General features: G+C 33.0%; 10 protein-coding genes across 10 annotated transcripts; 5 read left to right on the top strand and 5 right to left on the bottom strand.

Annotated features, from left to right (window-relative positions):
• Nucleotides 1-19,846: 19,846 nt before the first annotated feature.
• On the bottom strand, nt 19,847-24,609 carry LOTGIDRAFT_163149 (hypothetical protein; the record flags this gene model as incomplete). Its single annotated transcript, XM_009059212.1, has 4 exons — nt 19,847-19,870; nt 21,211-21,284; nt 22,471-22,579; nt 24,511-24,609. 4 exons carry the CDS (start codon nt 24,607-24,609, stop codon nt 19,847-19,849), a joined length of 306 nt encoding a protein of 101 aa, XP_009057460.1.
• A 174-nt stretch (nt 24,610-24,783) lies between these two features.
• LOTGIDRAFT_163148 (hypothetical protein) lies at nt 24,784-25,408 on the top strand (the record flags this gene model as incomplete). Its single annotated transcript, XM_009059211.1, has 2 exons — nt 24,784-24,847; nt 25,158-25,408. The coding sequence occupies 2 exons, from the start codon at nt 24,784-24,786 to the stop codon at nt 25,406-25,408; spliced, it is 315 nt and encodes a 104-aa protein (XP_009057459.1).
• Nucleotides 25,409-27,519: 2,111 nt separating this feature from the next.
• LOTGIDRAFT_233356 (hypothetical protein) lies at nt 27,520-50,468 on the top strand (the record flags this gene model as incomplete). Its single annotated transcript, XM_009059210.1, has 16 exons — nt 27,520-27,701; nt 30,894-31,051; nt 33,299-33,400; nt 36,062-36,135; nt 36,657-36,885; nt 37,481-37,554; nt 38,823-38,920; nt 40,250-40,474; nt 42,536-42,731; nt 43,033-43,189; nt 44,295-44,417; nt 45,776-45,922; nt 46,075-46,204; nt 47,046-48,383; nt 49,860-50,012; nt 50,387-50,468. 16 exons carry the CDS (start codon nt 27,520-27,522, stop codon nt 50,466-50,468), a joined length of 3,468 nt encoding a protein of 1,155 aa, XP_009057458.1.
• A 5,409-nt stretch (nt 50,469-55,877) lies between these two features.
• Nucleotides 55,878-57,361, bottom strand: LOTGIDRAFT_163146 (hypothetical protein; the record flags this gene model as incomplete). The annotated part of the gene is made up of 2 exons (XM_009059209.1): nt 55,878-56,768; nt 56,984-57,361. 2 exons carry the CDS (start codon nt 57,359-57,361, stop codon nt 55,878-55,880), a joined length of 1,269 nt encoding a protein of 422 aa, XP_009057457.1.
• Nucleotides 57,362-68,334: 10,973 nt separating this feature from the next.
• Nucleotides 68,335-68,765, bottom strand: LOTGIDRAFT_163145 (hypothetical protein; the record flags this gene model as incomplete). The annotated part of the gene is made up of 2 exons (XM_009059208.1): nt 68,335-68,536; nt 68,566-68,765. 2 exons carry the CDS (start codon nt 68,763-68,765, stop codon nt 68,335-68,337), a joined length of 402 nt encoding a protein of 133 aa, XP_009057456.1.
• Nucleotides 68,766-71,596: 2,831 nt separating this feature from the next.
• LOTGIDRAFT_217269 (hypothetical protein) lies at nt 71,597-93,155 on the bottom strand. Its single transcript, XM_009059207.1, has 9 exons — nt 93,099-93,155; nt 90,429-90,572; nt 88,965-89,040; nt 84,889-85,045; nt 81,111-81,275; nt 76,686-76,792; nt 74,027-74,095; nt 72,944-73,086; nt 71,597-72,632 (listed from the first exon to the last, which is right to left on the bottom strand). The coding sequence occupies exons 1-9, from the start codon at nt 93,138-93,140 to the stop codon at nt 72,516-72,518; spliced, it is 1,020 nt and encodes a 339-aa protein (XP_009057455.1). The 5' UTR covers nt 93,141-93,155; the 3' UTR covers nt 71,597-72,515.
• Nucleotides 93,156-95,722: 2,567 nt separating this feature from the next.
• On the top strand, nt 95,723-100,314 carry LOTGIDRAFT_121828 (hypothetical protein; the record flags this gene model as incomplete). The annotated part of the gene is made up of 6 exons (XM_009059206.1): nt 95,723-95,786; nt 96,283-96,455; nt 98,037-98,161; nt 99,467-99,468; nt 99,623-99,749; nt 100,155-100,314. 6 exons carry the CDS (start codon nt 95,723-95,725, stop codon nt 100,312-100,314), a joined length of 651 nt encoding a protein of 216 aa, XP_009057454.1.
• A 4,746-nt stretch (nt 100,315-105,060) lies between these two features.
• Nucleotides 105,061-110,711, bottom strand: LOTGIDRAFT_121721 (hypothetical protein; the record flags this gene model as incomplete). Its single annotated transcript, XM_009059205.1, has 6 exons — nt 105,061-105,234; nt 105,758-105,864; nt 106,246-106,366; nt 107,361-107,479; nt 110,371-110,473; nt 110,613-110,711. Coding segments are annotated over 6 exons (723 nt in total), but the record flags the coding sequence as incomplete, so codon positions are not given.
• Nucleotides 110,712-120,644: 9,933 nt separating this feature from the next.
• On the top strand, nt 120,645-123,063 carry LOTGIDRAFT_163140 (hypothetical protein; the record flags this gene model as incomplete). The annotated part of the gene is made up of 3 exons (XM_009059204.1): nt 120,645-120,943; nt 121,625-121,889; nt 122,782-123,063. The coding sequence occupies 3 exons, from the start codon at nt 120,645-120,647 to the stop codon at nt 123,061-123,063; spliced, it is 846 nt and encodes a 281-aa protein (XP_009057452.1).
• Nucleotides 123,064-128,339: 5,276 nt separating this feature from the next.
• Nucleotides 128,340-140,051, top strand: LOTGIDRAFT_121837 (hypothetical protein; the record flags this gene model as incomplete). The annotated part of the gene is made up of 10 exons (XM_009059203.1): nt 128,340-128,410; nt 130,476-130,597; nt 130,986-131,073; nt 131,691-131,841; nt 133,510-133,692; nt 134,033-134,182; nt 134,721-134,778; nt 137,083-137,145; nt 139,318-139,517; nt 139,917-140,051. The coding sequence occupies 10 exons, from the start codon at nt 128,340-128,342 to the stop codon at nt 140,049-140,051; spliced, it is 1,221 nt and encodes a 406-aa protein (XP_009057451.1).
• Nucleotides 140,052-144,179: the final 4,128 nt, after the last annotated feature.

Below are 144,179 nucleotides of genomic sequence, written 5' to 3'. Positions count from 1 at the left end.
AATAGTAGTCAGCACCTATAATAACGTCTATTGTATCGTCGTCAAAATTTGCATTGTAGTCTGCTAATTCCAGCTTTTCAAGATGGGGATATTGACCAATAGTAATAGACACTGGTAGTGATGAGCGAATTGTAGGAAAGCTTAAAGCGTTTATCTGCACAAAACTGTTGTCTTTTATTTTCAATTTGAAATTAAAAATTTCACATCGCTTCTTATGGTACGAGTCTGAACCAAATGTATTCAAATTTAATGTTTCTGATTTGACAGGCGTTAAGTTTAATCTGGTTGTTGGTTTCGGTATTGTGCATGTACGTTTAGAACCACTATCAAATAGAAGTTGAACTGGTTGATATGTTGATTCGTCATCATTGTATGCATAAGTTCTAGCTGTTTGTAGTAGCACATTAATGCGTTTTTGACGGGTAGTTGAAGTTATGACATTCGAATCCGAAGACCGTTGTTGGTCTGATCGAGTGAGACTATTCTCATTCGCTGTTTCATTGGAATGTCTTTGAAGTTGCCGACTTACGTCACATATTAACTGTTGATGTTTTGAGCCACAGTTTCGACTCGTACAAGAATTTACCCTGTTACGTTTACTAATAGTTTTCGGATTAAGTAGTCTACTTGCAGTTGGTACTAAAGTTCTTGTTCGCCTTGCAAATAATCTCTGAACAGGACTACTACCAATAGTTTCAGATGGAACATTACGAGAATCTAACAGTGATAAGGCATCTTCACCCGAACGATGGGCTTTACCAATTATCTTCTTTGCTTGTTTTACGGCTTTACCGTTGCTCTATGGATAATTGGGCGAACTCGTAATATGAGTAAAATCGTAGTCTTTAGCAAAGTTCTTAAAACTAGCAGAATTTTATGGCGGTCCATTGTCACTAATAATCTTTTCAGGTAAACAATGACGAGCTAAATAACATTTTTAGTTTACCAATGACTTCACTAGCAGTTTTATTTCTCAACTTATCCACCTCATAATAATCAGAATAATAGTCAACTAAAATCACGTAATCATGACCATCTAACTCAAATAAATCAGTTCCTAGTATTTGCCCTGGAACCTGGTGTGAAATTAAACGTTCTCTCTGCTGGTCACTTTTAGTCTCTTGACATGTTCCACATCTTGATGAGTACTCGGTCAATTCTTTACACATATTCGGCCAATAAACAGCTTCCCGTGCCCTTTTCAATATAGCCTGGACTCCTAAATGACTAGCGTGTAATATTTTCTTGATATCTTCGCGACAACTTTCAGGAACTATCAGTCTATCATTCTTAAATATCAAACCATTACTTACAGTTTTTTCTTCACGAAATACAAAATAGTCTCTTATATCATTTGGAACGTTAGTTTTATGCATCGGCCATCCTTTATGCACGAATCGAGATAAAGTTGTCGTCACAGGATCAGCCAAAGTTGACTCTTTGATTCTTTGAACTCTTTCAGTGGGCATTGGTAAATAAACTACTGTATCAACAGATTCTATTTCTTTTTCAATTTCACTTCTATCATCAACCATCATAATTTGATCAAAGTTGTTCTTCTTGGCTTCTGTTCTAGAAAGGCAGGCTCTACTGAGAGTATCTGCTAAATATAATAGAGATCCCTTCTTGTAAATTACTTCAAAGTCAAATTTCTGTAAACGAAGCATCATTCGCTGCAATCTTCTCAGCTTTCTGTGGTAACTGTTTTCTTGGTGCATTATCTTTAATAAAGAAAATTTCGAAAATTTATAGCAGGACCTTCTTCACAAATTTATGGTACCATGTCAGCCACTTCTGACACCATGTTATGTTTACTAACGTAATTATAACAAGTGTATTCTAACTAAACTTTATTCTAGGCGGCAAATCGAACAACAACAAACTAGATTTCGGGGAAGGGAGGGTTTGATTCTCTTATCTTATCTTGGTCTACAGTCTCTTTTATCAGCACTACATAAACCTTATGTAATATATATCGTCACATACCCTATGGCCTACTCTTAAGCACAAGAAACATCGATTCTCTTTCATTAAAATCTGGTTTCTTGATTTTACATCCTTAACTGAATTGTAAGATGAACAATAATGGTCACCTTTACAAAATATACATGTGATTTTGAAACGTTGTGCATTTGCTTCTTTCACGATTAATGACGAGGCTTTGGGGGTGGCCTTCTTTTGACTGCTTGTATTTGAGAAATGCGTTGATTGTTTTGATTCTGTTGCTTTGATTGTGTCGGCTATTTCTCTGGCTTGAACCTCTCCTTTTATTGCTTTCGATAAATGTTGTATTTCCCAAACATCCTGGGTATTTAGACGGGCTACTTGCAAACGAACATCGATTGGTAGTTTAGACATGATTACAGGAATAAGAAAGGCTCCATATCTGTCACTTTCTATGCCAATAGCTTCTAAACCTCTAATACACACGGTGATTTTGTCATATAAGGCCCTGATTTGTGTTGATTTGTCGCCTGTTGCCACAGGTAGATTAAGCAAGTCATCCATATGCGAAGAAATGATTTGTTGTGTATTTCCAAAACGATCTATATAAGAATGTCGCAAGCTGCCTTGTAATTTGCTTCTGTGAGTGTAAATCCCTGAATAGCTCTAAGGGCGGGTCCTTCCAAAAGGCTGTACAGATAATTGAATTTATCGACATTTGACAGTCTCTCATTATGATGTATTGAACTCTCTAAGCTATCCCAAAATTGTTGAAAACGTCTGTAATCTCCACTAAATTTCGACGAAGTGAGCTTAGGTAGCTTTGCATTCTAGTTGGAATGACTTCCGTTAGAGCTTAATTTATCTTGTCTTGATTGGATAGAATTGTTCAAATTAATATCTGCAAGTTGATCGGAATCACCGTTTGGATTTTGTTCAATGTAGTTGTCTGTAGCATCGTTTGATATTTTAATCTTGGGTCTTATTTGGGCTAAATCGAAAGGTCGGTTTTGTGTTCTACTCTGTGGTTGTGTTTGTTGTGTTTGATTGAGGTGTCTTTGAATTTGAGTGATATTTATTTGAATGAAATGATCTAATTCGTCCGATTGTACAATTTGTTCCTCAATTTCAGTTATTTCTAGGATCTCATTGATCAGGTCTTCAAGAAGAGTGCGCTTTTCTCGTAAAAGAACGTCGATAGATTTGAGTCGATCCGTAATAACTTCCAATTGTTTTGCTTCGGAATCTTTCAGTTGCTTTGTTACCACTCTTCTGTCGTTGAGCCCTCGACCAGTCGATATCTTGTTTGTCTTTTGGCATTGTTGATTTGATTTGATTTCCTTGATTTTGATGAGTTACTTCTGTCCCACGTTGGGCGCCATTTCATGGAGATTTTATTGTAAACATTACGGATTGATACCAAAATTATGGAAACATAACAAAACGAAAGCGTAACCATTTGTTACTTGAATTTGAATGTATATAAAATTGTTTATGACATTATTAACTCTATCAATAATAAATATTTCATTCGTCCAATATTAGATATAAACTTTTTCGAATTTACTTTTATATCTCCAACTTTAAAGGGATACTACGTTTTAGGATGAACATAAAATTTTAATTTTGCTCAAATTTGGCCAATAACAGTATATATCCATCAGTGGACTTACCTGGTGTGCTAACTATACATCAAAATCCCTCTATAATCCGATATATCCACAAAATCAAGTAATTAATTATAAAACGCTTAATACATCCATTAAGCGATTTTCAAATCGTGAGTCTAGGAAATCCGGTGTAATTTTCAAGGGGAAGTAACTCTCAAGTGGGATTTCCCGCGTCCTTGACCTCTACTCTTGAATTGACCTCGACACTGTCATATTTTGAAGACTGAATAATGATGTCTCGTAGGAGATTAAGCGACTCCGCGAAAAAGATATTCCTATAATTTAGAATGAATACTCCACCGCTGACACAATTTTCAACGAATATTAATCATTGGCAAAGTTTGTTTGTATACACCGGAAGATGATTGTTTCCTGTTTTAGCGTTGATTACCCAGACTCTTTTTTTCTCAAACTGAACGGATTCATGGCTTACTAACTTTTTTTTAAAAATTATGATTATAGTTTTATTGCCGATTTTTCAAATTTGATAAAGTGTGGGATGCATACTTATTTAACCAATGGTCACTATTAAACACAAATATTAGCCACAGGGCGAGTGTATTCTAAGACGTAGTATCACTTTAAATTTGGGTTTAATACTTAAATTTTTCTATCTCATTTTCAAAATTATTTTGTGTGTTAATTGACTTTATAATATTTGGATTTTTTGAGGCTTGTGAATGAGTCACACCTATAGATGAATGTATTTTGTTATTATATTCGTCGACAACAATTGGTAATAGTTCAAGCCAATTTATGGATTCAATTCTGTGGACCTTTTGAATAATTTGTTTTTTAGTTATATTGGGTTGTAAGTTAGATTGCATCATTATTGTTTCAAATGCCTGTTTGACTGATATTCCTGATTTGATTTTTAGAGAAATAACCCTTGCATATCGAGTATATAAATCTATAACGGTTAAACAATTTTTATATACTCTTTCATTGATGTTGATGATGTCAGCAGACCATATAATCATCTTTGGCATAAACTTTTTAAAAGTTTTTAGTTTTACTGAATTCTTTATGAATTTTATCTGCTATTCCCATGCCTAATTTTATTTTTGATTTTATAAGTCTAATGGCTAGAGCTCGTTCAAATTTGTCTCTAGGAGGAGGATTTGGAATAGATTCTAATTAATCTTGACTAGACGTGTTCCTGGGCCAGTGTAGTTATGTCCTGGAAGATGTTTTTCGCCGAAATATTTAACTGGAAGCTTTTGAATGTCTCCTGAGCCAAAATAAGTGTTAGGAGTGTGGGTGTTCATTAAAGACATTTTTTGTAATGAATTTTTTAAAGAATTAATAAAGCTGTGTTCTCCTTTTTGAAAGGGTATATATTAAATCTGTGTTCGCCCCATTGGGTAGTAGTAATAGTACTTAAAAATTTACAGTAGTGCGAAGCAAAGCCAATAAAACAATATTTTATTGGGTACTATTTCATTTACTTATAAATTCTCATTAAAAAGCCCTTTTAGACAAGTTGCGTACACGTAAACTATGTAAAAACTATGGAGTCATACATCTATGGAGTGAAACATCTCGTACGTAAAATATGTGACAACTTACGTGGACGTAAATCACGAAGGCTTTTTAAATGATCGCACCAATTTTAATCCAAATTCCTGTTTCTATTGTGCTTACTAATCAATTTTCACGCGTTTTACAAAGTCAAGTGCAATAAATCAAAAACTATTGTTCAAAAAATTCGTCTAAGATCTTGTACCAGTTCTCATCAATATATGATCAGCACGAAAGTCATTAAAATTAGACGAAAGTTTCTATTGTGCTCATAAATAAAGTCAAGGACAATTACTGAAATAAAAACGGTCATCGTAAATTCCTCAAATTAGAACACCAAATTCCATCTTAGACAAAAACTGTAATTTCTAATGCGCTTGCAAACAAATTATGACGCGTATTTTAGGGCAATAACTAAAGAAACTGTTCATAGAAAAATCATCAAATTAGAACATGTCCCAGATCTCATCAAAATGATCACACCAAAATTCATTTAAATCAGATAAAAAAAATGTAGTTTCTATTGCGCTCACAATTAATTTTTGACAAAGTCAAAGGCGATATTATAATAATACTTTACAGCACTGGCAATAAGGAATAGTCAAACATCATATATGATTGATTACACCAAGTTTCATTTAAATCCGAAAAAAAATATAATTTAGCTCACGGACGGACCGACGGACATGAGCGACGAAAATTTACGTCAACATTTTCATGTAGCGTGTAATAGGGGTTAAAATTAGGTTATTTTAACAAAAGAATACCTTTGCTCCTCAGACAGATCATCTTCTATAGGTACGGCTAACATTACTTGAATACCATTAAAGTGTAATGCATTCACACATTGTTGTATTTCATGATGATTTTCACCCGCAACAAATTGGTTATAAACACATCTCTTTAAAAAAAAGTCGAATACTCTTTTGCTTAGCAGACGACGACCTATAAAAATAAACTGAAAAAAAAGGAACCGTTAATTCTCCTCGGCTGATAAGAGGGAATTGAGAAGTACTAATTAACAATTAAATTGCGAAAGTATATAATGACAGTACAGCCTTAATAATATTAGAGATGAAAAGAATGCTCATAAAATACTTCACAATCAAAGGTTGTTGCTTGAGTTTATTTAGTTGGTTGAAATTTATCAGTACATGGTTATACTCTCGTGACAACGGAAACACGTTGCCACCGCACCGATTTGACTAACGTCACAACATCTCCATGAACGCAGTAAATAAAAACAAATAGAAATAGGCAGATCGAAAAATACTTAATGAGTTATTAAACTTGTTCTTTAAAATGTGTTATAGGCACGATAGAGAGCTGGTGTGGCGTGAGTGTTTGTTATTAACAAATATTTTGTATGAGTTATTGCGCTGGTTCTTGAAAACGCGTTCAATTTGTTGCTTGTAATCACTCTAGGAGGCACAATTCTCGACAAATTTTAAAGAATCTTATTGTTTATTGTCACCCAAGGATCATGAACCCAATCTAAAATCCGAAAAAAGTTTTCCTGCATCAAATTAATTGAAGTATCAGTTTACAAGTACATTCTTGTTAAATATAACTCACTAACATAATATAGTGTTTACATTCTAAAATTGAACGCGTTTTCAAGAACACGGCAATAACTCATACTAAATATTTTTCCACTTTTATACGCCTACGTGATATGGGCGTATACTGTAGTCACCTTGTCCGTCCTTCCGTCCACAATTGCTCATAAACATTCTAGAAGGCACAATTCTTGATGGATTTTGACGAAACTTGGTGTGAGTGTATGTAATCACCTAAAGATGAACTCTAACGAAAATCATAAAAATCGAAAAATATTATTGCCCCTGTCTTAAAGATAGCTCGTCAGGCAAGGTAATATACGCCCGTTAGCAGCTTTGATTTTGAATAAAAATATTTAGCAGTACAGTCACCAGTATGAAATATTCAACCTTCAGTCATACATTTCTTTTGAACTCTTTAGGGCGACACTGAATAATATTGAGTATGAGATATTTCCCGTGTTCTTGAAAACGTGTTCAATTTTTAGCTCGTGAAAACTCTAGAAGGCAAATATTCAATCTTCAGCGAATACTAAAACCAAGTTTTGTCAAAAATCCAGCAAGAATCATGCATTTTAGTGTTTAAGGGCTAAATTTGAAAGCGTTTTCAAGAACAAGGGCAATAACTCATACTAAATATTTTTCAATTCTTCTGATTTTCAATAGGGTTCATCCTTGGGTGATTACGAACACTCACACCAAGTTTCATCAAAATCCCTCAATAATTGTGCCTTCTATAATGATTACGAGTTAAAAATTGGGCGCGTTTTCAAGAACAAGGGCAATAACTAATACAAAATATTTTTCGATTTTTCTGATTTTCAATAGGGTTCATCCTTGGGTGATTACGAACACTCACACCAAGTTTCGTCAAAATCCGTCAAGAATTGTGCCTTCTAGAGTGTTTACGTTCAAAAAATTGAACACGTTTTCAAGAACAAGGACAATAACTGATACAAAATATTTTTCGATTTTTCTGATTTTCAATAGGGTTTATCCTTGGTTGATAACAAACACTCATGCCAAGTTTCGTCAAAATCCACCAAGAATTGTGCCTTCTAGAGTGTTTACGAGCTAAAAATTGAACGAGTTTTCAAGAACAAGGACAATAACTCATACTAAATATTTTTTGATCCTTCTTATTTTCAATAGGGTTCATCCTTGGTTGAATACCAACACTCATGCCAAGTTTCGTTAAAATCCATCAAGAATTGTGCCTTCTAGAGTGTTTACGAGCTAAAAATTGAACGCGATTTCAAGAACAAGGGCAATAACTTAAACTAAATATTTTTCGATTCTTCTGATTTTCAATAGGGTTCATCCTTGGGTGATTACGAACACTCACACAAAGTTTCATCTAAATCCATCAGGTATTGTGCCTTCTGTGGTGTTTACGAACTAAAAATTGAACGCGTTTTCAAGACCAAAGGGCAATAACTCATACTTAATATTTTTCCATTTTTATGATTTTCAATGGGTTCATCCTTGGGTGAAATTCAATCAAGAATTGTGCCTTCTAGAGTGTTTATGAGCATTTGTAGACGGACCGACATGTGGGCGTATAAAAAGTGTTCAGTTTCAGTAAGATCATTGTTACAGACAATGGTATAAATTTTGTTAATCAAAGGATGTCTATCGATGTTATAGTTTGCATAGGACAGTAAAAGGTGTTTCTCATCTTCAGTGTTTTGTGATTCTCAAACTTGGTATAGCCTTCCACACAGTTTCTCCCAAGGGTAATATTCCACACCGGAATTGCGATAGATGGGCTCCTTCCAATTTTTTGTATTGCTCGGTTTCATACTTAGATTTTAATAGAACAGATGTTCAAAGTTTTAAAGCGATTGTTTGTAATCACCCAAGGATGAACACTATTGAAAATCATAAAGATAGCTTGCCTGGCAAGATAATATACGCCCACTGGTAGGTTTGATTTTAAATAAAAATATTTGGCAGTACATTAAAACTTACCAGTATGAAATATTCAACCTTCAGACATACACTTTTGAACTTTTTGAGACATTACTGAAAAATATTACCAAGTTTCATCAAAATCTGTCCAAAATTGGGTCTCCTGGAGTGTTTACAGACTAAAACTTGAACACGTTTTTATACGCCCCCATGAAATGGGCCGTCACCCATATCCGTCCGTCCGTCACAATTGCTCGTAAACACTCTACAAGACACAATTTTTGACGGATTTTGACAAAACTTGCTGAAATTGTTTATAATCATCCAGGATAAACCCTATCGAAAATCGATAAAATCGAAAAATATTTAATATGAATTATTGCCGATTTTTCACTCTACAAGTCACAATTCTTTACGGTATTTTTGACGAAACCTCCTGAAATCTTTATTCTTCCCTTTTTATACGCCCACATGAAATGTGGAGCGTATATCGCCGTTACCCATGTCAGTCGGTCCGTCCGTCCACAATTGCTCGTAAAACACTCTACGTCGCACCATTCTTAACTGATTTTGACGAAACTTGGTGTGAGCGTTTGTGAACTCCCAAGGACCAACCCAATTGAAAATCAGAAAAATCGACAAATATTAAGTATGAGTTATTGCCCTTGTTCTTGATTAGCTCGTAAACACTCAAGAAGTCACAATTATTGACTGATTTTGACGAAACTTAGTTTGAGTATTTGTTACAACCCAAGGATGGACCCTATCGAAAATCAGAAAAGTACAAAAATATTAAGAATGTGTTATTGCCCTTGTTTTTGAAAACGCGATTAAATTTACCTCCTAAAACTCAAAAAGACACAATTCTTGATGGATTTTTATGAAACTTTGTGTGATTAGTACTGGTAATCACTCAAGGATGACGCCTTTTGAAAACCAAAATAATCTGATTTTTTTTTAGTATGAGTTATCGCCCTTGTACTTGAAAACAGGTTCAAATTTTAGATTGTTAGCACTCAGTTAAAGGCATTGTTTTAATGGCTTTGGACATGATTATGATTTATTGAATATAGTCTCAAATGAGCCACCAAACATGTAATTGCATAAGGTACTAAAAATAAAGTGGAAAAACCTAGACAATTATCCAATTTGGTCAGTTCATTTTAAAACAAATATTTAGGCCTTGGCATGATAATTTCATTCTGTCATATTGTGATAATGCAAAAATGAAAAAATAATTGTCAATTGGAAATGTTTTTGGTTTATAATTGGTAGACTCATTTGAGTTGAATAACACCATAGATGACACCAAAAGTATCATTAATTAATTAGATGTATGCTTGTCTTCTCTTAATCACATTCATAATCATAAATGAAATATACGAGAATGAAATATGAAATGTTCATATAGATACGGCCAAATATTCTTATTTGAAATCAAAGCTGCGTATATTACCTTGCCTGGCAAGCTTTCTTGTATTTAATTGTATTTATGTCACTATAATATACAATTTCTATCATTTAAACAAAATCCCATACCACCAGTCCAACAACCACTCCAATGTAAGTCCAATAACATCATCCACTACCATTCATGTAACATCACGAACTACCAGTGACTGGTAGTAGGGATTGTGATCTGACTGGAAGTAGAAATGTAACAGAAGGACTGATGGTGGGAGACGTTGTCGGATTACTGGTATGAGAAGTGGTTGGGCTGGTAGCAGGAAATGTTTTTGGACTGGTAATATGAGATGTTAGACTTGTATTGGGAGAAGTGGTTAGACTGGTAGCACGGAGTGTGAGGGATGTTTTGGATTGGTAGTAGGCGATGTTGTTGGACAGGAAGTAGGAGGAGTTGTTCAACTGGTTGGAGAGTTTGTAATATTAGTAGTGGAGGGTGTTTTTTGGGACTGAAGTAGATGTTGTTGGAGTGGTGATAGCAGGTTCTGATGGACTGGTAGTAGGTGATGTTGTAGGACTAGTATTAGGGAGGGCTGTTTGACTGGCAACGGGTGGGGGTGTTGTTGGACTATAAAGTGGAGGTTGTGGGACTAGGGGTGGTTATTTGGTATGGGATGTTGTTGGACTGGTGGTACGAGATGTTGTTGGACTGTTTAATTTCTTTTGGACACCAGTACTGACAAACTTAACCATAAGTTGTAAAAACATTATTTAGAATGTGACAATGTGTAACTTATTCTTACTGAGTATTGACTATATTAATTTAATTTTACGATAAGAACCTGCCCATAGAGGAGAAAAACTGTTATGAAAGAAATTCTTGATCCTGAAAACATATATTTTGACATCAAAATCAAAATTAACAAAGTTTCATAGTATTCAGAATATCGAGAATGGCGACCATTTTTAATTAAGTCCATAAAATTGTTCATAATCATCCAAGGATGATCCCTATTGAAAATCAGAACAATCGAAAAATATTTAGTGTGAGTTATTGCCCTTGTTCTTGAAAACGCGTTCAATTTTTAGATCGTAAACACTCTAGAAGGCACAATTCTTGATGGATTTTGACAAAGCTTGGTGTGAATGTTCATTATCACCCAACGATGATCCCTAATGAAAATCAGAACAATCGAAAAATATTTAGTTTGAGTTATTCCCCTTGTTCTTGAAAACGCGTTCAATTTTTAGATCGTAAACACTCTAGAAGGCACAATTCTTGGTGGATTTTGACGAAACTTGGCAAGAGTGTTTGTTATCGCCCACGAATAAAACCTATTCAGAAAAATCGAAAAATATTTAGTATGAGCGATTGCCCTTGCTATTGAACACGCGTTCAAGTTTTAGCTCGTAATCAATCTAGAACGGATTTGACGGATTTTGATGAAACTTGGTGTGAGTGTTCGTAATCACCCACGGATAAACCCTATTGACAATCAGAAGAATTGAAAAATAATTAGTATGAGTTATTGCCCTTGTTCTTGAAAACACTTTCAAATTGAGCTCTTAAACACTAAAAGGCAAGATTCTTCAGTCCTGCGCTGAAGATTGAATATTTGCCTTCTACAGTTTTCACGAGCTTAAAGTTAAACAAGAACACGGGCAATAACTCATACTCAATATTATTCAATATCGCCCTAAAAAGTTGAAAAGAAGTGTATGACTGAAGGTTGAATATTTCTTACTGGTGATTGTTACTGTACTGCCAAATATTTTTATTCAAAACTCAAAGTTGCCAGTGGGCGTATATTACCTTGCATGGCAAGCTATCTTCAGTTTTTGATACAGATGTGGCAAAAAATAATGATAATCAATACGAAAACAAAGCGTGACAAGTCGATTATCGATTTGCCACGCAATATCAAATAAAGAAACACAGAAAAAGAGTGCATCCACGAACCTTATTGGCGTTGTTTACAACAAAGTCTATTGATGAAATTTTCAGAATAAACAGAGCTCGAAGTATTTCGCTGGTAGTTTTGGAAGTAAAAGCGTTTTTATGCCCATGAACCTTATCCACCACCTCTATGGATTTGGTTTTCTTATCAGACCCACAACTCACACTTCTTTTCAAATAACCAATCCTGGCATAGTACTTGTTAAAATTCATGTTCATATCTATTATTCGGCATCTTACTAAGTATTGTTTCAGCAGTTGAACTCTTAATGCCATTGTTGTAACCGTAAAACTGTATAAACTTTATGTCGCTTTATTTTATGAACTTTATCATTGAGCCTACTATTGTTATCAGTTTTAACGTGAACAGACTCAAGATTACTAATTATTTGACATAATTTGTTCATGATAACAGCCTCATTCATATAATGACTCGAGATCCAGATTTAACCCAGAAATAAACCGATGCTTTCTTTAAAGTGATAATTCCCACAAAACTACGCCAAATCACAGATTTCACAGACTATAGCTAATGGAACGTGCTGTTCGCAAAATGTAGGAATAAACGAGAACGTCTTCGAATCTATATAATTGGCGTCTATAAAAGGGGGAAATATACCTTATATTCATATATATATTTCATTATCGGAAGGCTTATTCTTATGGGTAGACGAGTAATACGAAGGTTGGGGGACATCAGTTTGTCTCACAAATGAATAATTAACTCGTAAAAAGCTAATTAAAAATTCTTATGATTGATTCTGCAAGAGATATTCACCATGTTTATAAACAAAAGATGATTGTCGTACATTCAAACTTAAATGATAACCTTGTTCATAGCAAACTAAAAACAATTATTATATAACAAACTAACCTCTCGCCCAGATCTTCAAACTAAGAGAACTTATTAGAAACGTCAATTAGTCAAACATACGGCCAACCAACTTTCAGAAAAAACAAAGATAGCTGGTCAGACAAGCTAAACTGGCTGTTTTGTTTAATTAACGAAAAATAAAGTAATCACAGAATAGAACTGTGACAATAGACCAGAGGGAGAAGGAGTATTGTCACCCGAGAGGGGGCAAAATCTGAGTTAACTTTTCTAGAGTCATTTTTCCTCAGGAATCCGAATCTGGGAGGTAAAGTGCCGGGTCGGGGGGCGTTTTTGAGTTATTCAAGGTCAAAGGTCACGAAAGGTCAAATAACACAAAAAACGTTAAAAATTGAGAATTTAACTACAAAATGTGTACAAAATTCATTGATATCATCTAGAAATTGACAAAAGCTCATTAGTGTGAATCGGCACTATCTATAAGTCCCAATTCTTTGAGGTAATCCAGGTCAAAGGTCACGAAAGGTCAAAATAGGTCATGACATTGTGAAGATGAAGTTTGTGATAATTTGACATTGCGAAGATGAAGTCAACAATGATAACAAATAATTTCGTCTTGTCCTGGTCATGGTTCAAGGGGTTGATTTGGATGTTAATTATAATGTAAATAGGCTTCACAACAACAAGAGCTGCACTAAAATCGCACAATCCTTCTAATATACTTCAGCCTTGAAATTTTACTTTCTGTTGATATATAGGCTATGTTTATGGCGGGGTATCAAGAAAAGGCGCGTCGTCATTTTAACTTTCATACGCGGATAATTGTAGACACACAAAGATCTAAAGGCTCAAATTGAGTTGTGAACACTATTACTGATTCTGAGACTAAGGTATGGTGAACATATCCCTTTAAAGCTTTCCTGCTGTAATAAGTTTCATCATTTAAAGAAAAATTGAAAAGCCAAATTTACTTGTTGAAACAATATAGCAGTCACACACGCACTATAAAATCCAGTTAAGACACGCCCATCACCCTCTAAAAGCTGAAGAATGAACTACACGGTAAGAATACCAGCTCCTCTTGTGAAGATAACATGATGTAAGGAGTTAACTATGGAAGCGTTCTGCTGGAATTAATCAACAATGTTAATATTACTAAGAGTTAGAAAACCAAAGAACAAAGATCTATGCAGCTCACATTTAAGCCAATTAAACTCAATATTAAACAGTTGTGACGATGGCCAATACCAGCATCGGAAGATTTACTCGGGTCGGAAAGGACAAGAAAGAACGGGAGCATTTCTTAAGGGTTAGCGATTACCTACCCAACAGCCAATTTCTAGCAGATCCTTAGTACCAGCAAGGACGAGAACCCAATAGGAGAGGATCTAGCTCTTGATTTTAAAGGAAAGCAATACTCATGTTACCCAGAAATGAATGATCATCATTCGATAAAATATATTTAATACAATTTACTAGAAAATTATCGGGGGGTTCTGACGACGTTATAAATATTTCTAAGCCGATAAATTAACAAAATAGCATCAAACACCTATCACCAGTCACATGACCTATTTGAGCTGGGAGTGTCACAATATGTGTGTATTCCAAGCGGCGCCATTTGTACTCATATCAAGTATACACACACATCTTCTGCCAAATAGTAAGCACAGAAAGCACCACGTTCGACGTCAGTGACTTGCCAAATGTGCCAGACTAGAGCCGAAGAATCCCCATGCCCGAGTTTATAGTGAACATTTTCCATGGTCTATGAAGACTACTATGAAAGTATCATCTGTGCCTTCAATTTTCTTGGATTCTCCACTTTCGACACCGAAAAGGTCTATCGAAAAATCGCCTTCTACGAGTGAAAAGCGTCGCAGAATAAGAAATGACGCCTGGAGCAGATAAAAGGTATGGAGGGCCTAAGCTTCCCTGTTCCGAATATTGGGAAGTCAGTTTGTTCAATTTCATTTGTTCCAGAAATAAGTTCGGCATGTATCCTTTGACCAAAAATAATGAATTTAATGGCGTTTTAATGAACTAGGTTATTTTGAATCTGTCCGTCTCTGGAAATAGATTTCGTAGGCCTATGATGTCACATACTGGCTACTGACTTGATGTATGCCCTAAACACGTTGGCCAAATAAATGGTTTAAAGCGCACAGCCTGTAGCACACGGGGCATCGGTTTATTGTCCCATCCATGTCAGTCCCTGCATCACTGACAGGGGTAAACCAGTTTGAAAAATCCGAAAGTATTATCTCGACCTATGCCGGGATTGAACCCTGAACCTTCAGGTTAGCGGGCAAGTTTCTAATTCACTAAGCCACCGTGGCTCCCAAATTTTCTAGGAAAGGTTATGATAGACTTTAGGCCTAGTTTTATGGGGTTTCTTCGCAAGTTTGTTGGTATTTCGAACTTTGCCGATAATTTAAAAGTTAATTAGAACATATGCTTTAAAATAGTACTGATAGCCTTATAATTAAGTTGAGTTGATAATTAATAAATTATAGTAAGTTTATATTTAAAACGAAAAAAACTATTCTATAATTATGTGAAGATTTTCCTCTGTAAAAAAAATCAAGTGGAGTTGCCACATGGATCTGGTTAATTCTCCCGTATTCTCCAGACAAATAGCCTAGTACTAAAGTGGCCCACAAACAATAGGCTAGTACTACCAGTGGCCCAGTAACAAAAGCCTAGTAACTATAGGCTAGTACTATCATTGGCCCAGTTACAATAGCCTAGTACTACCAGTGGCCTAGTAATAAGAGCCTAGTACTACCAGTGGCCCAGTAATAATAGCCTAGTACTACCCATGGCCCACTAACAATAGCCTAGTACTACCAGTGGCCCACAAACAATAGCCTAGTACTATTAATGGCCCACTAACTATAGCCTAGTAACTATAGCCTAGTACTACCAGTCGTCCAGATACAATAGCCTAGTACTACCAGTGACCCTGTGATAATAGCCTAGTACTACCAGTGGCCCAGTAATAATAGCCTAGTACTACCAATGGCCAACTAACAATAGCCTAGTACTAATACAGTAATAGTGGCCCACTAAAAATAGCCTAGTACTACCAGAAGACCAATGATAATTACTAGGCCATGGCCCACACACAATAGCCTAGTACTATCAGTGGCCCAGTAACAATAGCCTAGAACAACCAGACGACCAATGATAATAACCTAGCACTGCCCATGGCCCACAAATAATAGCCTAGTACTACCAGTGGCCCAGTCACAATAGCATAGTACTACTAGGAGTCCAATATCAATAATCTGATACTACCTGTGGGCCAGTATCACAGAGCCTGCGTACAGCAAATGGTCGAATCGTAAAAGACTATTCCTACCAATGGCCATATGATCCGGTACAATCAGTGATCCAGTCAAAATACTCTGCTACAGCCAATGGACCAGTTAAAATGATCTACTATTACTACTACAAGAGTTTCAATATTACTCTGCCCGTGTCCCACTAAAGAATACCTTGGTACAGGCAATGCCCAAGATACAATACCCCGGTGCTACCTCTGGCCCATTGTAAGCCTTTATAGCTGTTAAGAGCAGTATAATTGTTAGCTTTTGTTAGCTGCTGCGAGCAGTGGATTGTTATTAACGTGATAGCCTTTGTTAGCTGTTCGTAGCAACTAATATTTACCTCTGAAGGCGGAAAGGTGCCTTTGTTATGTTATAAGCAGTAGTAGCCACTAACAACTTCTTGAAAGAATCAACTAATAAAAGGCGAATCGGGTGAATTAGTAATTGGTATTTTACCCCACCCCGGGTAGGTTGAAGTTAATTTATAATAATTTATCAGTATGTGCTATTTTTCATAATCATATATTCGTTTAACTAGAAGAACTTTGGTGCATTCCATTTTTATAAATGATGTATTGTTTGTATTTGTATATATTATTTTATTGTGTAATAATTCTGTACATTGTTTTGTTTTGCAAGTTTTTTTATGAGTACGATTATTAAAAGTTAACAACGAACCCGAGCCTTATTTTTAGGGGGAAAATGAGATCTCTTTTCATCCAGCTACATTTGACTTGCAACAAGTTATCTACCTTCCAAAAAGTGTGAAGTGTTCTATAGAAGACGCCTGTCGAATTATAATTTTACAATTTACTTCATAAAAACAAAAGGTGTGAGATGCTTTTTGTGGCATGAGGGAATTGCATCCAGGACTTCAAATGAAATAGCTCCAAATGTTTATCAGTTTAAAAAAGTCTCTTTCTTTGCAAATGGATGCTCTGGTCAAAACAAAAATCATTTTCACCAGCAATGCAATCGAATTTCATTAGCAAATCAAAATTCATAGAAGAGATCACTCTGCATTTTTTTTAAACCAATCATGGTCAAAATGAGAGCGATTCAGTCCATAGCACAATTGGGAGAGCAATCAAAAGAACTTAAGAAATCACCTTGCCATCGGAGCTCTCCATGCTAATAAAGATATCTAGACGAGACCCTTATTTTGTTAAAGATGTCTGTACTTCGAACATTTGACTCGAAAACACTTTCCCAACAAATGAGCATTTTGCGCTTAAGAGTATCAAAAGAGGGGGTCCCATGTTTTGGACGAGTGTTAAGCAACTCAAAGTAAAAAAAATGCGAGCACACGAAAATCTTCTTTTAAATTATTTTATACAGAAAGAGTTTTTTTACTCTTAATCTTAGATATTTCAGAACCGGTATATGCATTCTCTTCTCCTCCAAAAATATCATCAGAAAAATACGCTGATCTCTCATGATTGTGTTCTGGGCATTTTCCTGTTATACGCTCTGAAATGTCTCAAGAATTTATATTTTCTTCATTGAACATAACCAGCAAAATTATTGAAGATTTATTCAAAAGTTACTTATTGTTGTGTATGTATGTGTTCGTCTACTTTTCTTGTAAGCACAGTGGAGCTACAATTTGGTGTGGAAATTTTCAAAGTTGTACGGTAATACTAAGCGGTGATACTTATATAGCTTATATGTATATTGCGTAGGCCTACTATACAGACACAGTTCAAATATATTATTGACAACATTATGTCCCAGTGAAATTTTCTAGCAAACTTCACGAAAGGCAAAAATTTGAACCTTTCCCCTCATTACAAAGTAATTTCATATTAGCCGAGTTTGCAAGTATTTTGAAATATTTTGAAATGTTATCTCAGATTTAGATGGCGAATGACTGGCGAATGTGACCCACGTGAACCCCTATATCAGAAAACAGACATGCCTTTCATCAAAATTAAATTTATATTGAATAGCGAGTATGTTGATCTGTAGATAGATACTTTATTATCACGGTTTCTTGAATTTATTCATTTTTAAAAAGAAGTCCAAACTTCCGTCAATTTTTAAATGCGAATTTCTCAAAACACAAAAATTGCACATTCGCCGGTTCGCCAGAAGTGCGATGATTTGTGTCATCACATAAATCATGGTAGTTGATTTCGGGGAAGGGAGGGTTTGATTCTCCCAAATGTACATGCCTAGGATGGAACAAATACTTTATTGAGAAATTGGGATAATAGGTCTGGTTTCTGAGTTTCCTTCTGATCTGATTCTGATCTGAAATTAGAAAAAAAATAAAAAGAAGAATAGTGCATGTTATGTACTGATTGATTTTAGTTGTGACTTAATTATACCAGAAAAGGTATGTTTTGGGTGAAATAGCTCTTGTGCCGGAGTTGATGAGTATCAGTTTCTTTAAAATACACCTTAATAATATTTATGTATTAGTCTCTACATTGGAATTTCCGTTGAAGGACATTGGTATCGAGAAAGTCTATGCTTTTTCGACTGTTATTGGCTGTTAGTTTGATGGACGGATGGTGGTTATTGAGAATTTCAAACAATTACCAAAACTCTTCGATAAAATAAGTCAAAAACCATAACTATGTCATCCAAAAAGCGTCCGTACAAGTGGGTCAAATGGACAAAGAGTAATACCTGACGTTGTCACTCTGCCATGAAAAGGTTTGCGTACGAAGGGGCGAATCGTTTGCCCATTGCTGTCCCTGAAGTTTGGAAATATGTTTTACCATTAAATGTGAAATCGTTGCGACTGAGACCAATCTCTAAAAGTTGTAAAATTGCCTCGTCGGGTTTTTATTAAAACTTTTACGAATGGCCATTAACCCAGTAGTGTTAACGATATTGGTAAGAGTGGATGTAACAACAACATATAATTGATGTTACGAAAGCACAGGCCGAGGTGAAAATTCAGCTACATCAACGTGATTTTTATAAAGTAATGAAATTAAATTATAAAGTAATAATTAATTAATTACAAATTAAATAATTTTAAAATAATAGAGTATATACAGTGGTGTAACCTATTTTCGTGGATATAAGGATTCAACACCGAATTTTTTTTTATGTCTTAGATGCTTCCTCAGATATTCTACAAAATAATTAAAATTGGTTTGTTTCGATTTTCTTTATTAATCCTTCACTTTGACCCATATTTCATGAGCAACCAACTCGGTAACGGCGGCAGAATGCGCAACCTATTTTCGTGTACAATCTTTGATCTATAAATAAGTGGTGATTTATTGCTAAAAGTCACTGAAACAACATAAGAATATGGTCCACTTTGTGTTCCATAGAAATTTTCTGCTGACACGGAATTCGCTAGTTGATCACGTGACTTCATTCGTTGGACTACATTCTAGCAGACGACACTTGGAATTCCGATTACCGCTTGGGATTATAAGGAAATTCGGCCGATAAAAAATGGTGACGTTTGGTAATAACTGAAATCTGCCATTTTGAATTTGTCAAAGTATAGATTGATACATTTTACCTTGCTTGAGACTACTGGATTCATTCTACTAGCCGATATTGTAGAGAAAATCAAAACATACTAATGCTGAGGGTCGCCCATGTAAATTATTAATCCTTTCCGGAAATCCACGAATAATAGGTTTCCACGAAATTAGGTTACTTGACTGTATATTAATGTGAATGAAGTTCGCCGTTTTCTGTTTCTGTAACCAACATTCTATGAACTATAAAGCGAGTGTATTAAATTAAAATGGAGATGAACCAATAGTCTGTAAAAAAATATATATATATTACATATATTGACATTAAAGTTCTACTGAGTCTACCGTGGACTAAAATATCATTAAGATTCTTCTTGCGACATTATTTATAGTGTAATCTGACTGTTTAAAATGTTTAGCAACAGATTTGTCAAGATTATGACTTATATCGAATCTATGGCCATTGAATCGTGTTCTTAATTTGTTTTTTGTTTCAACAATATATTGTTTAAGACAGACAGTACATGATAATTATAAGGTATATAATATTGCTGCTGTCACACGAAAGGTTTTCTGTTATTGGAAATTTGGCATTATTTGAGGTGTTGGTGACAAACGAGTTGATGTCTGGGCAGGTAAAACAAGAAGTTTTGAAACAGGGTGTGGTATTTGCAAAAAAAGTCGATGGTGGTAGAGATATCTAACTTGGCTTTCATTTCACAAATCGTTAAATTCTTAATCTTTCGAAGGTATCGTTTAGATTTTCTACGTTTCTGCAATTCTTTAAAACCAATAGAGCATGCCTCGAAGCCCTCTTCTCGTGTGCAAATTTGGTAAAACTGCAATATCTGGGACTTAATAACTCTCGAAAATGTATGTTTAGGGTGAAAAGAGGATTTAAACAAAAGTTGGTGAGTGTCAGTTTCCTTAAAGAAAACCTTGATATCTAATTTCCCAAAAGTAGTAAAATTACTGTCGTATCAAGGAACTGAGTACGGTTGCATAAGACATGCTCTACCATTTTCAAGAATGGAATAGTGGATTCAACATGGCTCATCAATGACTTTAAAAGACATGAAATTCAAATTAGCTTGGGAATCCTTTCCACAAATAACTTATCAATTCTGTCTCAAAGAATCACAAGGCACACATTCAGATCCAAATGCAGATGTAACAGCATGGTAGTTTTTTTAGTAGGTACCCTCCTATGTAAGAGATAATATTGGACACAATTGTTGGGACAACAAAGTCATCAATCAACACTACTTCAGAAATGTTCCCTTTCTGCTTCTTTGGAGCAGTCTTCTCATTTTCCTCATTCTCATTCCTTTTTCTCTTTCGATTTTGATCAAGTGCAGCTAAGGTAATCAAAAGCTTGTCAGCATCGGCAGACTCTACTGGCTTTAATAAAAGGTTTGTGCACAAGGATCTATATGCATACGAGAATTCCTCAGATGATGGATTAAATCTATGTCCTCCCTTGTTGCGCACTTGCGAAATCCAGACAATCCTAACTGGTACGACCTGACAAAATATACTTCACCGGGGAATGACAATTGACTCAACCAACAGTGCTATCGCACTTAGATTTTGTAGTAGCCCTATTATGCATGGTACGATTTCCCTACCATCTTCCAGCCACTAACAATCTTGCGAAAATGGTCAATCCTCTCTTTGCTATCTAGGGTTATAGCTCCATTACCTGAAAGTAAATTATTTATTTATTTAAAAGTTATGGTAAACTTGTATCTAAAAATTGAAAAATTGGTTGAATTTTGTTCAAGGCTGTACAGGGCAGAGACTTCATCTACATCTCATTCATTCAAAATTCCACCTGAAATCAAAATATTCACAAATGCAATCTGACCTCACCATGTTATACTTTTAAAGGGACAGTTGCAGCATTTTGGGAGGTTGTTTTTAATCTTTAATATTTGTTAATAGTCTTCAGAACTACAAGAAAACCACATAATTGCTTGAAAAATACCAGGAATTTTACTCACTATTTCTATAATTATATGTCTTTTTCTATATATCACAGAGTATCTTAAATTGACGAGTCGTTAACATTCAAACGGGGATAATTCTGGACACACATGGATTTGAAGGCTCAAATTTCAACGGTGAACTGTGGACACTATTACTGATTGGCTTAGCTAAACAATTCCCACCTCCCTTTATCATCACATTTAAATCCTATCGTTGGATGAGTGTATTTTAGTTTATTGAATCTCAACTTAAAGAAACATGGGAACTCTCGAGGTTATCGCCTCAGCGTATATAATCAAAAATTAAAAATCCATCTTATTTTTTGTTGGTATGACTTGACTCCATACCTGAAAGTATGGCCTGTCCACGTCAACATCTAACAGCCTATATAGAGCTCTGTTACAGGTACCCCGGTCACATACTACTGCTGTTGGTCGCATTCCTATTTCAGTGAGACGCTTAATCAACTGCAAAGGGTGTCCTTTAGGCTGCTGGTTGGTGCTGCGTTATTACTGAAATAAAATGCCAACAGCTGTTTCAATTTGATGCACCAAAGATTAATATTGTTTTAAAATTGCGAAGCTGTCCTCTAAAACATTCAGCACACTGGTCCGACATGTAACTACCAGAATACAGAAGTCTATATCTTAATTTTTGACTACCTATATTTCGTAATGCATATTTTAGGCGCAACTAAACTCCTGGCTAGACTCCCGGTGAACCCCAATGGACATGTGCTCAAATTCTTACCGAAGCCTCAAATTGTTAAAAAAAAACGCTGGTAGCGGTTATCAGTGTGTTTTTTCAGTTTATAATGTTTGTTAAAACTCATTAGAAGATGTTTGTGAATAAACTTTTGTACAACAATACGCAGTTTTTAACGTATTGACACGACATACCAAGACGTTTAGCTGCCTTAACAGTGTCTTCCTCAGTGTGTACAGTACTCTGGTCAGGTTCACTTTCAGCTGCCTTTGTCTGTAGTTTTTGTTGTAAATCAACAATTTTCTGAAAACAATAACAAAAGTAAGAAATAATGATACATCGATATCCATAGTCATGAACCCCATATAACGAGCTAGGATCACAATGTATAATTAGTAATTAATGACTAATAATAATAATGCTTTTATTTTCAATGAAAAGATTGATTTGAAATTCCTTTATACGCAGTATACAAGATATGCATAAATGAATACATAATTGAATGGGTGGGTTTTAAAAGCCAACCGCCTACCGCTGCCAACTGGCATACTGGAATGAAAAAAAGGCGCTAAAATGAGCATTGTTAAATTTAAAGATCGTAGATTTTCATACTACAAAACGAAACTATTCAATTTGACGGAATTTTTGTTGACGTCAATATTATGGAATCAAAATTATTTTAAAAATGAAACGAAACAAAGTCGGACCAATACACATTCAGACCACTTTAAAAAACAGTGTTGGATCATGTTTCAAAATTCATTACTACACACTCCATTTGAAAGCATAATTATTTCAAATCTGTCAGAATTAAAATGTTTTGACTATGAATGTTTTGAATTATGATCAAAATGGTCCCAAACAAAAAAAAGTTTAAAAGGCACGTGGTCCTGGAAAAAGTCAAAATTGACAAAATATTCTAAATGGCCGCAAATTTGTCAAAATAATAATGACATAATGATTTAACAAATGGTGTTCATGTTGAAGCAACAAACTGGTTTAATTGTTGACATATTACAAAGGTAAATGAATAGTGAGAATTAGATCTAGTTACAGTTCGTGAATTAATCTATCTACCCAGATTTCGTTTATTGTTTTTATGTAGCCTAGTGGTGTCATTTTTGTTTTGTAAACACAACTTGTCAGAAGTGTCAGTGACAGTGTTAACCATGTCCTTCAATGAGAATCAATTTCAAGGTATAGGCGTCAAATATGAATGAAAAAAAAATACCTTATTCCTTATTCTTCGGGAACCTAAAAAAAAGTTAGTTCCCGGTTACTGCCTTTGCTGTTGTTGCAGTCAAAAGCTGCACAAAAACTTCCATGGCTTGAAGACGCCATAGCTGTCAAGTCTTTCCCGACTAAAGTAAAGTTAAACAAGTGTAAAATTTAACCAGACTTTCCGTGTTAAATAAAACAGAAGCAGATCATTAACAAGTAGGTTATGACATCCTGCCATTCCAAGATAGTGTTAAAAATCGATTCTACAAGATAGGCATGGAGAATAACGTGAACGAGGTCTGTAACAAATGCTATAATCAACTCAAGAACAGGGGTGGTATCAGACATTACCGAATCTGTGCTCCCAAGTAATAAGTAACATTTTCCTTTCTAAAACATACCACCGCCAGTACTACAACAAATTCTAAAAAACAATTCTAAAGAACCCCCATTGAATACCAGTATTGCAGAGAATCGATTATAAAATCACCTCAATGTAGGCCTACCACAAACACGGGTCCAGAATATCCGACTGATCTCATTGCAAAGAGGTATCAGCATGAAATCTAAGATCCAAGTGTTAAACTATAGCATTCAAACTTATTGTTTCCGATGTTTTTCATTGGCTGCTTTTCCATGACCGGCCTCAAAATAATTCCATAGGGCGTCGACCCGAAACAATTCCTGATGCTGTCTAACTACATTGATAAAATGCCTGTTTCTGTAGCGAAGATGGAGAGTCTGTCCACTAATGAATTACCTCGTATATAGACCACGACAGGGATGCAACGTAACCGATGTGGAATTCCAATATGCAGACTGTATTTCGTCTAATGATGAACAGGAAAAATTTTCTGCAAAATCCATCTGTACTATTAAGTGGTTTATAGTGAGTGGTTCCTTTAATTCAGACAAGGCTTTATACTGCTCGCTGACCCGTTCCAAGTGTTCCAGAAACAACTGATATTGATCCGTCAGATAAGTATAGCAAATTCCTCCATTGGTTTTGTTACATTAATAATTCTCATTTTCTTTTTACCATCTATTTCTGTTCTCTGCCATTCTTCCAATGATATTTCCGTTTCAATTATTGCATAAACTTTTTCAGACATATCTTCTAGGGTAATGGTCTTCTTCACAACTTCTGGGTTTGGCGATACATCGAGTCCGTATATAGTGGCGCAGACATTTCAGTTTTAATGCCATATTTTGGTGGATATTGCACAGGCACGCGTTTCTTGAAAGGAGAGGGGTAAGTTTGATGTTTTGGGGGCGCAGCTAACAAAATGTGGAAAATGAAAACTTTGTTGACAATTCTTCTGTACAAAATTTGTGGTAAAGGTTACTCAGGTAATCATTTAGAATACGTGACTGTGCTTTGGACTTCGGACTGACAGTCACAGAATCTTTTTTGCCAGGAAGCATCCTGCTCACATCATCTCTGTTATAGAAAGCTACAACGATCTCAGAAACCTGACGTTGCAATATCGGTTGTCGTTTGTGTTTGAAATCTCGGATTTTTTTGGAATCAGAAAACGCAAAGCAGTTTTAAGATTATTTACACACCTATACTTCTTTACAATTTTGCCAGAAATAATTGTATTTATGATTTTATTGTGTTTTTGAGATTTATTTGCTTTTCTGGCTATTTTTATTTCAGATAAAAGGCATTCGTTTATTACCAACTTTATAACAACTGATTGCGGAAGTGACCTTGGACTTATTCCATTAGTTCTTAAGTCTTTTTCAGTCCGTGTGCGTGGTGTGATTGATAATGGTATGGAATTTTTTTTAGGATTGGGTGTAGATGGTGTACCAGCGTCGTTTGTGTTATGTGTACCTGCTGTTGATGTTTGTGTGGGAATGGGGTTTGTCGGTTTCAATCTTTCAAAACGTTTTGCCATCTCTTAGTTGAACGCTCAGCTTGTTTCAATTTATTCTCCAGTTGAGATATGGTATTGCGTGCCTTTTGCTTTTGATCTTTTCTTTGACAGCGTTTTTTTCTTGAAGTAGGGAAGCTGAACAATTAGTTTCGTTGGTACTTCAGATGAACCTGATATAGTGTCTGATTGAGTTGGCAGATCTTTTGGTGTTTCTGTAGACTTCTTGTATTTCTGCTTTATTTACTTTATTTCTATCTCTGTCGATTTGTAATCTCTTGTTATCTTTTTCAGATGCCGGAACCCGGTATGATACTTGGCGAAGCTTCTCTTTATCTAAAAAGTTTGGATCATTCAAGTTTTTTCTCTCCCTCTATACTGTTTCTGTACTTCAGCTCTTGTTTTACCTGCAATACCTGTTTTTACTAAAATATTCTATGATTTGAAATTAAATACTTAAAATAAATGCATTGAGAGAGATACGTTACGCATTTGAACAGATAGGGCCTACGTTACCTGAATATTTACAACAACACACTTAACGTCAGTTATCCAAATAAACATAAGTTATAGATGAACAATTTTAAACTTATCATGTAATAAAATATTCCTGGATTCATGTATAATTAAGAAATAACAGCTAAAAAAATATAACGGATACTTTACGTTCTGTCTCAGATACGTTACCATAGCCTGTTGATAAGTTGAACACACGAGTCTTCTACATTTGGACGTCGTTAGTTGTTATTTTTTCTAACACATAAACAATATACACTTCCATTTGTTAACGTAATCTGTTGAAAATTTTGCGTACTATTAAAAATGTTCATAAATTGCCTTTAAAACCTGGATATGTACAAACACAGCCGACATATATGTTACCGAATTCATATTATGCTACTAACAGTTGAAATAAATGCTGGTCGAGAGTTCTTTGGACAATAAATACTATTTTTGTCCACGCACTAAAATCTATGTGCACGTATCTATACATAATTTTTCCGACAAAGAACATCTGTTCAGCGCGTCGTCAATTTCTGTATATAGATTGCAACTTCTTGAAATGTTTTATTATATTCGCAACTATTTTCCGTATTATATTACAGAAATGAAATGTTTTCATATTATTTCAGTTTTCTGCGATGGATTTCAGCAACAGAACATATTTCGCCAACAATGTTTTTCTTTCATAATAGGCTTTTTGATGTCGTAAGATGAAAGAAAGTTCAACTCAGAATGGAAAAAATCTTTTTAAATATTGATTAAGTATAAATAGCAGTTGTTTAATGTTTATTTCTCATTAACTAATACTTATAGGCCTAACTATACCGTAATCACGCTCCGACACGTATTAAGTGATAATTAGTGGAGAATGACCCATAAGCCACAGGGATCGCTGGCTTTCAGTCAAACCAGAATGTCAAGTCCACTGTCCGGATTAGTCTACATCCCTTGGCATTTGTTGCATGTACAATTATTCGGGTGTCGGTCTCCTAATTTTTACACGGAGCAAATGACTTCCATGGGTTGGAATTTGGATTTCTTCTCCCATCTATGTTGGTGTACGGAACCCACAATAGTTCATAACAAAACAAAATATCAAAACAATCGAGATGTATTATATCGTCGGTCTCCTGGAAAAATCTCGTAAGCCTTTTCCGCTTCCCCGTGCTTATCATGTAGAATCGAGTATTACAGCCAGATTTTTAACGCTCTCTTGGAATGACAGGGTGTCATAACCCATTGATAAAGTTGAATTACACTTGCTGTGGTAAAGTCATATTTGTTTTGGACGTAAATCCATACTTGTTCAGATTAAAATATCTTTTACATTGGGTCGATTTGACCTATCATATCCCTTCTTGTAAGCTGGCTTAGGCCATAGAGTTATATTATAAGAACTAGGCCTACTCGAGCTTAGGCCTACTCGACATGCGGTGGTTTTCCACCTTTACTGATTCCTCTTCTAGCGGTTTCCCATCTTTTGAATTTCCACCATAGTGCCCCAGCCCCCAGCCTCTACCCCATGACGAAATAAGGCTGTCAACAGAAAATAAGTCTTTTCGTTTAAGTGGTCGTTTTTATGTTATTTCAACGGACGAATTGTCCCGGAAAAGGATATAATGCTATTGATAAAAGAAAATGGCTGCCCAACTTTGGCTGGAGGATGAAAATTCATGTCAATCACAAAAAGATGATGATCAAGATTTATTTGTGTTCGGTTATGCTTGCAAAATATTTAGAAACGACGAAAAGGCATTGTATGTAGACAAAGGCCGCCATTTAATTCCTTGGATGGGAGATGACAGCCTCATGATAGACAGGTCGGTCGTTATATCTCTAGTACAGTGATGTAACCTATATTCGTGCATATAAGGATTCAACAACAAATTTCGTCTAAATCAAAAAACGAAAAAAATTCTTTCTAAGTTTCTTGTGATATTCTATAAAATAGAATTGGTTTGTTTCGATTTTCATTATGATTACTTTGACCCATATTTCATGAGCAACCAACCATGCCACAGGCCCGTGAAGTTCTGTCAATATTAGTACAGTGGTGTAACCTATTTTCGTGGATATAAGGATTCAACACCGAATTTCGTCAAAATTGAAAAAACGAAAAAAAAATTTTAATTTTTATGTCTTAGATGTTTCCTCAGATATTCTACAAAATAATTAAAATTGATTTATTTCGATTTTCTTTATGAATCCTTCACTTTGACCCATATTTCATGAGCAACCAACTCGGCAACGGCGGCAGAATGCGTCACCTATTTTCGTGTACAATGTTTGATCTATAAATAGGTCTAGAAAAACACGTTGTATGGATACTGGGTAGTATGATTAACTTCTCTTAGTATTTATCTTTAATATCAATTCATTATAACTAGTGACAATTCCTTCAAAGAAATCCACGAATAATAGGTTTCCACGAAATTAGGTTACTTCACTGTAAAATATGGATAATGTGGAAAAAAAGGGAAGGCTTCCAATGGCATAACAGACTCTAATGTAAACAATGTTTATCTGTTCGTGAAAGATTTCTGCTGTAAATTGCTCTTTTGATGTTTTTGAATGAAGGATTGCTTACTTACGACTGTGTACCTTTAATTAGAAATCATTCTATTAGTACCAAACTCGACAAAAAACAGCTTTTTTCTTGTTTTGGAAAATTGTCAACTTCTATGACCAAAATGCCTTGACACTGCAGTCCTGCACAAAGAATTTGCATTGTGTTCCTTAAAGTTTTTCTGCTGACGTGGAATCCCCTAGTTTGTCACATGACTTTTTTCACTGGTATATTTTCTAACAGAAAACACTTGGAATTCCGAGTACAGCTTGGGATTATGAGGAAATTTTGTCCGATAAAATTTTGTGACATTTGGTAATACCAGACGGATAATTCTTAAAACGATCCTAGCTCTAGGATGTCCTAGGTTCTTATCTTCTAACGTTGATTCTAGAACATCCTAACACTAAGATCGCTTCGAGAATACATATCCTGAAATCCGCATTTTGATTTTGTTAGAAATAGATAATAATTTAACATTGCTTTGAAATGATATGAAAAATTCTGCAGGTTGACATTGTAGACATAACATATGTTAATGAAAACATGCAAATGCGAAGGTCGCACATATAGATTATTAATCATTTCTGGTAAATTAGGTAACGCGACTGTACTTGCTTCATTTAGGCCTGCACTTCAGGCTACCTCATTAATTCTAATTAATCCTTGTAAGCCTAAAAGTAAAATGTTTTAAGTATGATAGAGCAGGTTGTAGTGAACTGCTTAATAAGGGTTATATTCAATTTGGCACCTAATCAAAATGGCCCCAAAATTAGTCAAAATGGCCCTTTTTAATTTGTCGAAATGGCATCTTGAAAATGTCAAAATGGCCCTTTGAGAAAATCAAAATGGTACCGGTACCGAAATAATATTTGATTTTATTGAACAACTTTAACTAAAAATGATATATCAATATTTTGTTAGTTTGTTGTTTGGAATTCTGTACCGAAATAGGTGTAGAGAGATTGGATCAGGGACCAGTAAGATAGTGCAACGGCATACTCTGTACATAGTAAAAAAAAATCATGTTGGCATGTGGTTCTGAACACCTGATCGGTCTGAAAATTACTGCAAGGAACAATTTAAAGAAACTTGGTTGAATAACCTTATTGAAAAGCAGAAAATCAAAAAATATTAAAAAAAGGTTATTGCTCTTGTTCTTAAAAATGTGTTCAATCTTTAGCTCCTAAAACTTCAGAAGACAAAATTCTGGACTGATTTAGACGAAACTTGTGCTGTATGAAAATGGTACTATTGAAATATTTCATTTATGAATAGCTCCTGCAGAAACTGAAAAGGACTGTATTGCCATTCCTTGACATCAACATCCACAGATCATCCGACGAACTTAAGACCAATGTTTACAGAAAACCCACCCATAGTGACCAATACATTCATGCCAACTCCAACTACCCCGCCCAAACCTAAACAGGCATCATATCAACCCTCGCCAGAAGAGTCAAGGCTTTATGCAGTCCAGAATACTTATCTGAAGAAATTAGCCATCTCAAAACAGTATTTACCTCCTACAACCAATACCCTCCACTTGTAACCGACAAGACCATTAACAGAACCATTCAGCCCACCAACAATATCGAGCCCTCCCAAACCAGACCAGATTCACCCTTATCCAGAATTGGCATCCCCTTCTTAGGACCTACCAGCTACAAAATTCGCCGCCTCATGCAACAGAAACTGTCTGTCCAAACTTATTTCACGTCTGGTACCACCCTAAAATCCCTGATAGGTGCAACTGGCAGACCATCCTCTGAAATCCCCACTGAGGTGTGGTTTACTCCATTCCATGTAACTGTGGTGCCATCTACATTGGAGAAACATCGCGCCCCATTTCAGTCCGCACCAAAGAGCACCTTACATCCACCAAGAAACAAGATGCCATCTCAGCCCTGTCTGAACACCTCATCAATTGCCCATCCCACCACATCCTCTGGGAAGATAATTCCGTCCTTGCCAAGAACCGACCCGAAAACAAGCAAAGAAGAATTCGTGAAGCCCTTGAAATCCACCGCTGTTTCCCTGAATTGAATAGAGACACCGGACTTTACATCTCCAAAATTTGGCTACACTAATCCCATTGTTAATTACCTTGTTAATCTTTCCCCTCTTTCATCTTTCTTTTTTTTATCCCTCTGTTGTAGTTGTATAATATTGGCTTCTGCCTCTTTGTCCTTGCCCACTTTATTGTCTGTACTGTTCTCATTGTCTTTTCTTCTGTACATGGCTTCCTTCTTGTTATATATCCTCATGTTTACCCTCACTTCATTTCATCTGATGACGACACGTGAAAATTGTGTTGAAACGTTATGTGCTTTGTTATTAAAGAAGTGAGTTATACCATAATATACCCCTTGTGTTTTTTGTTATATAAACAATACTAGTTTGCTGGAAAATATGTTGAGGTGTAATATTTCCGAACTACTTTTAGGTATGATGGTAGAGGACATTTATACGATCTATCCCAATGTGAAGCTGATGTTGAGAAGAAGGAATTATCAGAGGAAGAAGAAAAACTTGAGAAATTATGTGATGAAGAGAGGTACTTAGAATTGAATACTGATATCGCAGAAAAAACTGTTTATGAAGGTAAAGATCACTCTTTATTACTCTTTTATCGTAATTTAAACATCAATAGATCATTGGTGTGACAAACTGAATAAATGACTAATTTATTTATATATTTGTGGCGTGATGAATTGCTTTTACTCACCAATAATGCTATTGAGACTCTTGTTTAATTCTTATATTCAAATTCAGATATTTCTATTTTATACGCCCACATCCGTCCGTAGACAATTACTCATAAACGCTCTACAAGGCACAATTCTAGACTGATTTCGACGAAATTGCCCTTGTTCTTGAAACGCTCATAAACACTCTAGAAGGTGCAATTCATGACGGATTTTGATGAAACTTGGTCTGAGTGTTCGTAATCGCCCAAGGATAAACCCTATCGAAAATCTGAAAAATATGTAGCATGAGTTATTCCCCTTGTTCTTGAAAACTCGTTCAATTTTAGCTAGTAAACACTCCAGAAGGCACAATTCTTGATGGATTTTGACGAAACTTGGTGTAAGTGTTTGTAATCACCCAAGAAAAAACCTATCGAAAATCAGAAAAATTGAAAAATATTTAGTATTAGTTATTGCCCTTGTTCTTGAAAACGTGTTCAATTTTTACTTCGTAAACACTCTAGAAGGCAGAATTCTTGCCGGATTTTGACGAAACTTGGCATGAGTGTTGGTTATCACCCTTGGATAAACCGTATTGAAAAATTGAAAAATATTTAGTATGAGTTATTGCCCTTGTTCTTGAAAACGCGTTCAATTTTTAGCACGTAAACACTTTCATAAACTTGGTGTGAATGTTCATATTCACCCAAGGATGAACCCTATTGAAAATCAAAAGAATTGAAAAATATTCAGTATGATTTGTTGCGCTTGTACTTGAAAACGCGTTAAATTTTTTGCTCATAATCATTCTAGAAGGCACAGTTCTTGACAGATTTTGATGATTGGCATTTATCACCCAAGGATAAACACTACTGAAAATCAGAAAATTCGAAAAATATTTAGTATGAGTCATTGCCCTTGTTCTTGAAAACTTGTTCAATTTTTAGCTCGTAAACACTCTAAAAAGCACAATTCTTTACAGATTTTGGCAAACTTGGTGTGAATGTTCATTATCACTTAAGAATGAACCCTATTGAAAATCAGAAAAATCAAAAAATATTTAGTAGGAGCTACTGCCCCTGATTCTTGAGAATGCGTTCAATTTTTAGCTTGTGAACTCTCTAGACGGCACAATTCTTGACGAATTTGGACAAAATTTGGTGTGTGAGTTCGTTATCATCCAAGGATAAACCCTATTGAAAATCAGAAAAATCGAAAAATATTAGTTATTGCTTGAGAAGGCGTTCATTTTTTAGCTCGTTAACATTCTAGAAGATTCAATTCTTGACAGATTTTGAAGAAACTTGGTGAAATTGTTTATATCACCCATTGATGAACCCTATCGAAATTTCAAGCAAATTATACAAAAATTTTGACTGAAAATAGTCTTTTGTAAAGACAAGGCAAAGTCATTCTAAGACTACTAATGTGAAAGTGTTATTCCAATTTGCATCAAAAGATTCGATTTACCATCAAGTGTGAAAAAAGAATGAAGAAATAGATTCTACAATAAAATATTTTACATAGAGAAATTTCAACTGAAATATCTTAAAAAAGGGCAAATGCTACATAGTGCCTACCTATTTGTTTCAGACAAAGCAAATCTGCCACTTTGACAATGTTAAAGCTTGTTATGATGAAGTTTGAAATTGACAATATTATTTGAGTGTAACAAATTTTTAGTACTTTCCCCATGATCTTTCAAAATTTGAGAATTTGATTTTGATAATTTGATGTATTTTGAACTTTATGTTGTAACATTGTGGTTAAGCAATGTTACGAAGGCACAGGCATATAGGCGTAACCTTAAGTGATAAAGCAATGTTTGTGAAGTTAGTTTGAATAATAATATAGAATATTTGGGTTATTGCTATTGATTTAAAAATATATCTCAGTATTAACTTGTTTATTCACAAGAGACAAATTTTTAAACTTCTTTCTAAGTTCTTTAATAAGAAATATAAGCTTACTTTTGTTGTTAATACACACAGTGTTATCAATTCAGACAGCTTATAGTGGGTGTATGTTTCCTACTGCCATGAAATTTACTGCTGTGTGATAATCATAAATACACAGAAATATTTAAAGTAATATGACAAATATACTTCAAGATGAAAGTTTTGAATGTTAAATCAAAGAATTTCTTTCATTATTTGTTTAGAAGAGGAATGGAAGCGATATCAGGAAGCTTTACAATCAGGTTATAATGCGGTAGGATTTAGTTATGAACAACCTGAATCTAGTCAAGATATATATCATCAAGGTAAGTAGAAAACGGAACCTGAAGCATGCCAAAAATTCATGAGACTATATCTGAGACATCTCATATCATTTTTATACGCCCACATGAAAGGGGGGAGGGGGGTGGCATATATTGCCGTCCGTCCACAATTGCTCGTAAACATTCTACAAGACACAATTCTTGACGGATGGTATGAGTGTTCGTAATCACCCAAGGATGAACCCTATTGAAAATCAGAAAAATCGAAAATATTTAGTATGAGTTATTGCCCTTGTTCTTGAAAACGCGTTCAATTTTTAGCTCGTAAACGCTCTTGATGGGACAATTCTTGACAGATTTTGACGAAATTTGGCATGAGTGTTTGTTATCACCCAAGGATAAACCCTATTGAAAATAAGAAAAATCGAAAAATATTTAGTATGAGTTATTGACCTTGTTCAATTTTTAGCTCGTAAACACTCTTGATGGGACACTTCTTGTTTATACTTCCAAACAAGGAACGGGTTTTGAAATTTCTACATTTTCAATTTTCGATTTTGACCTTTATTGACATTTGTTGACCTATATCTTTTGACCTATATGATGTAGAAGCTTAAAATTTGGAAAACAACAAAACATTCAGAATATGAATTAACTTATGCCAAAAAAATGAGGCGGGCGTGGCACATCCGGGTTAAATTACCCTTTATTGATATTTTTGGCCAGGGGCATAACTCGCAAATTATACATTTGTTCAAAATGGAACTTAGCGTACAATTACTTCATCTGTTGAGCCAGGTTGTCTTAGAAGTTTGATTTTTTCAGCTTTATAGTTCAAAAAAAGGAACATGTTTTAAAAATTCAAAATTTTTGAATTTTTGACATTGACCTTTTTTAACCTTGACTTTTGGAGGATCGAAGGTCATTCACATTGGCTATCTATTTGTACTTTTATATTTGCTGTCCTATCTCAACTTCCGGTTTTATAGCCGTATGCAATTTGAAAATTTGATGACTTATATCTCGTGATCTTGCCCTTTTTAGACCTTCTCCTTTACAAGACCAAAGGTCATTGACCGTGGCTATCTGCTGATACTTTCATTTGTGAGGTCTGACGTCAACTTCCGGTATTAAAATATTCTCAAAAATTTAACTTTAGACTGTTCTTGCACTTGACCTAATTATCGTCGAAGGTTTATTTTTTCAAGGTCTTCTGCAAATTGCTACATTTGCAAGGTCCCACTCTGTGCCACGTGTGGCTCTAGTTGTTATTGTTTCAATGAATCTGTACATTTAATAATCATGAATATTAATAATCTGGAATAAGTATAATTGACATACAAGCAGAGGAAAGCCAATAAGAGGAGAGTTAATAAAAAGTAATACGGTTTATATAACTGTGTTTTGTTCTATAGGCTTGATAATCTTGACCATAAAGAAAAAAAACAATGTAATTCGTGCAATATGTGCTATTGTGCATTCATATTTGATACACCATCATAGTAAATCTCTCAACATTATTCAATCAACAAAATCAACACAAGTTTTAGATTTTTATTTACTACAGAAATGAGCAGGTTAAAGTCTCATTAGGTGAGAAATTTTCTAATAAAATTGATTGTTAATCTCAAATCAGACCTGGTTACCTGTTTCAACACTACTCAAAGTATTCTTCTTATATTGGGTAATGGGGATAAAAATTAACATTTTATCTTCAAAGTTTCTATATATATTACTTCTTAACTTTATAATTGTGATATTTGGTAATATAGTTGATAGAAGTGGTTAGCATCCATTGCCTTATAAATAGTTTCTAACTATTTCATTGAAAAAATTGTTATATCATAAATCCACTTGTATAAATCCCGCCTTTTTCTTGAATAAAAGGTATCCCCAAGTATTGATACACGACGTCGCCAGCACTAATGTATATAATTATGTCTTGATCAAGTTCGAACTTGGCTCATTTTGAATGAACCCCTTTTATACGTCCACATGAAATTGGGGGCGTATATTGTCGTCATCCATGTCTGTCTGTCCACAATTGCTCGTAAAGACTCAAGAGGCAAAAACTTGACTGATTTGGCCTAAACTTGCTATTATTGGTTGTTATCATCCAAGTCTAAACTGTATTGAAAATCAGAAAAATAAAAAAATATTTAATACTGCCCTTGTTCTTGAAAACAAGTTAAATTTTAGTTTGTAAACACTCAAGAAAGTTCAATTATTAACAGATTTTGACGAAACTGGTGAGAATGTTTATTATCCACCAAGTATGAACCCTATTGAAAATCAGACCAATCGAAAATATTTATGAGTTATTGCCCTTGTTCTTGAAAACGGGTTTGATTTGTAAACATTCTAGAAATCACAATTCTTGAGGGATTTTGACAAAACTTGGTGTTGGAATTTGTTATCAACCTCGGATGAACTAGTATCAGTTATTGCCCTGGTTCTTGAAAATACGTTCAAGTTTTAGCTTGCAAAATCTCTTGACAGCCCAGTTCTTGACAAAACTTAACAATATTATTCAGTATCGCTGCAAAAAGTTCAAAAGAATTATATGACTGAAGGTTGAATATTTCATACTGGTGATTGTTACTGTACTGCCAAATATTTTTATCTAAAATCAAGCTGCTAGTGGGTATATATTATTTTGCTTGGCAAACTATCTCTGTGAATTAAAATATCTACATTTTGTAGATGAGCAACACTCAGAAGATGAAAAACCATTTATACCTCCATCTTGTCTCAACATTCCTTCAGATTTAATCGTAGTAAGTAATATTCAATATTTTACATCCAATCTTATATGCCTAAAAAAAAACCTGGTGAAATGGTTTGCATTTCACAGTTAAAAAACTTCCAGTCCTAATTTTGTCGTATTGACTACCAATCAACATTCCATTGAAATACAGCAATCATTCTGGAAGTTTGCATCTTTCTCATGTCAATACTTTTTGACTGCCATCGTGTTTATATTTTTGTTTTGCACTGAATATTCCAAACTTTTTAGACAAAAAAATTGATGATTTCTAAATTTATATTGATATCAAAATGGAAAATGCAAGTAAAATTGGCTCAAAATTGTAGCTTCTTTTTCTACCTTTCAAAGCACAAATAATCTAATCCATATTCATTAACAAGGTTACAACAGCAGATCTACAAATGTTACAGATTTTGTTGTGTGCCCAATGAAAATTTGGACAGCAAACTGGTACTTTGCTTCTAATAACCCAGTCACAAAAAAGATTGTTTCTCCTTTCAAAAATGTAACCTTACCATGTTTTACCTTTAGCCTACTACCAATAAGATAAATGCAGTAATAGAAAAAACAGCTAAATTTATAGCAGAACATGGTACACAAATGGAAATTGTTCTAAAAGCTAAACAAGCTCTTAATTCTCAGTTTGATTTCTTGGACTATAATAGTTCCTTGAACAGCTATTATAAACTTGTGGTAAAAGCTATCAAAAGTGGTAAATATATTCCTAGAACTCAACCAAATGATATTAAAAATCATGAAAGTAAGTATTCTATGTAAGGTCTGCAAACTAGGTCAATTTAAGGATCCTATCTCTGAGACATATGAAACTGTCCGCCAATTTTTATGCTCCCCAAATATATGGATGTAAACTGTCATTACTCCTGTCTGGTTGTCACAATTGCTTATATCAGATAAAGAGTTATTGCCCTTGATTTAGTTAAAACGCATCAAAATTTGTTTTTGAGCTCAAAAGAAGCTACTGAATTTTACTGAAACTTGGTGTAATTAAAATTATAAATATCTTGAATTTGACAGATTTTCTAAAAACCGTTTTAGAGTTTGGTAATTGATTTTTACTTCGTTAAAACGGGTCAAAATTTGTCTGTAGACAAAGTAGCAGCTACAATTTTCAATGGACATTAATGAAAGGGTGGATTTAGAATCTAACCTCTCCAACCTCCCATAAAAATTGCGATATTAGTACAGTATCTCTGGAAATGATGACCTCTGCATTTGCATATTTTGATAAACATGGGTTATCTCTAAATCCTCAACCTGCAGAATATTTTCCTATTGTTTCAAAGGGATGTCAAAATATCCACTTACATTTAATTTTGCCAAAAACTTTTTCATAGGTCAAGAAGATAATGAACAACATGATCATCATGAACATGGTTACTTACATAAATCTTTAGCCTCTAAAGTACAGGTAATTATACTTAATATCAGTTTAAATATACTGGTCTAAAGAAAGTATTGTTGGGTCAATGATTAACTGGTAAAGATGATGTTTTACTGTGAATTTTACAAGCTCATGTCTTTGTTCATATTAATTGGAATATCTGCTTCAGTACTTCACAATTTCAAATGACATTATGCTCAAAATATAAATTATGGGCACATAGTTCCATATTAAAATATATTTTTGCAGAGAGTCATTATTGGCCAAAATTTGAGTAATCTTCTGTAGAAGAGAGAAGTGTGTTGATATTATGAAATTTAAAATTGAATATTTTTGTAAACACAAAGTCATTCCAAGTTTATAAGTACTGGATTTCAGCTGAAATTCAAATTCTCTTAAAAATAATCAGTAAACTTTAAGGTTCTGCCAAAAATTAAAGTACAGTAGTTCATACATGTGTACAGGTCAGGAAAAAAATCTGGAGATTTGTCTTCAAAAATCTGGAGATTGGGTGAAAAGTCGGGAAATTTTTCTAAAGCGCGTAAATTCGTGATTTTTTTATAATAAGCCTTAAGTCGTGTATTGAGCAATATAATTGCTGTATAACTTTGGAAAATTGTATTAAATAGTTTTAGATATTTAAAAGCAATATTGAGATCCATGTCAGCTTCTCTTTAAATTGATCATAAGCCCACATGACATAGTAACACTTAACAAATCTATAATTAGGGATAGGCCTACCCAGGCAAAATGATTCTAGAAATAGTGCCTGATTTTTCAAATTAGGAGCCCAAAAAAATTTAATATTGTCAGTATTCAGTATTGATTGAATCAAAATAATGTCAAGGTGAAATGATGTTTGAAAACAAGAAAGCAAGCATGATCCCAGCCTTCTAAATTAAACGGTATGGGTAGGCCTATATCATACATGTAATACCATATTAAAAATTCAGTATGTTCTGAAAGCAATATTTAGTAAATAATATGTACTGGCAACGTTTCTTTTTCAAAAGGTGTAATTCATGATATCTTAAATATCTCCATTCCGATCATTAAATAATTTTCCTGCAACACTCTCACGAAGTATTGGAGCTTCCAGTTTGACATTCCTTAGATATGGAAAGCCTTGTACACAATAAGGGTAGAAACGCGACAACATCGGTAGATTACACATGTATGGTAGTTTGAAATAACTTTTTGTGTTGTAATGATGGATTGATAAGACATATTTTACATTGTTCATCAGTAAATTTATTAGTTTTGTCATTTTAAAAATATGTCCATATATGTTGTAGCCCTGTAAGTCTGTTAAAATGCCTGTAGTGTCTATTAATGATACGCCTTATGGTCAGTTAGTTAAATCTATAAGAAAGCATCACAAAGAAGAAAATATGTAAGTAGATATGTTTATTTAAATAATTTGTAAATAAATTTATTATTTTGTACAAGCCCATATTGTCCAGAAATTTCAGTGTGAAAACTTGCATTAATTGTATTCTGAAAGGAATACTACTTCTGTGAATGCACATTGAATTGAAATTCTCAAACTCGCCCAATAAGAGTCAGTGAACTTTCCTGGTGTCATAACTATACATGGCTGTTGGTTTATGAAAATGGAAAAAAAAAAAAATAAAAAAAATATTTGAGTTATCACCCTTGTTTTTGAAAAAGCTTTCAATTTTTAACCTGTAAACATTCTAGAAGGCAGATTTCTCTGCAATTTTAAAGAAACTTGGTGAAATTGTATATAATCACCCAAGGATGAATACCTAATACTTCCCAACCAAGATCAAATAATACACCTTATATATAATACCTAGATCTTAGATGTTTCATTTACTGAAATTTAATTGAAATTTACTCAAATTAACCCCCTGGATAACTTTTGGGATTTAATTACAACAATTACAACTGGAGTCACACATGGCACAGAGTGGAACTTGCTGATGTGCCAATTTGCAAGGGAATCTGAAAAAATCAACCTTCTGGACTAATTAGGTCACATGCTAAAGCAGTCAAAATTTGCGAAAAATTTGTCTTTTTTGGAAGGTTGTGAAACCAGAAGTATCAGAATCCAAAAATCCAAGTGTTAGCAGATGCCTTGTTCAGGGGAAGGTCAACAAAGGTCAAGGTCACGAGATATCATAAAACGGTGCAAAAATGCAAACGGTAACCAAATATGATGGTACAAATAAATAGCCAATCCTACTAAGGTCAAGGTCATTAAAGGTCAAGGTCACGTGATTTTTAAACTTGCAAAAAAAGATAAGCGAAATTCAAAAACCGGCTTCCTAGTTTTTGTGAGCAATCGTTTGCAGATTACATACGTCATTAGAATTATGCAGCCCCACAAAAGTTGGTCATATCAATATGGCAGTCAAAATATCAGTCTGTTCTGTGCTTGAAAAGGAAAAAAGAAAATCCCATCAAGTATTAGCAATTGTCTTTCTTTCATCTTCATCTTTTGTTTAAATCATACTTTTTTCCATTTTCACCGATAGTCAGATAATTTCTTTTGATGACATAATGATTAATTCTGACTACAACAGACTTCTAGTCACCCTATGATTTTTAACTTGCTTAGCAGACTATTTCAATAATAACCTTATTTTATGGATCAAATTATAGATTATGTAAGGTAAGTGTAAATGAATGTTTTGCCAAAACATCATGTTATGGCAGTGACAACAGTGTTATTTTACCACATATATATTACTTGCAGACCTGAACCTAGTGCTGATTTACAAGCTTTAACACCTTCCTATGCCTTACATCCACAACAGCATGAGAGAGAATATCATCAGGAGGATGAACAGTTTTATAATCAACAGTTGATGGTAACAGTAAAGGGAGATAATCACAGTTACCATGCCTCATCCTTAATTAGTAAACCACCATCTGTAGAAATACACCAGTTACAGCATACTGAAAATGACTCATCTGTTAGGTAAAAATATTATCTAGTCCTAAAAGTTGTGCTTTGTTTTATTTTTATTCATCAATATGTTCATTTAAAAAATCGACTTACATGTCTAAATTAGACTGTTTTTCTAATGCCTTCTGAAATAGAAGATCTTTTACTTGTTTGTAAAAATTACACCTTTTGAATCCACCCCTGACCACTTCAAGGAAAACCTTTTCCTCATGTGATTGAAAAAACCCTCTCTCATTTATTTTGAACACCTCTTCACCATCACAACTTCTATTTCACCCCACCCTTCTCTACTGCCCACCTCTTTGAAACACACCCCTAATATGCATCATTTAAAATTTTAAAAAATTAAGTTAAAACATCTTTGTGGTTGTGTTCAATTTAAGTTGCCAACAGAACCTTCAGCAATGCTCATCAACAGTCTGTGGTCTCAAGAGCTTAACGAGTCAAATATAAGGCCATATAAAGTAAATGGTATGATTTAGAGGCCTTTTAGTTATAAAATTAAGATGAGAGGGCAAATTTATTATTCATTATTTGTAAGCGCTTTTCCAACTAGAAAAAATCTGAGCGAGTGAAAGTATATTATTTATTTCCACAAAATAAATGTAGGTTTTATCTCTACTCAAAACATAGCAATCCCATGTTGTTAATGGCTTGTTTTGTTATAATAGTTTTATATCGTTTGGTATAATCATGTCATTTGGTGTAATCATGTCCTATTTTATAAAAATAATAGGTGCACTTGTCACCTATATGCAGTTCTTTTCTTTATTTTCTAATTGTCAACAAAAAAATCTGTAAATTCCCTCCCAAAAAATCAACAAGTCGGCAAAACATAGACGCTCATTTACATGATTAAATTAAAGTCCACCGAAAGCCATGTGTTTGAAAATGCTAAAAACTTTTAAATTAATTTAATGTAAGATGGTTTCTGATAAGAAGCTGTACTGTACTGTACTAATTTTTAAAGGATTTTAATGGTTTAATTCCACCATGGTCATTAATTTATTGTAAGCCCCATGATTAGTCATATCTAATCCGTGCTTGAACAATCCCCTATGCTCGTTATTGAGTAATAACCTCCCTTGGTAGACCATATGTCACCATTCGATATATACAATCAGTAATCTCGTAATGTTTGGAGTTAAAGGACGATGATTGAGGAGGTGTAAAAAAATTTTTTTATTCATGTCTGAAAACTATCAAAGTTGTTTGTCACTATGACAACAACTCAACTATGACCTTTGAGATTTAAACGAAAGTAAATTTGGTACTTCAAATTTTGCGTCTGCTTATTCAAACATTTTCCTGCAAAATGTAAACTCTCTACCAATAAAAATTAATGACAAGAACATGGGATTGTGAGAAATAAAATGAAATGAATGAGTTTTACGTCCTACTTTTCTGCACCATGTGGGCTAATGAAGACGGGCAACGCCATGCAGGGTGCAATGAGGGAAATTTTGTCAGGACAGCGGCATTAGCCTGCTCTTTTTCGATTTCCAACTGTCGAGGGATCTTTAACATGCACATCCTGTAGCACAAGGGGCCTCGGTTTATTGTCCCATCCGAACGACTAGACGCTTTTTGAATGTCAGCCCCTCGTACCTGCATCACTGACAGGGGGAAACCGGGTTGAAAAATCCGAAGGTATTATCTCGACCTATGCCGGGATTGAACCCTGGACCTTCAGGTTAGCGAGCAAGCGTCTAACTCACTGAGCCACCGTGGCTCCCGGGATTGTGAGAGCAAAGGCTAGATAGTCATTACCATCATACCGTTGCTAAAGGAAGATGAGGGTCAGGTGATTTCATTGGCCATGGCAATCGATATTCTGTTGTTCATTGTTCAGTATCATACTTTACTTTTATCACAATTAAAAAAAAAATGATGTAAACATTGCTATTCATTGGTACCGAAAGCCAAAGATATAAATTTTATTTAGTAGTGAGACTGATAGTGAAAATAATTTGAATATTGTAATTACATTATTATAGAATATGATTATGTTTTTAATCAATCAATAATTTAAATCCAATTTATGACTTTAAGATTGATAAAAACTATTTCCAGCAATCAACCAAACCCCATAATTCCACCACCACCTGATATACAACCTATTATAGATAGAATGGCTATGTATGTAGCCAAAAATGGCAGCGAATTTGAAATGGTTGTGCAAAGTAAAAATGATGTTAGATTTCAATTTCTCAATGACTGGCATGTTCATTATAAATACTATGATTTCAAGAAGAAAATGCACCAACAGGTTAGTATCATTGATTATTGTGCTATTCTATTTTGCTCATCTGTGTGAGGGAGTCTGTCTGTCTGTTCATCCACATCGTCGTAAAGACTTCAGAAGGAAATGTGGTGAAATTGTTTATCAAAGATGATCCCTATGAAAAAAAGATCTAATCTTAATTATTGACCTTGATTGATACTTGTGATATTTGTTGTTGCTTTATTTTCTAAAGGCTCAACATGCTGATATATCTAATGTTGAGATAATGTCAGTCATTTAGTCATGTAATTCTATGGTTGTGTAAGTTATATACATGATATTTCAGATTTTACTTAAAGAAAAGAAAGAGAAAGAAGAAGCTCAAGTAGCATTGTTGAATAAATCAGTCAGTTTTTCTATCAAGACTAGAAATAAGGAAAGTGAACCAGTAACACAATTGAAGAAACCATTATTTGATTATGGCAGTAGTGATGATAACAATGGTAAATTTTGTATCTATTTAAACTGATATAAAATGGAGCTTGTTTATCAGCATTATTCTGTTCTCGATAAAATAATGTGTTAAACAAATTTCCATATAATTGAAACATGCCCTGCCTTAACTAGAGTTATTTCCCTTCCTATTTTAGACCCATGTCATGTAGATATCTGGTTTTTTTTTCTGGATAATCGGCAACCGGGTAAATGTGACTCCCACTTTAATTTTCAGAATCGTTTTCATAAAACTTTTTTTTTTCTGCGTTAGTTTATAACTCTTTCAATAAGTCATTTTGAAGGTCATTTTACACATATAAATCTAATTAATCGACGGGCCAACATCCAATTATAAAAGATGATTAATATCATTGGATACAATAAGCCTTGTCTAATGATTCAGAGCTGTCGGCTGATCTATTTGCCAATCAACTTCTTTGGACGACCCATGACCTTAATTTCCCAAGGAGAATTATATTTATTGTGTTAGACAAAATATAGAAGTAAAAAAATAGTGGTACTTCACCAAGTAGTTTCAGTATTCATTATATTTACTAATACACTGTAGCCTAACAAGGTGGTCCAGAAAGAAGATAACAATTTTTCATTTCAAGATTATTAATTAAGTGTCAAATCTTACATCATAAGATTTTGATCTTATAATTATATAGATATAAACTTTCACAAAAACTTAGCTTCATAGGTCAAAACACTTTGAAATTGCAGCATTTTTTAGATTCCTTGGGAAAAAAAATGCAATACAGAAAATAATTATTGTAATTGCTCTCACATCTTTAATTGAACAAATCATCCAAGTAGCAACCATATTTTTAGCACAAGCAGCGCTTATACCATGACAAAGTTTGATTTCTACCTAATTCTGGCCTTCATTTCTTCAGCTTTGAATACAGCTGATCTGCCATTGTCGAGTTCCGAGTATGACTTGCTCTACAAGACACCTGATACCACTTTTCATTAACAAATATGTACTAACTTATGATTGTTATACTCGTAAAATATAAAACTGCATTTCATTTTGCATGTTACATAGTTTTTAAGAAAAACGATGATGTTGTTTGAAAAGATTATTAATTTGAGATTTTGTATTTTAAGATTCTGATAGTGAGAAAGAAAAATCTTCATCCTCAACACCATCTAGTGATCATACTAGTAATAGATTGGAAGAGAGTAATATATGTCAAAATGAATTATTTCAAGATGAAAATAAAAAAGCTGGTAAGAATCTTTATATATATTGATATTTATGTTTAGTTGTCAAATCTTCATATAAACTTATACTTTACTTTAATATTGATAATATAAAGAGCAAAATATCTGAAATAATTCTAATAATGCAAATACCTAAGTTTCTTGTTCTAGATGTTCAAGGCTATTGCCACTTATTTACAACCGAAATTGTTTTGCTTGAAACGCAGAAATTTACAAATTTTCCTTTTTGGCTATTAGATATCTGTACTAGGAGTAATATAGCCACAATGTGAAATTGAGTTGTCTCTCTCAAGAGTTTTATCATAGAATTAAAAAAAAACTTTAATATTTGAATGATTGATTAAATGAGAATGGTTTGTGACAGTCTATGTAGCCTCGAAATTGGGTAGTAAATATGACAAAAACTCAATTTTTGACAAAAAAAAAACCCAGAATTTTCTTTAAGTACTATGTATACCATGTTTAGTTCCCTAAAATGCCTCAGATGATCTCTTCGACCATCTAGGAGCTGTGCCTTATTTGCCTGAAGTAAATTTTTAGATGAAATGATTCACAGCTGTTGCCATGCTTATAGTTAAACTATCATAATAGTTGTTGATCACCTGTGACCTTTTCAGGTCAGTATGTGTAATCATGCATAAGGAAAGGGTACAGAAATAAGTAGGGCACATTTGTGATATGGCTTGGATTGACATGTGCACTGTTATCACCAACACTTGACTTTAGAAGTGACATCATCTTAAGTTTAAATTTCATTATACGCCAACATCTAATGGGGGTATATATTGTAACTTATGTCCGTCCCGTCAGTCCTTCCACAATTGCTCGTAAAATAATCAGTATGAGATATTGCCCTTGTTCTTGAAAACACGTTCAATTTTAGCTTGTAAACACTCTTGAAGGCACAATTATTAACAGATTTTGACGAAATTTGGTCAAATTGTTTATTATCACCCATGGATGAATACTATTGAAAATCAAAAAAATTGTTTTATAAGAGTTATTGACCTTGTTCTTGAAAACGCTTTCAATTTTTAGCTCACAAAACACTAAAAGGTACGATTCTTGCTTGATCTTGGTAATATGATTCAGTATCGGCTCCAAAAATTCTAAAGAAGTGTATGCCTGAAGGTTGAATATTTCATTCTGGTGATTGTTGATATTTTTATTCAAAATCAAAACTGCCAGTGGGCATTTATTACCTTGACTGGCATGCTATCCTTAACTCTTCTAAGATCTGAATAACCAGTTTGCCAAATTACAGTGTAATGATCTGCTTATTTCTGTATTTAAAATTTGAATTATTTAAGTTTTTCACATATATTTTCTTTTTTCGGGAGAGTATATCTTTATTTTCTCTTTAGTTGAAGGTAGATTGATGAATAAGTTGGCTGGTGCTGCTCGAGAAAAATTGGCACAAACAAGTAAAGAGAAGCAAATCCAAGCAGAAAGAAAAAGGAAAGCTGCTATGTTTATATCTCTGCTAAAGGGAAAAAGTGAACAAAAGAACGGTAAATATTTGCATTGCTTCAAGATTTAGTTTGGTTTTTAGTAATGTTCAGACTTGAGAAATGTTAAGATATACTGTTGCAAAGAATGATAATTTGGTTGGCTTTTGAATCTTTTATAGATAACTTAGATATTTTTTTTTAATGATTTCTAGATATTGGAAACCAAGAACCTAAAATTGTTATTGACTATGGACATGGCCAAAAAGATGACAAGGAATCTCCAAATCATCGTGCTACCTCAAAATCCATAACTCCACCACTTTCTTTTAATGTATCAAGAAGGTAAATATCTCAACACTATTTTTATTTGGATGCACCTACATTTGTTGTGAAAGCAGATAAGCTTGTATAGTCAAACACAGATAGTTTTGCTCATCAGGTACCATCAAAACATCAACACAACCAGTCAATTTTATTTCAAGGGTATAAAAGCTATGGCATTTAGAGGGTTTGACTAAACCCTCAATAAGTCTAAAATGAGACAAAAATGTGTGCAACTTGGTTTATTTACAATAAAGTACAAGGTTTATCTTTTAGGAACAAAAATTTGGTAGGATGTAGTATAGACATAGCTATATGGAAAAGCAGATTGTTTTTGAAAAGTTTATATCCAAATACCAGTAGACCCTGTAAATGCTGAAAACTGTATGACATACCGATTTGCTAGGTCATTTTTCTTGTCACATAACAAAGCAGCCTTTATTTTTCCATAATTACAGCAAGATCCACATTCATTCCTAAAATGAAGTTCTTAAAAATAGGATTATTTCTTCTGCAAAAATGATTTCACGAATTATGTGTAACAAAATCCACATATTTTATTACATTAAGAATCTGCTTTTTATGAAACTTGCACACATTCCTTTTTTGAAGACATTGTTAGTACTTCTGACAGCTGCCAGTGGGTGTATGGCAATTTGATAGGCCATCTCGATCTATGGAATTGAGCATATACCAGTAGACCTTCACCTTCACCAGATTTCACATGGTACCAAAGCTATGCCAAATTATCAGTTTGACAATTGATCTGATGTGTATATATAGAAACTACCTATTGATATTTGGTGCTTTTGGCTTTGTTCTTTTGCCTGTCATTCTCATTTCTCATTCTTATCTGTTTCAGGTCTAAGTCAAGGTCTCCCAGTAGAAAATCATTTCATTCTAAAAATCCAGGATCTAGATATCGATCTCCTCCCAGTGCTAATCATAAATCTCGGAGAGTATCACCCAGTAGACGTAGTAGAACTCCTAGAATTTCACCTAACAGAAGAAGAAGTCGGACGCCTAGAATTTCACCAAATAGAAGGAGTAGAACACCCAAAAATTCACGCAGCAGTAGGAGTAAAACACCCAGAATTTCACCAGACAGAAAGAGAAGAAAAGCTAGAATTTCACCAAGCAGTTTGAAAAGAACATCTAGGAATTCATTGACAAGGAGTCGTTCACCTGTAAAACATGGATCAAAGAGTGCAAGTAGCTTAACAGAAGCCATGGAAAACAGGTCTACCAATGACAGATCATCACGTTCAAATGATTATAAATCATCAAGGTCTCGCGAAGATAAACCATCGCGATCTAAGGGTGACAGAACATCACAATCTGTTAATGACAAATCATTAAATCATCAGATGGAGAAGAAGAAATCTCCTTTAAGAAACAGTGATTATGACAGTCAAGCTGATTTGATTGAACTCACACATTTGACAAATATAGTAATTAAGAAAGAAAAAAGTGATCCTGGTTTTGATAAAGCTCAGTCCAATTCTGGTAGTTTAGTGCCTACTGAAAATAGCAAATGCAGTGAGAATAGGACTAGTGAAACAAATGAAAACAATTCAGTTACTAGTGATAAACAAGAAGATGACTATGATGATGATGATGTTAAAATTGTAGAAGTACCAGTGGAACCTGTAGAAACAGTAGAGTTAGTTGATTTAACATATTTATCTAGTGATTCTGATATAGACAAAAAACGAAAAACGTCCGAAAAACATGATAGAAAAAAGAGAAAGAGTAGATCTCCATCAAAATCAAGAAAAAAACGTAGACGATCTCGAAGTAAGAGTACCAGGAGAAGAACTTCACCTTATCGTAGGAGAAGATCACGCTCAAAAAGTTCTACAAAAGGGCGACATCACTCTTCATCAAATTCTTTACAGGGTAAACACTCTAAAAGACACCGTTCCAAGTCAAGATCAAGATCACATAAGAGAAAAAAAGATAAATCTTGTTCACCTAAAAGTAGAAAGTCAAAGTCTAAATCTCTTGATAGAAAAATTTCAAGAAGAGACAGGTCAAAATCCAGATCAAACATTCGAAAACGGTCTAGATCCAAAACACCAATTAGAAAAACAATAAAATCACCCTCGCAATCAGCTAACAGAAAAAGATCTCATAGTCGATCAGTTTCTCCCAGAAGAAGAGGATCAAAAGCAAAAAAGAAACACAAGTCTCCATCAAGGTAAGACACTAAATATTTGTAACATTTCTAATTTTGATGAAATTTTGTTAATATGTCAAACACTTTATCCAATTGACAATTTTTCATTTACAGCTCTTAGTTAAGTTCAACCTCTGTGCTGCCATATCATATAACCAGCAACCAAACAGCTTTCAAAATCTCAATTTTACTCACCATCTGGCTCTATAATAGTGTTTTTATACGCCCACATTGTAATGTGTTCGTATATTGTCGTCGCCCCTGTCCGTCTGTCGGTCCGTCCGGCCTTCCCTCCACAATTGGCTATTGAACGCAATAGAGACAATAGTTTTTATCTGATTTGAATGAAATTTGGTGTGATCATTTATATTCATGAGATCTTGGACAAGTTTGAATTTGACGATCTTTCGATGAATGGTTTTTGAGTTATTGCCCTTGACTTATGAAAAATTTTGTTGTGATTACAATAGAGACTACAGTTCTCATCCAATTTAGAGGAAATTTGGTGTGAATATTTATAATGATGAGATCTTGGACAAGTTCAAATTTGGCTATCTTTCAATGAATGGTTGATTTATGAAAAACTTTGTTTTGTGAACACAATAGAGACTACAGTTTTCATCCGATTTAAATGAAATTTGGTATGATCATTTATAATGATGAGATCTTAGTCAAGATTAAATTCGACAATTTTTCGATCAACGGAATTTGAGTTATTGTCTATGACTTAGTAAAAAGGCATCAAAATTTGTTAGCGATGGAGGTGACAGTTTATGTCAGAATTTTATTAAATAATGTGTGTTTGTTTAAATCAACAATATCTTGCACAAATTAGATTTTTGGTATGATTTGATTCAATTTTGAATTCTTCTGCTGTCTCTGCTCATCCAACAAGATAATCTTTATAATCTTTCAATTTGTTTCCACCTCCTTAAATCAAAGGTTAAATTTGAAGTTGACCATGTTAAAAGTGGTAGGTTAGTGGATAAGGGTTGAAAGAAATTGTTGATGAAAAAGGTTTCTTTTGCAAACATACCTGAGATTTTTAACTTCTAACTTTAATGAAAGCTTTCTTTCAGTGTATTGAAAGTTAAAAAATCTTCCTTGTTCTGAGGTTATTTTTAAGCTTTCACTGATTTAAAGCATTTCACTTAGCATTTAATGGTTGAGCTGTAATTGTTAGGCTGTTCTACATTGAACAAAAATGCTGTAAGTAAATAAAACTGCAAAATAATACATTTCATTGTAATAAAGCCTGTTAAAAGACAGAATACATTATTTTCATCATTTTCCTAACAGAACATTGAGTATTGGGAGAAATTTTCTGATCATGCTAAAAAATGATTGGCATCTTTGTCTTAAAACAACCTGTTAAGACACACATCTTTCAGAAATGGTAGACTTTACAAGTTGTTATTTTAAACGGACAGTAACAATGTACGTATTTATCTCTTTACTATATCTGAACATCAAAACTAGATCATATACTATTTCTAGATCTCCCAAATCCCACAAGAGGAAGAAAACAAAAGAAAAAGAAAAAAGTAAAGAAAAAATGTTTGAAGCAACGATGATTGAAGTTAGAAGTTCTGATATGGGCAGTAGTAAAATGATGTCTGATCCAGTACCTTCTAACAGAAGTCAATTAAAGTAAGTTTTTTTAAAGTTTATGTGGATAAAGATCAATTATCTTATTTCTTATACTTATTACCGACCATGAATAATATTTCATGTCATTTACCAAAGCAGTAGCACTAAGCATTTACATTCATATCTGTTAAAAAATTTGATCTTGGAAATGCTTATAGAAATGTGATAATAACATTTAGCTGGGTTATTTTCCAAAAGGTCCAAGTTAATGCGTATTGGGAAACTTTGGACAATATTTCATTTCACATACTTTACTAACTTGCACAATCTGAGTAAACACAGGTATCTAGATGTTTCATTTTGTGTTTTTATACGCATACATGTTACTTTTTGTACAGGCCAGAGTTTTTGAGATATTTTCTCAATACTTACAGGGATTTTTATGTCTATGCTAAATGTGGACGTATATTGCTGTCGCACCCGTCCGTCCTTCCACATTACTTGTATGCACGATAGAGACTACAGTTTTTATCTGATCTTGATGAAACTTGGTATCCATGTATATATTTATAAGATCACGGTCAAGTTCGAAATTGGTAATAATCAGATAAAAGGTTTTAGAGTTATTGCTCTTGACTTAGTAAAAACTCAATAGATTTGGCTTGTATTTTATATATATTAATAATAATAATTGTATATATAAAGCGCTGAAATTCACTCTACATGGAGTCATGGAGAGTGCCCAAAGCGCTGACACATGTCTTTCACAAGCTTTATTCACAGTAAGTCTAATCGTAACGACCAAACACGTGTGTTTTCAATTTGGATTTAAAGTCTTCTGTATTTCAAGATGATCTAATGGATATGTTGAGGGAATTCCATAAGTGTGCAGCAGCATATGCAAATGTTCTAGAACCAAATGATTTTAAATTAAATGATCTTGAATGTAGGAAGGACCAATGTTATTAACTGCTTGAAAACACAAACATAGTATTTTGAAATCAATACGCTCTTCGATGTGTAACCAGTGCAAGTTGTTTAAGACAGGGGTAATATGTACAGTAGTTTTAGTACGTGTTACTAGTCTGGCAGCTCGATTTTGTATCTTCTGGGGTCGTTTAATCTGGGTGTCTGGTAAGCCATACAAAAGACTGTTACAATAGTCTAAAAGACAGAGGATGAGACATCTAACAAGTGTGGCACACGTATCTCTGGTGATTAGATGACGAATAGCCCCTATGTTTCATAGATGGAAATGACAGGTTTTGCAAATATGACTGATGTGAACCTCCATTCCCAAGTTTCGATCCAAGTACATTCCAAGGATTTTAGCCGTAGAAACGAAAGAAATGAATGATTGACCTAATTGGAGACCCTCAAGTTCATGACCAGCCAATTAACATGGCCTCAGTTTTATCAGAGTTTAGTTTCAACATGTTGACACTCATCCACTACTGTATAACGGAAACACAGTCTTTCATCTTGGAGTAAATTAAGTCTTGATTTGAAAGAGCTGGCGAGAAACTGTCAATAAGCTGAGAATCATCAGCATAGAAATGATGACCGATCTGGTAATATCCAATTACTTTACGAAGGGGTTTGGTATATGAACTGAACAACACCGGACCAAGGACTGTTTCTGATGATGCATTATGAACAATGATGGTTTGAGATCTATTGGATAGATATGAAGAGAACCATTTTAAGGCAACACCACTAATACCATATTCGTTTTCCAATCTACTAAGAAGATTTTTATGGTCGATCGTATCAAAAGTTTAGGACAAATCCAATTAAACAAGTAAAGACATCATCATCAACAGAAAATTACTAAGCGCTAATTATCAGATCAATGTGAAAATTACAGTATATAGACAAAATGCCAAAACAAATAAAACTGTGTCATCAGAATTTTAAAATTATTTCCGATTTGGGCGTGAGAACCTCCAGTTTCTCAAAATCACCTTGGGTGACCCTGCTTCAGATGTAATTCCCAAATGTAGACAAAAACGGTACAGATTAACTATAATAAATAATTCAAATCAACTGGGAAGAAAAGATTCCAACCGGAAGTGCACCATTACCTGAGAGTGGCACATTTGTATTAAAATTTTAGTAAGTTCGCCATTCATTTTGTGATTTGTATGATTTTGGTGTCTATCAAATCTTGTTACTTTATCTAAAAATTTTTGGGAACAGAATTTCGAATTGAAAATTTTTTTACTATGCCAAGTCTATATCTTGTGACTTTGACTTATAATTTTTTCAGTGTAGATTGTCCTTGACCTTAACTATCTATAGATATCCTGATATTGGATGAAAAACATCAACTTCTGAATTTATAGCCCACTGAAATCATTTTTGCAACTTTGGACGACTATGGTTATCTATGTGATGATATATGGCAATTATGCATAAACATATTTTGAAAAAAAATTCAAAGTTTTTAACTCCAGTCCTAACATCAAATGTATTTATCCCACATCAATGTGGTTTACATTATTAGAATGCATTCTCTCTTTAAGAATATGTGACAGGCTAGAAGTATCAAATGGTTCGAAATCCATGCGATAAGGCATTGTTGTAGGGCTCAGAGCTGTTATAGTTTTCAAATTGTTGTCAGAGTACCTAGGAAAAGACTGTAATAGTTGAAACATTTTTGGCCTTGCGCTAGACATTCCGCAGATATCAGGCTCCATCACGAAGTGATGTAGCGAAAAAAAACTGCATAATTTTGGAAGTCTGTCATAAAAAACTTATTTTTTGTTTGATTTAGCTGAAAATGTTGATTTGCAATGTTGAAAGACATTCCAAGCAAACTGCAGTTTCAGAATTCAAAATTTTGTCAATTTCTTTTTTTTCGATTTCCACAAAACTTGGTAAATACCAAAAAATTAACAAAATGTTTAAAATAAAATTACACTCTAATTAGACAAGATATAAATGTTACAATGAGTTAAGAAGATTGAGTAACATGTCAAATGGTGTTAATACACCTTAGTGAAATAACCAAAAATCCACTGTTTAAAATGGCCCATTAAAAATAATTTTACAGTCGGAAAGTTTTTCAAACATTGACACTCTATTTCCATTAATGTTTTAAGAAACATAAACATCTGTGTCAAACAGGTCTAGTTGTATCTATTTTCAAGGGCCTACTTCAACCTAAAATGGAGAACTTTACGACCCATGCAAGTTTTAAGAATTTTTGTCTTGTAAACACACTAATGAATTGTTAAGATATTTTCTTGAAATTATTTGAGATTGTTATATTGATTGTAAGAAAGAAACCTATTAAATTGCAGGCACACAATTGATGGTCCAAAGCCTTTCAATTATAATAGGACTCATAAGCACCACAGTTTCTATTTTTTCAAGAAACTTTGTACTGTCATCAAGTTTTATTATGATCGTCTTGCCCTTCAAATATGTCTAAATAACCCTTTAGATACGACTTAAGGTATCTGATAGAATTCCCCTTGATGGATGAGAAGGATTATATGAATATATAGCCCGGAGGGCTCGAGGATTTACGAATGCATTATTCTTGTTACGTCACTAGAATATGCACGCCAATCAACATTCAAAGAAAGAAAAATTCACGTGCTTGTCTGTGTATACAAGCAGTCATGTGACTAGATATGGGTACTATATAAACCATAGCTTACTGTGATCAATGTCTTTTTTAAAGTAGAAGTTTGTCAACCAAAAAAAAAAAGCCAAGGGAGGGATCATAAATCCTCGAGCCCTCCGGGCTATATATTCATATAATCCTTCTCATCCATCGCGCCCTACGGGCGCTCGGATGAGAGGGGAATTATATTCCACTATAGCCCTACGGGCATCTCGGATTTACAAATGCAATTTTAAAGGGTTGACAACAGAAAAAACAACCAAAGTTTTAAGTCTTTAATATAAATTCCTGAAAACCATCAGCATTTACAGTTTCCCTCTTGTAATATTTGTTGAACGTATCAACATTCCTCCAGCTGGCAGTCTTCATAATATCTGAAATGTTACAACCAGATTTTAATGCAGCTGATGTTGTAGCACTCCGAACTGAGTGCGCAGTGAAAATATTGGTATCGATTCCAGCAGACAACATACATTTCTTGATCCACCCTGCAATGGTGGATGCACAGACAGCTCTATGAGTAATAAAGGAAATAAAAAGCTGTCCAGACTTTCTAATGTCTGCAGTCTGTTCCAGGTATTTCCTAAGCGTAGCACAAGGACAGACCTTTATATCTACAAAATTCTGTAAATGAATTGAATATAGAGGATTGTTTATCCGGGAAGTCTTCAAAACTCTGTTGACTCTTAATGAGACAGATGAACCATTGTCTAAGATATTGTTAATATCAAATGCAGTAAGTGTCTGATATCTCTGACCAGTGAACAAAGGGACATTAAGCAGACACATTTATATGTTAAGAGTTTCAATGTTAGGTTTTCCAAGGGATACAGGGTGGAAAGATAACGCACCAGGACAGAAACATCCCATGTCACCAGATATTTAGGCCGAGGAGGCTTCCTGTCAAATAGACCTTTCATGAAACGTTTGACCAAAGACTGATCTTTCAAAACATTATTGTCAAGAATTTGTAACGTTTGTGAAATAGCTGACCTGTGAGTGTTGACAACACTATATGAACTCTCAATAGAGTTTCCCTGAAACCTTACTGAAAAAACATCTCAAGGCATGAAAAACGGCCAGAAGCTCCAAATAATTTATGTGAAAACCAGACTCTGAACAAGTCCACAAACCATTAATATGGTTATTACCAAGAACAGCCCCCAACCCAAATTGGAAGCATCTGTTGTAAGGACAACTGAAAACTCTGGGGGTTGGATAAAAAATCCATTGTAATCATCCACATTGTGAATCCACCATTCCAACTCATATTTCATATCCCTAGTAAGATAAATAGAAGCATCATAATCTTGATCATTACTAAAAAGGCCTAAAGTCTTATGCTTATCTAAGTAATGAATAAACAGAGGAGCGACAATAATAGCCGTTCTTGAAAATGAACAAAGCCCAATAAAAGATGCAAGTTTACGAATAGTCAGAGTTTCAGATGATAATAAATCACTGGCCATATTTTTAATTTTAACCTTATCAGGTGTTAAAGAGACTGTGTAAGTCTCTTTATTTAGCAAGAATCCCAAGAATACAATTTCCTTGGATGGAATCATATTGGATTTGTCAGTTAATGCAAAACCCGAGACTCTCAAAAAGGTCTGATGCCTTCTTAGTATTACGTAGACTTTGATCCCATGTTTTAGCAGAAAACAGAGAATCATCAATAAAATAAGAACAAATTATACCTTGTCTCCTTAAATGAGCAAAAATAGGTTTGAGAGTTTTGGTAAAAACTCGAGGGGCAGATGATAAACCAAATGGCAAACAGGTAAATTGATAAAGAATTTTACGCCAGTAAAATCTTAGGAACTTTCTGTGCCCAGAATAAATTGGTATTGAAAAATAGGCATCTTTCAGATCAATGGACGTTAAAAAATCATTGGGTTGAATTGTACGGAGAGTCATACACAAAGTCTCTTGTTTAAAATGCTCATATTCAACAAATTCATTAAGAGCTTTCAAATTTATTACTGGTCTAAATTTGCCATTTTTCTTTTGAACAAGAAGAATATTTGAAACAAACTGTCGGGGATCACTTGAAACAATCTCAATGGCTTCCTTGGAAAACATATCAAATACTTCCTTATCAATCAAAGACATTTCATATTCATTAAAATTTGGTGCAACAGGTTGATATCTTTGAACAGGGGGACTGATAAAATCAATAAAGTACCCCTGAACGGTCTCTAAAATCCATTGATCTGAAGACAACTTTCTCCAGTTGGATAAATAGTTTGAAATTTGACCGGCAGAAAATAAATTTTTGCTACTTACTATATTTAAGCAGACTGTTGTGGCTGAGTAGTTGTTTGAGGATGCTGGTAATTCTGTCCTCGGGAATATCTTCCCCGAGAACGCCCCCTTGACCGAAACCTGCCTCTTGAGCGGCCGGCTGAGCCCTGGCCTAAAAAAGATCGTCTATTATTAAATCTGTAATTTCTATTAGAATTGTTATTCAAGTTAGAATAGAGGCGATTAGACTGATCGATCTCTCTCATACGTGTCGCAACATCTGGGCCAAATAAGGTTTCATCAACGGGGCGACTTGTCGAACACAAGGTGTGGTATCTCTTGCTCAGAAAACGTTTGAGAAAAATTCTCCTAAAGGATAATTCCAACATGGCATTTCCCATTGTAACTATGGAATCAACCACATTATTCTTCACTTCCTGTTTGTCCCTCAAGGAAAGTAAAGGGAGGAGGGGGACTATACTGAGGCCAATGAGCTTTTGTACGTCTTGCAAAGAGCTATCCTGAGCCTGGGCCTGTTTTGGCAAGACACTCCAAACGTCACCATCCACTAAAGGAGGGACAAGACGTTTACAATTAACAGGCAATGGATACTTAGAAGCCATTTTGCCAATTTCGACCCTTTTAGATGTGGCAACATTGACCAGATTTAAGATGCTATCCTTAGCTGGTTTAGCAAAGAGATCATCCCCCTGAAAGATTTTTGGAATGTCAAATTCATCAGGGTCCTCGAATTCTTCAAGAAATTCATCATACATTGACTGTGGGTCAACTAAATCGATTATAGGCTCGTTACTGGTGTCGTGTAGTTCGGTAGGAGCACCGGTAGGCCTGTCATTCTTAACTTCCTGAACAATAGGAATATTTGCCTGTAAAAAATTCTTCATGGCAGCCATTTCATTCTTCATATCTTCGAACTCCTGTCGATTAAGAAGAACATTACTATTATCATTAGGCCTACAATTACTATAAGAGCTAGTAGTACTAGGATTGTTATTTCCCATCTCAGTAAACGTTGAAGGGTCACAATCAAAATATATATATCACGGTCATGATCATGTTCATAATCATAAACAGAATCATTCTGCTCATTGTTAGGTGCCGATGAAAAATCGTAGTATTCACTCGAACCTACTGTACATGGTTTATTACCAACACTGGAGTTGGACTTACTCCCCTCATTCAGATGGCCATGACTAAAGTTAACAGTAGGCCTAGTCGGCACCTTACGACCCGACTTGACAACAGTCGATCTTACTACATTTGTTTTCCGGGTCTTGGGGTTATTAATGGTCTCACCAGTGGGAGTATTACAATTCCGGCGTTTCCTCGGATTGTTTACTTTTGTTTTCACTTCCGGTTTACCAGAAGCCCCGGATGTTTGCATTCCAACACAAACATTATGTACAGTGGCCCGATTTGAGGGAGATATATCTGTGTCCAAAGAATTTAAGTCCAATGGATCATAACTAATAATAATGTCATTGTTGACAGGGATGTTTGAATCATCCATCGTGTTTGATAAAATAGATAAGACCCAACGGATCGAATCGGAACTAAAACACAATGAAAGCCAGCGGCTTTCACTAAAGTAAAAGTAGAGGACGCTAATGTCAACGACAAAAAGCAGAGTAAACAAATTACTTACGACGTGCAAGGTCTAGCTTTCAACAAGAAAAAAGACATTGATCACGGTTGGTTGGTTGGTAGATGACAAGTTAACGTTCGCTTCCAGCGGATGCTGATATCGCAAACTAGGTAGTTGTTGGTAGTCGTAGTAGTTGGTAGTTGGATTGGATCAAATTGGATGATTCGGTGTTGTTGGTTTGGTTGTTGATTCTTCGTTAGATCTGGTCGGGTCGAATGACATGGCGGTGAAACTCGGCCCTGGATGGTGTGGCGTGAGTTACTCGGTCTCCTTCATTCTTCCAAACTCGTTCTGATCATGGTATTTCTTGTTGATCACAGTAAGCTATGGTTTATATAGTACCCATATCTAGTCACATGACTGCTTGTATACACAGACAAGCATGTGAATTTTTCTTTCTTTGAATGTTGATTGGCGTGCATATTCTAGTGACGTAACAAGAATAATGCATTCGTAAATCCGAGATGCCCGTAGGGCTATAGTGGAATATAATTGTGAAGTTGCAATTCAAATTCCTCTATTGAAAGTGATTGACAAGTCATATGAGAAAAACTTTATTTAATTACTTACCAAAATTCTGCAACTTGTTAATCAATATTTATTGGAAAATCATAGATTTTTAAAAAGTGGTACTCAAAATTTTCTTCCTATTGATCTCTGATGTGTTCATACTTGTCCATGATGGACAGTGGTTTACCTGTTCACTAAGGCCACACCAAATGGATTGATTGGTCGATGGATTCGCCGCACGTAAATAATGCAAAAAAAAAAAATCGCCACTCGTCATTTTTCGTATCAAAATCTGTCGACAGAAAAATTTCATATGATCGTTTTTTTTTTTTTCGTGTTGGTTCGACCATAAAAATATAATGATTAGACCTCTAAGTTGTTATAGTCCAAACGGCAAAATAGAATCAGCGACAGCGCTACCTACCATGTTATTACCTCTCACTTGGATTAACAAGTCAAATCGCCCACCCTAAATCTAGTCCCATTGAACAAAATAGTCATGTCATCATTTTTATACGCCCACATGAAATGGGGGGCGTATATGGCCGTCACCCACGTCCGTCCATCCGTCGAATGTTGGATTTGACGAAACTTGGCATGAGTGTTTGTTATCAACCAAGGATAAACCCTATTGAAAATCAGAAAAATCGAAAAATATTTAGTATGAGTTATTGCCCTTGTTCTTTAAAACGAGTTCAATTTTTAGGCCGTAATCACACTAGAAGGCACAATTCTTGACGGATTTTGATGAAACTTGGTGTGAATGTTCGTAACCACCCAAGGATGAACCCTATTGAAAATCAGAAGAATCGAAAAATATTTAGTAAGGGTTATTGCCCTTGTTCTTGAAAACACTTTCAACTTTAGCTCTAAAACACTAAAAGGCATGATTGTTGCTTGATTTTGACAATACTTGGTTTTAATATTCAGTTCCACACTGAAGATTGAATATTTGCCTTCTAGAGTGTTCACGAGCTAAAAATTAAACACGTTTTCAAGAACAAGGGCAATAACTCATACTCAATATTATTCAGTATCGCCCTAAAGAGTTCAAAAGAATTGTATGACTGAAGGTTGAATATTTCATACTGGTGATTGTTACTGTACTGCTAAATATTTTTATTCAAAATCAAAGCTGCCAGTGGGCATATATTACCTTGCCTGGCAAGCTATCTTTATAATCAATTTCCCCTCAAAGATTCTAAAGCATGGACTATATTCATGTCTTTTAAATACTAATAGCAATATTATAATCACAATATCACACGGCATTGCGACAAACGGTGGTCGGGTGCCAAATGTTACACAATGACTGACGGAGATGGAGATCAAAGAAATTGCCGAATGCTTGACCGGCTGCATAACATATTTGAAATTGATTTAATCTGGCTATTTTAATTTTAATGCTTTAGAAATTCATAAATTTATCTGCTTTTAAAATATCAAATTTAAACCAACAAACAAAATTTCTGTCGTAACAAAGCAAGTAACCAAGTCGATTGAATCTGGTAAATCGAATATGCTAAAAGTTAGTTATCTCCCATATAAGTTGCACATTCGTTTACTCACCCGAGCTTACATGCGCCTGACCCGAGCCCGTTCTTTTACCGATTCAAATAATGTTTTTGGTTGAGAACTCAATGTATTACGGATGTTGCATTGATAAACAACAATAATTTTATTTAGTCGATAGTGTTATATGCCTAGATATTTATTTGTAACTAATGTTACCACTGTATGTTTGCAACCTCGGGTCGGACGCGAGTCTCAAGACGAATGCGCTAAATATTATTTGTTTGAGAACTCAATGTATTACGGATGTTGCATTGAAAAACAACAATAATTTTATTTAGTCGATAGTGTTATATGCCTAGATATTTATTTGTAACTAATGTTACCATTGTATGAAATTTCTCCCTGTCATAGATGCGGACTTGAGGGGCTTGCATAAAAAGAGAGCTCAGTTCTTAGAAAACTAGGCTATATCAGGTGCTGTATCAACTACTGAAAAATACTGACAAAAGAAAAGTGAAAATATTATAATTAAATAAATATTTGACACAAATACAATGAAACCCTGTTAAACCGCATCCTATAATCCAGATTTCTCTGTAAACCGGTACATTTAAAAAGTCCCGGCAGAATCACTATATAATATATAGGAGATAAACCCCTCTAAACCGGCATCTTTATAAACTGCATCTTATAATCTAGATTCCTCTGTAAACCTGTACATTTGAAAAGTCCCGGCAGAATCACTTTATAATATATAGGAGATAAACCCCTCTAAACCAGCACCCCTCTAAAATGCATCCTATAATCTAGATTCCTCTGTAAACCTGTACATTTGAAAAGTCCTGGCAGAATCACTATATAATATATAGGAGATAAACCCCTCTAAACCAGCACCCCTCTAAAATGCATCCTATAATCTAGATTCCTCTGTAAACCTGTACATTTGAAAAGTCCCGGCAGAATCACTATATAATATATAGGAAATAAACCCCTCTAAACCGGAACCCCTCTAAACCGCAATCCGGCATCGAAATCAAGTCCCAAAGTAGTAAATCTATAGTTAATCAGTCTCCTTAAACCAGCACCTTAAATTGCACAAAATTTCTCTTAAGGTGATTTGGGGAAGAAATATGGTCTACAACGTTTTGGGAACAGGTGTTGATTCAGATAATGGATTAAGTCATTAAGAACACTCATATGGGTAAACCAGCAACCCATCGAAATCGGCATTTCACGGTGGTCCGACAGCCTGTTCGTTTAGAAAGGTTTCACTGTACCAGTTATTTTAAACCACCATGTTAAAAATCATTTCATTAATAATGTTCTTTTGTTTTTTGTTAGTATACCACCATCAAATGAAGATTCATTAGAAGCTATCGATTTAGAATCCAGTAATTTATTTCCACCACATGTAAGTTCCTTTTTATATGCCTTTATTATTATTATTTATATGTGCAATACCTTGTCTATCCTACGTTAATTGCTGTTGAGAGTCTTCAGTCTTTAGATTTTTCTGAAACCATGTATGTCTATGTGTTTAGTTCAGGTCGACTTTTGAGACAAAACTATTTGATGAAATTTATTTTTTGGTAATAGAAGTTGACAAAATTAAAGTTCGAAGAAACGTAAAACATTTTTTTTTCTGAATCTCATTGAAATTTGAGTTTTCCACCACTCCAAAAAATGGATTCCACAATTGTTAATTGCAATAGAATTTTATTTCCATTATTTCTGCTCAAAATTTTGATTTTGATTTGAAAAAAATTAGCTTTTCACTTGAAATGCATAAAATTGCAGACAAGGCCAAACATTTTTTGCAAAGCATGAAATTTTGTTATAGAAATGAAGAATTATCAAATCTGGACAAGTTCGCAGTCAAAGGTATGTCAATGACCTACTGTGGAGTTATTGCCGGTGATTTAGTGAAATTTAGTCAAATTCAGCTTGTAAGCAAAATTTCCTTGAAATTTAGATGAAATGAAAATCAAAAGTAAATTTGCTATTTAATAGAAACAAGAGTTTTCAACCGACTTTGATTAAACTTGTTAATAATTCATCGAAACCCATGGTTATACAGGTGTGAATAATTATGTATTTATAGCTAAATATTGTTTATTCGGAATTGGTCCTGCTGTCTGGTAGTAAAATTTCAGCTAATCAAAACAAATCACTCATTATGATGCTTGGTTTGGGAACGTAAACAAAACGAAAGCAGCGTTCCTTTAATGTTTTTATACACCCACATTATAATGTGGTCGTATATTGTGGTTGCCCTTGTCCGTCGGTCCATCCGCAATTGGCTTTTGAACGCAATAGATTGGACAAGTTCGAATTTGACGATCTTTCGATGGACGTTTTTTAGCTATTGCCCTTGACTAATTACAAAAAAGGTATCAAAATTTATTTATGAATACAATAGAGACTACAGTATTTATACGCCCTTGTTATGCTTTCCCTTGAAATTGCTGTCTGTGAAGTGAGCAGATATGTTTAATCATTTGAAGTAAAGTCGTTCAAGTTTTAGCCTGTAAACATTCTAGAAAGCCCGATTTTGCCAGATATTTTGACAAATATTATTCAGTATCACCACCAAAAAATTCAAAAGATGTGTATGACTGAAGGTTGAATATTTCATACTGGTGATTGTTACTGTACTGCCAAATATTTTTATTTAAAATCAAAGCTTCCACTGGGCATATCTTATCTTGCTGGTATGGATGTAGACCCCGAAGTCAGTCATAAATGAAATGACTCTAGTAGATTGTGACTGACTTTTGCAGCTGGTTGAAAAATAACAATTTAGACTAGTTGAAAAAAATGTGACTTATTTTTTCAACTAAGCAAATAAATGTGCTATTCAGTTATTAACTATATTATAATATTATATATATTACATTTATTATGCAGAACATCCTGGAATGTATTCAGCTAACTGTTCTGAACTTTTAAAGATATCCATTTAATTTTTGATGCAAAATGGCACTAATAATCTAATACTACATATTCCATACATGATAAAAGCTTGATTGTTGATTTATTTGAGGACCCTTAGACATGACTTACCAGAAAGAAAGATTAAACAAAAATTTTAAGTAGTGAGCACCATGTTTAATTATAAAATTACTTGAATAAGGGTTCGACTATTGGTAACACGACTGACTATTTCGACTGTTTGTGAGGACTTCGGGGACTATATTGATGAAATATGTATTTTTTCTTTTGCCTTTTGAGATATATGTAATTGACCAAGTAATTCAATCTGAACAAATCTTATAAACCTTTTCATTTCAGAATCTTCTTAATAAAGTCAGAGCAATGTTAAAGGCTTCTCGAGATGTAATGAAATCTGATGATGAAACAACATAGCATTTTTAAGAAATATTTTAATTTGTACAAACCCAGTGAATATTTAAGTCATATGTATTATATGTAAATATGTATTAAATAGAAATATCAATATAATTATAATGATTGTCTCCCTTGCGCTTGGTAACTGCACTGGAGATCTCTATCGATTAATTCCAAATTGTGAATGGATTTTACTTCTGATATGAATAAAGTTTTGCATAGATGTGTGCAAAGATACACAGAACTTGAATCATGAGGAAAATCAGGAATTTTCAGCAGATATGTGCAATTATTGGTATTTTTTGGATTTCTTTGTTTATATTTATAATTCAACAGTGATTAACTACTCATTAATTGATATGAGTTCAGTGTTTAAACAATATACCTCTGAAACCCTGAAGTCATTTAACAATTGGAGTAGTGAACTTTTGAAAACATTGAGATCACTCTAAAATCTAAAAATGGAACTGTCCGTATTGTCATAATTTATAGGCCTCCTAACTCCCGAAAATCTAAAACAAATATCAAAGATTTGGAAATTACTTACTTCTTACTTCAACGTCAAAGAAAATCTAATCCATGCCTTCATCACAACTAAATTGGACTATCACAATGCCCTCTTTCACTGACTTCCAGAATACCAAATAGATTAATTACAACATATCCAAAATTCAGCGGTTCGATTTTTAACCAACACCAGGAAATTTGAATATATCTCCCCAATCTTGAATTCTCTCCATTGGTTACCAGTTAAAATAGGAATTGAATTTAAAATACTTTTATAAACCTACAAAGCCATAAACAAAAAATCTCCAACATACATTCAACAACTGATTGAATTTTAAAATCCAACAAGAACATTAAGATCTTCGAGTCAATGTTTATTAAGTGTGCCATCAGTTAACCTCGAAATGACCAAACGAGCTTTCTCTTACTCTGCACCCGATTTATGGAACAATTTATCATCAGAACTGCGATTTCAAAATCTATCGACATCTTCAAGAGAAACCTAAAAACTTTCTTGTTTAATGATTCTTGGGTACTATTTCATTCACAGAAATATATTGATTGAAGGGGCAATAGGAACTGAAAAGTAATTTGCGCCATATAAGTGAACTATTATTATCATATTTTGTTATCGAAATGTCAATTCTTTTTTTTTTTTTTTTTTTTTTTTTTTTTTTTTCGATTTTTACACACCTTCCTGAGCTTAGACTACAATAGTTGCAGCAACCATTCAACATTCACGAACCTTAGATATAGGCGACGATGTGCATAAATATATTTTGGATCTTTTTTGCAAAACCGGAAGTGCCACAGTTCAATATGTGCAAGAATAGATAATCAGCTCTAGAAGTCGTATTTTTCGGTCGATTTTCTTTGGGTTTGCATTTTTGGAATCTACTGTTAAAATCTGAAAGAATAGCAGTTTCAAAATTTCAAAATTCGAAAATTTGTCGCAGACATTTTTTGGCCGATTTTCGAAATTTTTGGACCATTTTTCATTTTTTTTCGGATTAATCTGAAATTTTGATAAAAGATGCATGTCACTAATGTAAACCATTTGACGTATTCAAAATTTTTGGGTCACTTCCGGTTAAAGTGGAAAATCGATTTTCACTTCCGGTTGAATAACTCCCAGTGTGATTGAAATATTTCAACGAAATTATGTGTATAGTTATTAATCTTAATTCTATGGCCGATTTTAAAATAAAATTTAGTCCGAAAAAAATACTTCGGCCGCCATCTTGATTTGATACTTTTTCATAAAACTCAAAATGGGGCTTCGGGGGAGAATGGGATTGGTCAAATTTTTATGTTGGTGTATACTTTAGTCGATGGCAATGTTGGAAATGGATTTTTGAATTTGACTTTTTGCTTTTTTGCAACTTCCAGTCGAATTTTTTTCAATTTTTGAAGGCTTGTATCTCGTGACCTTGACCTTTGATGACCTTGACCTTTTAGAGTCAAAGGTCATTGATATTGGCTATCATTTGATACTTTGACCTTTGACCCCAGACATGTACTTCCGGTTTTATAGCTATCCGTAAAAAGCCAAATTCGCAACTTTGGACTGCTCTAACAAGTGACCTAATTAACCTAGAGAGTAAATTTTTTCGGTTTCCTAATGTGCTTCTCGTGTACTTTACATAGATATATAACAATCGTTTTTTTAAAGCAAAATTGAAATTCGTGATTTTTTCAAATTTGAGTTGTTTTTTTTTTACAATATTTGCGACTTTTTGAGCTTAGTGTATGTATATGTTATGATCTATTTGATGTAGAACCTTGATATTTGGAATATAACTAGACACTTTAAATATGAATTCACCTATGACAAAAAAATTGGGGTGGGCGTGGCACATCCGGGTTGAATTACTAATTGTTTACATTTTGGGGCTGGGGCATAACTCGCATAGGATGCGTTTGTTCAAAAAGAGACTTTGCACACAATTACCTCATCATTTTGGCCAGTATTTATTAACAGCTCAGTTGTTTCAGCTTTATAGTTTCAAAAAAGGAACGGGTTTTAACATTTGGATATTTTCATTTTTCGATTTTGACCTTTGTTGACTTTTGTTGACCTATATCTTTTGACCTCTATTATGTAGGAACTTGACATTTGGAACATAACGTAACATTTTGAATATTGATTAACTTATTCAAAAAAAATTGAGTTGGGCGTGGCACTTCCGGGTTTAATTACTCATTATTGACATTTTTGGCCAGGGGCATAACTCGCAAAGTATACATTTGTTCAAAATGGAACTTTGCATACAATTACCTTATATTGTGAGCCACTTTGTCTTAGAATTTCGGTTGTTTCCGCTTCTTAGTTCAAAAAAGGGAACAGGTTTTGGAAATTGAAAATTTTCAATTTTTGACCTTGACCTTTGTTGACCTTGACCTTTTGTAGGCACAAACGTCATTGGCATTGGCTATCCATTTGTACTTTTATATTTGCTGTCCTATGTCAACTTCCGGTTTTATAGTCGTGTGCAATTAGAAATTTTGATGACGTATATCTCTTGATCTTGACCTTTTTAGACTTTCTCTTTTACAAGATCAAAGGTCATTGACCTTGGCTATCTGCTGATACTTTCATTTGTGAGGTCTGACGTCTACTTCCGGTATTAGAATCTTCTAAAAAATGAAAATTTCTCAACTTTAGACTGTTCTTGCGCTTGATATAATTATCGTGGAAGGATGATTTTTTCGGGGTCTTTTGCAATTTGCTACATTTGCAAAGTCCCACTCTGTGCCACGAGTGGCTCTAGTTTTATTATTTTTATTGAACTTCAATGGTAAGCTACCGGTCGTTGTGCCCTTTTGTGGCCAATTCAGTCGAGACATGGTCAATTCTGTCAATATTAATTTTCATGATGATGCCTATTTTTGCGACCAGGATTAGTTTGGCACCTAGTTCTAGTGGAATTGACACTATTCCTTTATGAAAGATTTACCTTTTCTGGGGGAAAAATTGCAGTCTTGCGGTAAATTCAGAAACGATTTTGACAATGACTTTGGTAATTACACCAATCAGTTGAAAACTGCAGACCAGTTAGTCTGACATTTTTCAAGCAAAGTACTGGAATTACTTGAATAGGGATTCCGAGCTGGGATATCATGTGCATTATAACTACTGGTAGTTTTAGAGCAATGGTTGAAAGCATTAGTAGTAGACCCGATTCATTTGGATTTTAGCAAAGCGTTTGATATTGTTCCACACCAAAGCCTTGTTGAAAAGACATAGGTATACAAGAAAACGCTTTTGGATCGATTATGGACTTTCTACATGAAAGGAAACAATGTGTGAAGTATGGGGAACACTAAATCTGATTACTAAGAAGTTGTCTATGGAGTACCCCGAGGTATTGTATTGGGTCCAATATTGTTTCTTATCTTTATAAACACTTCAAGATAAGACCAATCAATAACGTCAATAAATTTGCGGATCACACCAAACTAAACAACATAGTGGAAAACGTGATTTAGACTCTTGGGGAATAGTGCAAACAATGGATCCTGAAATCATACGCAAGTAAGTCCAAGGTGTTACACAGATTTTACCTTCCAATCAGATTTAAAATTCAATATACATAACAAAACTCTTGCAATAATCAAACTTTCGAATATCTGGACAAAGACATGTTGTTAGTTAAAGGTGAGATCATGACATATGGGTTTGGTACCCCTTCTTAAAGAAACATATTATCCAAAGAATCGAAAATATACAAATGATAGCAACAAAACTCATTCAGGCTTCAAAAATGAAACATATATGAGTCAAGTCTATAGAATTCTTGAATTACCAACTTTTGAATTCATAAAATTTTACACCAACTGGATAACTTACCAATCATTATTTCAAGTAACAAAAAACTCTTCTACCAGAGGTTACCTGATCAAGTTATACAAACAAAAGCGAAATATCATAAAGAGTTGTCGATGAATATGCTGTCATTCAATTAGTCAATTCAAAAACGATTAATAGACCAATGAGGAAGGTTTGGACACGATGATCTTACTTGTGCGATTACTAGTGGTTTTTATGATGAATATTCAATTCTATCGGTCTCGCTGTATTTAGCGTCTCAATCCAATCAGCTTCCCTAGCTTGACGGAATTTCGTAGTTTCATTTTCAGGAATGTATTGATGCCCTGAGAGAATATCATTCTTCTTCAAGTATGAGTTAGCTATGATAGTCCTTTCGAACAAGTGATTCCAGTACTTTGCTTGAAAAATGTCAGACTAACTGGTCTGTAGTTTTCAACTGATTGGCGTAATTGCCAAAGTTATTGTCATACAGAAAGTCCATCAGTATTAATCTAACGCCAACATCTGATTGCCAGTCGACGATAAAAAAAAAACTTCATGGATGTGATCGATTTTAGCAACACCGCACTGGAACCAAACCAACTACAGAAGATGGAAGACTTTATTCAGAACTGGTCCTTTGTATTTTCACAGCATGAGAACGAAAATACATGCATTGATTTCGTAAGCCATGAGATGAAATTGACAGACTCAATAACAATAGCAACCTCATCACCGAATTTCAGGTTTGTATAAGGTGAAACAACATCTTCAGAATTTAATTGATGGAGGTATTATTCGACAAAGCCACAAACCAAAATCTAAAACTGAGAAAGTTGAAAAGTGGCCCCGGCCAATAAATAGTGATGAGCGTAAGAGTTGAAGTAGTGTAGTATAGTGAGAATCGTGCCTGTTCGATTTTCAAGTAGTGTATACAGCCACGGCTAGTAGGATAAGAGCCAAATCTTCTTCGCCTGACGTGTCCATTAGATCGTCACGGAGAGAAAGAACCGAGTAGGTCGCACGTGCTGCCCTATGTGATTCGCCGTGTCCGTATAGCGAGTAACGTATATCGAATACTTCTATGTGCACTCAGCCTAAAGGGTAAACAAAATGATGTTCATCGGTATTCATCTGATCTGTGAATCTATGATATAATAGGAGCATTAATGTAAGAAGCTTCAGTAATGGGCTGATGATCAGTTCTTGGGTCAGTAGCTACAATCAATCTTGGTTCTCTGTAGGCAGCCTGAATCTGGTTAGTGAATGTACCAGGAACAAAACGGCCAGCAATTGAGGTAGCACCAATATAGGTAGCAAATTTCAAGATAGCTCTCTGACCACAAGGTCTAGCAGAGAGGACAGCTGGATTTTCTACAGCGGCGATAATTCTGGCAGCAAGTAAAAGTTTTTCCCAAGTTTTTCATAAGTTGATGATATGAATACCATCAGGTTTTTTTTGAAAACATATTGTTTCATTTGATGATTACAATTAGTAGCCCCTAAATGGGTTCCACAAACAAGGAATTTAGTAACATCCTCCTCCTTGAGGGCTAGTACGTCCAAGTTAGTGTGCATGGACTCTTCTTTATTGAAGAGTGTCTCTAGGCGGATACAGCAATGTTTTTGTTGTGATCGATCTTTTCACTCCTTTTGCACAGGCATACCCCTTCCGTTACTTACATTGGACTATTGGTTCATGCAACAAACATTCAACGACCAACTACTCGCCTTTCGAACTGATGTTCGGGAGAAAACCTACCCTAGTTATAGATGTAGAACTTGGTTTGATAAATGATAATGAAGATACAAGTAATAAGAAGACCAACAACGGAAGAAACTTGTATATGCATATTCAGCCGCATCGGAAAAAGTTGCCTCCAAAGAGGCCAGAGCCTATATAGGCTCTGAAGAGGCAAGAAGGTTATTATACTGGCATTTCAAAGATGGCATAAGATTTCCGACAAGTGGGGGTGGGGAGCAGTTCAGGATTTTATGTCAACCATACATACATAGCTATGTATGAGGTGATTCTCGCTGATGGAACAGGTAAGAAAAGAACTTTACACAGAAATCATTTACTTCCAATGGGTACTGTTCCAGAGCTGCCAACAAAGATCACTGCGCCAGAAAAACAACCAAGCCAACAGGGACCACCAGCTGAATCTGAAGAACGACCACTCGTTCAATACAGCCTCCAGAATGGGTTTAAAGTGGTGAGTATGTCGTGTCTCATTAACTAACTAATTTTTCGATCAAAGGAAGACCCACTTTGGGCAATCGACCAGCAGATTGCGAGTGGTTAGAGATGTTACCCATCCTGTGCAAGTAATTATTGTACTGAAGTATTTAATACTTAGTGTATTCAATAGTAAAAGGGGGGAATATATAATAAAGTCAATATTTCAATTGTGAATTTAGCCAGCTATAATTATGTTTCACTAACACACTAGTCACACACCCTTTTAGTCCAGATTTCAATATTAACTGAATGAACTCTTCCTTTCTTCACTCACTCATCCTTATTTCCTCTCTCTGGATTGTGGTCATAAGTTTCTCGTCTACAATCTGATCAAAACTATACTATACAACATTGGTTCTTGAGCAAATGCACACAGAAACACAGGGGCAAAAACAATGTACGTTTTCATTTTAATATTGGACCTCTTAAAGTAGTACTTGGTTACAAAAACTATTACAGCGATTATGTCTTTTTACTATGCAAGTGTACACTAAAAAGAAAAACCAAAACAGAAGAACAGTTTCATTTTGTGCTATTTGGTCTTATGTACATATTTCATGAAATACCAGTATGTTCTAAAATAAAGGTGATACATAATATAATTAGTGATTCTAATTAAAATACCTTTATAATAAAAAAATTTATACAATAATTAACAATATACATATATAGAATAAACAAAAACTTTCTTTATACAGATGGTTTTCATCATTTACAACAATTTTCAACAATTATATTCATATTAATATGCATATACATGTATTACATGAACAACTGTTTACAATTCATTGTTAGTACAATGAGTAATTGAGTATATTGGAGTTCTGTTCTCACCCATGAGATGTTTTTTAATACAAGCAGATTACAGTCTAAATCTTTTAAGTCTGCACACATAGAGTCATACAACGCAAAAGTAAGTATAATTTATCCATGAAGTAAAATAGACATGTAACCCCTGTAATTTTTTTATTTAATCCAAGGCAATACAATATTTTAGGAATGCTAGTTGCAATATTATCTACAATTGACTACTCTTGCCTCTATGATGCTTACATGATGAGTTAAATGTCTGTTAACAAAGAAAATTCATTAAATTATTGTCATAAAAATTTTCATTTTTTTTTTGTCAATCAACTTGCTTGCTAAGAAAGGTAATGTACACTCACTGGCAGCTTGTTTTAATTAAGACATTTTCAACCATCACCAGCATTATGTGTCACAATTCTTGTGATAAAACATGTTTCTATTGTGTAGAACCGAGTGTCATGTTTTTTTTTTTGTTATTTTTTCATTTTCATAATATAAACAATTTCAAAAAAAAAATTCTGGGATTGTTCCTTCTGAAGGTAACTTAAAAATCAAACATGTTTCTATGGACAAGTGCCATAGAATTTTGATAGAGTTTTTCACCTACATGATAATCCTTACAGCTAAAAATTGAACACCACTTTTCAATATTTTTTTTCTTTGGATGATTAGAAACAACTTCCCCATATCATCAAAATCTATCAAGAAATACGTCTCTGGAAGTGCTTATGAGCAATAATGGAGGAACCAACTAATGTACATGGGTGATAATATACAATCAACATTACATGAGCTTCTTTTGCAATAACAAGTTTACTGCAAGTCTATAACATTAACTAAAAAACAACAACATTCAAATGTTCTTATGTCCATATTCATTCAATATCACCTCAACCAAATGAAATAACATAATAACCTAAATCAGAACTTAAGCTTATAAGTGTTCAGTTTCCAATCTCTTACACACATTCTTGTATGAGATTTGAAACAATCCTACCATTAAACCAAGTGGAAGGTAATTGTGTTTGTTACATAAATATTTATAATTGTTAAATACTTGCATCATTTCCAATATAAAGACTATTTATTTATATACCCATACCTGTGATATCTCATTAATTACCTTAACATTTACTATTTTAGATAATGACACCCTGGAGACCAAATCTCATGATTCCTGACATGGAAGGTAAATATCAAATTAGAAATAATCAAGATGTTTATTGTCTTGGTCTGATAAATTAAATATCTAATTATGTTGATATTTGTCTTATGTTTGAAAAGCTACCAAGTACTTTCACTTTAGTCACCAACCAAATATCCAAGTGCCAGTCAGTCATCACAGTAGTGGAATATTCTTGTACTCGGTAGGCCAAAAATAGTCAACAAACTAAACTATATTAAAATATTTTTTAGCACCGCTTTGGACAGTCTTCCCTTTTATGACACTGACAGCCAATCAAGTTTCTCCCCCCCCCCCCCCTCCAAAACGCTGGGATTTTGTATAAGTGTATTCCCAGAAGCATTAGACTAGCTTATCAAGTCCACTGAAAGGTTATTGATATGAAATAACAAGTGCGGATTCTTAAGACCTTAACTGGAGTGGTTACATAAAGATAAAAGCTAATATAAACTGAATGAAAGTTAGGACTAATTTAAATTAGACTGAATCTAGTAAGCTATTTGGTATTTTAACAATGTGAATGTAGTATTCTCAACCACAACAGCAATCTCAAATCATACTATTTTTTTACATTTCATTTAACTAACATTAAGCTCAGTATACTCTTTTCCATCGATACAAGACTATTTCATAAATCACGATGAAGACTTTTAACATTTTCAGTAAAATACTCCAATTCCAAAATGATACATCCGGATCCAGTTAGTATTATTGCACGATTGATGCTCTTGTGTAACAGCAGAATTAAACAAAATTCTAAATGTGATCTTATATAAAACTATGATTGTATTGTGATTGTATGATCATTAATTAAAAAAAAAAAAAAGGACTTTGTCATATAGAAACATGTCAGTTTTCCCTACTGCAAAATAAAAGACTAGCATAATATGGATTATGTCAGTTTGTTTATTTTTAGCAATATATATATACACATATATCAGTATATATACATGATGGTATATCTACATTTAATATTATTTAACAGTTACTCTCTATCTATTTCTTTTTTAATAACTTAACTCACACTTGTATCACAATAGTAATAATTCTCACAATATTCATACTGATTTTATATTGTCAAAATTTTTTACAGAATTCATTTTTCTTCCTCAACAGAATTCTCCTCTGGTTTTCTATCTCTTGTTGCATTGTGATGAGCAGTAGCTTGGTATGTTTTTCTGTTTTTGTCGGATCTACGAAATATTGTTATCTCCTGAAAAAAATTGATTGATTGATTGATCAGTCTTCAATTGCATTACTTCAAAAATTCTTAAAGGAACACTATCTCTTATAATTAACATAAAATTCAAATTTGCAACCTTGGCCAATAAGATTACATGATATTTACCTGGTACACTAATTTGAATGCAAAGCATGTTCTAGCAGAATGGACTTAATTTACAAATAGTCTCTGGAAAGGATGAGTTATCAATGCAACTTTCAAAGGCTGATAATTTTGGATGTGTTAATAAGAAATGTGGTTGAAGTCAAGTTAAATGTGACTGATGGTTTAAAAAAACCTACTTGTTGTTTAAAATACCGCCTTTCTTCTTCATCTACTAGCACCAAATTTAAATAATAGCGTACTGAAAACTTTTTATTGATATCCCTCATGGTCGGTGTTAATTCATAACCACTTAAAAATAGTCGAATTGGTATTGATTCTCCTGAAAATACATTTGAAAAAAACTTTTATTAATTTATGATTCTAAATATTATTTTTGCCTATAAATATCAGGTGGCCATGGTTTATCAACAAAAGATAAACTGAGGGGTGCAATTTAATAATATATTAATTATTGTGACCTTAAACTGTGTATTGTAAACTCAAGATTAGTTGTACAAATCTAATGATTTATTACCATATTATTATTACTATTGAAAAATCGGCCAATGTGTGTTGGTCTAAGAAAGCCCTACGACAAACTTGGGGAGTTATCAGGAGATATCCAGTATGTTTGATCGAAAGACGTCCTGCTATGCCTTGTCGGCAAGCTGACCGAGGCACCATAAAAAAAACGGTATATGTGTGTTGACTGTACATCCCGATAATTTGACGCTGTCGAAAATTTATATAATGTTGCGTCAAAAGATCAGTGAATGTGCACCGGCCTAAAGTAAGCATAATAAATTTCAAATGTTTTTGCTAAATCATAACTGTTTATGGAAGCCCAATCCATTTCAAACTTGTCCAGGGGTGTTATCAATCTACATAAGCATGCTAATGCAAATTTTTATTCGTTTTCACAAAGTCATGGTCAAAAAGTAAATAATTTTTTGTTGAAAATTTGTCAAATTTGAACTAAAAAATCAGATGAATACTGTAGCTTCTAGAATGTTTAGAAGAAATGGGTGCATTAAAAGTTAATTTGAAAAGGCATACTGTTAGTTTTAGACATTTATCTCCATCTTTGAAGTTATTGCCATTACTCCCAATCAATAATGTTAATCTGCCCTGTGCATGGATGAAAATTTAAATAATCCAGAGTCCAAAGGGTTAAGTTTTACTGCATAAATGAAGCATGATTTGAAACATAAGTTAAGAAAAAGTTGGGCCTGTTTCTGTATTGCTGACTCAATATAAGATATCAATATGGCAAGTCTTACCTCTGACAGGAGCTCCATCCATTATTTCATATTTAGCTATTGTCTCATTTTCATTAAATGTATTAGGACCTGTGGCATAGAAAATAAATCAGATTTCAAAATACATCTCAAACACGAAAACTTTGTTGTTTAGGCCTGTAATATTATCGTTATAGTCAGTCATTATCAGTTTATTTTATATAATGCTATCAAATTCTTAAATTCATCGTATTTGTTTGTATATGCATAAATTTAATAATATAATTGAGAATCTTTTTGATGTAAACAAAAACTTTTTAAAGTTTCATCTAGATTAGCTTCAGAATTTCACTAAAAATTAAACGGTCTCAATGTCAACAATATAACATTAACGCAACACTTAAAACTCTCTGTGTATATGATAATAACTAACCCACCCCTACATTTTGAACATCAATTAAGCACAGGAAGCTTAATCTTAGCTTGTCTGGCTTATTTAACAAGCATCATGTTCAGTTAACTACGGTAACTCAGAGAAAGCTTGCCAGGAAAAGTAACATATGCCCACTGGCAGCTGTCAGAAATAATAACAGAGTCTTTACAGACTAAAATATAAATATTCTCATGTTTAAGAATGTCAACTTCATAATGCATTTGTAGTTCTTAAACCATCAATTTACTGTCCATTATATTTGAGGAGTTTCCATCTAAAATCTTTTAAAATCATTTATCACATCATACTGCTCTTATGTCTTAAATCTGTTTAGATATTTTATAAACATAAACAATATATTAAATTATCATCAACATACACATTTCTTTCAAATTTAATCTAAAGATTATCATTTTCATTATCAAATTTGCACACCAAGTTTCATCAAGTTAAGATATAAACTCTAGCTTCTATGTTGAAGCCAAAGGCAATATTTTTGAGATCTCTTTAATAAATAACTGTCTTTACTTAAATAGTCTTTACTTAGTCAAGGGCAATAACTCAAAAACTGATCATTCAATAATCTGAAAACTGTAGTCTCTATTGTTCTCACCTACATGTTTTTTAGTCACTATCATCCAGTCTGCCTATAACGAAATATGGCTGGGACCGGTTGCTTAAAATCTTGAGCAAGTGAACAGTCCACATCCATTTAGTTGATGAGAAACATCAATTAAAATAATTCAGTTATTATGGCAATGCCTTTTTTTAAAAAATCTTTGAGAATTGTGTCTTTCACACTATTTACAAAAAATTATGGATTTATTGATGGATATGAGAGAAGACACTACACAAACGAACAGATGGACATGGACATGAGTGTCAACTCAACAATATAAATTGACATAAAAAAAGATATCTGATATGATACCTTACATACCAATTGATTAAAAATAAATATGACACAAAAAAGAGTCATGCATGAATGACAATAAATAAATGCATAGTCTTCAAAAATAGCATCATGCAAGGCATAACTTAAGACATCTTAATATATTTTCATGTAGCATTTCAGGTTTATTTCCACCCAGGACAGGTGAGACAATCCCAAAAATATTTTCTGTTCTTAGGGATATTGGACAAATAAAATTGCCTTATAACATCATACAATTTTCATAAGGATTTAGTCAACTAGCTGATAGAACTTAATTTCAATCTCATAAGTATTGTATCCCAAATATGGTTTTTAACATGGTCTTAATAAAAAGTATTAAACTAAGTGAGATTGGGTATCAATTGGCGAGATTGACCAATCAGATCGGTAAAACGGAAATAAGGTCGTGATAAGAATATGACACACGATCAATTTTGATAACCAAAAGGCGTTTTTATTGAAGCAAATCTCATCAACTTGCTTTGACCACCAATTATCAGCATGTGATACAATTTAAATTGCCTTTCAAAAATGGTCATCTGCATAACAATTGCAAAGCTACTTGTTTACTTCCCAATAATCCTAATACACTGATAATTGAACAGTTGAATCTCTCAAAGGAATATATTTTTCTTCAGGTCTTTCTCTTTGTTTTACAAATATTTCGAACTCTGGTAAAAATAATATATTTGACTTTATTCTAATCTTAGAACGTGTTCTCAAAATGTTTTTACTATCTATGTCCCGCCATCTTGAATCTCAAAAAAATCGTACCAAGGCACTATGAGCCACGATTTGGTCGATTTGGATAAGTGCTTTGACAAATCGCTAAAATAAATGTGTATTGTAGGCAAATCCTTGAAGACGCTTCGCTTGTATAAATCCACACTTTGATCTATGTCGATACAATTTGCTTAAAAAAAGGCCTATTATATATATTGTTATTCCCAGGATATTTCTGCTATCTTATTATATTTATAACAGTTCATACAGTTTATATTATACTGATATAACAACTAGTGGCTTATAATCTTGTTGAAAGTACATATACCACAACTGTTATTGTAATAAAATCGATAAAGCCAGGTATAATGAAAATATCAGATGCCAATTTACAATGCCAATTTTTCATGTGGACATATAAAAAAAAATTTGCTTTAATGAACAATAGTATAAAAATTTATTGCATTGTATGCATTTTTATCATTGCTTGTCAAACAACAGTAAAGAATTTCATTCTGAAAACTGAAACAGGTTTTTAAGTTCTATCAGCTCGTAAGACTAATTGCAAATACAGGGCAAGTGGGAGAAATGAAGGACAAGCAACCCACTACCTGAGCCTGTTGTTTCTCGTTTTATTATTTGAATCTCCATATGCTTGATTTTGATTCGCACAAGTAGAAAATATATCTTCCCCACTATAACATCTTTTAAATGATACCTAAAGAAAAAAATAAAGAAAAGAGAAAGAAAAAATAAAATCAACTTAAAATAAGCATAATTCTTTGGTAAAAATGAAAAAATAAAATTTCTCATTCACTAAAAATACAAAAAAGACTATAGATCTAACTTGTCAGGAAAAGTAAAATATGCTCACATATACAGCTTTGATTATATTAGGAATTGAAGATATAATTATAGAAATATCTAAATATCTTTTTTCAAGGGATGATTGGTTTGGTTTTGGTTTTCTGTTTTGATTTTTTACACAGTTCATCTTTGTGTGATAATAAACAATTTCACCAAGTTTCATCAAATATGACAAGAAAATATTTCTCTTGAGTCTCAACAAGCATGAACACGGACGTAGGTGACAAAAATATACGCTCCACATTACATGTAAGTGCATAAAAAGACTACTAATGTTAAATGTAAAAATTACATGATCTAGTCCAAGCTAAACTAACAAATATTCAGCTTGTACCATCATATGAAATAAATAAAATCCATGCAAAAAAAGAAAGAATTTTGACTACATTGACTAGTAGATTAGTGGGTTAACCGACCTGCACCGGTTATTTCTCGTCTAACAATAGCTAATTCCATGTAGCGTATCTTTATTCTTACAAGTAGAAAGTAGATTTTACCCACTATAACATCTTTCAAATGATACCTCAAAATATAATAATTATGCATCATAATTTGTGGTAAATGTAATTAATGCTGCAATTTAGAGTAAAAAAAAAAAAAACAAAAACGGGGATGATGAGCACAAGGTCTGTTGTAATAACAAATTAATCTTTTTTTTTTTTGCAACAATAACAAAATATGCAGAACAAAAGCATAGACCCAGACAATAAAAATTGTTATGTTTTAAAGAAAATTCATTAAACATTCATAGCATGTTCAAAAATAGTGATGATATAGCCTTTTCAAAATCTTACTAAAATTCAGGAGGGCACTTTAGATATCCACACATTGTCCATTACCTTTAGTAAAGCCTATCTATGCAAAAACTGAATTATTTCTATTAAAATATTGCTTGCTTGATTTTGCAAACACAGCCACATATAGTATCCAATATGTGCACAAGAATTCTAACTCAGAAAAAAAAGCATGAAATGTCAGCAAAGATGGCATCTAACGCATAGAGTATTTTAGAGACAAGTATGAAATTCAATCAACACTAAATCAAAAGAAAACAATCAGTTTTTGATTCACACATTTCAATGTGGGTATATAGAAACATAGAAAAGTTATAGCATTTTATATTCTGATGGTTCATGGTGGTAAACAGTTTTAAAAATTTGATAATTAAATCATTTGCCCAATATACTTGAACATTATTGTGATCATCCAAGTTTTATGAAAATCAATTAAAATAAAGCTCCAAAAGTTCATTGGTATTAGCAAGATGGTACCTATTCTTAAATTGAGCCCAGCTTTATAAATCTTGACACACAAAAAGCCTTAAAGCAAACATATGTGATTAAAAATCTTGTCCAAGATCTTACCAACCTACATATATATAGTTTCAATAAAACTACACTCACAAGACAATAGTGAAAAGATGAATGACAGAACAGTATACCTTCACAATTCTATTTTGATGTAAAAGGGACAGATGATTTTGGTCTTAAATATATTTCAATGGTCTGTTAATAAATCTACAAAATCACATAATTCCTTTCAAAATACTACAAACTATGGATTTTACTCCCTATTTCTATATGTATATACATAAACATGTCTTTTCGAGAGTATCTTAAAATGTCAAGTCGTCATTTTAACATTCAAACGCAGATAATTCTTGACACGCATGGATTTGAAGGCTCAAATTTCTACATTCATCTGTGAACACTATTACTGATTGGCTGATTGACTGGTAAAAAAAAATTGCACATCCGTCCCTTTAAGATTATGTTTTATCTAGTGTTATAATCTATAAGTGAACAAATTCCCAAAAATTCAGCTTGCCAGGCAAGGCTATATACACCCACTGGAAGCTTTGTTTATATTTTGGAAATTTGGCAGAAAGCCACTATCACCAGTATCTAATCAATGTTCTAGAACTAATGCTTCATGAATGTTCATCAGCAAAAAATCAACATACAGTTTAAATAATGAAGATTTATACCAAAAAGTTAAAAGATTGATGATTACAAGCTCAAAAAATTTTGATTCACTTATTACAGCAAATTTGTTCAGAACTAAGACTTCTGAGGTGTTTACAATGAAAAATTACACATGCTTTAAATAACAAAAGCAAAACCTGATAAAATAATTTCAGAATTTTTAAAATAGGGGTGTGATAATAAGTTACTTCACCAAGTTTCATCTTAATTCTTTAAGAGTGTTTATGAGCTAGAAATTCAACAAGGGAAAAACTTATATCACATTTTCCAATTGTTTTCCAAAAGGATTCATCCTTAAGTTGAGTTGATAATAACAATTCTCTTTCTATAGCATAAAAAAATAAATCAAAAATTAAATCAATTAACTATTGTTTCGAAAAACAGTTTCACCAATTTTTAATAATATCTGTCAAGAAATGTGTCCTGTAGAGTGTTTACAAGTAAAGGGACAAGGGTGATGCCAATATACAATTCACATTTTCATGTGGCTGCATAAAATAATAATCACAAGATGCTATTCAATCATTTCGAAACTTTGCACAACCAACATTTGTTCCACAAATGACGTGATGTAAAGTTTCCACGTGTCTGACCAACTGTCCTACAGAACCCTCGAAACAATAGAAAATACAATAAATAAATTGTGTCTGCGCACAGTGTTTCTAAACCAGTAACATTTGAATTCACTTTTATTTTACACTATGCAGACACAACTTGTTTCTTCTATTCTCTTCTAAATTCTGTATTATATATTGTAAACTTATATCACCTTTTTGCATCTTTTAAACTGTTGAAGTTAAATTGTACAAGACTGGTTTACACTGTTTACTTTGTGTGTATACATAGCAATATTCATGTTTGTGTTCGTTTAGGGTAGCCAACTCAGAAACTGACTTGTGTCTGACTAGTTATTTTCCAGCATATGATCCAATCAGTTCTTTACTACTGAGGTGCAAAATCAAGTTTTGACTATACAATTAAAAGTACTTCAAGAAAGACTATCATTTTTTATTAAAACTGGTATTTTAGTAACACAGATTTTTTTTTAAAGGGACATTCCGCTTTTTTTTTGTTAGGTGAAAACATTTTTTGCTCAATTTTGTGAACCCAAAATCTACAGAAATGTGCCTGTTAATGTATCTGAAAACATCGTAAATTGTACCTGAACATATCATTAAATTATGCTTTTAACATCTATGTATCTACTTGATCAAACAGAATTTGTTTTAAAAGGGTTTATTAAAAACAGAGAGTACTAATTGTTAATTAAGCAGAAGTTTGACCTAGTTTTAGGTTTCATGATAAATACTGGTATAGGAACTTATATTTGTTAGTGATATCGCCTGATTATACTGAAATATCGCTGTATCATGATATATCATCATTTTTCATGATATTCAATACTGGGGTGTTCTTAAGATTAACTTATTTAAAATTTTGAGAAAGAAAGACAACATTTTGTATCAAAAACCAGTACACTATACTTAACAAAATATTGCGATATATATCAACTTGAACCAATAGCTCCCAGCCCTGATGTTTGGCTAGTCAAAACCATTTAGTATACGTAGGAGACATATTTCTCTTCTATTTTTTTTTACTTAAAGCTGTAAAGTAGTTTTCTAACAGCTTCCACAAAGCATAATGAAGTTAAAAAGTTTATAAAAAAATTACAACCTTTTTAAATAGTTTTGGTGTTATAAAATTAATGGCTGTATTTTTGAGTTAAAACATCCAGATATGTGAAAAGACCCATTTCTCAAGAAATTGGCGCATATAGTTTTCACAAATTTGAGCACAAAATTTATTCCACCAACAAAAATCAGTCTGACTGACAAACTGACTCAAAGGGGGGACAACTTTTGAGGCTGAATTCAATATGCATCAATACTTTGGAGGTATCTTGTAGCAAGATTACGATGGAGCATCTCAGAGGGCTCTCCCAAGAAGATTTTCTTGATTTGGTGCAATTTGACACATACTATAGGGCAAAAACGTATATAAATTTTTTAATTTGTTAAGAATATTGTAAAGTGGAGGTACAATTGCGGGTGCAAACCATTTTTCTAGGGGGGATAATGTCCCCCAGAACCACAAATCGCACCGCCACTGCAACCAGCATTTATTTCAAGGCTTCTGTGAGTGAAACTGTTGACAAATGTCTGGAAGATGATTAATACTTACTTTGATTTATTATATTCAAATTCTATATGTAAACAATCTTCTATTCCTACTTCCATTTTAATACTATTGTTCATTTCTGGATAATGTGATAGTGTGTGAACTACTATATCTTGTTCTTTCACCACATCACTTAGTCTTTTCACTATAGTAACTCGTAAAAAGTATCTAAAATATAAGAAAGTACTATAAAGATAGCTTGCCAGGCAAGGTAATGTATAGCTGCTGTCAGAAATGATAAAATATTTCTTGACTAAATTACAAATTTCCTCATATCAAAGATCACCATAATAATACCAATTTTATCTTATTAAAGATCTTCTTAATACAGTTGAATTCAAAAACTTTAATTTTATTAATGTCTTCAATTTACTGGTAGTTACGCAGAGATTTTCTACAAAATTTTTCTAAATCATTAGCTATAACCATGATAGTTTGCCTGGCAATATAACATACTGCCACCACTTGTCAGACATAAAGTCTTGAAAATGAATTTTCACATAATCTTAAAGATATTTTTTAAGTCAAGGCAATACCTAACAAGTGGTTTTCTAGCAAGATACACTCCCTTTCCTGATACATTTTCAGTCACCAATCTGTGTCAAATCATACCAAAAATCTAATTTGTGCAAGATATTATTGATTTAAACAAACACACATTATTTCCTAAAATTCTGACATAAACTGTTACCTCTATCGCCAACAAAATTGTATGCGTTTATACTATGTCATGGGCAATAACTCAAATTCTGTTGATCGAAAAATTGTCAAATTCAATTTTGACCAAGATCTCATCATTATAAATGATCATAACAAATTTCATTTAAATCGGATGAAAACTGTAATCTCTATTGTGTTCACAAACACATTTTGACGCGTTTTCAAGTCAAGGGCAATAACTCAAAAACTAATCATCGAAAGATAGCCAAATTCGAATTTGTCCAAGTTCTCATTATTATAAATATTCACACCAAATTTCATATAAATTGGATGAAAACTGTAGTCTTTATTGTGTTCACAAACAAATTTTGACACGTTTTTCATGAGTCAAGGGCAATAACTCAAAAAACATTCATCAAAAGATAGCCAAATTCGAAATTTGTCCAAGATCTCATCATTATAAATATTCACACCAAATTTCATTTAAATTGGATGAAAACTTTAGTCTCTATTGTGTTCACAATCAAATTTTGACGCGTTTTTCACAAGTCAATAACTCAAAAACCTTTCATCGAAAGATTGTCAATTTCGAACTTGCCCAAGATTTCATTAATATAAATGATCACACCAAATTTCATTCAAATCAGATAATAACTGTTGTCTCTAATATGGTCACAAGCTTATTGTGACGGACAGGGGCGACGACCACAATATAATTGTGGTGATTCCAAAAAGAAAAAACATGCAGCAATAACCAAAAAGCTAAAAGCTTACTCTGTGATATCCAACATCTGGGAGTGTTTCAAAAGTGGTCACACCTATTCCTGATATTTTTCATGCCTACATTTTTCATGATTTTGGTTGTTTATTACTGAAGAATATGTTGATTTATGAACTTCAATTAAATTACAGGAAAAAAATCTCATGCAACCGAGATACAGACAAATTACTTAACGTGTCTGGCACTGTTTTAGTGTCGGATGGAAATGGTTAGAGGGTGGCTTGCTAAGAAATTTATCAAAAGATTGTTTTTTTATAAAATTCATTTTGCGTCAGATATATCTAAGTTATCTTTATCATATCAAAAATTTGTGTTTCCAAACATTTTTCTTTGAAAACTCACAATGGAAGTGTAATTTCAGAAATTTGTTTCCAACTGCAATAAGGTTCAGTTCACTCTCTTGCATTAATACAATTTTAAGCATGTAAAATATTCACCAACTATCAATTTTCAATTTGTTTTTAAGTTTAATAAACACCAAATCATTCAACAGACAATTTTAAAACCTTGGTGCCTTTTTGAAATAATTTCCATCCGACACTAAAACAATTTCCATCCAACACCAAAACCCACAAGACAAAAACAAATATCAATGTCTTATAATTTTCATTAGTTTTGTATTTTGTATGGCATTTAAGACTTTGTTGTACAGTTCAACAACGCAATAAATTTGCATAACAGCACTTTTAGGGAAAAGAGGAAAATGACCAAAAATAGTTTCATCTTAAATTGTTCAACAGATTAACCATGATTTCCAAAACAAAAAAAAAGTTATTTATGACCTACCAAAGAATTTTTATAGGTAAAGAAAGTAAAATCTTATGTTGGTAATATCCAAAGGTTTATAAAAAGTCTTGAATTTTCTAAATAATAGGTAAAGAACCAAGATATTTTACAATTTTGCATCAATCAGTGAGAAAAGAATGTCTTTACTTAAAGCCATCAAAGCAATTGTCGTAGACCAAATAAAAGTCAAAAGAATCTCATTGTTCAAGTCCTTTTACCCCTTCACCTTAATTCAAACTGTAGCCTTCATTATCTTAGCTTAAAGTCATATTTTATGATAAAAACAACCGTTGTTGACATATATTTCCATCCGACACTTTTATATTTCCATCCGACACTTTTATATTTCATTTCCATCCGACACTTTTATATTTCATTTCCATCCGACACTTTTATATTTTCATCCGACACCAAAATTTCAAGCAATAATACCACAAGAAGACAAATCTGAGAGTTGTACAATACTGCTTCACAATGTGTAACAAAAAGGTTAAATGAAGTGTGTAAAATTTGATAGAATATGCCTTCAACCCACATGGATTGAAAATAGTCATTTCTATCATTCCATCCGACACCAAAATGAAAATGCCTATTTTTTCACTTTATTACTCAAATTAAAAATTGGTATGATGCTAACTGAAGAACACAATATGACAAACTTTATATGTACTACGACACTAATCAAAGGTCCCAACATTCAGAAAATCTGTATAAACCAACATCTAATCATCTTAATCACTTATCGTCAATTAGATAGTTGCTTAATTGTATTATTGATAAACCAACATAAAAACAAAAGATTGCTGATATGTGAAAAGGGTCTATTCTGCTTCAAGATCAAGATCATTGCTTTTAGATCAAATGGCTTGGGTCATTTTTAGAGGCACTCTTGTAATTCATTACACCCTAACTATGGAAATATAGAACTTGACCATTTCGCTTTTTTTTCACAATTAGCTATTATTGATACAATGTTTTATTTTCCTCCAAAGAGTACTGATGTTTCTCTGGATATGGAAAGGTTCAATAGAATCTTATCTGGGTCAATGAGCTATATATAGCAACATACAGCACATGTTAAAAAATCTTGAAACTTTAGGTACTTGCTAAATTAACATTGTTTTACGGACCCAGAGTATGTCGGATTACACAGAGTATACTGTACATGCATACCAAGTGTCATTAAGATCTGTTTAAAACTGTATTGTGTCTACAATAAACAGGGTCATGGGCAACAGCAATGGAAAGATGTTTTTAGCGAACATATAAATATTTGGCCGTAGACAGTTCAGTGACCCCTAAAGATATGTATTACCTCTATTATATTAGAGGGAATAAATTTTCAGTATATCATGGGCATTTGTCAGTATGTTTAAAATTGTAACAAAAATGTAACAGTAAATGAAAGGTATTGTTCACAATCTAATTGTTGACATATGGACGAACAGATTAACAGGACTATTATATACACAATAGAATGTGGGTGAATAAAAACACAAAATTCCGCAGATTTTCCTGCCTGCAAATTGTTTTTTGTCAGACACATGTACCTACCTTAATCTAACATTGGCTCCAGTGTAGGATTCATAGGGTTTTTCTACTTGTTGAAATTCAAAATTATAACTAGTATTTTGAGACAGTTCTCCTGGTCTTGCCAATTCTTTAACAAGTGATGTGAACTCATGATGATTACCTCTATCATAATATAATTCTAAAAAATAAACATTTAGTTATCTACAACAAAGTTATTGTACATAGAAATAAGTAAAGATAGCTTGCGATGCAAGGTAACATACGCCCACTGGCAGCTGTCAGAAATAATAAAACAGTCTTTAGTGACTAAAGTACGAATTTTCTCATATTGAAGAAATTATTTATGCTGAATAATTCCACCAAATTTTTTAAAATCAATATCAATAACCCAAATACAACAAACAATTAAATCACACAGCTCTAATCAAGGGCAAAAAACAACTTTTAACGCATGTTTACAAAGTCAAGGGCAATAACTCAAAAAATGTTCATCAAAAATATCTCTTGTTAGAACTTGTCCGGGATCTTATCAATTCGAATGATCACACCAAGTTTCATCAAAATTGGTTGAAAACTGTAGCTTCAATCCTGCTCACAAACAAATTTTGACGCGTTTTTCGTAAGTTAATGGCAATAACTCAAAAACATTTCATCGAAAATGCATCAAGTTAGAACTTGTCTGAGATCTTATCAATTCCAATGATCACAACAAGTTTCATCAGAATCGGTTGAAAACTGTAGCTTCTATTGTGCTCACGAACAAATTTTGACTGGTTTTTACAAAGTCAAGGGCACTAACTCAAAAACCGTTCATCAAAAATGGATCAAGTTAGAACTTGTCTGAGATCTTATCAATTCCAATGATCACAACAAGTGAGTCATATGCAGTGTCAGAATACATTGATCATTTCTTACTACCTCTAGCATGTCAACATCGCGCCTACTTTAAAGACACAACCGATTTTGTCAATAAAATAAAAAATCTTCGAGTTCCCTCTAATGCTATTTTAATTTCTATCGACGTTTCTTCTATGTATACCAATATCGATAACTCTACTGGTTTAACGGCTTTTAATAGAAACCCAGATCCAAACAGACCAGACGATGCAATTTTACAGCTTCTAGAGATTTGTCTTAGCCGAAACGATTTCACATTTAATGGTAAAACATATTTACAAACTTCAGGGACAGCTATGGGCAAACGATTCGCCCCTTCGTACGCAAACCTTTTCATGGCAGAGTGGGAACGTGAGGTGTTGCCCCTCTGTCCATTTGACCCAATTTTTTACGGACGCTTCTTGGATGACATTTTTATGGTTTGGACTTATTCTATCGAACTGTTTTGGGAATTCTTTGAAATTCTCAACAACTACCATCCTTCTATCAAACTAACTGCAAACGTGAGTGATCAAAGCATAGACTTTCTCGATACCACAGTCTTTAAGGGAGATTCCATAGCCGAAACAAATAAACTGGATATTAAAGTGTATTTCAAAGAAACTGATACTCATCAACTCTTGCACAAGAGCTCCTTTCACCCAAAGCATACCTTTTCTGGTATAATTAAGTCACAAGTTCTACGATTTCACCGAATTTGCACAAGATCTTCTGATTTCAACCAAGCCTGTACGATTGTTTTCTCAAAACTGAAAGAGCGTGGTTACTCTAAACGATTTTTACGAAACCTAAAAAATTCCACCTTAGCACAGATAGCAGCTAAAAACAGGCTTTATGCCGAAGTACCTCTAGGTTTAAGAAGTGCACCATGTTTGTCCAGTAGATGCAAAACTTGTCCCTTTATATCCGAAACTCATTATTTTGTAAGCAACTCTACGAATAAAAGGTACCCGATCCAGGAACATCTAACATGCGAACATTCGAATGTAATATATTTAATTTCATGCAAGAAATGCCCCAAAAAATACGTAGGAGAAACTAAGAATAATCTACGAACTCGGTTTAATGCCCATAGGTCTGATATCAAATTAAAGAAAGACAAGCCTGTTTCTAATCATTTCAACCTCGACGACCATTCAATTGACGATCTCACCCTAATCCCAATTGAGCGCATAGAAATTGACTTGCCCGAAGATGAAACTACTAAATTCCGTCAATCTAGGGAAGCCCATTGGATTATAGGACTAAATATTCACCATAAAGTAGGTATAGCACCCTTTGTTGTCCCGTTCAATACAACCAGCAATCGAGCAAGCAATCATGCCCACTATAAGAGCCTTCAAGAGAAATTTCCCCATGTTTATAAGCAGAAAATGATAGTTGCATATTCAAAAAATAAAAACTTAAATGATAATATTGTTCATAGTAAACTAAAAACAATCAGTACATGACAGATACTATACTTCTCGCCCATTGGGCGAGTTATTTTTTCTAATTTCAGATCAGAATCAGAACAGAAGAAAACCCAATATCTAGACCCTTAATCCTAATTTCTAAATAAAGTGTCTGTTCCGCCCTAGGCCTGTACATTTGTTGAGAACATTTGCTCATGAACTATTTTTAACAAACTTCAAGGCGTTCTAAGTCAAGGGCAATATCTCAAAAACCATTCATCAAAAATATGTCAAATTCGAACTTGACCGAGATCTTATCAATCTAAAGCATCACACCAAGTTTTAACAAAATCAAATGAAAACTGTAGTCTCTATAGTGCTCACAAGAAATGTTGACGGACGGACCGACGGACAGGGGCGACGACAATGTGGGCGTATAAAAAGGGCACATATATCTTGTCTGACTTGAACTTGAAGACCAGGGCTACATAAAATGATCGAAATAATCGATTATCGTCGCTAGGAATTTATCATTTTGATTATCGATTATCAAATTTATGTCAAAGTTACATTTTCCACTGTACCTGTGAACAAGTAGGTTCATAGGTTCCTTTCAGCACATAATTTGACCGAGAGCTATAATAACCGATCAAGGCAAGAATATAATAAAATAATCAATGAAATTAAGAATTTGGCATGTTTTTAGTCTCATATTTGTAGTGTTTTTAAATTAAATCATTTTGATTATTATTGATCAGTAGTCTGTCATCATTAATCCATCACAATTTGGTAATCAATACCCAGTGCTGATGACAACAACATGCCATCATGAGGTTTCCTGTCACATTAAACACATTAGTTTACAGCATTTTGATTAGTTGTTCCTATTTCTGAGAAATTGAGAAGGATTAACTAGGAAGCAAACTGTTATTGTCCGAAATCATCCTGGTCTTAAAAATAAGTAACCACTTGAAAACTAGATTTTCAGATGAATAAATTAAAGATAGCTTGCCAGGCAAGATAACATACGTCCACTACCAGCTGTCAGAATGAAAAAAAAATTCTTTAGTGGCTTAATGTTACATTTTCAAATAATCTTAAAGTCATCCATAAGTCAAGGCAAAACCCTGAAACAGTTCAGATTATCACCAATTTCTAACTTGACTGAGATCACATGCATATCTAGTTTCTTCAAGATTGGATAACAACTGTAGTCTCTATCCAGCCTGCAAGTCGAATTTGACAAGTTTTTATTAAGTCAAGGACAATAACTCCAAAACCCTTCATCCAATTGCTACCAATTACAAACTCGAGTGAGATCTCATCAATATGCATACCTAGTTTCATCTAGGTTGGATAAAAACTGTAGTTTCTATCGTGCCTACAATTGAGATTTGATTCGTTTTTACTAGGCCAAGGGCAATAACTCCGAAACCAATCATCTGATTGTTACCAATTTCGAACTTGACCAAGAGATCACATCAATATATACATGCATACCAAGTTTCATCAAGATCGGATAAAAACTGTAGTCTCTATCGTGCCTACAAGGCAAATTTGATGCGTTTTTTCCTAAGTCAAGGGCTATAACTCTGAAACCGTTCATCCGATTATTACCAATTTCGAACTTGACCGAGATCTCATCAATATATACATGAAAACCAAGTTTCATCAAGATCAGATAAAAACTGAACGTAGCCTCTATCGTCCCTACAAGAAATGTGAACGGACGACCGTCGAACTGACAGACAGGGGCGACGGCAATATATATCCACATTTCCATGTGGGTGTATAAAAAGCACTTACCAATCTGGCCAATAAATTCTATCTTTATTCCTTGATGTTCTAATTTACTTCCTGCTTTCTTTAACGATACATTGACCTGAAATTAAGATAGCAAGTTAGATCTTTACTACCTTTTTTGACGTTCAGTTAATTCGTTTCATATACATTGAGCAAAAAAAAGGTGGTAAAAATCTCCAAACTCAGAAATGTTTATTGTTTACAGACATAACAAGCAATGCATTTACAAGAGAATCTGCCAGAGATAGGTTGTTCGATTTCTTGTTCTGGTTCAGACATTATGATAAAACACGAGTCACGACATTGTGCACTGTGAATTGAATTCCCCGGGATGCATAATGATTTTCGAAAATCAATATAAACAAGTTGTCAAGGATTTCGATGTTTTCAGATGGAAAAAATACTTGACACAGACAAATAGAAATGATTTTGCACCAATCCATCAAACCTAGGGCAATCAGTGTTTACAGGATTCAGAGACTCATATGCGTAATCTTTGGGTCATTCCAGGTAAAATCGTCCAGTAAACAATGAGATTTTACCTCGACCATCACAGATATAGATGAAACTTAGCGGAAATGTTGGTAATGATGGAAAAAGTTCAAATTCCAAATTTCATTGAAATTGGGTCAGGGGTCTTGGAGAGATATGAATTCTTGAGCTTTTGATCTTTTCGACCTCTGAAAGAACTTTAATTGGTGTCATTGAAAAGGAAAATAGTCCATTTCTGACACAATATTCGGCCTATATGAATGTCAGGGTATGATTGCTCTTTTCTGTGAGCTTTGACCTTGCTCCTGTGGGACACATGACCTTGACATACTAACAAAATCATAGACTAACAACTTCACTACAACATTATGTTTTGGTTTTCAAATTACAGTATTGAAATATCTTCACTGCTGAAATAGTACTCAATACATTATAGAATCAATTATTAAATACACGTAGAAAAATGCGGAAATTTCAATGGGTAATCCCGGAAAAGGAATCCATTTCTAGAAAAGAAGTGTCTCACAGAATAGGATAATCGTTGTCTCTCTCCTAAAACCAGAGGCCTAATATAGCCTAGTTAATTTTTTTCCCTCATCCCTGAAGTCATTTGGTCCATATAGGCTATCTAGCCTCGCCAACTCAGCTCCTGAATACAATAGCTATGGCCAAGATAGCTGACATAATGTCAGGGCTAATTCTGAGCAAGTGTCGCGAGAAGCACAGTTAATCATACTGGATTTTTAGACTGATGCATAAGCTTCCAACTTAAAAAATTACCTATATGATCCAGAAAATCTCCAATTGAAAGTGATTTTTGGGTTGAAAGTGATTTTTGGGTTGGTTGTTGCACTGACAGATATGAGCATATCAAGAAGATCTTCAAAGGAATGATTGATAAAATTTTATTTTTGAAGGATAATGTGTTTACTGAATTATTGGTTTCTAAAACTAAAGAAAAATCAATTTACAGACCTTGCCTGACACAGTTTCGCCATCGAAATATAGATAATATCTTTCTTTTTTACCATCTTCAGTTTTTATTTCAGCTGTTTTTCTTGAGTCTTGGCCATCTAATATTATATCAACTTCTGCACTCTGTCCAAACCCAAAGAAACTCTGAAATGAAATGATAAACTTGAAAAGAACAAGTTATGAGGCAGATGTTGCATATGTCGTCAGCAAGAAAATGACTGACAGCAGATTTAAATGCTGTTTCTTCGAGTAGCATAGGAATTCAACATCATCTGAAACCCAGCTATTTGTTTGTGTCTGAGATCAGTATCAATTAAAAGATGTAGAAATAGAGTTTTATCATTTTTCCAAGAATAGTGCCTAGGCCTAGCTCAGCAATTAAAATCAGTAATATGGCATTTTATTACTTTCCTTGCTTTTCATAGGTAAGGGTACAGAGAAGGGTTGAAATAACTCCAGTAATTGGGCCGCACATTTCAAATTTTGTACCGGACGTCTGATCTAACACAATGCATTGATTAGAAAAAAGAATCGCGACAAATCGGATGCAATGTTCTATTTCTATGTTCTATAACTTCACCTCCTTCAAGGGAGAACTGTTGAACCATTAAGCTGCAACATGGGAAATTTTGTTAGAGGACAGGTTATTTAATGGCCTGCATCATTAATGTTAAATGCATGCAAGACTTACGATACCTGTAATATTGTATATATACTTGTAAGCTTATATAATAATAAACAGAACAGGCCAATATAAAAATTTCCTAAAGTCAAGAACTGAAGAAGTTACAACAAATCATGTAATAGGCATATCATGATGAAATTATGAATATCTTTTGTACATTTCATTTTCTGATAGCAGTAGAAAATAAGACTTACTCACTAGTATCAGTACCAATCCTAATATTAATAATACGGGTATTAAAATATAGGCCTACATCATAATAAACCTAATAATACTAATAGTACAGTCAAGAAACCTAATTTCGTGCTAACCTACTTTTTGTTCATTTCCAAAAATGATTAATAATTTACATGTGCGACCTTGCTTGACCTTCGCATTTGCTTGTTTCGATATACATGTGTCATCTCTACAATATCAGCTAGTAGAATGAATCCAGTAGTTTCAAGCAAGGTAAAATGTATTAATGTATACTTTGACAAATACAAAACATTTGGCGGATTTCACTTATTACCAAACGTCACCACTTTCTAGTCTGCTAGAATGTAGTCAAACGAATGAAGTCACATGATCAACTAGTGGATTCTGTGTCAGAAGAAAATTTCTATGGAACACAATGTGGGCCATATTCTTATGTTGTTTCAGTGACTTTTAGCAATAAATCACGCTACGTATCTTATTTTGTCAGTCACTATTTTTTTTTTAAATCGTGGTTCTTTGAAGGAATTGTCACTAGTTATAATGAATTGATATTAAAGATAAATACTAAGAGAAGTTAATTATACCACCCGGTATCCATACAACGTGTTTTTCTAGACTTATTTATAGATCAAACATTGTACACGAAAATAGGTGACGTATTCTGCGGCTGTTGCCGAGTTGGTTGCTCATGAAATATGGGTCAAAGTGAAGGATTCATAAAAAAAAATCTAAACAAACCAATTTTAATTATTTTGTAGAATATCTGAGGAAACATCTAAGATATAAAAAAACATTTCATTTTTTTAACTTTGATGAAATTTGGTGTTAAATCCTTATATGCACGAAAATAGGTTACACCACTGTTACAGTCGAGTAACCTAATTTCGTGGAAACCTATTATTTGTGGATTTCCGGAAATGATTAATAATTTACATGAGCGACCTTGCGCAACCTCCGCATTAGTTTGTTTTAATAAACATGGGTTTTCTCTACAATATCAGCTAGTAGAATGAATTCAGTAGTTTCAAGCAAGGTAAAATGTATTTATGTATACTTTGACAAATACAAAATGGCGGATGTCAGTTATGTCCAAACGTCACCATTTTTTTTATCGGCCGAATTTCCTTATATTCCCAAGCAGTAATCAGAATTCCAAGTGTCGTCTGCTAGAATGTATTTCAACGAATGAAGTCACGTGATCAACTAGCGGATTCTGTGTCAGCAGAAAATTTCTATGGAACACAAAGTGGACCATATTCTTATGTTGTTTCAGTGACTTTTAGCAATAAATCATGCTACGTATCTTATTTTGTCAGTCACTATTTTTTTTTTAAAATCGTGCTTCTTTCAGGGAATTGTGAATCCTTACATCCACGAAAATAGGTTACACCACTGTAATAATTGGCTAATGGCATTTTTTTAATTTTCATTCACAGCGATAGTCTCAAAGGTCTTAAAGTGATAGATAGTAGTGTAAGCTGCTGTCATGACCTCAGTAGATATCATGGAAAATGTCAGCCTTAAAAAGAATCTATATTGATGTTGATGTTTTTAATAAATAAAATAGCTAAACATCTTTTTTCAGATGTTTACTCTTTCAGATCAGTGAAAAATCATGTGACAAAATAATGATGCCGACACCCACCTCCCCGCTAAATCACCATAATTTCTGGAATTATCATGATCCTACTGCAAGAAGGTCTAGGACTATTTCCTACTGCAAGCCGTCAAAATTTACAACTTGTCAAATTTTTGGCAATTATATTAATAAAATCATTTAGTCTTACCATTTTTCGGTAAATATGAGTTTCTGCTAAATCTCGTTTCATCCAATATGGATTCCCATGTGACCTCTCGATGACACGAGACTATTTAAAAATCGTTGCTTTTAAAAGAAAATACCATTCAAACACTTATTCGAATATATGATATGGTTTTTAAGCGTAATGATATAAGTAGGCCTTATTATATCATATTTTATGTATGTAAAATAAAGGTATAAATTAATGAATGTAGGATAAGCTTTATTTGGCTGATCCTATTTTGTCGACGTTTAGATTTCGAACAAATGATGGAATTACAATTTCAGTGTTTCCAAGATCAATGAAAAACGAAAGAAATATTTGTACTTCACATTTTAGCTCAACCTCAACCATAGAAAACTGCGGGTGATTTTCATGTTAGTCGCTAAAAAGCTGACGTTGCGCCTCATTTTTTTGGAGTAATTAAACTTTACTTATTCACCATGGACAAGGGTGGGCCTACAGAATGTGTCCCTCAAGGAAGTGTATTGGACATGTGCTTTTTCCTCATAATGTCAATTCAGATGCTGTTCAATCAGTAAAATTAGGTTTGCTCCAATAATCCAAGCTGAGAAAGAAATTCAACTAATATTCTTGTAAACTTGATTGATATTTATTAATATGCATAATATCTGTTCACCTCGTACAAAACAACTAACATCAACAATATTTTCTCCAAAATCCAATGGAACAAGCAACAAGAAAGAAAATGCTGAAAAAGACCGGTTTGACATTCCAGATTAATCTTGACCAACATGGCCTAAAAGTGTTTTAAATCAAACAGAATGGTAGAATGGCTAAAAGAACTTTCACATTTATGGACAAAATATGGACATTTATGATGGTTACATATATGTATAGAATTATTAACGTTATAAACTAGAAAGTCCACACCAATAATGTAGTTGGCTAAACCACAATGCATTCATCATCACTGAAATCTTATCTGAACATGGAAGAATATCAAATTCGGACCCAGCTTAATGGAAATCTAATGAACTATCCTATCATTCGCTAATTTTATCGGACCAATCCATTTATAATTTTAAAGAATATTTAATAAATGTTAAATGCGCACTGAGACAAGAAACACATGAAACAAAGTTTTGTAAGAAATCCAGTGAAGGGGTCAAGAAGCCAAAGTGCTAACTAACAAACCCAAAAACAAGTTTAAGGAAGCTAAATAAATATATCTCATAACTAACTCCCCCCCCCCCCCATATTACTTCGTTTTTTGGTGCAAATTATATCCCACTTCGTAATATGTACGGATTCCATTTGTCCAAATATGAAATCTAATGTTTTGACTCAGTGTTGTAATGTATTAGACTCGGCTACTTTATTTATGAAACAACGTGATATCGACCGGAACTGGAAGGTTGTAGTGTGGTTTTGATTTTTGATTCTTTTGTTACAGGACTATCGGAAAGCACCTTAAAGTTTGTATGCTTTGAAAAGTATTAGAATTTTATTTCAAATATATATTCCTATTAATTGGGCCTACTGTATGAACTAATGTTTACAGAATTGCAATTGCATTGTTTATCAACTCGAAAATGACGAAAATGAATCCTGAAAGTACCGCAGTGGATCTCTTACACTTACAGGCTACAACTCTCTGACTACATTGAGCTTTGAATTGAATTTTGTCTCTCATTTCATAAATATTCAAAATAAAATTTTCAACTTTATGCCATTTGTCTTAAAATGTCTTCGGGTCCATAGAAATAAAAGGTTCAGTGATTTTAATTTGAAATAGACACACTTCCTTACAAGCAAATCGCAGGAAATTTCTGCCAATTGAATTCTTTAACATTTTGGTTTTGGTTTTAGGCTTAGAGTAATAATAATAATATTAAAATCTTTAGAGTAAACGAAACTGTAATAATTTCTAGTAAAGTACTTAGTAAAGACGGTAGGCTAGTACACAATAAGCCAGTTCGGAACTATTATGAATGTGGATAAACAATGCCGATTAGTAAACTTTCAGAGCTAATGTTGGGTTAAATTGGATAAATCACTATACCAACCCGTGTATCAGGATATGGGTGTTAAAACTTTCAGATGGGCTAAGGGACAACTTTCTCCTAATTAGGTTTTCATTAATTTGAACCCTTACCTTCTCCAACCTAAGGTACTGAAAAATTAGACTACTCCTTTAATATTACCGGTACTGAAAGAATGAAACTTGGAACTGTTTGGAATGTGTTGGAAACATCTTTTTATTTAAAGTAGATTTTAAATTATATGAATTGTTTTATGGTTTGCGATATATAAGCTTAAACATACATAAATGACTGAGTGGCCACTATTTTTACCAAGCTTGTTTAGAATGTTCTTTCCTAATACCGGTAGCCTACCTAATAAAATTGTCATTGATTTGCATTTTCATGAACTCAAAGACATTTTGGAGTTCATATTTCATTTCTATGAAAATTCAAAATTTGCAAAATATTAAACTAAAATTAAAATATTTTCAACTGATTGCTTTACAACATTGAAGAGAAATCTGGCAAGTGATTTGTATGGCTGGTTAGAGAACCTGCACTATATATTGGTGATATTGTTATAGAAACATTTACTCCTTTTTCAGAAATAGAGAACTGAAAATGTCGAATGCTCCAAATCATACCATTTACATCAACAATCTAAATGAAAAGATAAAAAAAGATGGTAAGCAATCTGTTATCTAGTAGTCATGATTCATCAGCATTACCATTAAAAAGAGAATAGTAAATCTAACAACTTTTATTTTTTAACCACAAAAATTCAAAATATAAGTAAGAACCAAATGAAGTTCATTAAACAGCCTGTTCTCTCTTTAATGACATTTATTAAAACACAATAATTTTTCAATGTAAAAAAAATTGATCAATCCCTGTGAAAAAGAAGAATCTTAGTTATTTGCCATGTATTCAACCAATGGTTGATTACCTGGCAACCTGTATTCTTGACCGGATTGGATTGTTAATGAAAAGGACTAAGGTTGTGAACTGATTTTGATGAAATGTTGTACTGTTGTGCTTATGAAATATCATTGGTTATATGGTTTGCTTATATAATTATCTACAATGAAACTACTTGAACTATTATGAAAAGTTATTTATGGCAATATATTGCATGACTTTGTATGACTAAACCTATGATGCCAATTTATTTTTCTTTACAGAACTGAAGAAATCTTTGTATGCAATCTTTTCGCAGTTTGGTCAAATCTTGGATATTGTTGCCTTAAAGACATTAAAAATGAGAGGCCAAGCTTTTGTTATATTTAAAGAAATTAATAGTGCAGCCAATGCTTTAAGGTCGATGCAAGGTTTTCCATTTTATGACAAACCCATGGTAAATATCTTTCTATCAATATTTTTATATGCCCACATTAAATGGGGTGATTCCAAAAAGAAAAAACAGGCAGCAATTACCAATCACAGAAGAGATTTTGATGGGATCACCAATACCACTAGTAGTACTGTGATTCATTTGATGTATACTCAATTTGGTGTAATAAATAATAAAACTTGACATCAAATACCATCCTTTAATACCCAACATTTTCGTAAAAAAAAGTTCAAATGGGGGGCGTATATTGCCGTCACCCATGTCCGTCCACAATTGCTCGTAAACACTCCACACAATTCTTGATGGATTTTGACAAAATTTGGTATAAGTGTTCGTTATGACCCAAGGATGAACCCTTTGCCGTTGTGCTTTAAAACACATTCAAATTAAGCTCTTAAGCACTAAAAAGCATGATTCTAGCTAGATTTGGACAAAACTTGGTTTTTCAGTCCCGTGCTGAAGATTGAATATTTGCCTTTAACACCTTTTCAAGAAAAAGGGCAATAACTCATACTCAGTATTAATCAGTATCGCCCTAAAGAGTTCAAAAGAAATGTATGACAGAAGGTTGAATATTTCATACTGGTGATTGTCACTGTACTGCCAAATATTTTTATTCAAAATCAAAGCTGCCATTGGGTGTATATTACCTTGCCTGGCAAGCTATCTTTATCTAATATCAATGAATTTTGGTATGTGTACATGAACAAACATTTTTATGGCCCTTGTTCTTCAAAACGCTTTCTATTTTTGGCTAGTTAACAGTCTTGTAGGCAGAATTTTTGACAGATTTCGATGAAACTAAGTGAATTGGTTATTATTACTACGGGAGGAATCCCTATCAGTTTTAAAAAAAAATGAAAATATTCAATATGAGTTATTGCCCTCTTTCCTCAAAACACATTCAATTTCCTCGCAGACACTCTTAAAGAAACTAGTATTATTCAAAGATGAACTCTGTTCTTGATGTTTTTTGTCATAATTATTACTCACGGTGATGGGATGAACTCAATTGAATTTTAAAAAATGAGTATAAATACCAGTATAAATACATATTTTTTGTGTAGATTTAGAGAGATTTTGTTAAAATCACTTTTCAAAATAGATATTGTCCTGATAGATTTAATTTTCAGATTGAATATTAAAGCAGAAATTATTTTAAAAAACAAATCATAAAAATCATTTAACATGTCCCTTATCAGCCACCATACATATTATGGCATTATAAGATCCTATAAATAGATAAAGCATAAGATACTATAAATAGACTAAGTGGAAAACCCAAGTAAGCCTATACAATCATGTGACATTCCAGCATGTTACTTCATTTTATATAACACCATAAAAATATTGTGAAACAATAGCAAATGATGGTTGGTGTTCATTCATGTCCTAATATAAACAAAGCTACCAATGGTCATAAAATTGTATGTAATATAACAAATGCATTATGACTTAAATATAAATAATTATATGAGTTGCCTGGAAGCTATCTTTGACAATTCATGATTTAAACAGTTGGTACCATTAACTGAAAACTGAATGAAGACAATTATTATTATGTCCATTGTGATTTAATTGTAGAGAATATCTTTTTCAAAGAAAGATTCGAATGTAATAGCCAAAATGAAAGGAACATATGTTGAAGAACCTCGAAGAAAGAGAGATGATGACGAACCAAGAAAGAAGAAAACTAAATCACAAGCCAAGTTAGTTTGAATTTATTCCACTGTTTAATTGGCTATAAAGAGGTTTCCTGGCTATTTTACCAGAATTCACAAGGATCCTTTCTACTAGCTGGTCCATTAGCATTGATCTTTCTTAGATTATCCATACCCATTTATAGCTGGGTCAACTGGAATAATGAGGAAAGATGGCTAATTCAAGTCTCCAGACTTTTACATGCTGACTGAGATTAGAACTCACTACCACCATTTGTTCAACGTTTCAAATTGTCTGTGCTACAGAAAGCCTGAGTTAGTGGAATTGCAAGACCAAAATTGGAATAGTGCAAATCAATATGCTCAGTGACTCTATTAATTAGATTAGAAAAACTCTTTATCTTGTCAAGTATTTTTGCATGTATAATTCGAGTTATCACCTTTAATATACCAACATGGAAATGATAACACACATTTCTCGTATGGATAATAGAACTTCTAAAGAGTTACAAATTTTAACTACTTATTATCCTTGACATGCTTGAAGTTCTTTAATGTCATTCTAGAGAGGATAAATTCAAGATTTTGATTAAGTCAGTCACCCCCTATTCGTACCTAGTTTTGGAAGGCTGGTGCCACCACTGTTACTAAGCACATATTCAACTTTTCATCATTCTTTAGTTGCTATTAAAGGCTTGTCACAAATATTTGTAGATAAGATATTTATATACTTCTAGCAAAATATGAATTATGATAGTTACCAAAAGATGGATATAAGGGTAATTGAAATAATCTAATCTATTAATAAATTTCTTTTCAGACAAACTGCTGTACCTCAAGCACCAGTTGTTCAACACTTTCCACCAGCTACAACGCCAGGTAGAAATATATTTTTAAACGCCCATATTCTTAATGGTTACAATTTGCCAAAGGAGTTGCAACACTTTATACACTGAAATTGTGTTAAATGTGGCCAATAAAGACGAAAAAATGAGACAGTTTATAAGTCTTAATTTTATGATTTCCTGTGCGTAGGTTGCCCTTGGATGAAAATTGAAAAAAATTGCAAGCAATTATTAACAATATACAATCTTAAAGTTGTAGATGTATGACTAAATATAATAGGGCCTACTATATGTTCATTATGGTTTTCATCAAGAAATTAACCTTACCATAAACAAAACACATATGAGCATGTTGAGGTAGAGATTAGGCTTTGCTATTTGCACATTTGACGGAATTTGGAAAACAGCTTTATCATTCAGTGATGTGTCGATTTCGGCTTTGTTGACGTTCGAAGGAATGGCATCGATGCCATGTAGTGGCCACGTCAATCAAACTCCATGATAAAAGTAGTCTGTTAAAGGATGGAGCTTATGTTTACATTCTGTTTACACTGTTATAAACCGAATGCAACTGGCCGCTGTTATCCAATCGAATTGCTTGATACCGTGTAAACGAAATCATGATTTTATTATTGATTATTAACCAAATTGTATTATTTTTCAGCTGCTACTGCTGCCCCAACACCAATCACATCTACAGCAATTCCAGAACAACCACCAAATCAAATTTTGTTTATAACTAATTTACCTGAAGAAACTAATGAAATGATGTTATCAATGTTATTTAACCAGTAAGTAATGTTTAAATGACCACTGGAATATGGAGCGAACATTTTCGTTACCTTTTATCCTCTCTATATTTGACCCTTTAAAAATTTAAGAAAAATTTAAAATATTTAACATTGATGTTGATTTTTCATTCAATAAATATAATTTTCAAAAAAAAAAAAAACACCAGCCAAGATCTCCAGAGTTACTTTATTTATGTGATAAATTTGTTAAATAGTTATGTAATTGTAAGTCAAACAGTCAATGAGATAAAATGCTTGACTTGTTTTTGAAGCTTATGAAAATAGCTATAGCTATAGCATAAAAAAATCTGCTGGTCTATTCGGTAAACTTAAAACTGGTAAAAAGTTTTGTGTATTTTTTTTAATGTCGTAAACTTAAAATTTTTGTTAAATTTTCTTTTCTAGGTTCCCTGGTTTTAAAGAGGTTCGTCTAGTGCCAGGAAGACATGACATTGCATTTGTTGAATTTGAAACTGAAGTTCAAGCAGGTGTCGCTAAAGATGCCTTACAAGGATTTAAGATTACACCTAGCAATGCCATGAAAATATCGTATGCTAAAAAATAACACTGAAATGGCTTTTCTGTTTATAAATCATCCTTTATTAAGGTAAGCTGTCCTTCTAAAGCAGAAGTCAGTATTGCACCTTAAGCTAAATTGCCACCTATTGCACTTCAAGATGAGCATATTTAGCATTGCACCATTGCTGATTTTTTGCATTGTAAAATTTTATCTGTTAAAAATTATGTGAATAAAGTTATTACGATTGTTTTAACTGTTATGTTATATCAATAGCACAGAGAGGAAATATAACAAATATGACTGGGTAAAATAATATAATTATCATTGTTATGAAATTTACATTTTGATTGTCAAGAGTACCTGTATGCTAGTGCCCATGACCTGGCATATTTCCCTAATTGCACACTGTATGCAAAATAGCAGGGCGTATAACTCCATGTCATTTCCGTTTTTTTCTGATTTGAGATTGAGTACCTATCGTCTACATTTTATTCAACGCCATCATAACTTTACATATATTACAACACAATTTATAAAACTAAATCCATTGACGAAACACAGAAAATTATAGAAGAAAAAAAATGCAGAGAAACGGTGACGGGTGCTTAATGATTATCAAAACTGAAGATCAAAGATAAAATAATTCATTTCATTCATCAGACAAGAATTTGTTTTTTCCTTCTCACAGAAAATAGACATGCTTGATATGGAGCATATACTGTCATTATACAGAGCACCGTCAGTCTGAACGGGATTGACACTTAGATGATCTGTCATCTGTCATCAATTTGCACCATTTCAATTTTCTGCAATTCCACTAAAATTAAGTGTTTGATGACATCACTAATCTCAAAATATGCTTTTTTAGTAAGGCTCTTCACGATTTGTGACGTCATCAAACACTTAGTTTTAGTGGTATTGCAGGAACAGTTTGAATGAAAATTGGAATGGTGCAAAATGATGCTATCAGTATCCCTGATACACAAATAAAAAATTAAAAAACCTTTTAACAATCCCTTTAATGTTCTGAACAACAAGTTATCTCAGTAGCTCAACTACCCCAAGGGGCCCCCCACCTCCAGAAAAAAAATGCACCAAAATAAGTAACTGAAACAAATAGTTCACAACCTAAGCTTGGGCCCCACCAAGACTAATATTATGTACTACAGAGTGAAAATCTTAAATTAACAGGAATTGAATTGACCAAAGATCTCTGAATGTAATTGTTGTCTTGAATATATTCAAATAGTCTTCAGAAGTACTTGAAATGTAAGAAAATTGCATAATTCCTTTAAAAATACTTCAAACTAGGAATTTTACCTCTATTTATATATGTCTTTACTATATATCACAGAGTATCTTGAAATGTAGAGTTGTTATTTTAAGATTCAAACGCAGATAATTCTGGACAAACATGGCTTTGAAGGCTCAAATTTCGACGCTGAGCTGTGAACACTATTACTGATTGGCTTAGCTTAAACAATTCCCATTTCTGAGACTAATGTATGATTAGTCAAAAAATGGTGCATCTTTATCTTTAAATGATAGACCTAATAAAGAATTTTGCAAATTTGTCCTCTTAAAATGTTTACAAACTTTAAACCAAGGTTTTTTTGAAAACATTGAAACATAGGACTGATTTTTTCAACTAAGCAAATAAATGTGCTATTCAGTTATTAACTATATTATAATATTATATATATTACATTTATTATGCAGAACATCCTGGAATGTATTCAGCTAACTGTTCTGAACTTTTAAAGATATCCATTTAATTTTTGATGCAAAATGGCACTAATAGTCTAATACTACATATTCCATACATGATAAAAGCTTGATTGATTTAAAATCTATAAAGGACTCCTTCTCTTTAGGACCCTTAAACTTAACTTTCCAGAAAGCTATGCTTATTAAAATTTTCAAGGAGTGAACACCATGTTTTATTGTACAATTATTTGAGAAGGGTTTTCAACTTGTTGAAAAAGACTCGACGACTGGTGAATAAATTCAACTGACGACGGGGCCTAAGGCAAACTATCAAATATTTTTCTATATTTTTATAAATTGGATATAAGCTTTTTTTTCTGGATTCATTATAAACAATCTCAGTTTAATTTAAGTGTCCTATTAATTGTGCATTCTACATACTTAACAGCTAAAAATTGTATGGTCTTTTTTTTTTAAAGAACATGGGATATAACTCAAATATTTAATTTTAAATTTAATTAATTCAAACTTAATTGATTTTCATCTTTGGGGGATAATGAACATCTCACTAAGTTTTGTCTTAATCATCTAGAATAGGGCCTTTTTAGAGTGTAAATAAATAAAGGGCAATAACTCAAACTATTCACTATGAATATTAATGAAAATGTGCTTAGCATGGATGATGGTGGTGGTACTGTGGTTGATACAAAGGTGTTGCTGGACTATGACACAAAAACATCTTTATAAATACTTTTTATTAATTTACATTAAATCAACAATTATAACCAAGAAACTAAATTGTTTAAAAGATAACAGTTAAAATAACATATGTTAAAGTCCTTTTTCCTATTTGCAACAAGTATTCAATAATTTTAAACACCACTACAATTCTATGTAACTTTCATAAGATAACATTTTTATTTTAAAATAGAAATATAACAAACAATATCAGCACTTTTTGCCGGCATATCTTACTTGTTTGCATTTTTAAGGCAAAAATCTGATTAAACTTAAAGTTTGCTTTTGTCAAAACTTATCACAATAATAAACTATAAATATCCAAGTTAACAGTTTTAACATCAACAAGAAGAACCCACAGTATTGACTTTTAACAACTGATAATCTTTTATCAATAGAAAACACTGCGAGTTCTATTTAACAATTGGTTAGTATACTTTTTAACTACTAAAACTTCAAAGAAAATGTTCAGCACTAAGAAAATATTAAGACAAAAATTGTTTGCGTCAATTTGCACCTCAAAAAGAGACAGAATTGCATTAAATCTTTAATGAAAAGGATATTACAAATAAAATTGAATGAAAGATTGTCATTCAATGTAGTAGAAAAATGGTGGGGAATATGGAGACAAAATGTGAAAATAACTGATAAGATTACAACAAAACATAAATATTCATATAGTTGCTTGATAAAACAGTTCAACTAGGGGACTGTTTTAGTATTTCCTTCAAATATACCAATACAATAACAAATGAATGGCCACTAAATCTGAATTTTTGACTATTTTCAAATTATAAAAAAATAAATTGAAATTGAAACTATAAGGAATTCGCTATAAGTACCTGTGGTATTAAATCAATTGACTTAGTTTGTTTATCACCGGTGAAAACATAACAAAATAAAATTAAAATAAACGTAACAAAATAGTATTACACCAACAAGATTTGAATTAAATAAATGGGTTAAAGTAGATACAGATTTTACGCTGACATTTTTCATTGTTGATTTTATCTTGAAGAGATTGTCAAGAAGTTTCATTTTCTAGACTCTTTGTTTCGGGGACACCGATAACATCGATTTGCACCATTCCCATTTTTCAGACATCGATGGTTCGTGCCATTCCACTAAAACTATGAGTTTTATGATGTCAATATCACATGGAATCTTAGATATTATTATGAAATTTTTGTAAAGGTGGAATTGCAAGAGTCACAACATCTGACTGAAAATAGCAAACAATGAAATCCGTGTCCTTGATTCATATAAAAAGTTTAGATACCTCTTCAAGACCGATTTTAATTATAATATTGTCCCTTTATATTCCTTAATAAATCTACCACAAAGTTTTTAATATATACTTAAATAGAAGAGGAGGTAAATGTGGATGGAAGTTTAAGCACACACTAATTCGGTACCTACACAATTCAGACCAATTCTTTTTACTTTATAGTGACCAATCAAATGCTATTGTGTCTAAAAAACAACTTTCCTTTCTCATATACACAATGAATATATAACATAATATATATATATAATCAGCGTATATATCATACCACTGCAAGACAACACAACAATATATAAGCACAAGGTTAAAAGCAGTGCCTCCTAAACACTGATGTAAGCTTTGTTTTTTACCTAAATTTGGGCATCTATTTCAGAAATTTATAATCTTGCAAAAATTATTTGCATTATCCTTACAAAATGTACAAATTGCCCAGAAAAATCAAAAGAAAAATAGGGCTTTTGAAGGAGCTAAAAACCTTGTGTCTCCATAACCATACTATTAAAAACAGAGTATCACTACTGAACTTCAATATTAAACAATCACGTTAAACTTTCCACCATGTACCATTTCTCCATTAATCCTGCCGGAACTCTTCAACAACTACTTTCATCAATTGACAAAGGAAATGTGCTTACTTAAATTTGGTTATAGAACTAATATAGCTGATGATATGATTATTTCTTTTATTATAAATATGATAAATGGTCTTTTATAAAGATGAAAAAATATGATGATAGCCATTTTATAATTAATGTCTTTGAAATAATTTTAGGTTCTCCCCTAAAGTTCATTTTTGTCCACTTAGTGGGAATCACAGTTTTATGTAAAATCTTTCGAACTAGCCAAAACATTCTTATTCAACGTTCTTAATTTACTTTATCAGTGCTTCATATTAGGTTTCCTATCAGTATATAGCCTCCACAGATGCTTTAATGCTCTTTCAAATTTCAAGTGTTCTCAGTGCATCACAAAGCTCAGTTTATCATCACACACAATAGTAATCTAGACCAAGCACATTCCCTCTGTCATTCTTTCATTAAATTGATAGAGTTAAAACAAGCTTATTGACTATCTTGTCTTTCAGCTCGTTCACTACGATCACTTCTATCACTACGGTCACTACGATCACTCCTCTCTTGTTTATCCGACTTATCAGAAAATTCAGATAGGATGTCTCTAAATCTGCCCCATGAACGTTCCGGAATGGTAATGGCTGTGCGGAAATTATTTCTAACCTATAAAAAAAAAGTTTAACATCAAAGTTAAAATCTAATGCTATATATGATTATTATGTAGGAGAAGATTAAATACGTTTTCAAGAGCAAGGGCAATAATTCAAAAAAATATTTTTCCATTACTTTCATGTTCATCCTTCGGAGATTAAAAACAAATTTCACCAAGTTGACCAAAATCTAAAGGTAATTGTATACGTTCCACATTTCATTTTGATGTACAAATATAAATCAATATTAGAATATAGAAAATGGGCTACAGCCAAAATGTTATAACCAATTGAAATTTATAAAGGAAAGATTACTGCCTGAAATTAATGTACAATCAAAATTTACTTCAAAATTTCAATTTCATTGGGAGACAAAAATTCTATAAATTCTTTTTATGTTTATACCAAGTCTAGCAAAATTGCATAAAACTGTAGAATCTTGTAAATGGTAAATCTAAATGGGTGGATGGTTGGACAGACACACATACCTGTCAACAATATATATTGTCTATATAACAAGAAAATGTTTCACTTACCTCTGAAATACGCATATATACACCTCTCCTATTAGAGCCAACATCAAAATAAAACATCTTATTTTCAACTCTCATTGAACGACTTTCTGGCAAATCACTCTGAGGCTCTGAAATCAAGACAAATGTCATAAATATTTCTCAGTACAAGACTTAAAGTTTAAGCTTCCCCTTGGACCTAACAGACAAACATCTAATTCACTGGATTGATGCAATTTCAGGTACGTTTCATTTGGAAATTATCAAACCTCATACGGATCAAAGACATTTTTAAACACATAAGCTTTTGGATTTTTTGAAAGATTCATTTTGAAATACATCCTAACGGATATTAGATGAGATCAACACTAACGATTTGAAAGATGTTATCAATCAACTGATAATGAATTCTGACAAAAATTTCGAAAGTGCCATAATGTTTGTTAAAGGCCTATAATTATCTACAGCTGTCATCAAATTAACTATTACTGAAATATATTCATTTGAAATACCTTGGTCATCAGTACCAAATTCGTCCAGAAGTTCAGTAAGGGCATCTCGAAATTCGATCATCCCCTGGGCAGGAATAGCAATTTGGGACCTAGGACCTCCACGTGGTATAGTTTGTGAAACCTGAAAGTAATAAATCATACATAAGCTGGATATTCTGCTTAAGTTTTTGACATTTGTAAGAACAGCAATCATTACCAACCAAAACCAACTAGATAGTAATCCATGCGTGGGACAGATCTTCAGCATATAAACTTAATTTACAATTACAAAATTAGTAGTTAGTAGTTATACTTGTAATCTAATTTACACCACTCACAGTATTATTGTGTTTGACACTTTGTGAGAGGTCAATTTGTTGATATTTTGATACAATAAAGCAGTGTGAATTTAATATTGAATTGGAATATCAGCCACAAAATAGTTCTGATAGTGTTAGAATGTCTTTGCAAAGATATAAACATAAGCAGAAATTATGTCTTCAAAATTTGTTTTTATAGAGTAAAATTTTCAGTCGAAACTTTTAGGGTTGACATTTCTAGGAGAGAAATGTCTTTCTTTTCAAGATAAACTTACAAAAGATTATATTTTTGTCAATGCAAACACATTCTAAGACTATCAGTACTATTTTGAGACTGATATTCCCATTCTCTAAAAAATATCGAAAAAATTCAAAAAACTCTATACTTTGCTCAGACAATAATCAATTGAACCCTGTAGTTTCTGTTGTGTTGTGTTCACAAAGAAATTTTAACTTAATCAGGGGCAATAATTTCAAAACCATTCCTCGAAAGATCTTATCAATTCAATTGTGATCTCTATTGTGTTCACGAAAAAAAATGGTCAGAGTTCAACTTAAACACACAATTCAAACTCATTCAAGATCTTATCAATTCCATTGATCATACCATGTTCAATCAAAAATCTAAAGAAAATTGCAACTTCAATTGAGCTTAAGATCACATTTTGTTATGTTTTAACTGAATCAAGGGCAATAACTCAAAACAGTTTATCAAAATATTGTCTACATAGTCAAGATCTTCAATCTAAATGTTTTAGCAAACAGAAATGTTGAGGGACAGACAGAATGGACAAAAAAATCGATTATGATAATCACCCTAAGAAATCTTCCTCTTTGGTTTTCTTTAAGATCCAAATAATAGCGCCTGTTATCTTTCACAATCAGCTCACTTTTTAATTTACCATCTTCTGGAGGATTTTCTGTATTAGTAGGACCTACAGCAACAAAAAAACAACAATTTCATAAATCATTCAATACAAATTTATTGAGCACAGTGTTATTTACAATCAAATTCCTTATTCTATACATAAAGGTAAGTAAAAAGGTATATATGTGACATATGGTACTAGGAATTGTGTTAATTTATTAGAAGAAATGACACTCATTGTTATATACAAACATAATCTAAAGTGAGTGATCAAGAAGCTTATCTAATGCTGGTGATATATTGTAATATTTTAAGGCTTATAGTATCAAGTGATTGCTTTGCCTCGTGATAGAGCTCAATTTCAGCTATCCATTCCACAATTTATTATCAAACATACCAGTTTCTTCTATAGTTCAACAAAAATGTACCATGAAGCTTTAGAACGTCATTTCAAGACTGATTCCATTCCCAAGCCTGTCATGCAATGGGTAGAATCAATACATGAGAATGTTAATAAAGTAAGTAACAGCAGTCTAACTTGCATGTTATGTGTTTGTTGAATCATAAAAGAAATGGATGTAAAGTCATAATAATATCTACAATAGAGTTGTAGATGGTGAAATTTTTTTAGAAAACCTGACGTACTTTGATGCTTAAACGGACAGAAAATACTTTAAGTGCAAAATTTTTGTTGATTAATAATTTTCAAAATCTATCCAATTCATTATTACCATTACCAGTACGGTATATAAAATACATAAATTGTCAATTTCATTTTCTCAGCTTAAAGAGCTCAATTTAAGTTTCCTGTGGTAATCTATTTCTTAAAACGTGGTATGGTAGCTAAAATTTAGCTCTATCATGTGGACAAGGGGAAAATTAAGATAGCCACACCCCTTTTAATTTTTAATTCAGACATTTACAGACGATTTACTAACAAGCATGCTCATAAAATAAATGTGATTAACTATGAAAATGATGAATTGTCCTGATTATAGAATAAAATCAATATCCATGCCAATATTACACAAATTTCTAAACTATGAACCGAATCCAGAATTTCAACTTTGATCAATGGTACTAGTACATCCAAGGAAACATACAATGATGCATTACACAGATTATTGAAGGACAATTCTTGTAAAAAAAAAAAAATAAAAAAAAAATAAAAAAAAATAGGGTGAGTTAGTCTTACGGAGAAAAAAAAAACATAACAAAATTAAGCCATTGAATCCAACATGCCCCACCTAACAGATATAGGGGTTACTAAAAATCTATCTATCATAGTTTATTTAAACATCTCAAATAAGACAACTTAACACTTGGTATGTCAAGTACCATAATAACTCTGATTTTGAATCAGGCATAGCAGTTGTTCAAGCATCTAATAATTAGTATCTAGAGATTTCTTTCTAAGGACATAAAACTTTGGCATTCAGATCCTTCACAATCTCAAGCAAAACCTCTAAAACACAGTAATAACCTAATTTGATGAGTATGTATAAATCAGAAAGAGAGATCACTTTCACTGTGAAAGTTTTGTAAATGCTTTAGCTTGTTTTAGACATTTTCGCTTATAGACAATTTCAGTAATGTCAAAATATTCAGAATGAAACTCTAAAGCTAAATTCCATATATGCGTCATGCGGATGCGTCATGTGGACATAAATGGCCCTTGCGGATCCGTCATGCGTCAAATATGATTCCATATGTGTGTTAAATGTATGCGTTATCTTTCTTTTGACGCACGGACTTCTAGACAGATGGATGCTTTGGTGCATAAAAAAGACAGGGAATCTCCACAAAATATGTCACATTTGGGAGATCTCCATGCGGAAAGGCGTCCAGATGCATCAAAAATCGCTACATCCGGCGATTTTATTTTTGACGTATGACGGAGACCATTTGACGGATACTGCTTCCGCATATATGAAATCGTACCCTCTTAAACCAATCATTTCGATTTTTAACGCATGACGGATGCACATGACGCGTTATAATGATTGGATGGACAAGATAGGCCAACTTCAGCTCATGTTTGTTAAAATTAGAAACTTTCCTGAACATCTGTAAAAACACAAGGCTGCCACACATTAATAAAGCATCATAAAATTAAACAAATTGTTCTCTACAAACTTTTCAATATGAAATAAAGCACAACATTTTCAATTGTTGGTTAAAACCTAAAACTTCCAGGAGACCTTCTTTTTTTTTATCTCAAGCCTGTTAGTTATAGAGATTTGGGCGATAACTTATATTTAGATCATTAACTTTCTATGTATCTACTTGTCGTAACATACGTAATTTTGAAACACCGTTACTATTGTCACAAACTGCTCTTATTCAAACATCAGCTTTAATCTTGAATCTTCAGCAATAGAATTTTTATTTCACCTCGGCAACATGAGCACTAACCCCGATTTTTTAACTAAAAAAATGACACTACAAATTAGCTGACTGTATTCCTACTTCAACTTATATAAGAATATGGCTGATATTTTGCTTTCTGATGTACTTGACGTTGAACTAAAATATAATAGAGATTATTTGTTGAGTGGTCTTATATGAGATGTAAGAAAATATCCATTCACCAAGGATTACATTTAGAATTATCAGACAATATTGTGGTTTTTAGAGCAAGCAAAGAAGAAACTATTGTTGTTGTTAATACATGATGATATTTTGAAGACTTACTTTCATTATCTCCGCCCTCTTCTGAAACAACAGATGAATATGCATCATTCAATAAGCACTATTTTCTTGATAAAAGAGGCATATTCATTTTGTCTTATCCTGTTGTCTGTCCTTTGTAAACAGAGACAAAACTGAAATTCTGGATTTTTATTAAAGAAACCAAAAACTACAATTCATGCATTGAAAGTTCTTTGAATGAATTAAAAGTATGAAAATGATAAACAATATAAAATATCCAAAATGATAAACAAAAACAAAACTTACCCAATGATGCATAATGTTCTGTAAAATCAGTCAAATAATCTCTAAATTCAGCTGCAGATGACATTGCGAGAAGGAGGCGACTTTTCTTTCCCCCTGCACCAACCTGCAATTCAGAAAATCTCAATTCAAGCATTTAGATTTAGCAATATGTTAGCTTAATTTTCATAAAAGTCATGAAACATAATGCTTTTATTTTCTTTTATACAGTTTTCAAAACATTTATATAATTTAAGTGAACTCACCTCGGCCACTTTGATAAAGCGACCACGTCTGTTTTGTTTAACATCCAAGTAGAATCTTTTTGACTGGATGTGTAGTGTTCTAGTGGCCAATTCCTGTTCAACAGACCCTATAAAAGATAACAACCATTTATGATAGGCTATAAAAATAAATCCAAAAATAGTCCATATTGTCCGACTATGTAAGGAAATAATTGTAATTTGTTACAATCTTTCAAATAATGACTTCTTTTTAGGTTTTTTTCTTAATGCCTTAACCAAAGCATAATTATTCTATTCCAAGTAAGGCTACTTTTGCCCAAAACAGCAGTAAGAATTCTTTGTTTTCTCTCACTTCCAGTTACACATATTTTGATATTAGTCATAAAAACTTCACTTCTCCAAGATCTCAATGAACCAAGTTTCATAAAAAATGTGCATAAAACTGTAGCCTCTATTGTGTTCACATGATAGAATGCATACGTGTATTTTGGCAATGATATAAAACAATTTGCAAAATAAAAACATGACTGAGATCTGATTAATCTATACAGGTATGCCAACTTTCGAAACTTGACTTTCTACTTAGTCAAGGGTACAAAACTAAAAAAGCGCTCATCCCATCATAGTAAAATATGATCAAGACCAAATGAACTGCATTCTGTATTGTATCCTACAATTGGGCTGACAGATTGGATGACAATATCATGTCCACATTTCCATGAAAGAACCACTCCTTTTTTCACAAACCAAATGTTATATGCTTACAGAAGCATACTTTATTATGTGAAAATTAAAACAAAATCTGACAGACCAACAGAGTTGCAATTAATAACAATACTACACTAAACATTAAAAGGTGAGTGTGTGCCATTTTCAAGCCATTAATTTCTCAATTTTTGATTTGTCAAAAGTGATGTTCAAAAAAGTGTGACCTTCATGACACATAAATTCAATGTTTTGCAAGGCTTATCTTTGATAATATCAATCAACTGACCATTAATGTTTTTCATTAGAGTCAGAAGAGAGATTTCCTTTATTTGGTTATTTTCATAAATTTAGTTATATAACCAGTTTAAATCTCCACTTAAATTATTCCACTATCAATCAGCGTTAATTTCAACTCTCCATTACTATTTAATTGAAATGTACCATGTAAATTGACACACACTATAAATTAAACCCAAACATATCAAAATTTCATTCCAGTGCTTTTATTTTTAATAAAGCCACTTAAGTCAGCGTCTAACGACAGCCCTCTTCAGCTTTCGTCAAATGAACCTTTCAAACTAACTCGATGTCTGCTTTAATCAATCAAATTTGTACTTCCTACATTGCTGGTATTTTGTGATTCAGTGTTTATCAGGTTACTTCAAACGGTTAATTTTACGAACATTCAAGTGGGCTGTCGTTAAGCTAATAAAATAAAAAAACAGAATGATAGTTTGGTTGAATTTTAAATTAGAGTGGTCTGAGGGCATAAATATAAATATTAGCCAATAGAGAAGCACACTCCACACATAAAATTAAAAGTGCATAATTTCTAAAATCAAAACTTAAAACTTACTTCCACTATCTGAATGATCATCTGAAATAATGTGATAACAAAAAATTAAAAACAAAAATACAATTAATTCTTCATGCAATATAGACTTTTACAAAGAAAAATTTATAGCAGCTGTAGCTTACAATGCAATTTAAGCACAGGTAAATCAAGATTACTGATATCATTTGTCAACAAACCAAGGACACATAACAAAAAACACGTAAGTTCCATTTGATTTGGGCAAAATTTTGTAGTAGTGGTTTAAAGGGGCAGATGTTGCATTTTGGGTAGTCTTCAGAAATTGGTACTAGAAATGTACGAAAATTCCTTTTAAATACTTCAAACTTTTCTATATCAAAGAGTATCATAAAATGAAGAGTCGTCATTTTAACATTCAAATGCAGATAATTCTGAACAAACACAGTCGGTGAGCTGTGAACACTTACTGATTGGCGTAGCTAAAAAAATCATGTTTCTGAGATTAAAGAATGATTGGTCCCAAAAATGGCACATCTGTCCCTTTAATTAAACATACACCCACCAAAGCTGTTGGAAGCCATTCTTATCTATTACAGCACAAAAGTTTATTTCTCGGTCAAAATAGCTTTATCGAGATCTCAGCAATAAAACAACATACATTGATCATTGTAACAAATTGTATCTACTTTTGGAAGTTTTTTAGTTAAATTTTTTTTCTACTTTCACTTTAATAATTCAAATTTTTCAGGTACCGGATAGCGTACACTACAAAATGAAATTTTCATAGTCAATCATAATCAATGAGCATAAAACTCATAAAATTTCATGATAATTGTAATGGCACAAGTCTACTTTTGTTAGGTAAGACTGTATGATTGAATATAATTTAATCTGTAATATTTTTCATAAAATCATTAAGTAGTTTTACATTAACCTGCAAAGCTCATTGTCTTTCAATTTATGCAGAGGTAGAAAAATTAGAATTAAATCTTTCCAGAAAAAACTATAATGTAACAAAGCCAGAAAAAATACAATAAAATCTAAAAACAATCAACGCCCATTACTGTCTATGACTTATAAAATGGGATTCCATCATAATTCGGACATGACCATATTAATTAATTTTTCGTACCGGTACTAACAAAGTAAAAAGTCTTTTGAATTTTTTTCGATTAAATGCTTCAGACAAAAAAATCAATAAGGTAAGCATATGGATGCAAAAGGAACATCATGGTGTTGGTGAAAATACATGTAAGCTTACACTTAAATCAATATTTCATCAATTTCACTTTTGGAGCCCAAAAGATGTACATTTTCAACAGTACGGTAAGAAAACATTTGCTTGATCTTTTGTGACGTAATTTCCAATGAACCTAATAATAAAGGTTTTGGATAGGGGTATTGTGTTGAAATAAGGCCATATCTTGGGTGACCGCTTGAAACCTCATATAACGATATATGACGCAAAATTGAACCAAAAACTCGTATAACAATACAGTATACAAGGTTTTTCATTTTCATATTCAGAAAAGGAACATTGAACCTCGCATAATAATATATGTTACGAGGTTTTAAATCTGACTGTCTATTATATATGTGTTATTTAATAAGTGCTTTTAAAGTTATTTACAATCAAGCTAAGAATACGAGGGTTTGATCACAAGATCCGCGCTTTTATGAGCTTTCGAACGGTACCAAAAAGTCAAAATGACCAAATATGGCATAAACGAGGTTTCAAGCGGTCACCCACGATATACTGTACAGTAGTAATAAAAACGTGGAATCCAACCACCCCTTTTGACAAGGTAATTTAGTTTAAAAGGGGAACAACTCTTGTCAGATGTGATGTTACTGTTGGGGCATCCTTTTTCTCAAATTTTTGTCGTGCATTATATGAATATAAAGTAACAAAACGATGTTCCTGTAATATTGGTAAACTTAAATCATTGATTTTTGACTAAAGCACTTAATGGAAAATATCTAAAAATAAAACTTTTTTTGCGTCACCAATAAGCCAGTTTGGATCTATACTCTTAATCATGCCTCAGGATAAACTTACTAGGGCCAGCAATTGAAAGGATCATATAAAAAAGGTTTAGATCTACTACACTTACAATTGACATACTCCTTGAACTTGCTTAACTGTTTATGTAATAGACCCTTTGTATTACCGGTATATACTTTTCCCTCGCTAGCCATAGTAAAAAGACATTGTTTATTCTGAGGCGGAAGTAAGGAATGAGCGTTTTGTGTTGCACATGCACACATATTCTGAACTGGCTTATAGGCATAATCTGAATCCATAAGCCCCTCGACAAGTCTCATATTTCCTCCAACTTATTAAGGGCTTTATTTCAAGTCTGTTTAGAAATTGTAGTGGTTGGACGGTGTCCTTTTCAGTGTCAGAAAAAGTTCCTTTCTACTTGATGCTGATTATTTTCAATATAATAAGCTTATTTCATGCATTATTTAGTACAGTACGTTAATACTCTTTTTGCCCTAAGACTATGATCTATCTTAGTTTGTGGGATGGCTACAGTAAGCCTAAACGGATACCACTATGTCTATCCTAACTACAGTACAGTTTACAATGCTATACACGTTCACAGTAAAGTGAACTAGTGAAGTGTGTGTAGTGAAGGGCAGTCAAACCAAGTATTTTTTTAAATGACTCATATTGCATCCTTCTTACAACTGTGTTGAAATTTTGGGGCATAAAGATATGTGACTGAGTAATAATGCATTTGTATTCTTGTCAGTGTAAACTTCGGCTACTAAAATTCGTAGACAGCAAACAGCTCAACAATACATTCGCCATTTTGGATTTCAGTTGACCACCTGACGTTTCAGCAAAGAACTGCACTCATCCAAATTTCAATAATTTTATTTTACTCATAACCTACACAGCTTTACACAGGCCTGTCAATTAGTGCATAGAACGCGTGTGGGATTTCATCTAATTTTGGGATTTATAGATAAAGTAGAATAAAATAGGGAATAAACACTGACGATAATAAACGAAACCTCGAACTCGATGCGAATGGAAACACGGACTTGTCAAATTCAACACGAAGTAATGGCTGCGCAACAACCTGTCAAATTGTATGCAGGGCGTCTGAACTGTAGACAAGTTTATACTAGGTAAACAATGAATAGTTATAGGAAAAGAAAAAACCTGTGCCTTGTGCCTGCGCCTGTTGTTGTTCGTCTCCACTCTCACGATCCGACATGGTGCAACCCTTTCCTAACAGATCCTAAGCCTCCTTCTAAACTTAATGAATAATTCATGAGGTCACACACATCTCGTGCTATCTTATAGTCATGTGGAGACCTTGAACAAAATAATGTGCTTAGCCTAGTATTCAAAGCTAGTATTCAAATATAAATTTATAAATCAAACAGAAAATATACTGCATGTTATATTATATTGCATAATTAAGTGTTATTTTATCTTTTGGAAAGTTGCTGAATGCTGTGATAAACATAGTTCGGGTTATGGCACATGCCAAACGTTTCTTTCCGTCTGTAACGTAACATTCGGAACACGAAGCACACATTTTCAATATCAATCAAAATTTAACTCGAAACTCTCTTGGCGACTGTAATAAAGTAACCTAATATTCACATATTTATCACTTTTATCTTTCAGGAGTTAATTGATAGATTTGCGTTGTAGTCTAAGCTTTTTATATATGATACTTCTAAGGCTATATTCAACAAAATATCATTTATTCTCATCTTTCACCAATATCGGCGTCATTAGGCCTATGTAACAAAGCTGTAGGCTAGGGCCTAACCTGGAGTTTTAACAGTGAAGGCATACACTAGGACCGTTTGCAATCATAAAGCAAAAAATAAAAAATAAAAGCGTTTTCGCGCTGTAAATCACTAGAGAAGATCCTAAAAAACGATTAGATAATTTGTCGTCAGAAATTCGATTCTTCAAGCGCAGCTAGGCCTATATTCAGTAACTAATATTGTTTTTCAGGAAATGTAGGCTACGAGAAAGCGAGTCCGGACGGCAAAAACTCTTACGCCTGATTCTTTTAATCTCGCAAGCTCATGTTCTGCGGAAAGATCTTTCAGCTCAATGAAATACTAGTCCAGAATAAAACATAGCCTATTCACAGTGATATGCTCAAGAAAGTCGAACCACTCATTATATTATAGTGGAAAAATTAATCGAACGTAATCCAGGGACCAGACGGGAGGTCTTTGGAAAGTATAAATATTTCCACTGTAAGCCTGTACGGAAAGTATACATCTATAATATCGAAATCTCGAACCTAACGTTGAGGCTTACTCAAGCTGATAAATGTAGAACATCATTACAGATTGGCTAAAAAATTCTGAGGCTGAAGTATGATTGGTCAAAAAATGGCGCTTTAATTCTGACTAAACGTTCGAACATAGGGGGCATATTCTCATCTAATATTCTCGCCGATTGTTTCATTGCTTGACGAATAAAAATAGGCCTACCCCACCCTGTGGTTCCTTCCATTCCACTAAAACTAAGTGTTTGATAACGTCACTAATCACAAAGGGCCTCAAATGTGGTATAAGGCATATCATTTTGAGATTAGTGTTTAGTTTTAGTGAAATTGCAGGACTTCTGATTGAAAATTGGAATGGTGCAAATTGAATCTATGATGAGTCCTAACTATCCGTGTATTGGAATGAAACTTGGTAGCCCTAGATCTTTTCTCATTTATATATAGATTTATGAGAGTTTAAGCGTTGATTTTGGACCGCTAACATATATTTCTTAAAGGAACATATACTACCTCTTAGAATGAACATAAAATTTTAAACTTGGCCAATAAGAGCATATATTCATTCATCACATTAACAGGATCATTATATAATCCGATAAATCCAAAAAAAAAACTAAGTACTTAGCCTATTCATAAAAATTAACTATTGAAAAAAGCTTAATATTAAGATTAGGCCTTTTTCAAGATTCTTTTTTAACTTTATGACACCAGGTAAGTTCACTGATGAATATATACTTATATTGAACTCATTCAATTTTATGTTCATTCTAAGACGTAGTATCCCTTTAATAGATGATGTTATCTCGTTTGCCTGTAACAAAGTGTTAGGGGAGGTTGTATGAACAAGTGTTATGTAACGTAATTTTTGAATGGCCCCCTATATCGCGAATTTTCTATGAATGCGACAGCGAAGACAGTGTTAGCAAAATATTGATGAAAGGTGATATTATAGGCTTATAATTACAAAATGTTACAAAAGTTAATGTTGAAACTTCGGGTAACAGTTCTGTGCTTCGGACACTGATCTATAATAAATATTATATAGATAGTGGCTTCGGACTACAATGGTTATTTTGAAGCAGACTTCGTTTAAACAGCCATACTTTATACGGTCGGATGGAGGTTGATTTCCTTCGTAGTTCAGAACATAGAAACAATGGGATGGAACATGAGTAGAGATGCAGATATAATTTGCACCAATTAGGGTGACTTAATTCTTACTAATGAACCGACAGGTAAAAGTTTTGATTAATTTCACAATTTAAGTCCCAGCCCCACTCAATTTAAAAAATTCTATTGACCTGTGAAGTATTTATCATTGACGTTAGCGCACATTTTGGCTCTCGTTACCTGCAAGCAGTATGAGTAAGTATCTAACGGTACCTTGACTACACCTCACTCTTTCCATCAGAATTATTGCAATATCTACGTTGCACCTATTATTTTAAGGTAATAATCCTCAATTAAATAGGCAGTTCAGTTCAATATTGATTAAAGTGTTAGCCTACACATTTAGGCCTACTCCAACTCCACTGACGCCGACCTACTGGCAAATGAATGTCAATGTGTAAATAGAGTCAAAGGATATCATCTATTCTGTGGTCCAGAATCGATACAAGGGCATAACTCAATGGATAGATTATATGAATAACGTGATATCTATGATCAACCGGTTTATTATGAGGGTTCTGAAAGGTTCTGAGCCTAAGAGGGAGATCTCGACAATCGGATTACAACAAACTTTTACCACCAACAAGTACCAATACATCGGCAGTGACTATTTACCACGTACTATACAAATCAAATCAATCTTATTAAAATCAAATTACTCTCATATTGCTCTACTTTAAGTTTTGATATCCTACAATTCCTTATTTTATTAAGAAACGGGTTTTACGTGACACGCAATGATTGATTGGAAATAGCCAACTATTTTTGGGACGGGACAAATCTATTAAAGACTACAATATAGGCCTACAATAAAATCAAATATTTTCACTGTTAAAATATTGCTCAATACATCAGTTGTAGAGCATTATAGAAATATTAAAACAGACAGTCATTTGTTTCAAGATCCCGTAGCATGAAACTGAGTAAAAAACAACATGTTTTTTAATGTTGTGTTTTATGATAATATTTCTAGATTACAATGTAGATTAAAATATCCGAAAACGAAAAAGATACGAAATTGTAATCTGATTTTAAACAGATTGGTGGCAAAAGAGTTACGATGCATAAATGCGTGGCAAATAACTAAATAAGTATAGACGGGTTAACCCCTTAAGTACTTATACAGAAAAAATATTCATTACAAATAGAAAGAAAATATTGTTTCTTTAGTTTCATCACTTTTCAGTGAAATATCTGTCACGCATTATTAAATGTTTCTATATTAAATTTGTTAAAGTTTTAGATTCAGTAACGAGCAACATGAATAATAATGATCAATCTGTCTTCAGACTCTATTCAACACTCCATTACTGCAAAATTAATCCTTTAGCGACATTTAGGGGTAGAGATCACATTAAATAAAGGAACACAATTTTATGGTATACTACTCCTTAGTTTTATTACACACTACGTTTCAACAATCTACATCATCCTAAATTCCAATAATCACACTAAGTTTAAAATTAAATGAAAATTCTAATGAGCTCATAAACAAATTTGACGTTTTAAGCCCGAGGGCAATAATTCCAAAACCAGAATGACGAAACTTGGTGAAATTGTTTAATTCCACACAAGGATCAAACCTATAAATGAAAAAAAAAATTAAAACTCATTTTCCATGAGTTATCACTTTTGTTCTTGAATACTTTTTAGCTTGAAGCAGAGTAGAAGGAATAATTCTTGCTGGTTTTTGACAAAACTAGGTAAAATTGTTCATTATCATCCAAAAAAGTTCAGACAAGTGTATAACTAATGCTTGAATTTTTCATACTGGGTATTGCAGCTGTCAGTTGTTCTTCATCAAAATCAAAGCATCCAGAATTTGCAGCATCGCTGGAAAAAGTGTGTAAATGATGAAAGATGAAACCATCTCCTTGGTATAAGTCCCTTCAATTTTAAACTTTTCAGTCTGCCTGCCCTGGTATTACTGTCATTCTTATTATAGAACTCTCAAGCCGCTCTGAATAGCCGAGTCTAATTAAATTCATCATAATTTTCGGACGAAGAGCATTTGCGGTGGGAATTGCAAAAATATATATACTATATATACATAATACATTCAAATCTTTTTCGGACTGTTTTGAACATTTCTATCATTTTTATGCCTTATTTGATCCTATTATTTTTTCAGGGTTGTTTAACTTTTTAAACTGAGAATGTCGAAGTGCCATAAAAGAACGACAGTAGCCTGTACTTATTCACCCGAATTCCGTGGGCTAATCTATAAAATTAACCCACATGATATGTCATGTATGTATAAAACTATGTTTGAAATGTGTGCCACAAATACTTTGAGAGACTTGTATGATGGAAATGGAAATAATGATATTGAATGTGTGGAACCAAAATCATCTCTGATTATTGATACACCAGTAATTGTAAGATATTATGATGCAACTATGATTCACTCTGGCCTTACCTGTTTTTACGTATTTTTCTTATGAGACTATAAATAAGAAAACATTTAAAAATTGTTAAAAACGAACTTCCCTCAATTTACATAATTATTCATAGACTGGCTTCCATTGCAATCGATATTTCTATTATTTTTTTTCAATCTGATTATAAATGCAAATCTTTAGCTTTATTTCCTTGTTAAGGGTAACCGGGAAAAAACAGTGGATAAAACTTTATTTTTTGACAGTTTATATTCTTCTATAACATTCTCGGCTTGCCACGTTTAACTTTCCGCCAAGAACAATGATTATGGTTTTTATCAAAAAATGAAATAAAAACTCTCTTAAAATATGATTTTTTTTTGTAAACACCTTTACACTAAGAAAGAACAATTCTTGACATGAACTATATAAGTCATGTAGAGTCATGTACCTTGATGCGCACATATAATATACATATGTTTAGTCAGAATTTTTCAAATTTTGATGAAAATTCATGGCATTATTTAGTTCCATTCAAGGACACAGTCTTTTGAATTATAAAGAATAATGATACTTTTTCAAATTGTTGAGTTTTAACCCATTCCACAAACAATGAGGTGAGATTTATTTTTCTGTTTTCCAATAGGATTTTGGAGGATGGCAAGTTTGTAAGAATACTCATAAATGGTTTACAGATCACACGGAAAGAATGGCTGCCAATGGTGGATGCAATTTACAATCATGTTCTTCTAAAACGACGAGAAGTCAATCCGCATTTGCTAAATTAGAGTTCCATGCTATAAAAGACGATAGAATAAAACTGAATACAAGTACAGTTGCCAGTTTAGCATGTAGGAAAACTTACTCAACTGATTCTGTTGGCAGTAGATCTTTTGAACATAGACTTCTATCACCCCATTTGAACAGTATTTATTGTTCTGGATCTGCTGAAATACCATTCCACTTTATTCATCATAATCGATATCAAGATCATATGCACCAATATAGGTCAGTATACTAATATACCTGTACAGTATGTACACGTTAACTGGTCATCTACCTACCTACCTGTATACACATTTGTATATTAAAACTATCAAGCACTCTTTAGGGTGAACTGGGCCTCAGGTCAACATGCAACTGTCAGAATCCCGGTGCAACTGGGGTTGGAATTAGTCGTGGTTGCATATTTTTTTATGTCTGTGGTAAGTGGGTACCGCTCCTAGACCACATAAAAAGTTGACTGTTTGGGGTGCACAATAAAATCGTAGCTATAAATTGCATTGTATATGTGGGAATCAATCGTTGGATTTAATCAAACCGACGCATCAACGACTGAAAATCCAAGTTACCATTAGATGATCATAAAGAACAAAAATTTGCTTTAGTGGTCAGAATCTGCGACGATCCAGTTGATCATAGTCATTTTGTCGATATAAACGTTTTGATTCTGTGTGAATGTTTAAACAGGGTTTTCCTATCGATAAAAATGTGTAAGTATAAGGCTCCTGATTTGATTTTATGTATTAGGCGGTGAATGTAAACAAACCTTTTCATCTCACATTTCGAAATAACAAGCACAATTTGAGGATTTTGGATTAATGTGCCATATGATCAAAATGAAAGTAGGTGTAAAGACTTGTTTGCACCTTTGCACCTGAAACATACAAAATTAGACTATTTTTTCAGAGAACAATACACTCATAGGCGATTGAAATCACTGAGATCTAATATTAATGAATACAGAAGTTACCAAGGAATGTTATCAGCTCCTCAAATTCTACAGAGACCAACTTTAAAACCTGCTACAGCAACTAAAACAAGCAATTCGGCTGTTACATCTGTTGTGCGATGTTTTGATGTATTTGATTCCATGAAAAATTTAAAAGTCAATGACAACTCGCTGAAACCAACACACAAGAGACCAATAAAGAAGAAAATTTGGAAATCTGAGGTAATTTCACATCAGTAAACATTTAACTACGAAAAACCATTAACATTTTCGAATTTTCTCAAATCATCTGATATCCACTAGAATTTTTGAATGTAGATGATCAAAACGCTATTAAAAATCAGAAAAATCGAAAACAATTGCTATGAGTTATTTTCCTTGTTCTTGAAAATACGATCAATTTGTAGCACGTAAACGCTCTAGAAGGCACAATTCTTGATGGATTTTGACGAAACTTGGGGTAAGTGTATGTAATCACCCAAAGATAAACCCTAACGAAAATTAGATAAATCGAAAAATATTATTGCCCTTGTTCTTAAAAACGCGTTCAAGTTTTAGTCTGTAAACACTCCAGAAGGCCAAATTCTTGATAGATTTTGATGAAACTTGGTAACATTATTCAGTATCGATTCAAAAAGTTCAAAAGAAGTGTTTGACTGAAAGTTGAATATTTCATACTAGTGATTGTTATTGTACTGCCAAATATTTTTAAAGCTGCCAGTGGTTGGTTTAAGTCTTGAATATAATGTAAATAGTCTTCAGAAGTAGACTACTAAAATGTACGAAAATCACATAGTTCCTTCCAAAATATCTCAAACTAGGAATTTCTTTCCTATTTCTATGGAGCATTGTCTCAAGAAAAGACGACTCGTCTTTTTAACTTTCTAACGCGGATAATTCTGGACACACATGGATCTATTGCTGATTACTGATTGGCTATGCTAAAAATTTCCCATTTCTGAGACTATGGTACGATTGATAAAAAAACATATGTCCTTTTAAAGGAATACTACCTCTTAGAATGGACATAAAATTCATAGACTCAAACTTGGCCAATAAATTATATGAAATGAAAGTTTTACGTCCTACTTTTTGCACAAAATTATATTTTTAGATGGTTCAGGTTCGATTAAAACAACCGGAAATCAACCAACCTGTCATTGAGGTTCAGTGTCATCAAAGTGGTGGTATAAAAATGGATGACGGTGGTGGACTTCGCCGAATGTTTACATCAGAAGATTTGCTACCATCTGAACCGGAAACGTGTCATAGATTATCACCGAATAATGCTAACAAGCTACACTTACATTGTAGATCCCGACCTTCTATACCTAGTAAAACTCGTGGTTCTAAAAGAGATCAACCGTCCTATGTTGTTACTTATAAGAAAAAATAATTTACCCAAGACGTATTAAATTTTTTCGAGTTATTGAGTGAAGAGCTTTGTTACTTGAGGTCGTTGACTACAATTTGAATCAATTTTCATAATCAATGCACTGATATCCATAAAAATATAACCCTCTGACAGATTTATTTTGATAGTCACTAATCGAGCACAATATCACAATTTGTTACCTCTTGGAAGTTTCCTACTTGAACGTTGTAATTACAGCTTGATTCTATTGGGGGACACATTTGAAAAATTAGTACAGACGCATGCGCTCTACAGAGAAATATACTTTATTTGCATATAATTTTATTTACATTATATTGTCACGTGGTACAGTGAACCCATGTGAGAAATTTGCATTCATTTACCGATGAACTACAAATTTCCTCAGTGATCTCCGATGACGTAATGACGTAATGGCGTAGTAATGACGTCATCTCCTGTGACAACTTGGGATTCGTGGTATGAATACACAAAATGTTTCAACTAAAAATAGACAAGGTATGGAACAAATCTCGGTTTCCGGTTCGTGATGAATATCTAAGTTATTTGTTACTCTTATAGAAGAACTTTCAGACATGTATTTTCATTCGTTTATAAAAAAAACCAATTTAATTAACCTTGCACTATTTTATTTGTGTTGTGTATTCATACAACCAATGAACGCAAAAAAATCTACATTCAATCCTTAAATTAAGTATAATATCACATGAGTTTATTTCACATTTCTGATTGATTGCCAAACATTAATACGTCATATGACGTCATAAGCCATGAACTCTAGATAACTAGCTTACTCAAGTGAGATGAGTGGCACTAAGTGACATTTGTAGGCGAACGTTTTCAAGGGATTCTTACATTCAAATCATTTTTGTACGCCCACATGTCGTTGAACACGTTTTCAAGAGCAAGGGCAATAACTCAGAGTAAATATTATTCAGTATTGCCCAAAGAGTTCAAAACAAGTGTATGACTGAAGATTAAATATTTCATACTGGTGATTGTTACTGTGGGCTACTGCCCATTATTTTTATTCAAAATAAAAGCTGCCAGTGGTCGTATATTACCTTGCCTGGTAAGCTATCTTTAGTTTGATCATTTGATTATTGAGCACAAATAAAAAAAAATTATTCTTAATTTTTTCTGTAACCTTGTAGGCGATCATGTTGATAGTCCGAAACATCTGGCACTATAGACCTACCAGCCTTGTAGTGTAGATGTGGAAGTATATTGTCACGCGATTATGTTGTCTTTGGGTAGATTGGATTATCATTGTGTCCAAAGCACACCCCCATTCGTCATACTTCCTCGGGGTCGTGGTAACACAAGTGACCAATCAAAATTGGTTCTACTGTTTTGGTAGCAAATTTCAGCCAATCAAACCAATCAATCGTTATGATGCTTTGTTTGCGAACCTAAACAAAAAGAAAGCAGTCTGACATTAGCCTACATATATGTTGATGAATATGTAAGGTACAGAATTGAGGCCATACTTTACTTTGGATATTTACTTCCAAAGAATGTGCTCTTATCTCTTCAAACGGGTGGCGGCAAGCGGTTTTGTGTTTTGATTCCTCTACCTCATTTCCATTCTACCGATCTGATTGGTCAGATATAGCCTAAATGTCACCAATCACATTTTCACGCCCTCAAAACGACGTGTAGTGGGCTTAAGACCATGTCAAATCCCGTATGATAACTTATAGGCTTATACCATTATTGAACACTTATAATAATTATGTTTTGATACTATAACGGTATCTCTGTCGATCAGATTTGAGTAGGTCTAGAAATGGCCCTATTTATGGAAAATCGAACAGCCCAATATTAAGACGTCTTAATCCTTAGATCTCTAGTCCTTAATTCCTACTCCATCATTTGTAGGTCATTTTCAACATTTGTTTTACAAAATGAAACTTGTATCCAAATTGAGAACAATAAGTAGTAATTCATAAACAGTAACTACCGGTACTTAATAATTATTTTAACAACGCAGAATTGTGCCTATACAAAATATAACTACCGTACAAAAAATTTATTAAGAGAACGATGATGATTTTGGTGAACAAATGTTGACTTTGGTGAACCAATGTTGATTTTGTGAAACAAATGTTGAAAATGACCTACAAATGAAGGAGTAGGAAATGAAATGAATGGAGTTTTACGTCCTACTCTTCTGCACCTTGTGGGCTAATGAAGACGGAAATGAAGGAGTAGGAATTAAGCATTAAGGACTAGGGATTAAGGATTAAGACGTCTTAATATTTGGCTGTTAGGCCTTCAATACTTATTGATTATTTTGATGATTAAATGTTATCTAGTATAGTATTTGGTTATTTTGCTTTTATCCCGAGTCAAGGAGACAAGATATCGGTCGCATGTGGGAAGACTCGGCAATTTAGGAAGAATCGAAGGTATCCCTGATCGGAAGCGGAACCAAATTGTGATTATCCAGTCGCAAACTCTGAGTTTGTTTTGTTTTTGAAAAACGTTTATAAAACTCCAAGAAATGTAATAAAGACATGTGTAATCACAAGTTGTCCTTATCGGGAACATACTACTTTATCATGAAGAATTGCCATTAGAAAGATTGATTTGATTTATTAGAGGGTAGGTAGAACTATGCTGTGAACAATATTAATTTCCTTATTACCATGATATTGGTTGGAATAGACAAGGTATGCTAAATTCTCGTGCTCTCCCACACAGAGTTGTTCTTGAATTTATAAAGTTTTCTGTCATTTCACATAATTTCAGGATATAATTTTAAGGGTACAGGACTACAGGTGGGGGGTTGATTTGTGCCTTGAATACTTGTAAAAAGTCTTCAAAATTACTAAAACTATACGAAAATAGCATAATTCCTTCTAATAGTCATATAGACCTCAAACAAGTAATTTAACTTTTTATTTACTGCGATCACAACTGGAACTTATCTTCTTTCTAAAAAATTGGGGTATCCGAAATTTGAACGCCTTGTTGATATAGACTCTTAACACCAAGACATCTTCTGTTGCAGCTGTGCGTAGACAAAGTTGGACAGGATTTTAAGTCTACTGTATATATGACATTGTTCAGACATTCAAATATTCAAGTTAAATGGACAATTAAATGAGATCACACTCACACATAGATGATTATGGATACACTTGGATTTTAAGGCGTAAATTTTTACAATAAGTTGTGAACATTATTACTGATTAGATTAATGGAATAAACGTTGGCGCTCTAACTAGATCCATTTGTCATACTCAAATATCGGCTAGTTCAGTAAAAATGGTGCCCAGGAGATTCTTACGCAGAGAGTTAAAGACTTTTTTAGCTGTCATTGACTTAATGCTCAGATGTATTTTAAGTTCACGATAGGTAAATGACATCTTCCTCAACATGTTGCCATGCAATCAATTGAAAAAAACTGAATGCCACTTTAAGAATACATGTCCGGTTTGATAAATTTACATCTAAGAAACATGCTTTCTTTTCTCAATACAAGACAACTGGGACCAAAACAAAGTCAGGCCACTTTTCACAACACACTCAGATCACTTGTTATAACACACTCGGACCCCTTTTCATAACACACTCAGACCACTTTTTATAACACACTTAGATCACTTTTATAACACACTCGTGCAACGATCGGTTAACATTAGTTTAAACATAAGTTGAAATTAATACCTAATAGTTGTATCTTTGAAAAGTAACATTGTTCCGAGTTTCATTAAAAGTAAGGTTCAAAACTTGGTCTGAGTGTGTTATGAAAAGTGGCCTGAGTGTGTTATGAAAAGTGGCTTGAGTGTGTTATGAAAAGTGGTCTGAGTGTGTTATGAAAAGTGGTCTGAGTGTGTTATGAAAAGTGGCCTGAGTGTGTTATGAAAAGTGGTCTGAGTGTGTTATGAAAAGTGGTCTGAGTGTGTTATGAAAAGTGGTCTGAGTCTGTTACAAAGAAGTTGAGGTGGGCGTGGCAAATCTGGGTTAAATTACTCATTAACATTTTTGAGTAGGGGCATAATTCGCATTGGATACGTTTGTTCAAAAAGGGACTTTGCATACAATTACCTCATCCATTTGGCCAGTTAGTGCTAAAAGCCCAATTGTTTCAGCTTTATAGTTCAAAACAAGGAACAGGTTTTGGAATTTCCTTATTTTCAATCTTTGACATTGACCTTTGTTGACCTTGATCTTTGAAGGATTGAAGGTCATTGATTCTGGCTATAGACTAATACCTTCATATTTGAAGTCCAATGACAGCTTCCGGTTTAATAGCCGTATGCATTTTGAAAATTTGATGACATATCTGGTGACTTTCACCTTTGTTGACCTACCCCTTTACAAGGTCAGATGTTGTTGACTTTGGCTATTCGCTGATACTTTCATTTCTGATGTCTGATGTCTACTTCCGGTTTCACAACCTTCCAAAGACAGAAGATGTTGTAACTTTAGACAGTTCTGACATGTGACTTAATTAACCTAGAAAGCTGATTTCTTCAAAGTCTCTTGCAATTTGCCACAGTAGCAAAGTCCCTAGTATTTCTGGTATTTCTTTTTTTTCTGTTAAAAGATTAAAACATACATTGCACAATAATCCTCAAAATTCAACAATACCTGCACTATGAAAGACTACAATTATATTTCACATATAAAGTCATCGTGTCCAAACCACACCCCCACTCGTCATACTTCCTCAAGACCATGGTAAAACAAGAGAAAAATTGGGTATTCATACATACCGCCCAATTAAAATTGTCCCTAATGCATTGATAGCAAAATTTAGCCAATCAAAACAAATAACTCGTTATTACACTTTGTTTGTGAAAGTGAAGCAGACGAAAGCAGTGTGCCACTACATATTTTGATTAATTTGGACTGTACAGAATTGATAGATTTTCCGTAAAGAATTGAAGCGGAGAGAAAATTAAACCTTACTTGGGAATATTTACTTCGATAGAATGTGTTCTTATCTCTTCAAACAGGTGGCAGCAAAGTGTTTTGTTTAGATGACCTACTTTCATTGTTTCTGATTTGTCAGATTTAAAAAGCACAAACCATGTCAAAACCTGTATTTGTGATATGTAGTGTATTTTTATATGCCCACATCTCTCTAAAATAACAAGCAAATTTAAAATTTCATTCAGGTAACAAGTTAGTCAGCTAATATACATTCTTTTTTTTTCATTATTAGTTATAAATGTGATATGGAATCTTTCCTACGTAACCAGATATTAAATGTCTGTGGCAATCTACCCAATAGACATGCAGTAGGGGCAGCTGCAATGTTTGGTATGGCTGGTGGTAAAGATGGTAAGAAACAAGCAAGATTTGAGCGAGTTATGGTTGAGGGAGATATTCTGAGGTAAGTAGGAAAATGTAGCTATTCCAACTCTAGACGGATCTTATGTCCAGGGACATTCATTTATATATCACAGTTTATGCAATTTCAACAATTTTTATACACCCACATGAAATGGGGGGCGTTTATTGCCGTCACCCATGTCCGTCCGTCTGTACTGCCAAATATTTTTATTCAAAATCAAAGCTGCCAGTGGGCGTATATTACCTTGCCTGGCAAGCTATCTTATTTTATTCAGGTTGACATTTTTAAATAAGACTAATTAAAGATACATATAAGGCAGAGATCACAATCTGAATGTAAATGTATTTTAAAACTTTTAAAGATGTCACTATTCTTTAAAAAAGTAGAAAATAAAAGATAAAAAGTAAGCTTACTAGAAATTGAAGCCAAAAAAATCGTCACAAGGAGACAGAATCAATTCAACATTTTCACAACAAAATTTTTTGTGTAAATAGCTTATATAAATCCAATCAGAAGCGACAACTTTGGCTAACAATGTCCTATCATCATGAAGACAGTCAAAACAACTGTACTAATTTACAAATTCACAAGAAATAGCAAATTTCAATGTTGATTTTTTGAAAGCTTCACCATTTTGTGGGCAATGACGTCAGAACAGTGATAAAGTCATCATTGATCTACGAAATCAAAATCCGCTGAGCACTTCTTTTTTGGGATGAAAAATATGGCTTTGTGTGAAAAAAATAAATCTTCCGTGGAAACGGTATTCTAAATCATATCATTATGTTCTTATTGCATATGAATAAGAATCATAAATGTCCATTAGTAAGTACAATCTGGATAAACAAAAAAAGACTTTTGACCTTTTTTGATCGGTCACTCATTGAAATTCTGCTTCTAATTTTTATACGCCCACATGAAATAGGGATGAACCCTATTGAAAATCAGAAGAATCAAAAAATAATTAGTATGAGTTATTGCCCTTGTTCTTTAAAACGCGTTCAATTTTTAGCTCGTAAACATTCTAGAAGTAGAAGGCAACTTTGTTCAATTTTTAGCACATAATCTCTCCAGAAGGCACAATTCTTGATGGATTTTGATGAAACTTGGTAATATTAATCAGTATCGCCGCAAAAAGTTCAAAAGAAATGTATGTCTGAAGGTTGAATATATCATACTGGTAATTGTTACTGTATGACCAAATATTTGTATTTAAAATCAAAGCTGCCAGTGGGCCTATATTACCTTGCCTGGCAAGCTATCTTGAATTAATTTATATTGATGAGATCTTGACATTCTTTCGATGATCGGTTTTTGAGTTATTGCCCTTGGCTTGCCTAGGAAAAATGCATAAGAATTTGTTTGTGAACACAACAGTTTTCATCCGATTTAAATGAAATTTGATGTAATCATTTATAATGGTGAGATATTGGTCAAGTTCGAAGGTGACAATTTTTTTAGAAGTCTTTTTCAGTTATTGCCCTTGACTTAGGCAAAATTTGTTTGTGAACACTATAGAGAAATTAAAATCTTGACTTTAGAGAAATTTGGTGTGATCATCTACTACAATGAGATCTTAGTCGACTCAAGTTTGAATCTGATGATTTTTCTGTTGACCGAATTTGAGTTATTGCCCTTGACTTAGTGAAAATGCATCAAAATTTGTGATAGAGTTGACAGTTAATGTCAGAATATTATTAAATTTTATATGTTTAAATCAACAATATCTTGCACAAATTAGATTTTTGGTACGATTCGACACAGATAGGTGACTGCCCTTGATATACTGAAAATTTATTGGGAAAGTGGGCGTATCTTGCTAGGCAACCACTTGTTTAATCTTGTGTCGAAGGTTTGAAATGTCAAATTTTTAGTACTGACCTTGACACAAGAAAGACTTTTCGGATGCCATCTTATGCTGACTTGCAGGCTTTTCTAATGGAGTCAACTGTGATGTTGACATATATACCATGGTTTGTGTTGCTATCTTTATGGATTCATATAATTGTATATGTGTACATATAGAACATTAGACTGTATTGCAATTTTTCTGCTGTGGGTATGTATATTACCATGGTTACCAAGCTATTTTTTCTATATTTAGTTATCAAGTAAACGATGAGAATAAAGTTGGTGTGTACATATCACCTAGTCCTATTACACCAGATAATAGTTATTTTGAAGTAGAATTATTAGATGTTGGATTTGATCTAGAAGGCCCAATAGGTAAGATTAAAATCTTTTAAACTGATTAAAATGAATGAGATTTTTTGGAGTTATTGTCTTTGACTCATTTGAAAGCATCAGAATATGTTCATGAATTTGATTAAACTTGGTATGATCATTGAAATTGGTAAAATCTGGGTTTTTAGATAAACTATTTAACCTTTTTCTTAGTTGAAAAAAGTCAAAATTTTCAATCAATTTTAAGGAAACGGTTTTGATTTGTTAAATTTTCAGATTTAGGATCAGTAGACTCCAAAAACCAGTAATCTAATCTTTTCACAGATGTTAATAATGTATTCACCTTAATTTTCAGCATGTTTTGAAATTGATTATTTGTCTGATAATTATTATATGATATAATCTTACATGAATGAATTATTATTTCTAGCTATTGGACTGGTTCCTTATAAATATAATTTAGATGTACTACCAGGTTATAAGATGTATTCTGTTGGTTATCATACAGGAGATGGCAGGTTTGTAAATTTATTTATGGATCTTCAGTTATCATTCCTATCTGAATTTCAGATCAATATACTGGAATTCCAAAAAAAGAATTCATTTAGATCAGTAGGTTTGAAAATCATTTTGCTTTTGAAATTGTTTCATAATGGGTCCATTGTAATGACAATACAGAAGGAACAGGTATGAAATGATTTCCTTATTTTACTCAAATAACATCAGAGTTTACCAGGACAACATTCTTACTCAATTATATTCTTATTGCGTCTGGTAAACTATCAAGATAACAATATAAAAAAAAAAAAATTCATGGACCAAAACAAATTTCTCAAAATATATTTAAAACCAGGTTCAAATGGTTGCCTCTACTGGAGGAACTTCTTGGCTAACTTTTAAATCCTGAACCTGTTAGCTCACAAACTGTAAGCTACAGACTGTTAGCTACAGAGACCTTTAAAAAAAACTAATACTTAGTGAAAAATATTATAACCCATAAAGTGTTAATAATGGTAACTGAAAATAACATGGAATTAGATAGACCCTTGCTATCAAGGCAATTTAAGATAGATATAATGTAAGTGTAAATATTATTGATAAGAAACTGTTTTAAAACTTTTTGTATCACTTCTAGGATATACAAGGCTCGTAATGTTGGTAAATTATTTGGGCCTAAATGTGGTGTAGGTGATAAAGTTGGTTGTGGTATAAAGTATGTCCAGCAAGATGGTGATAGTGATGATTCTCAAATTGTTCGTGTATTTTTCACAAGAAATGGTACAGAGGTAAGCCAAAAAAAGAGAACCACATTGTTGGTTTAAACAATATTTTATTTTACGAATACGTGGTTATTACGATGATCCTAAAAGGTGTAGGAAATAAACCAAAGCTCAAAGTCTACCATCTGGTCAGAATTTAAGATATATTTCCAATAAAAAAAACCCACCCTATGTATTCAAAAAAGTGTCATGAAACATATTGAAATTGCTGTATTTTATTAAATAAATGCTAAGCTTGGCGTGTTTGTTTGTACTCTGCAGAAAGTTAATCGGTGGCCCAGATTATTTAAAGATTTTCAAATCTAAGAGCATGATATTTTGACCTCATATTACAGGATACATATTATAGATTAAACAACTTTGATTACCAGCCGTTTTGAAATTTCTTTTCTATTATTTTAATGGTGAGAGTTAATTGTGAAATTTCAATCATTGACAAATAATAAATCTTCGGTTCAAACTGCCATCAAACACTTTTTCCTTGACAAAATTTGTAGTATTTTGTATAAAAAGAGCGATTGACCACCCCTCAGCCCTCACCCTCCTGAAAACAATAAGATAACAGTCTACAGAACTCTCTAATTGAGAAGTTAACAGTCTTCAATGAAGACAAACTACAAACAGCCTCCGCCAAAGTTACACTTTCGCTCTACAACTTATCACGGTAATGAATGGGCATTTTTTTTACCGGAACTATGTCATTATTGTAACGTGATCATGTGATGCTGGTAATTATAATATAATGACTTCAAGTGTTTGAATGACAATGAAAACAAAAACTTTGTAAGATACGGATCCAATATGATAATAATTGGTTTCATTAGATAACCATTAGTCACAATATAGCATTAAATACATAATTATGTAAGTGTCAGAATTATGTTCCAAAGTCTCTGTATTGGACCGTATTTAGGTTGCATCAATTGACAAATCACTGCTTCATACCGGAAGGAATGAGTCTCGCCCAAGAAGACATTGCGGAATTCATTATTTATTACCAATGATTACAGATTTAGCTTTACAGAAAATTAAAGGTTTTGCCGAATGGAGGAACTTAAGAAATGAAAAACCTCTTTCAAAATCTGGAATATAATTCTGTCATGCCACGTGGACCATTTGTTCAATTAAAGATGTTACAGGCAATTACAGTAATTTTTGCATGGCATTTATTGACAAGGAATTTTAAGCCAAGGAGTGTTTAAGCCAATGAAACTATTTTTTTTTTGTGAAAAGGCTTGTCTCTATAATTATGAATGCAAATTATTTCACTCTAAGAATTTATTTTTTATGAAGTGTTATTTCTGGACCAACTGATATAGTGTAAATTTCTCCCAGTACTATCTTCTTATAGCTCAAAGTATAAGGAGTTTTTACCAATCATAAATATCCATGTATGTACAGACTTTTTGACCTTTCTTGATCGGTCACTCATTGGAATTCTGCTGATAATTCTCTTCTAATTTAGCTAATTATAAATTAATTATGGACATGTGAGACAAACTGGTATTTTTCCAAGTCATTAGTATCAACTGCTTTCTATTCATATAAATAGTAGCATTTTCTTTTTTATAAATGAAAACAAGGGAACCCATCTTTAATGAATAGTATGCCCATATATTTATTGCTTCTTTAATTTATAGTTGTTAGTAAAATAAAATTATATATTATTAATAGTTAGGTAGTATGTCAGTGCCCTTACCACCAGGAGGTTTTCACCCAGCAGTTGGTTTCCATTGTGAAGGTGAAGTACGTATAAATAATAATATTGATTGGAATAAGGAAGATATTATATTAATGGCTGTAGATTATGGTGAAGAAGAATGGTCTAGATTACATGATGTTAAGTTAAATGGTGTTGTAAGTATGATCTGCTTTTTACTTGCATCAAATTCAAAATTTAAAAATATTTCTTCAGTTTTTGCATTAAACTTAGTTGATAAAGTCATATCTCTCTACAATTGATGTATTGAGCACTATTTTAACAGGGAAATTATTTTGTTATTGTAAAACTTGACTAATATTATGATGGAAGGTCCATCTTTAAATGTGAAATGTGAAATGTTAAAGGTGAAAGTTTATCAACCAAGTGTCAAGGTGGACTTGTCTGGATGTGGTCCACTATTTTTTTAAAATCCCTATAATTGTGTTTGAAAAAGAAAAACTTTCTGTTTGCCAGGTGATGTTTTCCTTTTTCTAGGTTATTGAATATGCTGGTCGTGGTAAGAGTATTTTAGATGTTGGTTTAGCTCAGGCAAAGTTTCCTTTAGATACCACTTTTCATTATTTTGAAATAGAAATTGTTGATCCGGGTGAAAACTGTTATATTGCTATTGGAGTTGCAAGACAGGTTAGTTAGTCCTTTCCTCTATCTTCTTAAAGGGCAATCTGATATTTAAGAAGTTGGGAATTGATAACAAAAACTCAAAGAGATAAGCTTTCCTGACTTTTTCTGAAAGTATTAATAGAATACTGCTGTTAATTTTGAAGATGCTAAAAAAATTTCAAATGTTAACTTAGACCTTTTATAGTCTATGTCTTTTAGTTGGTTAGATAACAATCAATAGATTTAAGCAGAAGAAATTTTGCTTAAGCCTACTGTAAAGGTATATTGAATGGGAAATTAAAATCATTGCAGGATTCTGCTTCCTGTTTTTTTTATTTATATGATGCATCATACTGTTCAGGAACTGAGGTACTTGAAGCAGCACAATGCAAAATGTGCAAAAAGTCTAAACATTTGCATCACATACATGTAGTCACGAAAAATGAAACTTCTGGTTGACCCACTTCAAGTGTAATACATCTTGTCAGTTTAACCCAAATGTCCTTGTTACAATGAATATCAGTTGAGTATAATACATAAAAATTGATTTATATTGTTTTAGAACTATCCACCCCACAGACATCCTGGTTGGAATCGTGGTTCAATTGCCTATCATGCGGGTATGTATTTTTCACAATTGTCTGATTATTTTACATTGTTTATTAGCCTAACAAATGTGGTCCTACCCTCTTCCTCTGATGTGATGTAAGGATGTGATATCCTCACAGGTATGACCCTCTTATGTCACTTTATATGGGTGTTGAAGCAGATTCATTTTAAGGTTGCTAGTTTTTATAAGACCACGTAGAAATGTGGATATATATTGCTGTTTGTCCATGTGTCTGTCCACATTTCTTGTAGATAACAGGCTGCAGTTTCAAGCCAAACTTGATGAAACTTGATATGCATGTATATGAGATGAGACCTTGTCAAGTTTGAATTTAATAATAATTGGATGAACCGTTTGGATTCATTGCATTTTCAATTCGTAAAAATGCATCAAGTTTGGCTTGTAGGCACAAAGGAGGCTACAGTTTATATTTGATCTTGATGAAACTTGGTACATACTGATTTTTTACAAGTAGGCCCACTGGTACCATTTAATTTAGAGGACTGGGATCAGGCACTATTTAGACTATTTCATGACTGGGTATATATTTTAGATTTGATAATTTTAACTGTGACATGTAGGCCTATAGAACTATGATAAATAATTAATTTACATAGCTTAAGGCTTATTCTTTTAAAATAAAAAGCAATTTTGAGCTTAAAATTCACAAATTTACATGCTTTGAAAAAGTCTCTAGCTTTTGCACCCAATCTTTCTGGAGGCAAATTTTGTGGTTATTGCCCTTGACTTAGTAAAAATGTATAAATGTTAACTCAGCATAAATAATTGACACTAAAACGAATAGAAATGAATGAATTCAAAAGTTTTGAACTGAATTATGAAGATCTTTGATGTGCTAAAATTTGTATTCTGGTCACTAAACTATGTGATCATTTCTACCAGCTGCTAGTGGGCGTATGTTACCATTCCTGGCAAGCTATCTTTAAGAATTTCACTATTAAGCCATACCAAAATAATATTCCGTTTGTCGGGAATTCCGTACCCGATTTTCCGTTAACGAAATTTTATTTTTAAAATTAAAAAATAATATTCCGTATGTATCAAAAGAGCTCCCGTATGTAAAATTTTTAAAAAAGAATTTTTAATTTTAAAAAAAAAATTATATTGCCCGTATGTCAGTACCTCTAAATTGATCAGATAACATGATTGTTTAGCTCTCATTTTTAGTTTCATTTTTATTTCTCTAAGCCTAAAATTTAGTAGCGGGAGTAACAAATTGTGCCCTCTATTTCCGTTTGTCAGTTTGTGGACATCGTGCGACAATTATAGTAGAACATGTTCCAGCTGTTGAAAGAGTGAGTTCGTACAGTAGTTTAGGCCCTTCGCTGAAGCAAGAACGTTTTCTCGACGACCGGACGCATCGAAATTCCGGAAGTTGATAATTATCAGAAATAGGCATGGCCGATGCAGTGCTAGAATTAATATTTGTATTTGTCTTTTTTACCAAAATGATTTTAGTAATCAAAATTAGGTCACACCAGAAACTTATTTTGCCATACATGTTTGATGTTGAGCCTGAAAACACTTTTAAAGATGTTTATGATCTGGCATCTGCAGGAATTCAATCGTGCATATCACAGATCCCAGAAAAAGTGTACATCAAGGACAATATTGAAAAATCAGGCGGTGTCTTGGTTACACTTTCGTCGAAAATTTCTCGGTGTGATGAACTGAAATCCAAGTTTATGGACTTTTTCTCATTCGTTCCAAAAGTGATAAAAATGTGTTCGATTTTATGATGGCATCAAGAAAGACATTAATGTTTCCTGAAAAACCTACACCACCAATCTTTGACAAAACCTTAACTGGACCTCAAAAACTATTTTGTGATGTGCTAGATTGGTGCAAAACAATTGATGATGGCTGGTCAAAAGACCAGTTAATCTGTGCAAAAGAAATTTTGTGGAAGATTAAAAAATTTTTGTGGTATGTCGATACGCACCATGACAAATTTAAAACAGCTAGTTGTGCCATACCAAAATGTTTTGAAGCCTTTACACCATAAATAAATACTATTAATTGTTATTTTATCTGAATACATTCAAAATCATCCATGCTGGAAAATTTTAATGGTACGAAGGGACTTTTTTTTTTTTTTAAAATTAAAAAATATTATATTTCACCAACCAAATCAATGATTACTAACTTTTAGACATTTTTTTTTTAAAATTAAAAAAAAAATTTCGTTCGCTCGTCCCTTTTTTTTTTTCAAGAAATCCCAAAGAACAGAAAATTATTTTGGTATGGCCTTATAGAATTTTTTGGTGTATATGATTATTATTATGTATTGTAGATGACGGTAAAATATTTCTTGGTTCTGGTGTCGGTGATCCATTTGGTCCAAAATGTCATAAAGGTGAGGATGTACATTGTAGTTGTCCGTTACTATTGAATTTGATTTTGGGGAAGGGAGGGTTTGATTCTACTAAATGTACAGGCCTAGGATAGAACATACTTTATTTGAAAATTGGAATGAGTGATCTAGAAACCCAGACAACCCAGATAGAAATAGTGTCTAGCTCGATAAATATCTCCTTGAACAGATCAAAGATTGGTTTTCTTTTTGTTCTTGGCCAAATCATGTTTATCATTTGATTAATTAATGTTTCTAAGATCTTGTGAGGATGAGAAAAAGCTTGGAGAATCAGAGGAACTGAAATCTGAATGAAAAAGCTAAAAATAGATTCCCTGTTTACTCGCTAAAAGATCATGAAAATCTTGCTACATTTGTGTAATATATTTTTCAGCCAAACCATGTATAAAAGACACATTATTTATAAATAATATAATTAAATAAGCTTACACTGAGAAATAAGATACCAAGCTATTGAAATTGAGGCTTGTTTTTTTTATAAAACAAACACTTAAAGAATAAATTAGATTAAGGGAACCTATTTTTGTACACCCACATGAAATGGGGGGGGTATATTGTAGTCACCCATGTCCGTCCGTCCATTGGTCCGTCCTACACTGCTCGTAAACACTCTACAAGACACAATTCTTGACAGATTTTGACGAAAATTGGGGTGAGTATATGTAATCACCCAAGGATGAACCCTATTGAAAATCTAAAGAATCGAAAAATATTTAGTATGAGTTATTGCCCTTGTTCTTCAAAACACGTTCAATTTTCAGCTCGTAAACACTCTAGAAGGCACAATTCTTGACGGATTTTAACAAAACTTGGCATTAGCGTTTTCTTATCACCCTATAGATAAACCCTATAGAAAAGCAGAAGAATTAAAAAATATTAAGTATGAATTATTGCCCTTGTTCTTGTAAGCTCGTTCAATTTTTAGCTCGTAAACACTCTAGAAGGCACAATTCCTGACAGATTTTGACGATACTTGGCATGAGTGTTCGTAATCACGCAAGGATGAACCCTATTGAAAATCAAAAAAATCGAAAAATATTTACTATCAATTATTATTAAAAATTGAGAGCGTGTTCAATTTTTAGCTCGAAAAAAATTCTAGAAGGCTCAATTCTTGACAGATTTTGAGGAAACTTGGTGAAATTGTTTATTATCACCCATTGATGAACCCTATCGAAGATCAAAAAAGTCTAAATATGTTTTTGCCCTTGTTCTTGAAAACGCTTTCAAAATTTAGCTCTTAAACACTAAAAGGCATGATTCTTGCCAGATTTTGACAAAACTTGGTTTTATTATTCAGTCCTGAAGATTGAATATTTGCCTTCTAGAGTTTTCACGAGCTAAAGTTGAACACTTTTTAAAAAACAAGGGCAATAACTCATACTCAATATTATTCAGTATCGCCCTAAAAAGTTCAAAAGAAGTGTATGACTGAAGGTTGAATATTTCATACTGGTAATTGTAACTGTACTGCTAGATATTTTTATTCAAAATCAAAGCTGCCAGTGGGTGTATATTACCTTGCCTGGCAAGCTATCTTTTATTGCCTGGGTAGGCCTATCCCTAATTATAGATTTGTTAATTTTAACTCTGATCATGTAGGCCTATGATCAATTTAATTAATTTACAAGGATGGTTGATGTATAATGATGTATATAAGGTTATATTGATGTAAAATGATGATATTGATGTATAATGATGTATATAAGGTGATATTGATGTAAAATGATGATATTGATGTATAATGACGTATATATAAGGTGATATTGATGTGTAATGTTGTAAAATGATGATATTGATGTATAATGATGTATAAAGTTATATTGATGTAAAATGATGATATTGATGTATAATGATGTATATAAGGTTATATTGATGTAAAATGATGATATTGATGTATAATGATGTATATAAGGTGATATTGATGTAAAATGATGATATTGATGTATAATGACGTATATATAAGGTGATATTGTTGTATAATGATGATATTGTTGTAAAATGATGATATTGATGTATAATGATGTATATAAGGTGATATTGTTGTATAATGATGATATTGATGTATAATGATGTATATTAAGGTGATATTGTTGTATAATGATGATAGTGTTGTGAAATGATGATATTGATATATAATGATGTATTTTTCAGGTGATATTATGGGATGTGGTATATTATTTCCACCAGATTATGATTGTGAGAATGATGTATTAAATGTTAATGATGAAGATGAATATGTTCGAATATCTAACAATCAGATTGAGAATGGGTCTGATTCAGATGATGATGAAGATGATGAGGAACCATGGGCTAAAGCTAATGGTGAAGTTGGTACTGGTACCAATGTTCAGGTAAACATATATATATTTACTCTTGTGAACAGAATCCCTGTATATAAAACCCCATAATTCCATAAAACTGTGTTCTTTCCATAAAACTGCATAATAAGTTAAAAATAGGCTTAGAATAATTACACTTTTTTTATGCATTTATTGAATTATAGAGGAATTCTGCTGTATATTTATGACACCAGGTTAGTAAGTCCACTGATGAAAATATACTCTATGACTATGTTTGGGAAGTTAAATTTTATGTTCATTCTAACAGGTAGTATCTGATGGTGTATAATTTTTGATGAAAATTTGATATTATGCATGTCTATGGTTTACTTATCATCTTTCATTTTGATTATTCAATTTTTAATTTTTTTTTTAATTTGAAAGTGAATGTAAGTTTGATATGTGTTTCAGGTGTTTTTTACAAGAAATGGCAAATTAATTGGAAAAAGAAAAACCATGATACCAAAAGGTGGTTTTTATCCTACAATAGGAATGTTAAGTTCTTGTGAACGTGTTCGAGTTGATCTCCGCCCATTGACAGGTTAATATACCGGTCATTGTTAATATACTAAATATAGTTCTTCGTTATATTCTTCTATTATTGAATGTCCTTATCAGAAAAAAATGATGACAATTGATATATTTATCGGAGTCATTTTTTAAGAAGGAAAGGCATTTTCATGCTATTTTTAAATACTATTCATTTGTGGCTCCAGAATAAAAACAGAACAACTTTGATTCCTGATACAGATTATAAAGGAACAGGTAACTGTTGTATAAGGTACATTGGTTTGATAAGAACAATTCTACTAAAATACTTAGATGCTGTTTGATGAAGTGGAAGAAATTATACAGGGATTCATTGAAAAAATTATTATTTCTGACTGGTGCAAATGTTGCCATCAATACAAGCTATATTGTTCAAAGAAAGGCATGAAGAACCATATAGGCCTATCTGTACAAAGTGATGTTACTCTTAAAAGGTTTGGTTATTTTTTAAGGAAAGACGGGCATCTTGATTTATACAGCTGTTGACAAAACACTATTGTTCACTCTGGTGCAAAGACCTGTAGATATCGGAAGCAGGTACCTTCTAGTACTTGCGCGCACGATTGCTCGAAGAATTTCACTATACCCGCAATAGCACATAGGTCATCACAACAGCTTATCCATGATGAAATAGGGCTACAATGTTCAGACAATTAACCTCATCGTGTTACCTATTTTATCATGCAATTTGTCAAATTACAAATCATATTAAAGATGGATTTCCTTATTTTTTAGAGTCATATTAAGCAAATTATTTGATTAATTAGTGTTTCTAATGAATTGTCACGTATTCTTAATCATATCATTATATTCTCATTGCATATAATTAACCAATCATAAATGTCCATGTATGTACAGTCTAGATAAAACAAAAAAACGACTTTTTGACCTTTCTTGATCGGTCAATCATTGGAATTCTGCTGGTAATTCTCTTCTGTAGCTAATTATGAAATAATTATGGACATGTGAGACAAACTGGTATTTTGCCAAATCATTAGAAAACCTCTACTTTCTATTCATATAAAGTATTAGAAATTTCATTTTCATAAATGAAAATAAGTAAGGGAACCCATCTTTAATTTGAAGTCCACACCTAATCAAAATAATGGCAAGAATATTGGATAATTGGTCTACTGAATCATACTGGAGATAAAAAATAGAATTAACTTTAATGTAACCTACAAGTTGTCTATAAGCTTTCATTTATTAAATATTTATCAGAGGTATAGAGGGAAATAAATGGATTGAACATTGAACACATCTATTTGATATGTGATGAAATATTATTTTTAATTATTGTTTTTTTTTTTTGTACATATGTACCATTTTAGTGCTTTATTTATGATTATATTTTTGCTGAAAAAATATTGTTTGAATTGTTTTGTAATAAATGACTTCATGAGTTTGCTGTATAATACCAATATTATTATGTGTTATTTTGATTTACAAACCTCCTTCAGAATGTAAAGAAATAACTTTGATTTAAAGTTAAGTAGAATTCTATATGTTATACAGTACTCTAAATAATTGAACATGGTTTCTTGTGGAACACCATCTTCACAATGTCAAGCTGTTAGGAACTTTGTCTTATACCTTGACTGCAATAGCCACCTTTCTTGTATCATGGAAGTTTGTAAATGCAGTGATTTGGTTTGATTGTATGTGAACAAATACAGCCAGTCTTCCAAAAAAACTCTAAGCAATAAGCTAATATGTTTTGTCTATTTGTGTAGGGCTCTGGTCAGGTGTTCTCTTTTGCATACAATCCAATGAAATCAATGCATTCTGTGATACAAGAAAGGTGGATATTGCAATCAAGGTATAAGACAAAGTTTGTAATAGCATTATGTTAGGAAGATAGTGGAACAATCTGAAACTGTGTAAGTTAACTCAGCATCCCTTTCAGAGAGTCCTCATAGCTAATAATATTTATTTGGTATATTTTCAAGGTTAGGATCATGATAATTTCGTCATGTTTTGTATTTTATTTTCAAAGCACTACATCCTATAAAGTTAATGCTAACTGCAGACATTGTTAATTCTTATTTTTTGATGTCTGTGTGTCTTTACACCAATTTTAATGAAATAACAAAATATTGAATGTATGTATGCCATAACAGTTTGGTATGTACCCTAATTAAGTACAAGTTCACTGCTCTCTGCAATGAATCTCAAAAAAAGGAAAATAACAAGTCTTTTGTTTTAAGTGGGTAGGTCCTTCAATTCACAGCATTATTTTTTCATGTATTTTGGTAATATGATCATGAAGTTTGAGGAGGTAGTCTCTGGTCTTATCTCAACAGAATGTTGGATTTTCATGTTAAATAAAATTTGGCTGCAGAATTTGTCTCATATATATATTTATAAGTAATGTTATTTTTATCTGTTTACAAAAAACTTATTTTATTGTTAACAATAAAAGTTCGAAATAACAGCGATTGGTATTTTTCATGTACATATATTAATAATGTCAATATTAAAAACTCTTGTTAATTTATAATTGATTGAAAATTAATGAAATATAAAAAATGTATTGTAGTCTAATTTTACTTAGATTGCCTATTTATATATTTTTTATACGCACATATAGAAATGTGGATGTATATTGCCGTCCGTCCGTTCACATTTCTTGTAGGCACAATAAAGTGTACACAGTTTTTATCTGATCTTGATGAAAATTAGAGTGCATTTATATATTGATGACATCTCAATGGAATACAAAATTAGTTATTATGGGATGAGTGGTTTCAGAGTTATTGCCCCTAACTCGTCAAGTTTGGCTTGTAGGCACGATAAAGTCTACACAGTTTTTATCTGATCTTGATGAAACTTGATATGCATGCATATAATGATAAGGTTGAGTTTGAAATTGATGACAATCGGATGAATTGTTTGGAGTTATTGCACTTGACTTAGTGAAAACATGTTGAATTAGGCTTGTAGGCATGATAAAGTCTAAAGTTTTTATCTGATCTTGATTAAACTAGTATGCATGCATATATTGATAAGATTTCATTCAAGTTCGACATGGGAAATAATCAGATAAACAGTTATAGTTATTGTCTTTGACTTAGTAAAAAAGCATCAAATTTAGTTTTTATCCAATCTTGAAGAAACTTGGTATGCATGTATATTGATGAGATCTCGTTCAACTTCGAAATTGGTAACTATCAGATGAACAGTTTAATTTCTGATAGCTGGGTGGGTGTATGTTACTTTGCAAGATATCTTTTTCGTTGGTCTCTCATATAAAAAGATTTATACAAAGATTGTGTACTGTTGACATTTGTTTTAGGTTGAAATTTTCAACCAATCATAGGGCGTCATGCAGAATCCATGTCTTATAATCAACTATGAATTGTACTTTCTAACAAAAAGTAGAAAGACATGACCAATGAGATTATGAGGCTGCAGATACTCACTTGTAAATGTGATTTTGAAGGAGAGTGGGATGTGACCTTGGTATAAATCTTGTAAAATTACAATGGAGACCAACAAAAAGAATAGTAGTGAAACAAAATGTGATCTTAATTTAATTATTTTGACAAATAGGTTAAGTTAAGATTTTCAATACTACAAGTATTCAAGTATCAGCATCAGGTAGAAAGACTAGGTGTTATTTGGGTAATGTTATAAAATAATTGAAAATACCTTAAATGTACTACAAAAAAAAGTAATTTTTAAATATCAAAATATTTGCTTATACTTATTGTTAAGATATTTATAATATAACTTCATAATATATTGTTAGAATTACCAAATATCATAGATAATAATTACGTATATCACTTAAATTATTTGATACCGGTGTAATTGGTTTTTCTAAGCTTTGTAAGGTTCAAATCTGCAGACATAGTACAGTTCATCTTCACTATGTCAAGTTATACGTATACCGGACATCATATGTATACAGAATATAGATAAAAGTCCATTGTGGTTTGTAAATCAAAGTTCACATTGACCAAGCACCTTGGGCCAGCAACCTTTTTTTCATACTTTGCTGAGAATTTACTCAAATTTGAAGCAGAAATGCATAAATGATTGTATATAAAGAAATATATCAATCTATTATATAGGGTAAAATGTTCCTGGCATTATCACATTAATCTTCAAATTTACCTTTTC

Source organism: Lottia gigantea (assembly GCF_000327385.1).
Source record: "Lottia gigantea unplaced genomic scaffold LOTGIsca_38, whole genome shotgun sequence".
In the NCBI taxonomy this organism is placed as follows: domain Eukaryota; kingdom Metazoa; phylum Mollusca; class Gastropoda; family Lottiidae; genus Lottia; species Lottia gigantea.
The sequence above is the reverse complement of the archived record's forward strand: the minus strand, read 5'-3'. Positions and strand labels throughout refer to the sequence as shown.

What these genes read in the sequence shown, in the direction of transcription:
- LOTGIDRAFT_217269 (XM_009059207.1), bottom strand. Translation starts at nt 93,140, where the DNA reads ATGAAACGAGATTTAGCAGAAACTCATATTTACCGAAAAATG. An exon ending in GCGAAACTGTGTCAGGCAAG is followed by an intron (nt 89,041 to 90,428) that starts GTCTGTAAATTG and finishes TCTTAATTTCAG; the next exon opens with GTCAATGTATCGTTAAAGAA. An exon ending in GGCGGTATTTTAAACAACAA is followed by an intron (nt 72,633 to 72,943) that starts GTAGGTTTTTTT and finishes AATTTTTTTCAG; the next exon opens with GAGATAACAATATTTCGTAG.